General features: G+C 44.6%; 1 protein-coding gene across 2 annotated transcripts; it reads left to right on the top strand.

Annotated features, from left to right (window-relative positions):
* Window positions 1-13,397: 13,397 nt before the first annotated feature.
* Cfap58 (cilia and flagella associated protein 58) lies at window positions 13,398-117,029 on the top strand. 2 transcript variants are annotated; one of them, XM_048424044.3, is made up of 18 exons: window positions 13,398-13,563; window positions 17,315-17,596; window positions 20,149-20,297; window positions 24,713-24,869; window positions 25,558-25,752; window positions 28,527-28,664; window positions 31,277-31,436; window positions 33,791-33,873; window positions 38,307-38,498; window positions 52,554-52,715; window positions 53,866-54,012; window positions 60,970-61,110; window positions 62,150-62,373; window positions 68,025-68,136; window positions 70,376-70,480; window positions 109,752-109,871; window positions 112,008-112,141; window positions 116,315-117,029. In XM_048424044.3, exons 1-18 carry the CDS (start codon window positions 13,555-13,557, stop codon window positions 116,424-116,426), a joined length of 2,622 nt encoding a protein of 873 aa, XP_048280001.3. In that variant the 5' UTR covers window positions 13,398-13,554; the 3' UTR covers window positions 116,427-117,029. The 2 variants fall into 2 exon arrangements, with proteins under 2 accessions (XP_048280001.3, XP_048280002.3); XM_048424045.3 differs by lacking the exon at window positions 13,398-13,563 and adding an exon at window positions 15,862-15,990.
* Window positions 117,030-122,908: the final 5,879 nt, after the last annotated feature.

The raw sequence follows: 122,908 nt of genomic DNA, 5'->3' as shown, positions 1-122,908 counted from the left end.
TATCTAGCTGGCTGCTTTGGCTCAGTCTTGGTTGCTTCAAGGCTGGCAAATTGTGTGTATTTGCTGTTTTGGCCGATACTGCAGGACTGCACCAGCTTAACCCTTTGTCAGTACAGTATGAGATTGCCTATCTCCCCATATCCTTTTGAGCATTCCTTCCTACCTTCCCTAGGAGATTTACCATGTAGCCCAGGCTAGCCTGGAACTCACTTTCCTTCTCTCTGTCACCTGGAATGGCAGACATGCACCACCAGGCCCAGTTTCCACTGGTATTTTTATTATCATTGTTAATTTGTTTATTTTATAGGTTTAAAAAGGCTATTTCAATGTTTCGATTTGCGTTTCTGTAATGAGCGAGGCTGAACAAAATATTATTAAATTGACTTTTGATTGGCATGTAGAGAAAAGGGGTTTCTCACAACGACACTTTCACACACTGGATCTTTGTATTTTGCTCTGGGCCACCCATCCACAGTTGTCTTCACCCTCCTCTTCCTCCTGCTAGCTCCCTTCCCCCTCCTCTCTTGCTTCCAAGTTCATGTCCTCCTTAGTCCCTCTCCCTTAGTCTCCCCTCCCTCTTCCTTTCCTCTCCCTCCTCCACTTTCATGTCCTACACACATAGTTGAGGGGTGAGAAGTTTAAATCTAGGTTCTACATATGAGAGAAAAGATGTGGTATTTTTCTTTTTGAATCTGGCTTATTTTGCTTAGCGTAATGATTTCCAGTCACATCCGTTTCCCCACAAATGTGAGGACATGTTTCTTTAAGGATTATGGAATCCCTATGTGCACCACACTCTTCTTCCATCCATCTGTTGATGGGCGACTCGTCTCTTTCCATGTCCAGGCTACTGGGAGGGGTACAGCCCAAAACATGCGTGTTCAAGGATCTCTGTGGAAGCCTATGGATGGCCTGGACAGAACATCTATATTGACCATTTTTAGTGTCTTTATTTGTGAACAGTCCATTGCAGCTTTGCCTAGCATTCTGTTGGAGTGTCTGTGTGTGTGTGTGCACGTGCATAAGTTTTTCATGCCCGTAGGTGCGAGATGACGTTCCAAATTCCACAGTGTCAGGTGACTTGTGACAAACATGGGGCTAACTGTGGGGCAGCTTCACTTTCCATTCCAAAGTCAAGATAACTGGAATTTTAAATAATTGAGTGCCTGCGGACAGACTTCCTGTTCACCCCCAGCTGTGGTGATCCCAAACTGCGGAGGAAAATGCACAGCAGTCCCGGAGACAGGAAGCTGCACGAGCTGCTACAGGGCCCATGGAGGGGAAAGGGCACTTTGCATGGTGTTCTCCGTCCCTCTCCACCCTGGATTCCACTCTGCCTGGAGCTCTGAGAGATAACAGCAAGTTCACGTACAGGATGTCTCCTGGAACATGCTGTTTTGCTGAGATCTCAAAGGTGTCAGTTCAACGAGATGGATGACTTCTTTTTGGCTGTTTCTTTCCTAAGTCAGCTCCAGGAAACCACTCTCAGCAGCAGAGAGCCTATAAGGCTGCCTGCTGAGGACCACAAGGATAGAGAAGCTAAGCCTCAAGGATACTCAAGGATAGATACATTGCTGTTTTGATACCAGTGACTGGTTAGGCTCCATGTTAGGCGTTATTCTAACTATTCTGCGTGTAACGACTCATCGAATTTTCCTAAGACTTCGATGTAGTAGAGAGCATTAGATCTTTATTTAACAGTTGAAGAAATTAAGGCCCAGAGTAATTAAATGACTTTAGGGCACACAGCTAGTAGAATGACAGCTAGGGCTTCAACCAGACAGACAGCTCCAGAGTCTCAGCTGGAACCACTACACTGTATCTTTTTATTGAAGACACACTAGACTTGCCTTAGTTACTTTTTTATTGCTGAAATAAGACATCATGACCAAAGCAACATATAGAAGAAAGAGTTTATTGGGGGCTCACAGTTTCAGAGGGTTGGAGTTCATGAACATCATGGCAGGGAACACGGCAGCAGGCAGGCAGGCCTGGTGCTGGAGTAGCTGAGAGCTTACACCTTGATCCACAAGCATAAGACAGAAAGAGCAAACCGGAAACTGTGAGCTTTTAGTGACAGCTCCTCCAACCTCTCAATCCTTCCCAAACAGTTCCACCAACCGCAGACCAAGCAAGCAAACATATGAGCCTATGGAGACCATTCTTAGTGAACCCACCAGAAGAATCAGATTTCAATAGTTAGACAAAGAGCTGTCAAACTTATAAAGATATTTTTTAAACTTTACAACTAAGTGCATTCCACAAGGTAAGTATGCTATAACTGAAAGACATGTTTTAAAAGACTTTGCTTTGTATATTTTATTCATTTTTGCTTTGATTTTCTTCTTTTCATTTTTAGTTTTCTTTTTCGGAGAAGTTGATGATTTGACATATTTGAAGATTATTTTGACAGCATGCATGCTAGATAAGAGTGAGTTAGAGTGATAGTCCTCTCTTTTTTCTTTTTTCTCTTATTTTTAATGTTTATTACATATTTTTAGTAGCTTCATATATTAATTATAAGCGTTTGGGTCACATCCAGACCTTACCAGCATCTCTTCTTCTGAACTTTATGCTTCCTCTTCCTTTATCTTCTTTGTTACCCACTGCTGGCATGTGCATGGGTGTACAGCCATCCACTGGAGAACTGCATGGGTGTACAGCCATCTGCTGGAGCACTGCATGGGTGTACAGCCATCCACTGGGGCACTGCACAGGTGTACAAATGTCCACTGGAGCACTGTATGGGTATACAACTATCCACTGGAGCACTGCATGGGTGTACAGCTATCCACTGGAGCACTGCATGGGTGTACAGCTATCCACTGGAGCACTGCATGGGTGTACAGCTATCCACTGGAGCACTGCATGGGTGTACAGCTATCCACTGGAGCACTGCATGGGTGTACAGCTATCCACTGGGGCATTGTATAGGTGTACAGCCATCCACTGGAGCACTGCATGGATGTACAGCCATCCACTGGAGCACTGCATGGGTGTACAGCAACCCACTGGAGCACTGCATGGATGCACAGCCATTCACTGGAGCACTGCAGGGGTATACAGCCATCCATTGGAGCACTGCACAGGCATATAGCCATCCACTGGAACACTGTGCGGGTGTGCAGCTGTCTACTGGAGCAATGGGTGGGTGTGCAGCCTTCCACTGGAGCACTGTGCGGTGTGCAGCCATCCCCTGAAGCACGGACAACAGCCATCCACTGAAGCATGGACAACCTACCATGGGTCACTGAGTTGAACATTGGCTTCACCAGCCAAAAGCTCCTCAGTTGGGGTGGAGACCTGTTAGCCCCTCCCCTGTACATGATAAAGTATCCACAGACTTGATGTGTTACAGATCTGTGCAGGCAGCCACAGCTGCTGTGCACTGGCTCCTGCATGTCTAGAAGACATTGCTTCACCCCAGTCCTGACTTCTGGCTCTTATAATCTTTTTATCCCCATTTCTATGTTTTCTGAACCTTTCACAAGGAGGAGGGGGTGATAGAGATGGTGAGAGAGTCCTGATCTTCAAAAAATGCAAGCTGCGCATCAGGATCTGCACTTTGAGAAAACTTTAAAAGAAACTATCCTTCTAGCTCACAAGTGCTGTGAAAGTGTTCTGGTTTGTATGTGTTGATTGGTCACAACGTGCCCTGCTTGGGGTGGGAAAGAACTGATGGGTGGTTCCCATCAAGATTATTTCTGGTTATGAGGCATTCATTTCTCCCCCTGTAGATTTTGTTTCAAGGTGGTACAAGTCAGAACTTGTATGCTGGAGGTTAAGGAAAACCTCCATTCCCTCATTCATTCGTTCGTTCGTTCGTTCCACAGATAGCAACTACTCCATACTCAGCATTGTGCTAAATCTGGAATGAGATGGCAGACCCAACCCACAGCCACTTCTTTTTGTGCACGCAATCCCATTGGCTCATAGCTATGTCATTCATTTACACACTGTCTCTTCATTTACATACTACTTGTGTCCTCTAACAGTGATTTCTGCAGTAGGGGCTGCAGAGACAGCCACATGCCCACTAATTCATTGATTTTCATTGAGCACCTACAGTGTATGCAGACTTCTGGGCAAGAAAGAAGTACTGTTTGCTTATAATGAAGATGGGCAAAGAAATGAGATAAATTCATTATATCATAATTGTGATACTTCTATTTGGTGCCCTAGTATGTACTTTAGCATGATTTTTTTTTTTAACTACCTTAAAAATCTCAACCAGAAGCCAGGCAGTGGTGGCACACGCCTTTAATCCCAGAACTTGGGAGGCAGAGGCAGGTGGATCTCTGTGAGTTTGAGGCCAGCATGGTCTACAGAGAGAGTTCTAGGATAGCCAGGGCTACACAGAAAAACCCTGTCTCAATGCCACTCCCCCCCAAATCTCTCAACCAGGCAGTGGTGGCACATGCCTGTGATCTCAGCACTTAGACTGAGGCAAGGGGATTGTGAATTTGGGACTGTGTAGTTGATCTGAGATCAGCCTGAGGTAGAGAGGGAGACCCTGTCTCTAAACAACACTTGAACGATTTCGTTCTGATAGCTTCCCACTTTCTTCATTCTCTAATCTCTAAGGAGTAATTAATGGGTGCTTGCGTGCATATAATAATTGCACTTCCTATTCATTCATCAGACTTTTTATTTGAGTGTCTTCTATGCAGGGCTAGCACCAGAGACACGTTAAAGCGTCTGGTGGGGAAGACACAACACAGCATGGAAACAAATGCATGGCTACAGCCAATGATTGACACAGAGATGCTCAGCTCTCTAGTGCCACAGCAGAGGGGTGGTTCAGTGAGAAGACCTCTTGGAGGTGGTGACAGAATTCTCTTCCTCCTTCTTTCCCTCCTCCTTTCTTCATAACTTTCTTCCTTCCTTTCCTCCCTCCCTCTCTCCTTCCCCCCTCTCTCTCCCTTCCTCTCTCTTTCCTGCCTTCTCTCTCTCTCCTTCCTTTTTTCCTTTCTCTCTCTTTTCTTTCCTATACTTTCCTTTTCTTTCTTTTGGGCAGGGTATCCTTAGGTTGCCCAGACTTGTTTTGAACTCTTGGTCTTCCTGCCTCACTTTCCACTTATTGGAACTACAGGTTTGACCACCATGCCCAGTTTGGGTGTACTCTTGAAAAATATTAAGAGACTGGGGACGTGGTTTAGGGATAGAGTGCCTGCTTAGTGTGCCCAAGGGCCTTAGTTAGATCCCTAGCACAGCTATAAAGAAGTATTACTTGATCAGCTTGACAATGAAGAGGTATAGGAACTGTCTTAGGGTTTCTATTGCTGCAACAGAACACTCTGTTCAAAAAGCAAGTTGAGAAGGAAAGGGTTTATGCAGCTTAAAAGTCCACATCCCTGTTCATCATCAAAGGAAGTCGGAACAGGAACTCGAATAGGGCAGGAGCCCGGAGGCAGCAGCTGATGCAGAGGCCATGGAGGACAGCTGCTTACTGACTTGCTCTACACGGCTTGCTCAGCCTGCTTTTTTTTTTTTTATAACTTTTATTGATTCTTTGTGGATTTTACATCATGCATTCTGATCCCACTTATCTCCCCCTCCCCTTGCATCTGCTCTCTGCCCTTGTGACCTCCCCTGAAAACCAAAACCAAATTTAAAAGAAAACCAAAACGAAAATGAAAGAGAGAGAGAAAGAGAGAGGGACACACACACAGAGAGAGAGAGAGAGAGAGAGAGAGAGAGAGAGAGAGAGAGAGACAGAGAGACAGAGAGAGAGAGAGACAGAGAGAGAGAGAGACAGAGAGGAATCTCGTCATGGAAGCTGTAGTGTGGCCCACTGAGCTGCAACAGTTCAGCCTTTAGTTCATCCAGCTTTATACTTGCAAGTGTTGATCGCCAGCAGTCATTGGTCTGGCTCGAGGCCTCTGGTTTCTGCTACACCGTCAACAATGGACTCTCACTGGGGCTCCTTCTGGCTCCTCTGTTGCTGTCCTGTGTCATGGGGATCCTGCTGTTTTAGATCTTCATGTTGGTCCCCTTCATGTACTCCAACAACTCCTCAATGAGGGGGATGTTGGGATGAGTCAACTCATAGTCCTGGTTCAGGTCTGGGTGGTGGCTGGGTTGTCCCTCTGTCACCGCTGCTGTGGGCGAGCTCTCCAGCACTATCTCAGGTAGTTCACCCAATGTAACCTGCAGCAAGGAGCTGGGGCCAGTTCTGATCTCAGGTCCTCAGGTCCAGGTCACCCACACTCACACCACTACGCCAGCTCTGCTGTTTCGCTAGGTGAGATGCAGGGTTCTCTCTTCCAGCTGTGGTAAGGGGCATATGGGGTGGGGTTAGCTTACCCGTGCAACGGACAATAGGGTCAGCTCTAGAGAGCTATCCAGGCAGGGTGCAGGATCTGCTCTCCTGTGTTCTGTAGCTGGTGAGGGACAGGGATAGTTTCCTCACTATCTTGACCTTAGGGTCAGCTCACTCACCTGCCACAGGCAGCAATGGGCAGAGCGGGGATGGCATCTTTTCCTCATCCATGTGACCATATGGCAGCTGAGGGTGGGCAGGATCAGCTCTCCTCTCACACCCTCAGGGTCAGTTCACCTGCATCCTGACCAGATGTTCAGCTATAGTGGGCTGTCCAGGTGAGGTACATACCTGTGATGAGGGGTGGATGGTGGAGGGTGGTGGCTCTCAGCTGTCCTAGGGCCAGCGAAGGGCGGGGCTGGTTCAACACAGCATGGTTCGGTTGACCCCCTGTGCTAACACAGGCCGTGGGCAGCCAGCCTGCTTTCTTATAGAATCCAGGACCACCAGCCCAGAGATGGTACCACCCACAGTGGGTTGGGCCCTCCCCCATCGATCACCGATTGAGAAAATGCTTTACAGTCAGACCTCACAGAGATATTTTCTCACTTGAGGCTCCCTCCTGTCTGATGAGCCTAGTTTGTGTCAAGTTGCTATAAGCCATCTAGAACAGGAACCAAAGCCTGGAAATGTTTCAAAGTACAGCCCTTTCGGGGGATAGTAGGACCTGACCCAGCATCAAAGGTAGCCAAGTGTTAGCTTAAAAAGTGTTTGTTTGTTTATTTATGGAGTGTATATTTTGTGGGGTGCCACCAGCCTTTCTGACCAACTTGGCCAGTTGGTTTGTGTGAGTCCTTCTCAGTCCAGTAAGAACAGAGCCGGCAACTTTAGCCTCTTGAGCAAGACACATGAATTTGAAAAAGCTGGCCTAACCAGTTGTGCCCCAGAGTCTCCTCACCTGAGTGAGAACAGCCGCTGGGAAGCTAGTCACATTCCAGGCAGGTGACATGTCCTGGTTACCAGAGACTCTCTCCTTTTCTCTCCTTTTCTGGAGGTAGTGAGAGCAATTTTTTTTTGCAGCTGCCGCCTCCTTCCTGACCTTCTCATCCTCCCCATCCATCTGTCTGAGCTTCACTGCTTCCTTAGGTACCAAGAGGGGAGTTTGTCTGGAGACCTTCTGGGAGCTGATGTCAGATGCTCCGAGGATGTTAAGTTAGGTTTGCAGTGGGCTGGAAAAGAGGAGATTAAAGGAATAAAACATGCCGTGCCCACTTTTGGGGAGTACTGGCCTGCTGGGATTCAGTTCTGTCATCTAAGGTGACCAAGGGGTTGGCTGATTAATGATAACAATTTTCTATAACACATGGGCTTTTAATCTTCCCTGCAGCCTGGGGGGACATGTTACACACGAAGGCTGGAGCGGTTCTTACGGTGTCACTGGGGGCCCAAATGCAGTTTTAGAGTCCACGGACAGTAAACCTAGCAGTGGGGAAGAATGCCTGCGTAAACAGGACCCTGTCAGTCAGGGCGTGTTTTTCGGAGGGTGGATCATGGATCTAGGCAATGAGAATGCTTTTTATTCAGTTGAAACAAAGAAAGTGATGTTGTTGGAGGATGCAGCAGTCAGGAACCCAGGAAAGCAGACACTGCAGGGGCTCCCTGGGGCCTATCAGGAACTAGAGCTGCCTCTGTCACCTCCTCTTTGGAGTGTGGCTCCTCCTCCCCCCTTCCTCCTTTTTTTTCCTCCTCCTCCTCCTCCTCCTCCTCCTCCTTCTTCTTCTCCTCCTCGAGGTCCCCTCCCTCTCCTTCTCCTTCTTCTTCCTCTTCCTCCTCTTCTCCTTCTTCTTCCTCTTCCTCCTCTTCCTGCTCCTCCTCCTTCTCCTCCTCCTCTTCCTCCTTCTCTCTTCCTCCTCTTCCTCCTCCTCCTCCTCCTCTTCCTCCTCCTCCTCCTCCTCCTCCTCCTTCTTCTTCTTCTTCTTCTTCTTTTTCCTCTTCTTTTCCTTCTCTTTCTTCTTCTTCTTCTTCCTTGGCTTCTTCTTTTCTGTGTTGTTTGTTTGAATAATTTTTTTTCGAAAGACTTTGAAGCAAGGTTTTGCTTTGTAGGTCTGGGTGATTGGGTTGTATAGTCCAGGTTGGCCTCAAACTTGTGACTTCAGCTTCCCCAGAGCTGGAATTACAGGTGTGAACCACCATACCTGACTTCATTATGTCTTCCTCTTTTTTCTCTCCCAAGTCCATCTTTTTTCCTGCTTCTCCTGTCCTTGACAAGTCAGGTTCCAGGTTCCAGCAGTATTTGACTGGCAACTTGTGACCACAAATACAAATTCCTAGAAAAATGTAGCCAAATCGGCCTCTTGTGGGTACCTGGCCACACTCAGCAATCGGAGGCAGATGGAGCAAGCCAGAGCACCCAGCTTCAGGGAGGTAGGCACCTCGTGGTGGAAGTTATTTGTCTGGAGATTGTGGACTGGGCAGACTCCTCTTCCTGGCATGCAGGTCTCCCGTGATCCTTGAGGAGTTTCTGCGGCGTGCAATTGCTTTGCCTTTCGCGCTGGGAAGTTGCTAGTTAGCAGTTCTGTTCTTCCGGAGGTTTGCTTTATCGTCTTGCTCCATGTCATTGATGAGGACAGCACTCGCTACATGAAACTGTTGTTACAGCTGTGCTGTGCACACACTGAGCAGTCCGAGGAGGGCACTGATAAGAGGCTGTTGTACTCAGGTTTAAACAAGAAGCTTGCGGAGGAATTGCCAATATTTGAGTTAGCCTGCAGAACAAACAGGTGAATCCATGGCTGTCTTTGCTCCTTGACTTTGTGGCAACTCCTCTGCTGTTGTTCTGCAGCTCTCTACCCTTCACCCCAACCCTCTTATCAACAGTGTTCACTGGTCCCTGATAGGGGCTGAACCTCCTCCTCCTCCTCCTTCTCTTCTTCTTTTAAAAGAACAGCTTATATTTTTATTTATGTGTAGGTGTGTGTCTGTATACATATGTGCTAGAGGTCAGAGGTGTCAGATCCCGGGAGCTATAGTTAAAGGTTATTGTGCACCCCTTGAATATGGGTGCTGGAAACCAAACTAGGTGGTGGTTTTAAGTGCTGAGCCACCTCCCTAGTCCAAGATCCCACCCTTTTCACAGGAGGCTTTTTTTTTTTTTCAGTTTTGCCCTGGTATGTGTCCGTGATATTTCCTACAGTTGGGATTCCTCGCATATTTCTATCTCTATCCTTGAAGTTCAGCCTCAGTTCCCATGCCCCATGGTGCCATGACATCCTTCACTTCCACATCTGGGAGCTCTTTCACGAGCCATTCACTCAGTGGTTACTTACCGTGCGGCGTTGCTGGATACATTAGCTTGCCCGAGCTAACGCTTCACACATCAGTCAGCTAGGAATTTGGTCATCTAAGATGACCAGTGGGCCTGTAGATTAGTGGCCTAAAACCCAATTGCTTCTTCATAATACTGGGGAATCAAAGTCTAAGATGAGGGTGTCAGCAAGTTTGCCGTCTCATGTGGCTTCTTCCTTGGCATTCTTGTCTCTGCACGTGCCCCTGCTTGTACTGCTGATTGCTTCATCTTAGAGGAACACCGGTCAGATTGGATAAGGGTCCGCCCCAGTGATCTTGTTTTAACTTTAATCATGACTCATGACCTCAAGGGCCAGGCCTCTAAATACAAGCTCATTCTCAGCTCCGAGGAGTTAGGGTTTCAACATGTGATTTGGTGTGTGTGTGTGTGTGTGTGTGTGTGTGTGTGTATGTGTAAGAGAGAGAGAGAGAGAGAGAGAGAGAGAGAGAGAGAGAGAGAGAGAGAGGGAGGGAGGGAGGGAGGGGGAGTTCAGTTCATAAACCTAACCCAACTGAGTACAAGGCTGAACAAGCTTTATATGATGATCTTCGGCCTTTGTTGTTCAACTGCCTTGCGAGGAGACTGGGTATTAATCATTAACATGGTCAGAGCATTTCTTACCTTTATGAGATAGTCTAAGATGTAGGATACACGGCATGCATGTTCTTGCCAGGGAAGAATTCACTGGGGATGTGAGATTCGAAGAGAGGAACATTGGAATATTCCAGCTTGGGAGTGGGCTGGTTCAAAATTCTAGGCAGAAAAGCACTGGGAGCTTCATATTTCACATCTTCAAGGAACTAAGGTCAAAGGTCCAAGGATCACAGGGCCTCACATCCTCCTCCTGCGCTCTCTGTGCCCTCCTACCTTTGACTGTTCTGAGAACTCCTTTGGGAGGGAAGGTGGCAGGCATAGTTTTGCTTTCTTTGTGTTCATCTAGGGAACTTGAACTCGTTCACACTTTTTCTTCACCATATACAGTATAGGCTGGGCATAGAGCAGGTGTTCAGGAGTAAATGTGCAAGAGATTAACTGAGCAACTTGTTCAAATTCGAAGCTGAACTACCTCGGTGTTTGTCCTCAAGGCTGTGGACGGTGAGGACTCTTTGTGCTATGATGCCACCTAGTGGTTTCATTTTTATTGCAACAACACGGGGGAGCAGAGCCTCTCCAGTTCCCAAGACCAGAAAATGGGACATCATTTTGTTTCATCATCATAAACTGAGTTGTTCAAACGTCCATTCTTCCCTCTATTATCCATTTCCCCACTTCTACTGATGTACGTCTGGACTTCACTTCACTTCTATGAGCGGAACATGTGGTATGTCTTCCCACTTTCCTTGGGGAACCCCAACTGCCCACTTTGGGAACTGTGTTCTCCCCAGATCATAAGTCATGCAATGATAACCGTATCTATATTTTCTCAACTTGGTTGTTCTCTCTGTGGGCATGGCATGTCTGAAATCAGGACTTCTTAAAATTTTTCTACTCATAACCCCCCAAATTTTTTTTGCATGACCCTTGGTACATAAGTATATAACGTATGCATATATTCCAAACATTTACTGACAATAAGTCATAAAGAAATTTATTTCAAAATGCTTCTGAGATATGCATTTAATTTTAGTATATATTAAAGACAAAAGCAAAGCTGCACACTTATGCAATGGGCTTGCTTGCTTAGTTTTAGCTAAACCCAGCTAGCATTTGATCCCGGGAAGGACATAAAACACCTTCAGAGTTTTTCAGAGTATGTCCCTATTTTGTTTTTATTAATCACGAGTACTGAGAATTCCACTAAATATGCATTTGGAGTTTTAAAAAATACCAGAATTTTGTTTAGGGACACTTCAAAAATTTCTGGCAATTCTGTCATAATCCTAAGTCAAAATTTATGCAATAATTTTAAAAAATGAAACTCAAGTCAGCAACTCAAACAGCACTTTAAAAAAAACAAACATTCTAATACTAAGATATACAATTTGATACTTACATCCTGAGGAGGGGTAGTAGGAGAATATTAAAAGAAATTTCCCCAAATTAAGTCATTTTGTTTCTCGTCGGCCACGTGGTGATGAGGGCAAGAGGAAGATGCCTTTCCCCCTTGTCCCTGCCACCTGTGGGGGGTGCCGGAGATGACCCTACCCCTTACCGGCTACAGCACTAGGGAAAGTGGGCCCTGCTCCTTGCCTGGGAAGCACAGCAGAGCTGTCCCTATTGACAGGGGTGCGGTGACCAGGCCCTGAGGATCTGAACATGAATAGACGCCACACAGAAGGGCAGCCCACAGTGGCTCGTGTGCGGATGGAGAAAATGCTCAAGGTCTTTGGTGGAGAAAGTGGAAACGAAGGCAGAAAATGTGCTCCTGCTTCTTCCAGCCATTGACAGAATCAGGAAACTGTCTAAGGAGATGAGCCAGTGTTTGGAAGGCCCTTGTTTGAGGCTAAATAAACGCCTTATGGGTCTTTTTATGAATCTACAGGTCTGCAGACCAGCGAGGTGCTGAATCTGGAACACAGAACACACAGGCGGTACAGCACATGCTAGGGCAGTGCTTGGGGCCGCAATCTAACAGCACTTGGTGCCATTAAGTAACTGGCTTTCACTACGTTCGTACAGACACCGTTGCCATGGGAAAGCAGAGGCCACCTTCGGGCAGGCTGATGTGAAAAGGTACATTCTGCAGTTAGTCACACAGTCACAGCCTCCCAGGTGCCTGAGTAGGCTACAGAGCACAGCTTTGGCTGCCTGTGGGTTATGGGGGAGGTGGAAGCAGGAACTTACCGTATGGACATGTGAAAGGAAAGCAGAGACTCTATTTTAGCCTCAGTGATCCCTTGGCTGCATTTCTTTGTGCAGGACACACAAACATGCTCTAATGTGATGTTCCCAGGATTCCTCTATGAACAATCTTGTGCGCATCAATATCTTTTTAGGGGAATTTACATATAGGTCTGTAAAATGAACATCAGACAATAATGGCCATGACTATATTATTAGTGGTATTGGTGATCTGGAGGCAGCCTTTTGATACAGTGTTTTAGAAAGGGAATAACATGTGTTATTTGAAATAACCCCCAATTTGAAATTCCAAGCAGTCAGTCATCAGAAGCAAAGGACACAAACACGATGAAGATAGATCCTAAAAGCCAGACGGTGGTGGCTCACACCTTTAATCCTAGCGCCCAGGAGGCAGAGGCAAGCTGATCTCTGCGAGTTCGAAGCCAGTCTTTTCCACAGAGTTTCAGGACAGCCAGGGCTACATAGAGAAGCCGTGTCTCGAAATACAACAAAACAAAAACAACAAACAAACAAAAAAAGATAGTCCCTAGGAAAGAACGCTGAGTGAAAAAAGAATAGAAGGCGATTTATAGCGTTCAAGAGCATATTAAGTTAAAAAACACACTGAAAATGTTATTGATTAAAACATACATAGCTGAGTACAAGGGCACTTACTGATCAACCTGTGGGGGACTGGGTCTGAGGGTTAGGAATAGAGCTAGTGATAAAAAAGAAAGAAAAGAAACCACATTTCCCTAACAAGACTGATTATTCCAGCTCTTCGTATTCGCAGTGCACACAGGTCTCCTTTCTCCTGGGTCTGTGGACTCCACTCAGTCTCTTAGGGGCACTGCCCCTAGATTTCCTTCAGAATATATTTGCAAATTTCTCTGCAGACCACTGCCCACGTACCGACCTACGGGGCTCCGCCCCCTTCGAACGTCGGCCTTGCTTCAGCGGCCGGGGGGGGGGGGGGGGGCGTGGCGGTTGCCTGGCGACCGAAGACGCGCCGAGCGCGCCGCGTTTCGGCGCCCGGCTGGCGATCAGAAAAAGCGTGTCGCCCTTTTAGACACTGGGGGCAGTGCACAGCCCCTTTTCTCCAGACTCCAGCCCAATTTTCTGATCTCCACGGCAGCCTTTGCGGCTGCCTTCAAAGAGCGTCAGGATGACGGAGGTCAGGAGTCAGCGCCCCTCTGTTGCTTCTCCGCTTCCACCTCTCCCTGTCATCTCTCTCTTACTGGAACTCATCCTTTGTTACAATCACTAATTCTGGTTCCCCCTCACCAGCACCCTCGCTGTCTGCACCCTCGCGCTTCTCTCCCTTGGCTCTGTCCCACTCCTCGCTCCTTCATGAATTCCCAGACCGCGACTCGCACCCTACAGTCTGAACTGCATGTGTTAGCGTAGAGAGGCTATTGAAACTGTCTCATCAACATCCGTATTGTCACCCTGCTCACTAACACGTCCACCTGTCACATCCTGATTCCCTAACGTATGATCACCAGCTGTCATACACTTCCACCAAGGTCCTTCAGTCCATCACCACTGCCCTGTGTTCTCATTGACCCTGTGTTAACATCTCGCAGCCTCCATCTCTCACCCATATTATAGGACACTTCATCTCCAGCCTCACTGATGAGGGCTCATTTCTGCACCCTTCAGTAACCTGTCTGTCCATTACTCCTCTCATTTATAACCTCAATGGCCCTACATCCTTGCCATCACTCGACATTTAAAGTCCTCATCTTTCCTGGTCTTAAATTCCCCTTCGATCTATCAGGACCCACCCCCACCTTACCTATTACACAATTTCCAGCCAGAATCAGCTGCATAATTCGTGAGGCCCAGAGTAAAATGAAAAGCTTTCTGTTAAGATTATTAAGAATTTTAAGACATGACAGTAGAGAATTTAGCCAAAATAGGAGTCTTCTGGATCCCGTGTGACTGAATGGGCCCACACCCGTGATGCCGGCCCTGGTCCCAGCATCTCCTAGCCACTTCCGTGCCCTACCCTATTTCTTCTGAGTTCTCTGTGCCTCTGCATCCTCTCTCCCTTCCATCTCCTCCATGTCTGGTCTTCCTTCGTAACCTTCTCGTGGTTAAAGGATCTTTATGACCCCTTGTCCCCCACATTAGTCCCACTTCCAGGCCATTACTCTCCTCTCATGACACCCATGAGCCTGTGGCCACATCACTTCCTCCCCACCACCTAGTCTCTTTCCTGTCTCCTTGCTTCCCATCCTCTCCTCTTGGTCCTGCTAGCTCTCATTGCTACCCTCCGTGGTTTGCTTTGAGGGTTTCCTCCTCCACTCATGGTCTCTGTCTTACTTCATTGGTCTTTATTCTCCACGAACGCTCTCTCCTCCTTACAAGGACTGTGCCTCAGATGCCAGGGCACTGCCTGACACACGGCAGACATTCTGTAGGTGAATGACAGACCATCACAGTTCCTCCGATCTGGTCTCTTCATGTCAGTATCCTTCTTCAGTACGCTCCAGCACGCTTGGCCACAGTGTAGAAGATACTGACTGCCCATAGGTCAGAGCTAAGGGATTATTTTTCCTTTGCCTTGAATAGAATGCCTTTTGAGATGGCAACATGAAAATACATCTCTTTTGTTCATAAAAGTCTCTTTAGAATGTTTCTTTGGTATTTCTCCATTCCTGCAATAATTGCAGGCACACAGGGGAGAACCTGGGTGCAAACGAATCTGTTAGGGCCGCTGATCAAATGCTGACATTCGTACGACTTTCAAGGTCAGAGCACAGACACCGTTGTGACGAACTGGTGTTGATGACGCGGGTTTTGCGTCAGTGAGACGGAGCCACAGTAACACCACATTTGCTTTTCTTCTTTCGAGCTTTTGCTGAGTCGTGTTCTGCGTAATAGTCTCCTTTTAGCAAGGAAACCTCTGTTGGATTTAAAACAGCACTAAAGCTGTTAAGCCAAGTGTTGCCGGCATTACATTTAAATCTCTAAACACAGTGTTTGGCTCGCATGTCACGTGTAGAGATTTAATTAACTGTACACATTTTTTTCCTTTCTTTTTAAAACTATGACTATATACAAATCTTCCTCATACTGTGCACGCTATGCTCATCGAGAGAAGAGGCAAACCAGGCTACTTAGGGTCTTCAGGGTGGATTAGAATTTTATTATTATTGAGATGAAAGGTTATCTCATTTGGTTTCTTTGATGAGCAGGGGGCAGTGGACATTAAGCCCTTTTCTGTGTGTGGACTATCAGAGTATAGTGTGAAAACTAAATAAAACTTGCAAGCTGCATCTACCCTTGGAAGTTCGGGGTGTGTGGTGAAATGTTATTTTAAGGTGTGTTACATTTGTTTATGCTCTGGAACATTTGTTTAATAATGCAAAGACATGTTTGGTTAAATAAAATTCACCTGCGGTCAGGAGGCTGCTGCAGAAACTGACAGGAAGTTGTAGGGAGGAGCTCGGTGGAGAAGGGTTGAGGAGGGGCAATGAGAACTTGGGAGTCTTTGAGGGGAGCTAAGTGAGCTGCTTGCTATTCAGTCTCTCTGGGGAGCAGAATTTTACCTCAACCTTTGAATCTTGTGTTCTTTAGAGGGACAGAGGTTTAGGTAAGTTCTCTTAATAACTTTGTAAGAGTTGGTGCCCGAGGGAACAAAATTTCCTCAGGCTACCACTGATGCAGTTGAACCCCTGCTGGTAGGGGCGGAGCTGTGGTTGCTGACTAGGGTAGTCATAGCTTAAAAGGAAGCAACAATTAAAAAAGAGGACATCAGGGGTGGGGCTTTGCAGCTGCCAGAATGCGAATCCATATGCCTTAGCGCGGCATTCCATCTCCCAGCCGGTCTCTTCTCCTTGCCATCCTTCTTATATGTGGGCATGTCGGGCACTTGTGCGGCTGTGAGCTCTGCCTCAGGCACTGCCATCTGCTGGGAGTGATCTTTTCCCTAGAGCCCCCGTGAGAAGGCTTTTCTGCCTTCAAGTGGCTCGAGTACCACTTCTTTCACGAAATGTGCTTTATTCTCGCTGCTGGGAGTAAGTCTATGTTCTTAAAGAACATAGAATGCATTTGATGGCAAGGACTGAATAATTCTGTTACTGCAGGGCAGACTCAACCAGTTACAGTGAAACAGAAATACCCTGCGGGTGGACCATTTGTGCCTTATAGGCTTCACCACAGAACGGCCCTATCGAGGGTGCTGAATAAACATTCGTTGAATGAATGAATGAAGGAATGAATGAATGCATTAACCATACCTTTATCATTATTAGCGCTGTTATGCTGTAGTTAATAAGTAGGTGTTCATTTGAGACAGTAGCCATAACAAAGTACTCCAAAATAGGTGACTTCAAACAGTAGAAATCTTTTGTCTCCCAGGTCTCAGTGCTGGAAGTCTAAAGTCAAGATGTTGGCAAGTCATGCTCTGTAACATGAGGGAGCCTGCCAGGGAAAACTCTTACTCTTTTGGGGCTTGCCGGCTGTGGGGTACCGGGCGGGACAGAAACCCCAACAAGCTGGTGCTCATGTTACAGTGCTCCCTTTGAGACCCTGAGTGAAATCTTTCCCTGTCTCTTCCTAGTCTATGGAAGTAGCTGACAATGTTTAGCCTTCCTTGGATGATAACCAAGTCAGTGCAAGCTGTCTTTACACTCTCTCTGTCTTTGCTCAAATCTGCTAAGGATGCTTATCTTATTGAAGTTAAGGATTATCTTACTTGGGCATGACCTCATATCAACTAATTATAATGCCATATATGTACACATATGTACTATGTAATTACACCAGAGGAAGAGGATGAAAACTTCCCAACATATAGTCTCAACGTTTGTGCTGGCTGGCAGCTTTGGTTTTGCGTGCGGGAGATGCTCTCACTCTGGGGTACCAGCAGCCATTCCTTGACGGTAAAGGGGTAACACCCTTGCTCTTGTTCTCAGGAAAAGGGCGAAAAGCTCGTGCTGGAGGAAACTGCGTTTGAAGAAATTGAGAGAGACTTTCAGGAGGTTCTCAATGAGCTTTCGGGAGACAAAAGTCTGGAAAAATTCAGGACTGAATATGAGAAACTTCACACGATCATGAGAAAGTCTTATGAAAATGAGAAGCGCCTCATGGCCAAATGCAGAGAGCTAAATGCAGAGATTGTGGTGAACTCCGCCAAGGTGGCCACTGCCCTGAAGCTTTCTCAGGACGACCAGACCACCATCGCGTCTCTCAAGAAGGTCAGTGGTCTAGCAGCAGGTGAGCTTGACTTTCAGACACCACCTGTCCATCACACTGACAGCCCTCTGCCTGGTAAGACATGAGTTATTAGGTCAAAATTTACATAATGTAGATAGTCATTAAGCCTAGGGAAGAGCATTCACTTAGAGAGAAAGTAATTGACCCTAGTGAGGCTTACCACGCCAAAAACAAATGGAGAACTTTAGTTTTTACTGATGAGTTTCTGGAAAATAAAGGGTTAACCAAAAGACTCAGATAAAATGCAATATTGGGGCTCTCGGGATGTTCTGCTGATACAAGATGAGCATACATCTGACAGCACGTGTGTGTGTGCGTGTGCGTGTGTGTGTGTATATGTGTGTGTGCATGCTCATGTGGAGGCTAGAGACTTACAGTTGTTTCTCAAATGCTGCCCACCTTGTTTGGAGTGACAGGGCTTCTCACCAGCCTGGTTCTTCCAGGTTAGACTAGACTGACTGCTTGGTTTGGCCCCATGGCTCCACCTGCCTCTGCCTTCCTCACACTGGGATTGAAGTTTGTGTCGCCAGTAGGATCTGAGGCTGCAACTTAGGTCATTGTGTTTTCGTGGCAAGCTCTTCACCCACGGAGCTAGCACCCTAGCCCTGCTCAGGTTAAAAAAAATATTTTTACATTTCTACTCTTTCTTCTGCTCCAGGAGAGATTGTTTTGTGAGTTCTCAGGGAGTGATTTCATGTTCATGTTCATTCTTCCCAGGGTCCTTTTCCTTGTTTTTTTTTATTTATTGTTTGTTTGTTTATTTATTTATTTATTTATTTCTCTCCAAACGTTCTTTTAGGAGAACCAGAGATTTGGCCTGTGAAATCTGGAGGAAGTTTGCCTTGGTCCCACACTGTGTTTTTCATCCTTAAGTATACTGTATTATCTTGAAGATAAAACATTAATGTTCCCTGTTGATCTCAAAGTCATAAGAGGTTGGGATATATTAATTCACAATTAAGTCTCTAGCTCTGGAAAATAATTCGTGAATGTTTTAGGTAATTCCCTTGATAGCATGCAATCAGATATCATCCGATTCAAATTAACTTCCAAGACCAGTACAAGACATGACTGACCCATTTTCTTAGAAACTGCTCTCCTTTAGCGTGGTTCTTTTCTCTACTGCCATCTTCTTCTTGATGGAAAAATAATATAAGAAAACTGTAATTCATTTTATAATTGGAAAAACACTTCTCATTATAAACTTTAGCACTGGAGATGAAAGTTACAAATGGATGAGAATCTACTTGGCGAAATTGGTTTGGCTAAAACCGCAATCATATTCTCATTTAGATAGCCTTGACTTGTTTTGCCCAGGTATGCATATGGTTGCTCCATCAGGATAGAGCCCACAAGCTGACATTTTCCACCGAGTCACTAAGGGATGTGCTGTGGTTACAGAGAGAACTCTCTGTGCTATAAGAGCAAGCTTAGATTTATTCCCTTCCAACCACTTTATCCCTTGTCAACATAAAAGCTGAGTATTTTCATCCAAACTGTATAGGCTTTTACTTACATACAGGGCCCAAATTTTACTTGACTAAAATGTTTCAAGACAGGACAATGGCAGGACAAACTCAAGGTTATTGCGGACACATGCTTATGGTGTTCTTTTATTTGCACAGTGCTATTTCACCTTTGAGTGTGTATGTGTAAATATTCTACACTGCGTTTCACAACAGTAACGACATCACAGTTCCGTTCCCTGTTACGTGTTTTATTTTCCCCCATGAGCAGGAGCATTTGTTAATAAGAAAACAGGCCAGCCTGAAGCACCCAGTGAGATTCCTTCTCTCAAAAACAGCCAAGGGCCGAAGTAGAGTGCTCGCCTAATGTGCATTGGACGAGGATCTGGATTGCTATGCACATTCTAGTGCAAGCAAAGAAAGTGACTTGTGGGATGTTCTAAAGCATTTAGGCACTCACCTGAGATAAGAAGACAACACACACACACACACACACACACACACACACACACAGTGTGGTTGTGTGTATGTTTGTTATATAAGTGTGTGTGCATATGTGTATGTGTCTATGTATATACATGTTTTCAGGCTGGTCTTGAACTTGCTGTGTAGCCCAGGTCGGCCTCAAACTCTGACCCCCTGCTTGCCTAAAATATATTTGTTTTATTTGCAACATTATCAAGAGTTACTTTCAATCTATTAATTTCAGGATTTCATCTATGATCATCTCTTATGAAACAGAACCATTTTAAGAATCTTAAGCATATAAGCTTTCATTTAAAATTTTTAAAATTTATCAATTTCTTTATCAGAACTATTTCAGCCTCAGTAGAACCTTGCAGCCACCCTCACTCCCCCACACCAGAAAAAACACTCCTTGGACTAGTGTCCTCTTCCCGACTACTCACACTGGACAGTTAGTCCAAATTCCCACATACCGTACAATGCACACTCTTCTTTCCCCGTTAGTGACTGTCACGCCGTAGTCATAGTGCCGTTTTTTGCTGGTTTATCTCGCATCTGGAATCCCATTTGTTTTTTCTCACTGAAACTCTCTGGCCCACCAGGAAATCGAAAAGGCCTGGAAGATGGTGGACTCGGCGTACGATAAGGAGCAGAAGGCCAAGGAGACGATTCTTGCCCTGAAAGAGGAGATAGTGAACCTGACCAAACTAGTTGAGCAGGGGTCTGGACTGTCCATGGACCAGGATAGCAAGTAGGTCAAAGCCTTCCTGAGAGTGTGTGACCTTTCAGGGTGCAGCGGCCTGGTGCAGGCTGACACCGTTAGCCTGTGGTTGGACTGCACCTCCTTAAAAGGTTCTCTGTTTTGCAAAGTACCCCTTTGCGGGGTTCCTAAAAACTGTTTTCTGCCTAGCCCTGTTTTTATTTTTTGGAGATTTATTTATTTTAAAAACTTTATTTGTAGAACCGAGAGATGGCTCAATAGTCAAGAGCAGGGGCTGTGCTTCCAGAGGACCTGAATTAAATTCCCAGGACCCACTAGGTAGCTCACGTCTGTAATGCCAGTTCCCTGGGATCTGACAGCTTCATACCAATAAACATAAAATAAAATTGAAGTAAATTATTAAAAATTTTATTTGTATAGGTGCTTTGTCTCCACGGATGTCTGTTCACTCGCATGCCTGGTACCCACGAAATCCAGAGGGTGACATCAGATCCCCTGGGAATGGAGTTACACTGTGGTGGTTGTGGGCCACCATGTGGGTGCTGGCACTCAAACCTGGGTCTTCCAGTGGAGCAGCCAGCTCTCATATCCCCTGATCTATCTCTCCAGCCCCTACCGTTTCTTTTAAAGACTTTCTTTGTCTTACCTGAAGATTATATTACACCTTTCTTGAGAAGAAACCCTACTACAGTTTCTGAGTGAGCGGGGGTTTTAGGTTTACCTTTCTGTTATTCTGGCTTCTTTTTTTTTAATTATTGATGTTGTGCACACACACACACACACACACACACACACACACACACACACACAGAATTTATAAATGCAATCTGCCGAATTTATTTAGTGCTGCTCATCCGTAGATGTGTTTAGCGCTGGATAACCTACAAGGCTTGTCCTTGGGGAGAAGATGATTCTCCCTGTCTCAGCATCCCCCGACCCCCTGGAGCTCTTCCTCTAGGGCTGGACCTTGTGAGATTTTTCCCCATCCATGTTGGCATGACTACTGGTGCTGCCATTGTTTCAGATCTTGTTTAGGCAAACATCTTGTTGCTAACTCATGGGTGTGAGCCTACCTTAAACAGAAATCACTGTCTCGAAGCAGATATCCTCGTCCTTTGGCTCTTAAATTCTGTTTGCTCTTCTGTAAATTTCCTGGGATTTTCAGTATAGAGCTGCACTGTAGATGTGTCCGTCATTGGGCTGGACACCCCACGGCCGGTTGCTGTCTGCATTTTGACCACCTGTGTCTTTCTGTACTGGTCTCTGTCTGCTACAAAAAAAGTATCTTTGGTGAGGGGCGCGAGCTACACTTATCTGCGGCGTAAGGATGAGTGTTTAGAATGCAGTCATCCCTCTCAAGCTGGTGTTGAATGGAACGTTGGCCTCTCTGCCCCATCCTGGCAGCTGGTACCTATGCTCCATGATTAATCCCATCGTCATCTTTCCTACCTGCTCAGGTTCCAGGCAAGACAGTGTTCCTCTTCACCCTGCCACTCCTTCAGCCCTTAATCTTTATCTTCTTGGTTTGACTTCCTGTGGCTGGTGCTGCTGCCTGGCCTGCACCCCTGTTCTCTACCTTCTAATTGGCCTCCCTGTCTATACAGCAAGACACCTCCCTCTGTATCCATCACTGCAACCTGAGGTATGTTTCTGAAGCACACATCACCTGTTCTCGTCCCTGCTGGGTTACCCATACTCAAAGGATAAAGCACAGATTCCTGAACATGTCATTCAGAGCCTTTCAAATGTCTGGGGTAGTTTGCTTGTCTAGCCTCGTGCCTAGCCTTCCCCAGTCATGGCTTATAGCTCCCCCCTTTGCACAAGCATTGCCCCCCCCACGATGCCTTTTCTCCATTCTCCCTCTGGCAAAGTCCTTTCAACCTTAAACCCACGGGGAACACACTTTATTACAATCAGAATTTCTGTTCCACCTCCTCTCCACCTCCAGATGCCAGTGACCAGGCAGGCAGAATTGCTGTATTTTCTGTTTCTACAGAATCCAACATCTACTTCCAGTATGGGCCTGGTTACATCATACTAAAAGGTTCTAACAGGCTTCTGTGCTGATTAGTTTGTTTATCTCTACGTCCCTCCTCCCGGCTCCCACGAACTAAGTCATCTGGGAACTTTAGTTGAGAAAATGTTTCCATCTGATTTCTAGTAGGCAAGTCTCTGGGGCGTTTTCTTGATGAATGGTTGATGTGGGAGGACCCAGCCCACTGTGGGTGGTACCACCCCTGGACAGGTGGTCCTGGGCTGTATAAAGACAGCCTGAGCAAGCCATGTTGAACAAGCTAATGAGCAGCACCCCTCTGCAGTCTCTGCTGCAGTTTCTGTGTCCAGGATCCTGCCTTGAGATCTCGCTCTGACTTCTCTTCATGATGGACCTAAGAGGTTTCTGCCCCTAAGTTGCCTTTGGTCATGGTCTTAGCAACAGAAAAGCAAGTTCTGACAAGTTTACCCACTCGAGCTGAAAGCTCCTGAAGGAACAGAACTTTCTAAGCCTTGCCAGAGTCTAGCTAGTGCAGCGCAGGGCACACAGTGCCTCACACCAGGAGCAGGTGTGCACTTCCTTGGGCATTCTTTTTTTTTTAAAAAAAATGTTTTTATTGAGCTACACATTTTCTTCACTCCCCTCTCTTCCTCCTCTTTCCCCTTCCCCACTCCTCCCCTCTCCCATGACCCCCATGCTCCCAGTTTACTCAGGAGATCCTGTCTTTTTCTCCTTCCTATATAGATCCATGTATGTCTCTCTTAGGGTCCTCTTTGTTGCCTAGGTTCTCTGGGGTTGTGGATTGTAGGCTGGTTTTTCTTTGCTTTATTTTTAGAAGCCACTTATGAGTGAGTACAAATGATATTTGTCATTCTGGATCTGGGTTACCTCTTTCAATATGGCTTTTACTAGATCCATCCATTTTCCCGCAAATTTCAAGATGTCATTTTTTTTTCTTCTGTGTAGTACTTAATTGTGTAAATGTACCACATTTCCTTTATCCATACTTTGGTTGAGAGACATTTAGGTTGTTTACAGGTTCTGGCTACTGCAAATAATGCTGCTATGAACATAGTTGAGCACATGTCCTTGTGGTGTGATTGAGCATCCTTTGGGTATATAGTCAACAGTAGTACTGCTGAGTCCTAACGTTGCTCTTTCAGTTTCTTGTATTTTTTCTCTATTGATCCAACTTTGAGGGATGTTGTATTTAGAGGCATTGGGAGAGAAAACCAGAAAACCAAACACGGTCTCTGTAATGTTGTACTCGTGGAAGGAGAACTAATCATAAGCCATGTGAGAGAGCTGATTCAGACAAGAATCATTTTAACATGAAGTGGAAGAGGGCAGGCTGAGCAGGAGAATGGCGGAGCAGGGCAAGAATGGGCGGAGCAGGGCGAGGAGGAGCCTGGGTGGAGCAGGTGCGGTTTGTAGTTCGAGCCGCAACAGTGTGCTCAGTTGTGGGTCTCTCTTCAAATCAACCTTCGAGTTGAGGTTTCATTTCTGCAGATGCGGTTGGGCATGGGTTGGGATGTTCCTCATGAAACATTTATGTTACGTCAAGGGTGCTGTCAAATGAGCACTCTCAAATGCTTGATGACTGCCAGCTGCAAGACTCCACGGGGTGTGGTCTTAGCTTCTGCTGTCTCCCTCTGAGTTTCCGGTGCCACAAAAGTCCCACCGGACACAGAGCTTCACACCCGGCAAGCACTAGTTCTGCAGGAAGTCCTGGCGAGTCAGATGGGATGGATTGTGCAATGTGGAACGATTTAGTTTACAATTCAAATGGATGACTGTTATCGCAGGCTCTCCAGAACCCAGCAGCATGCCTCATTTTAAAGTTTGTTCTGGGGAACATTTTCTGTGGGCTGCCCCTTGGGAGAAGCTGATTTCTTGGGTGAATGGGAAGACTATTATTAATATGGGCGATGCATATTATTTGGTTATATTTATGCTTTATTTTAGACATTTGGTTGTCATCATAGCCCCCAGTGGATATGTTAGATAAACAATTTCCTAAATTGACATTGCCTGAGCACTTATTATAGGAGCTGACAATAACAATACGGTCTTACTGTAACAGATCCAAGTAACACAGGTCCGGAAGAACCCACCCTTCGATTTTTCCACCCTAAATCATGATTTTCAGGGATAATCGGTAACATGACTAGTATCTGTCTTTCTAGAAGTGTCTGTAGAACACGAGCACACACACACACACACACACACATGAGACACATAGAGGAATAGACGCTATATTTTACTAAACCATAAAAGGATCTTACTGTATTTATTATTTTGATCACTTCTTTACAGCAAACACCTCAATCAGCCCCCACTCTTATCACTTATCAACCAAACAGTGTGCCGCACTGGCCTCCCAGGAAGACCAGGCTTGGGGACCCCTGAACAACTGGCCACTTAGCCAGATCCCTGTGTTTTTCCTTTTCAGCATCCGAGATTTACTGAAGTTCAAGGAAGAGGTGACCAAGGAGCGGGACCAGCTCCTGTCGGAAGTGGTGAAGCTGCGTGAGAACCTAGCTCAGACCACTGAACAGCAGCAGGAAACCGAGCGTGCCAAGGAAGATGCAGAACAGACCATCAACCAGGTCTGCTCACTGCGAGCGCGTTCCGGAGGGCGGTCTGTCCTTCCTGCCTGGCTTCCCAGCTAGCTCCTCTCTCACGTGACCCTTTGCGTCCTCTGTTCTGCTTTGTTTCCCTGGCCTTGTTTCTTGAGCCCACTTTTGCCCAGGTTCTATCTGAGAAGTCCCTTAGGCTCTGTTAAGGTTTAGGCTCAATGAGTTGTCCTTGCCCCAGACATGGAACAAGAAATCCGTCTACCTTCTCTGTAATTCCCAAGATAAATCACAAGAGGAGACTCTTGTAAGAAAATGACACTTTTGAGCATGAGATAAGGAAAGGACTTTTCACAGACTTTGAATATCAAATTGTAAACAGCATGCTTAGCAATGCCCAGGATCAAATAACACAATTTCGTATTTCCGGTAGCAGGCCCCTCCTAATGCATATGTTTAGCATCTTTAGGGTTCCACACTCCTGCATTTGGTTGATTTTTATAATACCATCTGCGAACTTGCTGTGTACAGCCAGGGTGGACCTTCTGGTGTCAAGGTCCTGAAAATCAACACAGAACATTCCCGAACCTCCAAAACCCGGGGCCCAGCATGACTGCTCCACAGAGGCATGTGCTGCAGAAGCATGCTACATCCCAGACCCTGCCAGGGCAGCCCGTGGCTGATGGAGACCCACCTCCCTTTCCTCTGCCCTTCCCCACAGTTCCAACAAGAAATTCAGCACCGTCAGAATGAAGCCTCCAGGGAGTCTCGGAAGAAGGAAAAGCTGGAGAAAGAGCTCAAGCAGATCCAGACGGACATGGACTCCAGGCAGGCAGAGATCAAGGCCTTGCAGCAGTACATGCAGAGGAGCAAGGAGGAGCTCCAGCGTCTGGAGCAGCAGCTCAAGGAGCAGAAGGTCAGCGCACTGCCTCTCCTCTCCAGTCCTCTCTTCTCCTCTCCCCTTCAGTGTGAAGCTAAGAATGACCTTGAACTTCTGATCCTCCTGACTCTCAACTAGGATTACTGGCAGGCACAACCACAGGCGGTTTGTTTGATGCTGGGAGCAGAGCTCAGGCCTTCCTATATGCCAGGCAAATCCTCTGCCATCTGAACTACAGCCCGTGCCCACATTTTTATGATTTCCCTGCCAAGTAGGTGCAATTCAGTAGCCAGACAGGAGCATGCTGCTTATTGCTTTAACCGGGCTTTGAACGTTTCTTTTTTTAATTAAATCTTATTGTGTGCATGCGTGTTTTACTTGCATGTATGTCTGTATACCTTCCACATGTATGCCTGGTACAGTTACCGACAGCTGTGAGCTGCCATGTGGGTGCTAGGAATCAGGCTTGAGTCCTTTGGAAGAACAGCCAGGGCTCTTTAGTCCTGAGGCATGGCCTTGCTGCCCCAATGATTCTTAACTATTTTCTTGATCCCAACCCTCAAAGGTATTCAAAAATAGTCTTTTTTCTTCTTCTTCTTCTTCTTCTTCTTCTTCTTCTTCTTCTTCTTCTTCTTCTTCTTCTTCTTCTTCTTCTTCTTCTTCTTCTTCTTCTTCTTCTTCTCCTTCTCCTCCTCCTCCTCCTCCTCCTCCTCCTCCTCCTCCTCCTCCTCCTCCTCCTCCTCCTTCTTCTTCTTCTTCTGAGTTCTGGGGATTAAACATAGGATTTTACAGGTGCCGGAAAGCACTCTACCCCTGAGCTATTTCCCACCCTGCGACCTCTTCTCATTTTTTCGTTTGAGACAGGGTCTCCCCAGGTTGCCCATTCTGATCTTGAGCTTGCCATCCTCCTTCCCTTGTTTCCTGAGTAGCTGAGATAAGAGGCTTTAATCATCATGCCTGGCTTTACATTAGTTTCTTTTAAACCTTTCATGGATGGATAATGTACACATAGACAAGCATATATGTCACAAGTATGCAGATTCATGAATTTCAAACATGTGATCAAGCCTTGTTCACTTTCAGTCTGCTTAGGAAACAAAGTGTTACTGATACCTCAAAGCCCCCATGCCTCTTCTCAGCTGTTTCGCTGTCTCTTAAATTCTAAGCAAGTAATACTTTTGTCTGAGAAACAAGCCACAGAGTGGGTACTTTCTTCTATCTCACTTTGTCAATATTCTGTTGGTGATGAAGTTACCATGTAGTTATGGTTCTGTGGTGTTCATAAACCATTAAACAAATGACAGTTTACATCTATTAATAATGTAAAATTCAACTTCTGTTTGAGCTAGTGCCCTTTCAGGGGCTCCGTGTGGCTAGTAGGGACTGTATGGCACAGTCAGACACCCTGGCATGGCGGCTCTCGCAGTGGCCCACGGACCGTTCATTCTCAGTGCCATAGAGTGACAGGTGTAATTTTCAGTTGAGAAAGCCATTCTTTGTCTTTATACATTTTAAATATAGTCATGTTTCTAATGCTTCCCCTCTTGTGGCCATTTAAGATAATACAGACATTAATGATTCTAATCTGTCTTTTCTCACCCCGCCCCTCCCAGCTTAGGCCAGGCTGACTTCAAACTTACAACCTTTTTGACCCAGTCTTCCAAGTACCGAGATTACAGATGCGAACCACCCTCTTTTCTCGTTCACTAAAAAAACAATACATTTCGTTGAAGGGTCATTTCCTAAAATTATTTTTCTCTTGTGAAGTTTGTTTCTAAAGGCTTGCCAAGACACATGCACTTTCTACTTAAAAAGTGGATATTAGAATATATTTCTTTGTCATTTGTGCCTTATTAATTTTATATAAAGCCAGTATTCAAATGGATAATACTAAATACGCACAATGTGAAGTCTCCAGGAGAGGAAAAAAATCCATGAGGCTTCTTTGAACATGAACTTGAAAAAAATAAAAAGGCTTTGAAACCGTGGTAAAACAAGGGTTTTTGTATAATAGACTAGGATATCCATATAAGACAAAATGTCATCTTTAGCATAGCTGGTTCCATTTTGTTTAGTCCCCATTGACAGAGAATTGGATGCCTCTTTCTAGCTTTTGTTTTCACATGTAGGGAAGCTATATTTAAAGAAGGAACCTCCTTGACCCTTTCTTCTCTTAGCTCATTTGTTATCCCTCGCCTCCAGTGTCTCCCCAGTAGAAACAGCTTCTTCAGATAGAATCCTTTGTTGTTCTGAAACCACGACTACACAGAACAGCCAATAGTCACTCTACTGCTGGGCCCCCAGGCTCGACTTAAGTTGGATTAGTGGGGAATTGTCTCTGAGTAGGTGTGGGGAAGTGGGTCTGCTCGGAAAATGTTCGAGTCATGTTAATGCAGGATTTGCTTCTGAAGATGCAGCTTCAGAGCCCCAGAGCTGACACAACCCATCTGAATCTCTAGCTCATTTGCAATGATTATAGACATTGTTGCCTATGCAAAGCCTGCCAAACGGCAAACAGGCATTAAAATATTTATTCACCACCTGTGAACAAGACTTCCCAAAAGCTCCCAGGGAAAAAAAAATCATGCTCACTGTGTTATTCATTAGAAGGCATTGTTTCCTTGGCTATTTAACATTCGTTATATTTAAGTGCGTTCGAGCTTTCACTGGGGCTAAAGACAATTTTCTGCAAGACGGAAAGGACCGTGGTGGGTACACTCCAGGAGGTTGTGGGGTCTCCCGTGTGCATGCGCAGACACAGTCATCAGATTAAAAGGCGTTAACCAGACCCTGCACTCCCCACCTTTCAGATACTGAACGAGAGAGCTGCGAAGGAGCTGGAGCAGTTTCAGATACGGAATTCGAAACTCCAGCAGGAGAACGAACAGCATACTTTGACTTGCGAGCAGCTGTCCCAGGAAAACCAGCAGAAGGCCCTGGAGCTCAAAGTAAACACCGTGCGCCATGTCTGGTCCTTAGCGCTTCCGTCCTCAGTACCTGTGAACGCGGGTCTGCCTTTGCTATCGGAATCCCTGTAGTAGCTCTGCTAGCTAACCTTGACACAGAGGCAGGTGCAAAGCCCGCAGTGATCGCTTCAGGCCCAGAAGCGGGGACTCTGATGACTTCCTCTCTCACTTATAAAAACTGCTCAGAAGCTTATATAAATGCTTCCTCCAGCAAGCTCAGATGTTTATCTCTAATTAGCCCTGCAAGTAACCAGTTGCCCAGAGCTAGGATCCTTTGCTATCAGCACAATAGAGACTTCACAGTAGATTTCACGGCTTGTGTGGAGAAGGTTGAGGGAGAGCTGGGGCGCAGACAGGCTCTGTTGGGTATTCCAAAACTACCGTGGAATCACAGTTTTTTAGTTCCATCCAATGCATATTTCAAGTGGTTTTTCTGTTCTCCCTTCCCTCGTGAAAGAGCTCTTGCAAACTTGCAAATGAACTTTGAATCTTCTTTTGACACAAGGTCTGTATCATATGCCTTTATGATTGACAGAGAGCTTTATGTTTTTTCATTTCAGTTCTGAAAGGAAAACCCATAGTCTGTATTTTTATTATATTTGGATACTGGCCATAAAATAGATGGTTTACAAAGAATAATGTGGATAGAGAGCCAGGATATTTTTTGTCTTACAGTGTCTTTTGAGAATCTGAAGAGGACACTCACACGCCTCACTCCCTCATACCCCCCACTCACCTCGTATACCCCTGACAACTCCCCTCCACCATGGATTTTGTTTTGAATGCATATGGCGAAGAGGAGACTTTCCCAGGACTTTTCTGAGATTTAACCATGGAATCTAGATTAATGGCTATATAATTAGGACACCACACAACTGCTCAGCTGACCTGAACCTTCTAGGGTCTAAGGCTAAGAATACTTAGAAGAGTCTGTATTGAGTTGACTTGAAGCTTGTTCTTTATGGCAATGTAGCAAGTTGGCACAGACATGGGATGACCATTTAAGTCAGAGTGATATATTAGCCCCTGAGGTAAAATTATGATAAAATATGATTACACTAATTCTGTCCTTTGGTAACATGAATGAGACATTGGCGAATATGGATGAATTGTACTAGATCCCTAAATTAATGGGATTATGTTTCTAGCAATAACCCAGAGATAGCATACATTGCTAACTTTCTCTCCCACTTCTCAAGTTAAGATGGTTACAGAAGAACCCTGAATTGCCTTTCTAGCTGTTTTTCTAATTATTTAAAATGAGAAATTAAAAAAATTAAAATTAAAAATGGTTATATTTTGCCTGCATACATGTCTGTATACCACATGCATGCCTGGTTCCCAAAGAGACTGGAAGAGGGCGTTGCATTCCCTGGGATTGGAGTTGTCATTCAGGTGCTAGAAATCAAACCTGGGTCCTTTGGAAGAACACCAAATGCTATTAACCACAGAGCCATCTCTCCAGCTCTTGATGACAACATTACTTAAAAAGCAAACTTAATTTTAAATAAAAATGTTCAGAAGACTGGAGACTTCCTTAGCTACAATTCTTTTCTGACACCTCTTGTCACTGTGTAGATTTTCTTACTCATGCTACCCTGAACACCTGTCTGCACATCTGTCTAAACAGCTTTCTACACACCTGTCTGTACACCTGTCTACACGTCTATCTGCATAGCTGTCTGTGCACCTGTCTGCACATCTGTCTCCACAGCTGTCTATGCACCTGTCTGCACATCTATCTGCACAGCTGTCTGTGCACCTGTCTGCACATCTGTCTCCACAGCTGTCTATGCACCTGTCTGCACATCTATCTGCACAGCTGCTTGTGCACCTGTCTGCACACCTATCTGCACAGCTGTCTGTGTACCTGTCTGCACACCTGTCTGTATACCTGTCTACACAGCTTCCTGCACACCTGTCTGTGCACTTGTCTGCACATCTATCTCCACAGCTGCCTGTGCACTTGTTTTCACATCTTTCTGCACAGCTGTCTGAACAGCTGCCTGTGCACCTGTCTACACAGCTTTCTGCACACCTGTCTGTACAGCTTTCTGCACAGTTGTCTGTGCACCTATCTTCACAGCTGTCTGCACACCTGTCAGGACACATAGAGACTAGCACATTTTTAGGAAGGGCAATGCTTTCCCTAGCACATGTAGCTGGGCTACTCTGACCCTGTGGGTCCAAAATAATGTTTAAATATTTTATAACGATAATAGCCTTCTCAGAGAGATCACTTTGTAAATGAAAACTGCCAATCAAATGCAGCATTTGTATGCAGAGCTCACATATTTGTATGCATATAACTCAGTGTTCTTGCTTGAGCTTATAATTAGGTGGCAATTTAAAGCATCAGATTTTTATCAACCTTTTCATTATTTTTAGTTTATGCACCACATATTTTATTCATAGAACAGAGGCCTTCAATTTCTCTCAAAACTGAACAATGTGTGTATTTTGATTCGGTTCTGTGGACTGACTCTACACTGACATAGAAAGATCCTCTCTTTATCGGCTCCAGGTTCACCATAGTCTTGTTACTTGCTCTCTGTTTGCTCAGCATCCTGGCTAACTCTCTCTCACTAATACAGGCCAAAGAGGAGGAAGTCCATCAGATGCGCCTTGACATCGGGAAGCTTAACAAAATCAGAGAACAGATCCATAAGAAACTGCACCTGATCGAAGACCAAAAGGCAGAAGTGGAACAGCACAAGGAAACCCTGAAGAATCAGATCATGGGGCTAGAGAGAGGTAAGCATCTGGGTCTCATTTGTAAGCATTTCACTAGTGACCAACGCCAGCGCACAGGCCAGTACTCTGTGCCCTCAGACTGAACCATGCAAGGGACGTCAGTGACCTTCAAACTGTAACCAGCCAACTGGAGGTGCTACGATTTCGAATACTTTCAACTCCCTTTATTTAGTGAATTCTCCCATAGATTCTGTTGGCACCATGTGAATCTAGCCTAAAATAGTGTTCAATATTTGCCAAAGAAATAAATGACATCTAAACTCTTCTGTCTGTCCACAGACAATGAGGAATATGTTGAAATGAATGTCCTTGACTAAGATGATTTCGGGTTGTTTTTCGGAAGTACCTAGCACAGAGTAACAGCTTACTAAATGTCATATGTTATTTTCTGAACAACAATATATTTAAAAATGTGGAATACTGGTGTGGCATGGCAAAAATAGCTCTGGACCTAGAGAAAGAGACTTCAGTATAAATCCTGACTGTGTGGCACAGGGACATGTGTGTCTTCTTGATTTCTTCTCAGGATGCTGTGTGACATAAATTGCTGAAAGATAGGCATAAAAGCACACATTCCCTCTGTGCACGTTAGGCAAAATCTAGATCTCTAGATAATGCTATTAGACATACTTGTCAAGTAGGCCTTTAGGAAGTCCAACTGTTTTTTCTTCTAAGACGGTGGGAGGGGATTTCTCATTGAGGTGTGATTGCAGATTGGTGTGGCAACTTCCCCATGCATCTAGTCTGTAAACTGGTATGAACCACGTGCAAACACTGGGTGTGTGGAGGGCCTTTGCCTTCAGGATGCTCACTGGAAGCTTACAACCTCAAGTCTTCCATGGCCCAGGTGAAGAATAATGGAACTTGTAGAGCATGTGACTGGCCAGCTGAGACCGAAATAGTCCCATGTTTTAATTACAATAATTTTGCTTGCCATAATTGTAAGCTTTGAGATAATTCTCTCTCTGACTATAATACATACATACATACACACATATATTTACATGTATTCAGTTGTTATTTATTGCTTATAGGTGTTTTACTTGAATGTCTATGTGCCATGTGGGTGCCTGGTACCCTCAAAGTTCAGAAGAGAATATTGGATCCCCTGGATTGGAGTTAGAGATGGTTGTGAGCTTCCATGTGGGTACAAGGAATTGAAACCTAGATCCTTTGGGAGAGCAGCAAGTACTCTTAGCCCCTAAGATATCTCTCTAATCCTTGACAGATATTTTTAATCCATCGAGCATTGAATCAAATTCTTCCCCTGTTAAGTCACGTTTATGAAAGCCAGCATATTTTTTTCCTTTGGTTATTTCTTCTCTTTATTTATTTTTATTTTGTCTTTATTATTATGTATACAGTATTCTGTCTGCATGTATACCTGCACACGAGAAGAGGGCACCAGATCTTATTATAGATGGTTGTGAGCTGCCAGGTGGTTGTTGGGAATTGAACTCAGGACCTCTGGAAGAGGTTGTTTTGTATTTACTGTTGATAACATCTTTTATTAGGGACTTGTTGTTGTTTGTTATAACGTCTTGTCATACAGCCTAGGCTAGTCTTGAACTTCTGGGCTGAAGCATCTCTCCAACTCTCAGCCTCCCAAATAGTTACAGGTGTGGACCAGCGGGACTGGTTTCTTTTGATGTACCTAATCAAAGAGCAGTGTTAGCCATAATGGTTAGGAGTATGGGCCCACTCTAGGTTAGGATTTCCTACAGTAATATCCAAGAAATGATTTGAAAATCTGCCAGAATTAATATGAGATTTCAATAAGGTGGCACGCTATAAAATATATGTAGCTACCAATAGCATTTTGTAGAGTGTTCTAGCTAATTTGCTAGAATTCTCTGCCCCAGTAGTAGCTGAAGTAATAAAACAGCTATGAACAAAGTTACCACCATGCCTGTAAGACCTGTATATAAAAAGCTACAGAATTCCACTGTGGGGCATAAAGAGAGACTTGAAAAATGGAGGGATGTAACAAGTTCTAGGTAGTTACATTTCATATTTCTACCTACAGATGTAACGAAAAAGATCTAAAAAGCACAAAGACCTTTGGCAGCCAGCGGGTTCAGGCTTTTAATCTCACCCTTGCTGACCCTTAGTCCCGTGGCTAAGAGTTTAATCTCTTTCAGCTCCCTTTCCATCTCTTTCGTGGGACCAGAAGATCCACATCCTTGAGCTAGAGTGAAGGTCGCCTGTCACTCAACTCAGAGCTACAGCTCAGCTTCTCAATTCAGCGACAGCTGAACAAATAAAATCGTGTTGTTTGTTAATTCCCTCTGGCTTGTCATGCCCTCCCTTGATGGACTCTGCATTCATCGCTATTTTCCTACCTGACATTTTAGAGGTGGAGTCTTCAAAGAAGCAGGCAGAACTGGATAAGAAGGCAATGGATGAGCTTCTGAGAGAGAGGGACATACTAAATAAGGTGAGTTAGCTCAACACAGTGAATAAATGCCTTTCTTCCACCCTGTAGTATCTGCCCATAACAAGCTGTGTGGGGCAAGGAAGATCTGGAGCAAACAAGAATGGATTAGGATGAATAACACTGCCTAATTTCCCTCCGAACAGCTGCTTACATTCTACCATTGTCTGTCCTGGAACTGAAGCTACATTATCACCGCTGAGCACAAAAGGACTCCAGAGAATTAGCATACAAGCCAGCAGGGATTTCAGGGTGTTTTGTGAATTCTGTTCTTGTTGCTGGTGTGTTACTTGGCATCCTAAGTAGTTGATCAAATTTCCTTCATTTAATATCTATAATCTGCAATCCGGCTAATTCCTAAATTACAGGTGTGAGTGCTAATTAAACTATGCCTCTGAGGTGTTAGGCAAGGAAAGACTGCTTGGCCATGTAAGTCTGGCCTTTCTTTGGTCTGCCTTTGCGGGATTCTACAAGTTTTCTTCTAGTGAGATATTCTACTGGGCTTCGTCCGGGACTGAGCCCAGGGTCTCACACACATGTAGGGTCTGGTTTGGGTTTTTCACTCTTGTTTCTTCAGCTCTCTTGAGTTCATGGTGGTCTAAAGTGAAGGATGGTCGGGGAAGCTTTTGTTACCCTTAAAAACAGGCCTCTCTTTTTCTGTTACCTCCTTCCAGAAGGTTTCCACCTGTGACACACTCTGAGGACTTCCTCCTGGGAGGGAGAAGTCCTAGGCAAGGTATGGAGAGGCTGGGCTACTTCCAGATAGTGGGATGGATTCGGCTCACCGAGGTAGGAATGCCTCTCAGAAAAAAAACAAGTCTTAATGGAACAGCCTACATTCTCCCTTGAAGCAGGCTAGAGGGTATCTAGATATTTCTATGGACAACACTAAGAAGAAAATTACTGAAGTCTCCCCCCACCCCATAAATCTACAAGCTGTCCTTTATTCTGCAAACTTCCATCTAGTAAAATTTCTATTGGATTTAGTCGCCTACCTCTCTCTTTTCTTGTGATGCTGGGGATTGAACTCAGGGTCTCACACATGTCAGGCAAATGCTCCACCACTAAGCTACGCCTCCAGCCCTGGATTTTAAATTTACTTTTATCATCCTAACATTTAATCCCTCATCTTGTAAGCAGCTAGTAGGTTTCTGCTGCACTAGGACATGCAGCTCAGGGGTCATTTTCCATTTCTTTGTTTGGTTTGCTTCACTGGGTTCTTCAGGGCGGGATATGCAGTTCAATTTTTTTTCCCACACTATTGCCTGCATGAGACTCAGTAGGCACACAATCAACTTTATTGATTAATAAATTATTTCCTCACTGATTTGAAATGCCTACTTTTATCGAAAGAAAGAGTGACATTGTTTTGACAGGCAACACCATGAATCTAGTGGCATCTACTGTTTCTTCCAGCCGTGTGTGGAAGCGGCATGTAGAAAATAAATGCCTGGCTTGGTGCCCGGAACCCAGACTGACCTTGTGTGTGTTCTGTGTCACCACCCAGCTAATGTTTCATGGGTATTTTACATGGTTATAAACATAGCCCAATGGGCTCCTTAGGGATTTGAGAAGAAACTGTAAAGCATCCCATGGAAGCCTTGGATCCAGCCCGTCCTCAGGAAGTACTCAGAACCTTGCTTGGCATTCTCAGAATGGAAGCGTTCTTTTCACATCACAAACTTTCTTGCTGATGTTTTGACTCATCTCTGTTTCCTGGTCCACAAAGCAGGCACTCCTAGGTGTACATTGTCTACCGAGTTGCCAAATTATGAAGGTCCACTGCTAGGGGTGGAGCTTAGAGGCAAAGAGGCTGCCTGGAATGCATGAGGCCCTGGGTCAGATTCTCAGCACCATGATGCAAACTCACACACAAATTTGCACACAGATGAAGCCCTCTCTACACCCTCCCACCCAAGGGCTCACCAGGTCCATTCATTTGTGGCTGGTGGGGTGAGTCCTCTTGGGAAGCATGACTATCAGGGTACAGAGCCGTTTGCTGCTTATTCCTGAGGAAGTTGGGCGGCCAGCCCCAAGTATTCCTGATCTTACCAATGCCCTAGTGTGGCTAGAAACGGTAGTTGCGGGAGGTGCCTCACCTGGCAAGGGTGTCTGCTGCCCAGTCTTATGGCCTGAGTTCAATCCCTGGAGCTCTCATGGCGAAAGGAGAAATCTAACTCCTTGTCATCCCCTGACCCACACATGTGTGCCTCACAAAATAAATAATTGTCCCAGACTCACTGCACTCGTCCTGGGACATGGACATCCACATTAAAAAAGTATAAAATCTAGGTTTTTTTTGTTAGCAAGTATTAATTATACTTAATAATGGTTTTAGATTAATATTTTTGAGGTATTTCGATCATATCCCTCGTTAGACTCCCATTGCAATCCTTCTTCTTCCTTTTGCTGTCATCTCTTCTGTCTTGCTATGAGGAGACACCATGGCAGCTCTTGTAAAGAAAGCATTTAGTTGAGGGGGTTCGCTTACAGTTCAGAGGTTCAGTCCACCATGGCGGGGAGCATGACAGAATGCACGCAGCCATGGTTCTGGAGAAATAGCCCAGTGTCCTACATCTTGCAGGCAACTGGAAGTTGGAGGAATAGGCCACACTTATTCCAACAAGACCACATCTCTTAATATCGCCTCTCCCTTTGGGGGGCATTTTCTTTCAGACTAGCACAGTGACTCAGTGAGTTTCATTCGGATTGTTAACAGGTCCACAGGGAGGGGTTGTTTACAGAAGCCTAGGAATTTTATAAGGAGATGTATCATTGAAGAACACTTTAAAAAAAAAAGTTGTGGTAAAATACACTTAACAAAATTTACCACTGGGAGCATTTTATACCCTTATAATGTATCACCTTAACTGTCATTAGCTGATTCTAGAACACTCTGTGTTCGCCGTGGTTGGAAACGGCACCCATTCTGCAGTCCTAACTCATCACCATCCGCCACTCCTTCTCCTAGAGATCTGAAATGTGCTTCCTGTCCCTGGGTTTAATGATGCTGGCTGCCTGTGGACAGGGAAACACATACTATACGACTTTCATAGCTGGCCTCTGTCATTCAGGACGTCTTTCACGTTCTGCCAATACTGCAGCACATATAAGGCTTCATTCACCTTTAGGACTGAATAATATTCTACTCCCATGTGTTTCTGGCATCCATCACTTGGTGGACACTGTGTTTTCATATTTAGACTTTCGTGAATATGGCTACTATGAAACTTTCGCTTTTTTTAAAAAAAATTATTTTTACTATTAACTTGCATGTAAACACTACAGATTTTATTTGTGATATAGAGGAATGTTTTGTGCATCTCTTTATTGCCTTATGATCAAATCAGGGTGATCAATGTACTTATCACTTTAATGTTGACATTAATCTCTTTTGTAACAAGAACTTCATAGTACTCTCTCTGTGCTTCTGTTTCTTTTAGTAGTGATCTAAGAACTACTTTTTGGTCATTTGTTATTTATAGGTGTTTGCTTTTCTATCTATCTATCTATCTATCTATCTATCTATCATCTATCTATCATCTATCTTTGATTTTATAAGTGGATTTAACTTTTCCATGCTCTGGGTACCACCCGCCGGCCAGCACTCTATTTAGCCACATTCCTAGTCCTTGCCTTTTTCTTTTGAGATAAGGTCTTATGTACTTTGCTAGCCTCCTGGAGCTCACTAGACAGTAGAGACTGACTTTGAACTCATAATCTTCCTGCTCTGTCTCTTGTCAAGAGTCCTGGATTACAGGTCTGTGACCCAGTACTGGACTCTACTTTGCATACTTAACTGGGTAGTTGCATTTTACTTTGTAGTCAAAACCTCTTTTAGGTGGTTAAGTCTGGTTGTTCAGGCTTTAGGACATCGAGGCCAGTGCTGGAATGAAGGTGGATTCCAGTCCTGGCTCTGACACTGCCCTGTGCTGTGATCTCACCCTTACTCTCCAGCCTCTAGTTCCCACTGCCCTGTGATGTGAACTCACCCTTACTCTCCAGCATCTAGTTCCCACTGCCCTGTGATGTGAACTCACTTCAGCCTCTAGTTCCCACTACCCTGTGGTGTGAACTCACCCTTACCCTTCAGCCTTTAGTTCCTACTGCCCTGTGGTGTGAATTCACTTTTACCTTTCATCGTGGTGTGAACTCACCTTCACTGTGGTGTGAACTCACCCTTACCCTTCTGCCTCTGTTTCCCACTGCTAAACAGTGAACAGTGCAGAGTCCATTTAGGCTCTTATAGATTGTCAGTGCATTTAAATGTGCCTTGTGTAAAACTTGCATAACAAATGCTTCATAATCTATAGAGCCTATGATCACTTTGATTTATGCCAAACCCAATGCATCAGACGTGGACACTGGGGTAAACTGAACCCCCAGTTCTCGCACACTGTGAGTCAGGCACCTGCTTTGCTGCCTTTGCTTTTCAGAATATGCTTAAGGCCCTCAGTGCGACCCAGAAGCAGGTGGACCTGGTGAAGCTCCACGAGCAAGCCAAGAGGAACCTGGAGGAGGAGATCCAGAACTACAAGGACGAGGCCCAGAAGCAGAGGAAGATCATCTTTCAACTGGAGAAGGAACGCGATCGGTACATCAACGAGGCCAGTGACCTCACCCAAAAGGTAGGCCCCTCCACGGACTGTGGCTGGATGGTTTATTCGGGTGCTTGCCTATGGCTTGCCTGCAGATGTAGGACTTGCCCTGGAGCTGATCCGGGCCAAATTGTGGATCAGACAATACTTCTGTTCACCCCTCTCTCATTTCTGCCCTTTCCCCTCTTTCCCATGGCGTCTTTCCCTTTCCTGTCTCCCTGCTATGCAGCAACCGCGACTGGCCCGCATCCTGTTTCCGGCGCCATCCTTTCTCAACTCTGTTCTCTCCCTGCATCTGTTTTTGACGCTCTCCTCACCTCAGAAGACAGAAGCTGAGCATGCTAGGAGAAAGACACCTAATTAAGCGAACTCCAGCTAGGTCATGAGTCCCTCCTGTCCTCCGTGCCCCATGTCATATGTTTAAAGAGCATTTTTATTTCAGTGGGAGGGTGAGCCCACAGCTCCACCGTTGGGCAGAGTCCACACTTTGGGTAGCTGAGTTTCTCCTTCTTGTTAACCGCTTCGAGGGCGACAGGTAGGTCTCTGATATTTGAACTTTATAGCCAGTTGTCTCAGCGCATTGCTGGCATCAGATAAGGCCAGGTAAACAGTAGCTGTTGGCAGGGCGCTCTCTGGTAAATGACCCAGAGCAGAAATTCTTAAATTGTTTGCTCTCAAGATCCTTATTTGCCCAAGATTTTTTTTCCTTAACCTCAGATACATAGGAATATAAATAAATGTGTAAATCAAACATCAAACTGATAACAAATCATAAGCATATTTCCAAACAGTTCTTTGGTGTACATACAATGTCACCACTTCTTAAAGGTGAAAGCCAATTTGCATGCTAATGAGGTGGCTCTGTCTGCTTATTTTTAACATAAAGAATGAAATCCTGGCTGAATATTTAATACCGCACAACATAAAGCACCCTTAATGTTTTCCAGAGTTGATTGCTACTTTGATTTTCAAACCTGTCAAAGCTGGGAATGTCACTTCACAGAATAATGTCATACAGAATGGCAGATATATGTGTGTGGTCATTGTTAGGAAAAAAAATCCAGTTAGCACAGAAAAGTCCAGTCAGGCCAAATCAAACCAAATTTAAATGGCCATGTTTTATTAAATGCAGCACTCTCGGGTGGCCGAGAGCATGGTAGGAGAGAGAGAAAACCGGGGAGCACATGCAAAAGCCAGGACCATGTGTTCCTTTTCTGGGCGCCCACCTAAATACCCTGTGGGAGTGATCTTGACCCTCCCCTGGGGTCATGCTTGGAGTCCAGACCAATGCAACACCCAGGCTGGGGGGAGGGGAATGGATGCCAGGGACTGGGGTGACACTCCCAACTTAACAGTCAGTTCAGAAATTGTTGAAAGCTCTGTCCAAATCCTAAGCCAAAATCTGTGCAATGATTGTTTTCAATGAAATTCAGGTCAGCGACCCAAACAGCAACTTTTGAAAACCGAACATTCTAACAATACAGTTCACAGGTACATGGACACTTACATGCTGAGGAGGGATGGCGGGAAAATGATCAGTCTTTGTTGTCCATGATTAAAGCATTTCTGTAAGGGGAGGAAAGTTGGAGAGCATGACCAAAGCACTGTGATCCATGACATACAACAGTCTCAGATCTGAGCTAATGGGTTCCAGGCTTTGCTCACTGGGGCTGTGTTCTGTGACATTCACAGTGCCAAGTGTGTGCGCATGCTCAGAACCAAGGCTGCAGCAAGGCTGCAAGGCGTGCCATAGGCAAGCGTTACCTGAAACACCTGGGGTTTGCGGCGCCTTTGATTTCTAATTACATTTTAAAGATTTATTTTACATGTGCGTTTTGCCTGCCTGCATGCATGCGTACCATGTGCAACTCTGGTGCCTGAGGAGGCCAGAAGAGAGCATTGGATCCACTTGAGTTGGAGTTATGGATGGTTGTGAGCCAACATGTGCCTGCTGACGACTGAACCTGGGTCTTCTGTAAGAGCAACAAGTACTTTAAACCCCCGAGCCACCACACCATCCTCCTCTAATTAATTTTTGGTTACTGTGCTTTCAGAGACCTTTAAGTGTGTTGCCCCGCCCTCACTCTCACCCCGACCTCCACATTGGCATCCCTCACGGGTTTGTTTCGCAGTTTTGGAAGAGAGTCTGAAACAGAGGCCCAGGAATGGGGTGGGAGCTCAGAAAGGCGCTATGAGGCTAAGAGAAACTGGGTGAAAGACTCAATCTTTTTTTTCTCCCCTTAACAAAAGGTTGACTTCTACAGCCCTGTGAACCCGGTTTTCTGCTTGTCAGTCAAAGCCGCAGTGAATTGCAGAGTGTTGACTAACGCACTAGAATGTTTAAGCTTTGTTTTGCTGGTTGTTGCTTGAGTGAATTCTCAGAGATGATAAAGGGACAGCCACCAACACTTGGATTGCGTACACAGAGGGGAAACAAGCACCGGAAATAGGAAGTCGGCTTTCCCCCACTGAAAACAATGTGAGATTTACAGAGGCAGGCTGAGGAGCACTGGCAGCGCTGCCCCGGCAGGTCCCCAAAGGACACCGGCACTCCGGAGCCCGAGCCTCGGGAGCGGTGCGCATTTCACTTCTGACAAATGGCTGACTGGCTCCCCTACTCTGGGAGGATGCATTGCCAGTTCGGAGGTGGGAAATAAACAGTCTAGGCTCCATATTAGTGTTTGTTTTCATCCGCCTGCCCTACAGGAAATAATCTCTGCATGTCTGGTCCACAGCAAGAGATCGGTTCTTTCTTAGGTGAACACCGTATGAGGTTCAACCTCACAACGGCATAGCAGGAGGATCCCGGAGGGAGGGAGTCTCTGGTCTTCTGACCCAGTGACCCCTGGGATTCTCTCCAGCTTCAGCTGGCAGGTCAGGGGTGGGGCTTGTCCACTCATACTGCACCTCGCACACCTGACATCCTGGGCTGGGTCTAGATGCACCTATCGGGAGCCCTGTGGGGTGAGGCCGTGCAGTAATTGAATGTGAGAAATCAAGGATTAGAACTTCTCCCTGTGTGGAGAGCCATCTCTCTCTACTCCAGGCTGTCTTCACCCCACCCGAGCAGCGCTAAACTCCTAAGAATTCCTCTGTAGCTTTTGTTAATATTTAACTTTCAGGTTTGTTTGACACAGGGTCATCCTGTGTGGCCCAGGATGGGCTTGGATTCAAGATCCTCCTGCCTCAGCTTCCAGGGTGTTGCAATTACAGATGTACATCAACCATGTCCCTCCCCCGTGACTTTTTTATTCCCTGTCTTTCTCAGCTGTCACCTGGCAGCTCCCTGGGTAAGGCTTCCTAATGACGTTCACGGTACAGTCCGTGAAGAAAACTCAGGGTCTTCTGTTCTTAGGAATCAGGGCTAGAATGTACTAACACAGGGATGCCGGCTCCCCGGACTCTCACTGCCATGCTGGAAATGGAAAGAACCAATACACAAGCCTCATGCATAGTACAACAGCTGGGGGTATTCTGTGCAGCAGACTCCAAGTTCTTTGCTCTGTCTGGAAAGTTATCTTGTCTCTGTGCTGTATGGAAAGCTCCTACTCATCCATGAGACTTAACTCAACTGCCAGGGCAAACCTCCTTAGGGAGGGAGGTTCACTTCCCACATTCTGGGTTTGTTGGTCTCTCTGGAATGGTACTTATGAACGTCTAGTATGATTACTTGACTTATTTGTTTTCTCTGCTTTTTAAAGAAAGCTCTTGGGGGGCAATGACTTTAGCTCATGCGGCATTTCTTTATTTCCAATACCCTGATACATAGTGGGCACTAAGCAAGTTTTCAGTGGGTAAATGATGAGGGGTTTAAAAACGCTGCTGTAGTTTTTATTTATGGTGTTATGTTTTTCTCGACTCCCCTGAAAAGGAGGAATATTGGTGTGGAGATTTGCTGTCAGCTGTTTTTCACAGTTTCTAGTGTTTGAAGTATACAGTCTCACCCAAGCAATTTCGGTATACGTTCTTAATATATTGTTTACCCGCTACAGTATTTCTGTCTCTTGCTTTATTTATCTTCCAACATATGTGGACACACAGCACACCCTTATTTCCACGAATGCAAAGCTCTGTCCCATACCTTCCCTTTGTAAGGCATTAGGAACTAAGATCAGGGTTAGAGGAAATGCCATGAAATGGACATGGCTGTTTGCTAAAGTGAGTCACACATTCCAAACTGCCACCTTGACTCGGGAACTTCTGTTGTACAAACCACATCTAAAGAGAAATAAGGAATGGAAAGAGTTTTATAAAAGAATGTTCCTCATGGTATAATTTAGAATAATGAAAAATAGAGAACAGTACCCTGAGAGGTTAAACAAATTGCGTTGTGCTTATCTGATAAAATATTAAGAAGCTGTTGTAATAATTGGGCATAAATATTAAAAATGGGAAGCATGTGCATCAGATGACTGTGATAATAATACAGAATTATGCAGATGGTATAACTCCAAGTTTATCTATGCACACAAAAGGGCTGGAGGCATTTATTTTGGGGATGGTTGTGAGGATTAAATGAGATCATACTTTTAAGGTATTTGGAAACTTGCAGCCACATGGCGAGATGAGTACTGTATCAGCTCTCAAGCAAACACATCTGTTTGACAGATAATCCAGGGCTTGTCTTCACAGTAGTATTTGAGTAGTGCTATCCTTAACCTATTAAATGCCCATAAGGTACAGGCAGGAGACTAAGACAGGCAAGAATTTTAAAGCCAACAGAGGTGAATTGGAAAAGACCTAGACTTCCACTCATGGGTTTTTCAGTTTGCCTCATCAGATAGATGATCCAAGAGGAGCTGGAGAGACGGCCCAGCATCTCTCCCTGCTAATCTCCCATGACCAGGGCTGGTGCCACCCATCAGCATCACTCTGAGCATTAGCCAGCATTAATCAGGGAGCAGAATGAGTGGGAGGAATGTCTCATGTGGTTACAGGGGTGGAGGATTCCTACAGTCTTCCATCTTAGGCTGGAGGCCCAGAAAAACTGGGGTGTACATCAGTTTGTACTTGAAGGCCCAAAACCAGGGAGATGAGGGTGGAAATCCCAGAGTTGACTTCCTTCAAAGAGCACAACAGGGCACATCTGGTGCCTAGTTTTTGCTAGTGGAAAAATAGTCCATGTTTGATGAAGCCCCTGATGTTCACATTGATATGAAAGGTACAGTTGAATTGGCCAGAATGAAGGGACATAAGAAAAGCTACAGGGTGCATGCCTTTAATCCCGGCACTCAGAAGGCAGAGGCAGAGGGATCTCTGTGAGTTCAAGACCACCCTGGCCTACAAAGTGAGTTCTAGGGCAGTGAGGGCTACACACAGAGAAACGCTGTCTTGAAGAACAAAACAAAATAACAAACCAAAAGGAAAAGTGACAGGCATGGGGAGGAGTTCGGGGTGCAGACAGCGATGGGAGGAGGTAGGAGAGACCATGGGGAGGAGTTTGGGGTGCAGACAGCACTGGGAGGAGGTAGGAGAGACCATGGGGAGGATCGGCACAGGCATCACCAGTGACAAGCAGAGTCTTGGTTCTTCTGGAACAGACAGCAGGAGGGAGTCGCCAGGGAGGAAGACCGTTGCTAGGAACAGAGATGCCAGTTTGGGTTTTGAGATTTTCTCTGAGTTCTGAAGGACAAACTTTCAGTGACATCCACTGTGTTAACTCTGTGACTGTAATGACCCTTGGTGGGGGCAGACAGAACTATGAGAAATGCAGAGACTTTTCTAGAAAAGCAGCATCATTTATAAGAGACAAAATGCCAACTGAGATTCCCCAAAGGGTTGGAATTTGGAAACCATAGTAGCCATGTAATTCCTTCACAAACTTACTAGGAAATATTGGGAGGATGAGGATGTGGGGTTTCCTAGTACTCAGAAAAGGGAGTCCAGGCATCTCAGTGACTTTTCTATTATGGTGACAAAATGCAGCGGCCAAGGCATCTTATGAAAGAAAGTGTTGATTGGGTTTGCGGTTTTCAGAAGGTTAGAGCTCATGATGGCAAGTGAAGGCATGGCAGCAGGAAGAGGTGAGAGATTCCATCTTAACACACACACACACACACAGGCATAGGGAAACATCAAAGCCTACCCTCAGTGACACACTTCTGACAACAAGGCCACACCCCCTAATCTTCCCCAAACAGTTCCACCAGCTGAGGACTATGTATTCAAACATAAGAACCTACGGGGACCATTCCCTTTCAAAGTAGCACACCAGGCTTGTGGGTGTTATTAAGGACAGAGTTACCTTCCTAGGATATAGGATCATCACCTGGGGTATGAATTGAAGAAAGCATCACCTTGAGAAAACAAAGAGATGGTTACAAGAATTAACAGCTGCATAGAAGCTAAAAGCTCAGCCACCAATCCAAATCCATAGCAGATTTTGGATCCGCACTAAAGATAGAAAAACTGAAGTCCTGGGAAAGGAAATGGACTCAGCAACATCGACACAAACTTGATTCTCCTAGTATGCAAGCAAAAGACAAAGGGTCATAATTGTCCAAGTCAGGAGATGTAGAGGACAGAGAGTATAAACCAAGTTTCAGAGAGTCAGTCTCTGATGGTGGAAGTAAGTCCCAAATCCAAGATGTACTCATCTCACATCTAGAGAGATGTGTGTGCTGACTCACCATGCTCCGGGGAAGAGCAGTAACGAGACTCTGGAAGAAAGCTCCTACGAGTGTGTGGTGTGTCTACAGCGACGAAGAAAAGTACTCTGAGATTCCAGGCAAGAAAGGTGCAGGAACCGCATTTCTCCATCTTTCAAAACTGGAGCAAGAGTGGAAAATCTGTGAATATACCGCTAGTGATCGTCTCGGGGTGGGTGGGGAGACACTGGTTTTCAGTTTCTGCTGTTCACCTTTTCCAAGACTTGTTAAGACGCTTGCATCAGCCACTCTCCTCACTGCTGTGATGAGATACTTGGCACAATCATCTTAATGAGAGGAAATCATTTAGGTTCACAGTATGAGGGTGCTGTCCATCATGGTGAGGAAGTCATGGATGCCGACATGAAGAGAGGCTGTTGACACTGTGTTTGCAGACAAAAGCAAGCATGGTGCTTCTCAGTTTGCTTCTTTTTATCCAGTCCAGGACCCTAGCCCAGGGAATGATACTCACATGTATGGTGAGTCTTCCCATTTTAATTAATCCAGCCTGGAAAATCCCTTACAGAAATGCTGGAGGTTTATTTTCTAAGTGATTCTAGATCCTGTCAAGTTGGTAATACATTTTAACTATCTCCTGAGTGCATATTATTTTAGTATCCTGTTTAAAACCCAAATGAGCAAACAACAAGAACAACAAAAGCAGTGGGCTCTTGGAGATGGCTTGGTCAGATCTTAGTTTGAAGCTTCCACATCGATGTAAGTGGGTGAAATCTTGAGTGCTTCTAGAATGCAAACAAAAGATGTAGGGCCATAATTCTCCAAGTCAGGAGAGGAAGACAGAGATAGAAGCCAACAAACAGCCAACATCATGTTTGCCTGCTACCATAGTGCTGGGGTTGCCAAGGCAAGAATATGTCTGGACGCTTTCTGGCTACCCAGTCTAGTTGAATCAGTAATCTCCAGGTTCAGTGAGAGACCATGGCTCAAAAAGAAAATTAGAAAGGAGAAATGGTTGAAGAAATGGTGTGCATACGTATGTTCCTGAATACACATGTACACATACACAAATAAAAAAAATAATAAAACATCTTTCCCTTCCCCCAAGAGCCTATACGATCCCATTTTCACTAAAGTGCTTCTTTAAAAGTGACCTTTACTGTTTTGGGATTTAGTTTCCCTTCCGGTTCTTAAGGAGATCTGTGTTATCCTACATTTTGGTCCTGTCCGCCTCAATGTACTCATTGAGCTCTCCAGGACAAGCATTATTCGGTTTTGAGGTCTTTCTGAGTTGTTCGCTAAACAGGTACTCATGTACTTTCTGAAAGGATGGATGAAAAGTACACTAGGGCATTCATATGAGCAGATCAAACACTCACTTTTAAGAGTCTAGATTACAATATTCTTCAGTAACGTATTTCTAATACTTGACACTAGGGGTCTACTGTGCCTAAAAATTCATGTGAAATATGCCACCCTCATGGGTGATCAGATCTGAATTTTCTTCAGCGCCTGCACTCTAAGTGACACCCAGACAGTCTCCTCTTCTGTCTAGGCTGTCTGGGCTGCAAACCCAATGCTAATGTTCAGGTTTAGAGAAGGTTAATCCTGAAAGTCTAAAATCCCCATAGTACATTTTAGCAATTTAATTTGGCATTTGCAGGGACTGAGAAGAGCCCCCACGATGCTAGGATTAGATGGCTCTCAGCATCCCCACCCTTCCCTAATGCATTCATCTCCATCAAAGTTTGTTGTAAAAATGTTCCATGTTGTATCAGTGGCATTCACAAATAAGCACTTATTCTTACTCATAGGATGGTAGTGGACTGGTATAGGCTGGGGTTACACGAATATGACTCTGGGATGTGAATTTGGTCCTGGTGGGAGTCATATGTTTGTAACATGAGGGCTGGCTTGTTGGGGTTTCTGTCCCGCCTAGTACACCACAGCCAGCAAGTCCCAAAGAAAATCACACACAGGACTCCATAAGATTATAAACTGATTGGCCCATTAGCTTAGGCGTCTTGTTAACTCTTATAGCTTATATTAACCCATTATTCTCATCTATGTTAGCCATAGGACTTGGTACCTTTTTCAGCTGTCAGCACACATGTTGCTTCTTCGGTGGTCTGAGCAGGAATACTGGAGGGAGCTTCCTGCTTCCCAGAATTCTCCTGTTCTCATTGCATCACCTCTACTTCCTGTCTGGTTTTCCTGCCTATACTTCCTGCCTGGCCAATCAGCATTTATTTAAAATATGATTGAAAGATTACAGACAATTCCCCCGCACCATATGTTTATCATCTTTTAATTTATATGTGAATGGTGGAAGACATGCACAAGATACTTGACCAGGCAAACTCACTTTTTCTCTCAACTTCTATACTGTCCTGACTTCTCATTGGTTATAGCAAATCACATGACAGAGTTCAACCTCATTCATGAGGAAAAATACTTCTAAGAATCTGTGGGACAAGGGAATATTTAAGAATTATTAGATAATGCACTTCAAGGTTTCAGCACATATTATACTCATTTTTATTCTCATATCTTTCCAGATCTCCACACTCCACAACTCCTGATCTCCACACATGTATTCATGAACAATGGTACCTCAACACAAGTGCAACATACACACATACACAGACACAAATATTGTTCATGAGATAGATATCTCCATAATAAAATTAAACTCTTCCTTTTGCTACTAATTTGCATTTTATATACAGTATGTTTAATTAGGTAGAACCCCAGGGTAGCCATGAAGGACACATACATAAACTGTAAGCTTTCTATGTCATAGTGAAAGAAACGGACCACATATCACTCTTTCCCCACAAAACGGGACTTAATTCCGATGAAAGTCCAATTGATTTGTTAAGTACTTGTATTAGATACATGTGACACAGTATAATCCGTCATAAGGACAGGTTAGCATTTATTTAATGATTACTGCTATGTGGCAGGCACTGAACAGTATGCCACAAATGCATATTATCTCATTGAAATGAAATACAGATATAGCTCTCTAAGCTTGACGTAGCGAATAAAATATGAAAGTTAGAAAAATTAGGACAAAATTGCCTCTGGCTGGTGAAGAGAGGGGCAGCAGGAGAACGCAGATGCAGAGACAGAGGGTTGTGTCTGGGAAGCAGACTGCACTGATGTCTCATCATACACAGGCAGAGGTCCACTTTCTCTCCAGCCTCAGTCCATGCCGCCGTTTTCCAGCCTCTTCCTACTGATTTTTATTTCACCCTTATTTCTGTGGGCAGGTTGTTTTTAACAGAAAGAGAAACGGTAGGAGGGGCTTACAAGTGAGGCCTCTACCCCGTTCTGCACTGCTGCCGTTTTCTGTGCTCCTCCGGAGGGGCCGGCAGATGCTGGGATTCTCTCACTGCAGAAACTATTAGACTTGAATGCGTCTGATCTCAGGAGTTGGAGTACCTGAGAGTGGGATCAATTCGTTAGGCTACAGCTTCACAGCTCCCCACCTCCTCCCTAATACCTCATTTTAATAGGGAACAGCGTGATGATGAGAAGCTGGGCTGTGGTATCACATTCCAACACATCTGATAGATTTTGGGGTTATGAACTTCTGTGGGACATTGGTTTAAATGCTTTGCATTAGACTAAATTGAGTCTAAATGCTTAGAAATAAATCGACGTGCGGATTCTCTTGTCCCTTCGCTTCAGTACTTGCTGTTTCTTCGTGGTCACTTAAATGTCCCTCATCCTCTTGGTGTGGTGACGGATTCCCATGGCTCTTGGCTTCAGGAGCCTAGAAGTGAGCTTGTGACTCTGTTGTGTGCACAACGGTGGCCCCTGCTTCTTGGATGCTAAAGGAAGAAAGAAAGAAAGAAAGAAACGTCCTTGCCAGCATCGTTTCTCTGGAGCTTTATTCTGTCTGTGCAAAGGATCATTCTTGTTATAACATCTCTCAAAGTGATTGAACAAGCAATTTTTTCCATTCTCTGATGCACTGTTAGACATTCTGAATGCTGATGACACTGCTCAGAGCAGTTTCAGTCTTTTCATTTCACTGACCCCGTGAGAATGATGTCTATTCTGTAAAGAGGCGAAATCTCAGGCTAATTTAGTGCCTGCCTGCCAGTCTGCCTTCCTTCCTTCCTTCCTTCCTTCCTTCCTTCCTTCCTTCCTTCCTTCCTTCCTTCCTTCCTTCCTTCCCTCCCTCCCTCCCTTCCTTCCTTCCCTTCTGACCCTCCCTCCTCCTTTCCCTCTTTCTCTTTCTCTTTTTCATACTTACAATCAGAGAACAGATCTACTAATGAGTACCTTATTTAGATTTTACGTTTCTTCCTAACATTTATTTTAATTACCAGGTTTATATCTTACAAAGCAGCCTGCTGTTCTGTTAAGAGTCCAACTATGAAGATTACAGCTGTGCTGGATGAAGGGATAGAATCTCTTTTCACTCCTGGTATCCACACACCTCTTCCAGACAAACATCTTGCTCCCTGAAGCCCCAACAAACCATCCAAGCCACTCCTCTTGAGTCTGCACGTATTTTTAGCGCATTTTTCTGTCTGCATCAACTAAATGATAGCAATAAACAGCAAAAATAAACAATGGCAGGTACTTATCAAATGCTTTGCGTAACTGTTAATTATATGCAGCTAATTCTTATTTTATATAATTATAATGGTAGAGGCTATGGTTGTGTCTTCTTTGTGTCTAGATCTGGGAAAAGCTGCTACTCATGCACTTATGAAATTCTGGGGTGACGGTGGTAGCCATTGCTTCTGATAACTCACTGCTTTCACAATGATTGTGTACAACGTGAGTTTTTGGGTGGGAGGGTTGAGTACTAAGAACAAAGAGGCAGTTCTCATTAATTATAAAGCTGCTAACATTATCTGCTTGAATAAGATATGTGGGTCTGTCTTCAGAAATTATCCAGGGGCTTTCCAGTGTATGTCTTAATCACTGATTTCAACCGTTCATTTAGTATCCATTCTTTAGTGGGGTCACTCACTGGAGACAAGCTTGCAGGTGGGAAATGTGCCTTGTTCCTCTTAGTAATGATCATGCTTTTATAGGGTCTGCCATAGTCAGGTCCTCAGTCTGTGTTCTTTGAGTGAACGACCAAAGAGGCAAGGGACTGAAGGAATCTGTGAGTGAGTCAATGAATTGGTGAGTGGATTAATAGATAGGGGTGTGAATGAGTGAATGGATAGGGGGTGAATGAATGAATGGATAGGGGGTGAATGAATGGATAGGTGAGTGAATGAATGAACAGAAAAGCATTTCAGTTGCTTTCTGAAACTGGCAGGTACCCCAATGCTAAAATTGAACAGCAATGCTGTAGGCCTATACCACTTAAAACTCCACAGGTAGGGTCCTAAATGAAAATTTAACAGACCAAATTCAATAGCACATTCAAAGAATCATCTAGTCTGTCCAAAGAGGGTTTCTTCTAGAACTGCCAAGGTTTCCTTTTAAAGAAAGTGGTGCTGGTGGTGTGGGAATGTAAAGTGTTACAACCATTGTGGAAAGCAATCTAGCAATATGCATTAAAGTTAAAATATATATATGTGTCTTTTGAGCCAGGCATTCCACTCCTGGGAATTCGTTTCTCAGAAGCAAGAGCGCCAATGTATGAGAATCCTTGTACAAAATGGTCATTACAGCCTGGCTCCTGGTAGCAAAAAGTGGGAATAAGGGATTGCTCCTTGTCAGGTAGTCAGCTGTGTGATGGTGCACGCATGGATGCTGCAGGGTATTCAAGAGCATGACTTAGAGCTAGTTAGTACGGTCTCTTTAAGGTCACTGCGTGGACGTTTATACAAAAAGATGTCTAATGAATGAGAATGAGCCCCCAAGCAAGGAATATAAAAGGAAGGGAATCCATGGACTGCAGACTTGCTAGTTGAACCAGTCTGGAAATATTCCTTCCTTTGACCTCAGTTTTCCTGATTATAGGACACCAGTGACAATTAGATGAATTAAAACACATAAAGTGCCCTGGCTGTAGAGATAACCGACAGCTGTGAGTTATTGTTGCGGCCTAGTTTGGTTGTTTGTTTGTTTGTAGACCCAAGTAGAAAAATGCAGAATTCAAGGAAGAGCAGGAGAGAGATGCACCCAGTTGGTGACCTCGTTATGTATTATGGAGACAGGGGCTGATGTGGGATGAAGGGTGAGGGGGCCCATCTAAAGTAGGAAGTGCTCACTTCACGTTTACGAATTGAATTGAGATTATGGCATGTGGGACTATCACAAAGAAGCTCATTACTTTTAAAAGAGAACTTTGTTATTCAGTATATGAAATCAATTGATCCCAGAAGAACACTGGGGCCTTGTGTGTGCTGAAGGCTCTTAGCAGAGCGTAGTAGAGCCTGGTGTCACCTTAACTGTCTGTAAAGAGCTCTCAGCAGGTGCTTACATATTTTAAACAACAGGCCTGATGGGAAACCACTACAAAGGGGCTGATTGAAAAATGGCGTTTTCTGGAGCTACTAATTCCATGCTGGCAGATAAGTGGGCTGGGGGTGGGGGAGAAAATGTCTACAGTCAAAAAACTTGGTAACGTGTCGGTCACAAGCAGCACATGCCTGGACCACAGGACTGTGAGCCTGGCAAAAGTGTGTGGTCCTTTCTCACCTTCAGGTTCCAGGAAAAAAAATGCTGCTTCCTCAGAGGAATCTTCTAGACTCCATCCTTCTGTCTTCTGCCCTCACCCTCTTACTGCCAGTTGTCATCACGGAAAGTTCACGAGGATGTTGTAATATCTTAAACTTTTTGTTTCTTCATGTGCTGGTGTTATTTGTATTATAATTTAATGGATTGTTGTTCCTCTGCCAAAGTTTTTTTCTTTAAAGGCATTTAAAAATATAACTTTTCCTTTAGAGTCAGTTTCTGTGGCCCTTGTAGCAGAGACATGGACAGGTTATGGGGAGGAATTTTAGATCACGCTGGGGTCTCAGGCCCCTGTTTCTCATCTTTGTGAAGTAATGTGGCCTTTTGTCTGATCTGGAAGTGTTGTGTGCATAGTCCATTGTAGTTTTATAAAGTCTACCTAGATCACCTAATGGAAAGGGTTTGGCATTAACAAGACAGAGTTAGATGGCTATCCACAAAGGTCACTTTGCAAGACCCCTCACAACAAATTTGAGAGAGTGCTCTTGTAAGAACTTCCTAGCTCTGCATGTTAAGATCTTAAGTTCAGGGCCTCCCCGCTCTATTTTTGTGTGTGGTGCACAGTAGACATTTCCAGAATGGAATTGCTTCCCTACTTATGACCTTAGAAAATAACCGCGTTAACTTTTATACTTGAGCATTAGTGCTGTGTATGTAAAATCCGTCCCTCACTTGTGCTGTGCAGACGCAATGAGAGTCACCAACTTTCTGAGTGCTGGCATCTCTAGCAGCTACTCTTAGATAAAAAACCTCATCTCTCCCAAACCCATAAGCACAGATGGGCTATTTAACTGTGTTCAAATACTTTCTTCTCCCCCAGGTCCTTGCAAACATGGAAGACATTAAAGTCCGTGAAATACAGATTTTTGACTACAGGAAGAAAATTGCTGAATCAGAGACTAAACTAAAGCAGCAACAAAACCTGTATGAAGCCGTGAGATCAGACAGGAACCTGTACAGCAAAAACTTGGTGGAGGCTCAGGTAAAAGATGTTCGTGTCCTTACCTGGTAGAGATTCAGGTAAACAGTGTGTGTGTCCTTACCTGGTAGAGAGTCAGGTAAACAGTGTGTGTGTGTGTCCTTACCTGGTGGAGGCTCAGGTAAACAGTGTGTGTGTCCTTACTTGATGGAGGCTCAGGTAAACGGTGTGTGTGTCCTTACCTGGTAGATATTCAGGTAAACAGTGTGTGTGTGTCCTTACCTGGTGGAGGCTCAGGTAAACAGTGTGTGTGTCTTTACCCGGTAGAAATTTAGGTAAACAGTGTGTGTATCCTTACCTGGTGGAGACTCAGGTAAACTGTGTGTGTGTCCTTACCTGGTGGAGGTTTAGGTAAACAGCGTGTGTGTCCTCCTTACCTGGTGGAGACTTGGGTAAACAGTGTGTGTGTCCTTACCTGATGGAGGCTCAGGTAAACAATGTGTCTGTCTTTACCTGGTGGAGGCTCAGGTAAACAGTGTGTGTGTCTTTACATTTTGATTTCTCTCTACCCTAGGTTTAAAGAACTTCCTATTATTCTAAGGGCAGTGTTAGGCAATACTAAGGAACCCTGCTCCATCTACATGAATTACTATCAGTTTCTACACACTGTCAAGTTGCAGGAAATGGGAGTGACAGAACTCAGCAGCACACAGAGAGTGCAGCCTCATTTACATTGCTCTGTAGGATTACATTGCTCTGTAGGATTACATTGCTCTATAGGATTGCTGCTGTTCTCTTGGGTTTTAGAACGGTTTGTGGCTGCCAAGACTTAGAGTGTAGTTGTAGATATTCCTTCTTGTTTAAACTGCAGTCCTGGCAATCTCTTTTACGATGATTTTTGTGCTTCTAATTTCTTTAGTCAAAGGAAATAATGTTCGCGTGTGTGTGTGTGTGTGTGTGTGTGTGTGTGTGTGTGTATGTGTCTGAGCATCTGTGCCACACAGGGAACTGTTTATATGCTGTGTGTGTGTCTTCTGAGACTCTTCTGTGCCATTGCTAGAAGGTACTTTGGTGTTGATGGGCACAAGAGACAAAGGGATCGCCTAGTCAGGGTTGGTCAGGCATTGTTTTGAGAGAGCTCTTAAATATTGAACTTCCATGCAGAGAATGGTGTCTGTCTGGCTTCCAAACCTTCCTCCCCTCCTTCGGTTAGGATGAAATAACAGAGATGAAGAGAAAGTTAAAGATCATGACGCATCAAGTGGACCAGCTGAAGGAAGAGATCTCCGCCAAGGAGTCGGCGCTCGTGAAGCTGCACCTGGAGCAACAACGCATCGAAAAGGAGAAGGAAACGCTGAAGGTACTGGGCTGGCATCTTCCTGGAGGATACAGCTTCCTGTTCACCAGAAACACCAAGGGGCAAGGAGAGCAACCAGGAATGGCTTCCTGTAATCTCAGTTGCTAATGTCCAGAGGCTATTCACACCAGGTGCTGGGAGGATCACCTTTGCCATTTCCGCCTTGGTCTCCTCACAGGTCCAGTGGGGGTGGGGAGTGGGGGAGGACTGTGGCTCCTAGCTCATTTATGACCACCCTGCCTCAGTGGACGAGAAGCTAACATGTTGGTAGTACCCAGGAAGTCCTCGATTTTATAGGCTGCCCACCACCCATTTGCATTCACAATCCATGACGAGCCCTGTGTTCAGATTCAGTACACCCAGATTCCACTCTGGGCTTTCAATAAGATGCTGTTTGTCTATCTGCTCCAATTGCCACTCCTTTGTGTGCAGGTGACTTTTCTGTCTGCAGTGTTGTTACCTACCAGGTGCTAGAGTGTTTTCATCTCTTGGTTTGCCTGGAACTAGGTTCACAGTTTACTTTGTATCTGGGGTTCTCAACCTTTGCAGCCTCTCCTTCTGGAAACACCTCTTTTCACAGATCTTACAAAAACACACTTACTTATTTACTTGCTTTTTTAAGAAAATGATTCTGGGGGTGAACTCAGGCCCCTGTACATCCAAGACATTCTACTATTGGGCTATATATCCAGCCCTTGGGTTTTTGAAGCAGGGTCTTCCTAAGTAGCTCAGGCTGGCCTCGAACTCATGAGCCTCTGGCCTGTGCTACTTACTACTACTTCCCCTTCTCCTCGTCCTCCTTCTTCTTCAAAATACATTTATTTATTTATTTATGTTACATCCCTGTCCCAGTTTCCCCTCCCTCCTTCCATCCCCCCTCTGTTCCACTCCTCCTCTTTCTGTTTAGGAACGGGCACATCTCCTATGAGCATCAAGAAAACATGCTGCCACGGTTAGGAGTCCCACAAGAGGGCCAAGCTACACAACTGTCACATATATGCAGAGTGCCTAGGTCAGTCCCATGCAGGCTCCCTAGTTGTTGGTTCAGTCTCTGTGAGCCCCTCTGAGCCCAGGTTAGTTGAGTTTTTTTCATGATGTACTTGACATCTCTAGCTCCTACAATCCTTTCTCCCTATCTCCAAGATTCCCCAAACTCTAACTACTGTTTAGTTGTCGGTCTACGTGTGTTTCTATCAGTTGCTGGTTGACACCTCTCTGATGACAATTGGGCTAGGCACCAATGTGGCCGCTGGAGTTGACCAATCCACTGCCTGTACTTCTTTAGTGCTGGGATTATAGGCAGGTACCTCCACATCCTAATAGACAAGCCCTTTAAACCTAGTTTAGAACACTCCCATACAGTAAGACAATATAAGATAGAGTCCCCTTCTACCTCATCTGACTAAGGGACTGAAACTAGGAACATCTAAAAGGGTGATGGAATTTTGGTGTAAGCAATCTACATGCACAATCCTTAAGGATGTGTAAGATCCACCTGCATCTTTATAGCATGTCAGAGGCATGTAGCATGGTGACTAGAAACCCAGAGACAGACACTAGTTCAACCTGAAGGTCAGAAAAGCAAAACAGCCAGCCACTGGCTCTTACCTCTGCCTCAGTCAGAAGTGGAAATCCTGCCTCCAGGAATCTCAGAACGAGACTGTGTGGGAGAGCTGTCTCCTCCCATCTTATATTCCTCTCTAGGGCTGGGATTAAAGGTGTGCACCAATACCGCCCAGTTTCTATGGCAAACTAGTGTGGCTACTGGGATTAAAGGTGTGTGTCAACACTGCCTGGTCTGTATGGCTGATCAGTGCAACTGCATTACTCTCTGAACTTCAGGAAAGCTTTATTTATTAAAATACAAATGAAATATCACTACAGAGGCTGAGTGCCATGGTTTCTGCAAACAGTGGCTTTCAAAGATAGACATTGTCTTGTGAGTGTGCACGCAGCACCATGCAGGTTTAATGCCACATTTCCTTGATTCTAGGATGCCATAGTCTGAAATATGTACTTTTAATTTAATAACAGCCTTGACACCCAAATGATAGGTTTTAATAGAAATGGAACTGTCGCATTAAATTAATTTAAGACACACTCGGCATGAGAAAGATTAAACTATAGCAAAAGTGCCTTTATGAAAAGGATGTGGTAGCAGATATATTTATTTAGGACTTTCATCCCCATCATGACAGCTCATGGAAAAGCATGGAGAATTCCTCATCAAAGCTTATTAATATATAAAGAACTTTACAAACTTTGAAACTGTCCTGCATCTTTATCCTTATTCTTGGTCAAAAGTTGTTTAGCTGGGGGACGGTTTGTTTTATCTCAGAGTCACTAGCAGGATGGGGTTTAGTTACTGTTGAACAAATTAGAAAAATCTCATTATAAACCCCACTGAACCAGGGGCCTCTTGGACCACATTAGCAAGGCTTCAGTGTAATAAGCTTTGCTAATTGGTACATCATCTCTTTCTCCTGGAGGAGGCACTGATTCTCATCTCTGCTTCCCAAGTGATGCCCAATTCTGAAGATTAACCATAGGGAAGTCCAAGTTGGAATTAAATGCTTCCTATGAAATCTCACTTTAGAATAAACAGCGTACTATACAAAAGATTAATTACTTCCAATTTCTTTGAGTTTGCTGTTAGATTGTATCTATTTTAATGATGCCTTTCATTATTCGGCATCTAAAATATAGCACCAAAGAAACATCATAATAAAAGAAAGGGAGGTAGGCTGTGCATTTATACATGCTTGGGCATCGGAGTGGGCAAAGAGCAGATACGAGGGTGATTAAAAGGCTTCTGATTTGGAGGTGGACTCCCAACGGGAAGTCTCAGGTCTGGATGGCTTTGGCTGCTGGTTTTAGGAAAGTGATGGTTTTGGGTGTGCAGGATAAGTGGGGTCACCAGCATTTCTCACTAAGGGAAGGGTGAGGAACAGAGAGAGAATGAAGCTTGTTTGGTTTCTTATCTGAGGTTATCTGAGGGTGACCGGTCGGTCATGGTGCTGTGAATATGGATAATTCTGGCCTATCGCTCAGTCTGTTTGATATCCCTGCGAACACCACGACAGCTCATCTGTGGAGTTCCAGCTTGTTGAGCGGTTTAGACTAAGAATTTGAATCACATTTCCACACTGGCCTCTGGACTGCAAGTATCTTCTGTGTGAAAACTAAAACCCCAGAGGGAAGAGCAGATTCTCTAGTAACTTTGCCCACAGAGATATGTTTCTTTTATTCTACAAACTATGTGGGCTCATAATCCCTTTGGAGGGGCATAACCTCATGGACTCAGTAGATCACAAGAGGCATTTTTATAGGACAACCCAGCTCACTACTCCCCAAAACCTCCAGACTGATGGTTGTCAAAGGAGGTCACCTGCACCCACTCAGTCCCCTCATCTGAACAATTTTGCTCTTTGCATCTTTCTTTCCCCCTCTCTGTTGGCCCCAGTCTCGCTGACTCAGGATCACAGGCACTGTCAGTGTGTCCTGCCTTGACAGCATGCCAGTGGATCTCTGTAGATCAGGCTCGATCTGCAGCCTTCTGTTCATTTCGCTCCACTCTGGCTTCATCGATGCTGAAGGAGTCATCTCATTTGGAATGCCTGCCTTCCTGTCCTAACAAGCCCCCGATGCTGTCTCGCCTCTTCCTGGCCATCCTGCATCTGCTTGACAGCACTTTGATTCCCTGTGAATAATGCAGCAGTAACTTCTCTGCCTCCAGAGCTCAGTAGCACATTAGAGACTGGCCTCAGGGTACCACATCCTTCCACTTAGTGATTCTGTCCAACGACATGAATGGGGGAGCTGGCATCCATGGGAGGCGCAGGGTGGGGAACAAGAAGAAGCCTAATTACACCTGTGGCTGAAGACTTTGGGTGGTTCATGCATGAGCCAGTGAGACTCTCCCAAATGTGTCTCTTGAGATGTGATTTGTGCCTAGTGTCATATTTAATGATAATCAGTCTTTAAGTACTGATTTCAAAATTATACAGTCCTGAAGCTGAACAAAATTGTTAGTGAATGGTGTGCCTAGTCATCTCACTGTAACCTCCTGCCACCAGGAGTGCATTTAGCAGGTGCAGGAACTTGAAGTCCTACCTAGGATGTTGCCCGATAGGTGTGCAGCAGCTGGGTGCACAGCGGCTGTCACCCTTCCTGAGAGGCAGCTCAGATTTATAACTGCTAAATGTATTAGGCCCTAGGTATTTTGTTGATGCTAACATTTGCTGCCAATGCCTAATGCCACATCTTGTTTACAGCCCATAAATTTACGACACGAGGAGACCACTCAGAATTTTGATCTATTATGAAAAAGGCACCCAGCAATGCCAGATGCGCGGCTGGTTTTACATTTCAGACAGATACTTTTACACACTGTTGATTGCATTTTAATATAACAAGGGTTTCATTTTGTTCTGCTGATGGATTCTGATCCGCTGTTGGCACTTAGGGACAGAGAAGTGAGTGTGCAGATATGGGAAAATAAAAGTTTTATGAAGGGAAGCCTGAGCCAAGCAGGTATTTCATTGCTGTCTTAGCTGTCACCTTAGATGATTATAGAACCTGAGAAGGCTGGTTCTTCACTCTACTTTCCAACAGCACTCCCCTTGAATGGTAAATTCTAGACCCAACCTTTCCTCAATCAGTATTTCATTTTGCTTATCCCTGAATCAAAACATTTCATGAATGAACAACACAAAATGCCATCAAAGAAAGCCTGGCATCACAGTGGCTAGTTGTACTTAATGTGTACACTACCCCTCTAACAGTGGGTGTGCACCGTCTCTCACTGCTTGGGTAAGCTGCAGTGTGGAATTCATGACTCCTGGCCCTCATAGGCTAGAACCAGGCCTTGATCTCAGTTGGGTTGCTTCACAAGTCTTCTATTATTTTGGCGAGTTTGAGCGTGGGGTTCCCAATAGTCACCCGAAGGACAAAAAACAAAATAGAACAAAACAACAACAACAAAAAAAACGTATAAGCCTATGTTGTCATTTATAGCAAATCTCTCTCTGTCTCTCTCTCTCTCTCTGTCTCTCTCTCTCTCTCTGTCTCTCTCTCTCTCTCTTACACACACACACACACACACACACACACACACACACACACACACACACTGGAGGCCAACCACCTTCCCATCTCTACCCTTGTGATTACAGGGGTAGGAAGGCAGAGCTCCTCCCCCTCATTGCTCTCCCCTGTGCTGACTGGTCAGCTGTCCCACTGTCCTTCCTGGCTGACCATGGATTCCCCCCTAAAACACATTCTTCTTTCCTTTAACATGGGAATTGCTGGTTCCTTGATGCAGACTCTTCATAGTGTATTCAATCAGATGATCCAGACCAGGCCTGCCAAGCTGTTTGTCAGCCTCTCTTCCTCCCATCCCCAGCCTGGCCCTCTGATCCAGCCATGAAGGGGGCACTGTTCTGTCTGCTCAACTCAGCAGATGTTTCAGTTTGCCTGAGCTAATTCATACAGCCCGACTGGTGGATGCCTCCCTCCAACACACCTCTCCAGCTGGGCATCATCTGTCACCTGCCGAGGACTTGACGCATTCTTCTCTGTCAACCCCAAGCAGGCACATAAACTCCTTCTTGTGTGTGCTCGCCCTTTGCTACCCCAGCAGATGGCACGTTCATGCTGTTGGTAGCTGCATCAGTCATCTTCAGCGGGTAATGAACACTGTCTTACTCATCTTCTCTATTTGATTTGTAATTCTTGGATGCAGGCAGTAGGCAGAGCATGGGGCTTTTGCGTCAAAAGATCCCGCTTGGAGATCTTAACTTCAGTATTTACTAACTCGGTGACATTGGCTAAACTATGTGCTTGTGCTGTGCAGCAGATTGAAGTGGCTTTGATGGCAATAGTTTTCCTTTCCTAACTGAATAGCCCTTTACCCCATTTTCCTGCGTTTCTAGTGAACCCCCTTTTTGCCTCCGGTGAACCTTGATTCAGGTGTGAGGTTCCCGAGGTCTCTGCTAGGTGATGGTTGGCTGCCTTTTTCTTTGACTTCCTGTGTTTCCAACTCACTGTCAACATGGAGGGAAAGAGTCAGTGCAATGCTTCCTGTGCAAGCACGCTAGCATGACCCTTAGCACTCCTCTAGCCAGCCGGGCAGAGATAGATAGTGGTATCCATGGATAAGCCCAGTGCTGAGGAGGTAGGAGCAGGTGTTCCTGGTTGCTGGTCAGGCAACCTAGTCAAATTGCTGAGCCCTGGGACCCAGCGAGAGACCAACATATGACACTGACCTCTGGCTTCCACACAGATGTGTATCTGCATACACATGCATGTGCACACACATCTAAACGTTCACAGGCACAAAAATAACAAAAAGGATAGAGACAACTGTCGCCTGAACTCAACAATGTGCCTATTAGTTGCATGCTACTTATATATCATATCTTCGTTTTCATATTAGAGATGGCTTAAGATTTTTTTAACATCATAACCTTCCTTCTGTCATATCAAAATGTTTTGTGAGAGATGCTTCATTGTTATTTTTGACTAATTTCAGACCTTTTGTTGGTAGTGAGTGTGCCAGTTGTGGTAGGACCACTAGAGAGGTTGGTAGACACCTTCCCTGTCCTCACCCACACCCTCTTCCTGAACTGTTTTTAGTGAATTGCATTGGGGAGGGGGATATGCTGCTGAATTCCAATGAGGCCCCTTCTCTGCTTATACAGAAGAGCGATAGGAAACTCTTGGGGCACAGCTTCCAGACTGACCAGGACCACTGTATGGGCACTGTTGATTTGCTGGTTCTTGTGGGTGTGCAGGCACAAGCACACTGAGCTTGTTTGGGCTGTGATGGTGCTGGACCTCTGTTAAATGAATCACGAGAGGAAAGCATACACACCATGGCTGTGTGGTCAAACCCAGCCCACTGGTCCTGCTTAGGCGACTGTTGAATGCAATGTGTCTGAATGGCCCACTCTCTGTCAGGCTGAGCTGCAGAAGCTGAGACAGCAGGCCCTGGAGACCAAGCACTTCATTGAGAAGCAGGAGGTGGAAGAGCGGAAACTCTTGCGCATCATCGCCGAGGCTGACGGGGAGAGGGTGCGGCAGAAGAAGGAATTAGACCAGGTAGAAGCGCCCTGTCATAGCCCCACTAGCAACCGTGAGTCCGTTGCCCTTGGCAAGTCATGTGTGAAGATCAGCAATAGAGTCTTGGGCTGACTGAGAAATAATCGCCCATCCCTTTCACAGTGATGGCCACTTCTTGGCATCACTTATTCTTCTAAGCACTGGGGACACGCTGGCCAATAATACTGTAGGCCCCTGTTTCCAGGGATCTTAGACTGTAATATAATATAGCTGCCCATATATAAATGCCAGTTATAATTACATGATAGAAACTCCTGTGCATAATTTGGGGATTAGAAAAAAAATTTCTTAAAAAAATTGGTCTCCATATGTAGCCTAGGCTGCTCTTTAATTAGTTATCTCCCCACCTAAGCCTCCTGAAATCTGGGATTGCAGCTTAGAGGCTTGTGTCATCTTACTCTACTGCGTTGCAGAAATCCAGATGCCCTCAGGGTCCTGTCAGGGCGAAGCTGGTCAGTGTGGTATGTAAGAAGTGATGGGCAAGAGCTGGCCTGATGGGAAAGCACTCACACTGAAGCATTAAAAACAAAACAAAACAGGTTGGAGGTGCTGGGTCCATGGCGCAGGGGCTGAGAGCACTGGTTATTCTTCTAGAGGACCGGGGTTCAATCGTCAGGATCTGAGCGATGGTGCACAGCTGTCTGTAACTCTAATACCAGGGGATCGGATTCCCTCCACTCTCCTGACCTCTGGGGATACTGTATGAACCAGGTGCACAGATACATGTGCACAGGAAAACACATCTAAAAATAAATACATTTCTAAAACTTAAAAAAAAATTAGCTTGGGAAAAACAACCCAAGACAAGCATCTCTGGATTATCAGTCCATGGTTATTCAGTTGGAGAAGGGCCACGGTGAGTTCCTAGTGGGGTGTTTCCAGTGTGCTGCCCACGGGGCATGTGTAGACACAGGGTAGATATTTGTGGATGAGTTGAATGCTGACGTCATGGTGAAAAGGGAGGCTTTTTTTTTTCTTTTTCTTTTTTTTTTCACTTGAAGAGGCCATGTCTTTCCAGGTCATCAGTGAGAGAGACATCCTTGGGTCTCAGCTTGTTCGGCGCAATGATGAGTTAGCCCTGTTGTACGAGAAGATCAAGATCCAGCAGTCAGTGTTGAACAAAGGCGAGAGCCAGTACAACCAGAGGGTGGAGGACATGCGCATCCTTAAGCTGGAGATCAAGAAGCTGCGCAGGGAGAAGGGGATCCTCGCCAGGAGCGTGGCGAACGTGGAGGAACTCAGGTAGAGGGAGGCTGTGAGGGAGCCCCCACAAAAGGGCCTCATGTGGGTGGGTCTTCAAAGGCCGGCTAACCTGAAGAGACTCAGGTGCAAGGGGGTTGTGGAGGTCTGCGGGGAGCCCCCTTGGAAGGACCTTGTGTGGGTCTTTGAAGTTTTTAAGCAAATTACACAAAATGGACTTCGTAGGATGAAAGGGTCCATGGAATGAAAACAACTTTCCCATAAAGTCTCCCTGTGCTCCCGCCGTGTCACAGAGACGGCCAGGCTCCTTCCAGTGGGTGTAGGGCACAGCAGAAAGGTCATTAAAGCACCTTTCTCTGGCTCCTTCGAAACGAAATTTCCAGTCAAAGCACAAACACAGACACAAACCAGTTACAATTCATATTTTTTTTTCCTCCCTCGGTGAGTTCTTTGGAATTCCTTTAATTAGGCAGCATGCAAGAGATGAAGCATCAATATTTAAATGCCACCTTGCTAATATATGCATATCTTTTTTTTGGAATAACATATATGATGGAAAGAGGTGGAGAATTTAATTCTATCACTCTCTGAAAATCTGTTTCCTTAAAGGCAGCCAGACTTCCTACCTGACTCTTGGTTCATCTTCTGCAGCTTCCACTTAGCTCACATCTTCCTTCTTTAAATCTTGCACCACAGGGCATCTGCTTTCCCTGTGGGAAAACACTGTCGGGTTCCATACCAGCCACTGCAGGGAACTGAATGAGAGATCTGACATTCCTTGGTGACTTCCCTTATTCCCCACAGACCTGTACGGGTGCAACTTCTCCTTGGCCGCCCAGGGAGAAGTATATGGTTTGGATCTGCTGCTTATATTAGTTAGAGGAAAAGAGACTCTGATGTTCAGGAGTGGTGAGTCTGCTGCTGTTGAGGATCCTTTTGTTTTTGGAGTTTCTTGTCTTTCAGATAATGCATACAGTGCATATTCATTGTAGAAATGTGGGAAATGCAGAGAAGACACAGAGAAGGGATTAGAAACATCACTTGCAACTTTGCTACTCAGAGAGACCACCATTGGTGCTTCACAGACAAGTGGGCTCATTCTAACTAGCCGCTGAATGATCTTAAGGGCTGTCATTACATCTGTCAGTCATGAGTTATTTTTATGACCCACGAAAAGGACCAAATTCGACCCGTTCCTGTCAATATTGTTAGTTTGTTGATAATGCATTTTATTTCCCTTCCAAGGAGAGGGCAGTCTCAGAACAAATGGAGACAAGCAACCTTGCTACTTACCAGCTATGTGACCTTGAGCAAATGTCTCTGAGGTTTGGGCTTGTGATTACAGTTCAAGGCAGTAGAAACAAGCCCAGTGTGCAAGGCCTCCTCCACAGTCAGCCCTCAACTGTGGCAGCCTGGACCTTTTCCTTCCTCTCCCAGTGAGGTTCTAGAAAAGCAAAGTGTTAAGGATATGCTTTTAATTCTAAGCAGCTTGTTCTGCACTCCCTGTTGAGTGAGCATCATGCAGTTAATTCTAATGGTTTGTCTTGTTAATGAGGGGAAGTTGTATTATTGGTTTAAATGAAGCAATTAAGTAAAAGAGATGGCTTCATGTTAGTAATCCGCACACCCACGGCAGATGAGGACAGAGCATAATGTCTTTACAGCGTGAGTCAAAGCAAGCATTCACCCCTTCTCCTTCTCCAGCAGAGGTTTTGGTAACTAGAATCGCTCAGGATGTCGAGGGTGGCATTACCCAGAGATGCCCAGAGATTTTTAGAAGCACATTTAAAACAGAGCTGGGGGCTTCAGGGTCCCCCCCCCACCTATTCTTGCTGGTCATGAGACTTAAGGTAGAATATCTTCATTGCTCCAAACTCAGCATCTCCAAATCCAGGCTGCAAATTGAAATTATCCACGGGACTTTTTAAACCTATGAAATGGGGGCCTTGCACCACACCCCATGTAGCAGAGATGTAGCAAAGGTCCTTTGGGGAATGGGTTCATGCAAAGGCATGTTGGGAGCCCTCCATGTGATTCCGCTATGCAGTGAAGATGGAAGTCGGAGACCATAATTGGTGCGGGCTTGTTGCCTGCACTACAGTAACTCACTGTCAAGTATGGAACTTGCAATGTTGTGCATTCACCCCGATCACTACTATAGAGACAGAAACACTGAAATGTATTTTGAGACTCTCAGGGTTCACTTCCTGACCTGGTGTGAACAGAGATTGTACTTTTGTTTCCCAGCTGCCTAGACCCAAATAATCACATAGAAACTATATTAATTACAACACTGTTTGGCTAATAGCTTAGACGTATTCCTAACTAGCTCTTATATCTTAAATTAACCCATTTCTATTAATTTGTGTATCACCATGAGGCTGTGGTCTACTGGTAAGTTTCCAGTGTCTTTCTCCTTTGGCAGCTATGTGGTCTCTCCCTGACTCCACCTTCTTTTTCCCTGCATTCAGTTTAGTTTTCCCACCTAGCTCTATTGTGCCCTGCCATAGGCCGAAGCAGCTACTTTATTCACATCATACTGAGTGGAATCCCACATCATCTCTACTCTTCTGTCTAAATAAAAAGGAAGGTTTTAAATTTAACATAGTAAAATTACATATACAAAACAGTTATCAAGCAAGAATTACAGTTACAGTATTTAGTCTATTTCTACTAGGCAAAAATAAAAGAAAATATTCTATCATCTATTTTTGTGAGTCTAAATTTCATATCTAATTTATTTTTTATTATAACTAATGAAAACTGTAACTATAAATGTCTTCAACTCCATCAAAGATCCCAGAAGGATATATTATTACCTAAGTAAACAGGAACTGCACTGTAAGCAACTTCCAAAACTCTAGAATTGGCAGAGACATCTTGCTGTCTGGACAGTCACCCAAAGTTTTTCTGTACTATTGAGGCAACCATCTTCAGCTTACAGGCCCATAGTATCCAGCAAACTTTTCATGAAGCAGGAAATTTGAAAGACTCTTTCGCCTACATCGGCAGTTTGTCAATCACTTTCTTTTGTGTCTTGTAGAATGTCTGACAGAGTCTTTCATGAAGCAGCAACCCTGAAGGATTACCTTACCTTCTTTAGGCAATGTCATCAGCCATTTTTCTGTGGATCCTGCATGTCCAGTTTACACAACATACCATCAAACAGTCCAGGCAAGAGCCGTTTCTTGCCCAAATGGCTAGCCTTATCACATGGAAGGAAAATTCCATAATGAGTTTCTTCAGTGCCCATCAACCTTTCTGAAGTAATTGGTGCTGCCAGAAGCAGACATGTCTCACTGTCGAGAACAGTCTAAGTTCTTAAAATATTTAAATTCCATATTTTGTAGGTCTTTCAAGTGTTGAAGATTATCTATCTAAGTGAAATATATCTTTGTGTATACAGAAACCTAACAATTAAAAGTTTGATTATAGATGGCTACCTCTTAATCTGTATTTCTTAACTATACATTACATTTTAAAATGAACTATATAAACATATCTAAAACAAGAGTAGAAATACACACATAACAAATTGACCTTAATTTTATATCAATAAACCAAAGTTCATACCAATGCAAAGTATTCATTTTGATATCATATCCTCCCTTTCTTTTCTTTAGAAAGAGATTGACAGTGACCATTAACAAGTTATACTGGACCCCTTTTAAATGAAAACCAATATTTATAAACAATCATTTTGGGGATTTGGGCAAAGGTTTCCTCCAAACTTCTTCCTGCTGTTTGTTGGGTATTTTAGAGTTTGTGAGACCTTTGTGGGGGGGAATCTTGTTCCACCAAACCCCATTAGCCTGGAAGGAATCCATAGTTTCTCATCTTCTGTAGAAACAAAAGCAGAACATCTTTTACAAAGTAACAAATCCTTAGACTCAAATTTTGAAGTCAAAATACCTTTAAAATATATGTGTTGGTTTAACTTAGCAGCCCTAGAATCAAATGTCTCTCTGCAGTCAAAAAATTCAAAGAAAACACAATAATATACATAATCTAGACTCTCTGTGTATATTCCATCTTCATGTGATTTATTTTTCTTTATTACTTTTTAATATTCACTCCTTTAATTTTTTGACTGTCTGTACTCTTTTATATTACTTTTACATTCTCTTTAAAGACTTTTATTTTTTAAAACTATTTCTTTCTACAACTGCTTATACCCAGTCTATGTACATTTTTTAAACATTCTGTGACCCATTCAGAGGTTTATTTTTGTCTGAATCTGTCTTTATTGTGTACCTGTAATTATTTGCTGACCAGGAGATCTTTTTTTAATGCTAAGCAGGCATAGCTTGGACTAACACTGTGGCTTTGTCTGTTGTCTCTGCCCCATCCAACATGGTGGAGGTAGGTTCACTGCCTCTGCACGCCATGCTCATCACCCCAACTCCAGGGATACAGCGGGTCTATGTCACCATCAAGCATCCTGCAACACTCTGCTCACAAACCCCATTTAAATTCTCTGTAACAGGACTGCCTGAAAGAGCCAGAGTCATTCATGCTGCCAGTACAAACCAGGAAGCCGTTTCCTACAGGAGCCACATCTTCGCTTGCTGACCACAATCAGAGCCTATCTGAAAAAAAAAAAAATGCAGCTACCAAGAAGTTGCACTTGGCTCCCAGTTTTGTGGATCCAGAAGCTCTCTTTTTTTTTCTTAAGCTTTTTCAGGTTTTATATGGATCCATGCCCCAGACAGTGGGTGCCATTTGTAAACAGAGACTGTACTTTCATTTCCCAGCTGCCCAGACCTGAATAACTACACAGAAACTATATTAATTACATCGCTGTTTGGCCAATAGCTTAGGTGTATTCCTGGCTAGCTCTTACATCTTAAATTAGCCCATTTCTATTAATCTGTGTATCATCATGAAGCTGTAGCCTACTGGTGAGGTTCTGTCATCTTTCTCCTTCGGCAGCTACATGGAGTCTCCCTGACTCCACCTTCTTTCTCTGTGCATTCAGTTTTATTTTCCCACTTAGCTCTGTTGTGCCCTGCCATAGGCCAAAGCAGCTACTTTATTAACCAATGGTAATAAAGCATGTTCACAACATACAGAGGTGGAACCTCCATCAACCTGGTACCTTTCATATGCTTCGAAATTCCTCAAACATTCAGAACCAAGATTCTAAAGGCTGCTGTTGCTCAGAGCTGAGGTAGTTCCTGAACTCCAAATGAATTGGTATTCTTGTGACCTTCTTAGGTTTGGGAAGCTGGTCTCTCTCAGTGCAAACAAGTTTCCCAGTTCCAGATTTTCATGCCAGATACAGTGTGTCTACAGTGATCAAATCATTAGTTTTTTCCCATGTGTATGTGTGTTATATACATGTATGAGTCAGGGCACACGTGTGAGTGTGCACATGATGAGTAAAGGTTGGTATCCTGTGCATTCCTCAATGGTTTTCCACTTTGTGAGATAGGTCTTCGACTGAATCTAGAGCCCACAGACCCAGCCTGTCTGGCTAGCCAGCTTATCTGGGCATCTCCTCCCTCAGTCTCCCCAGTGGTGGGATTATGTGTGGGTCAGTATACCTGGTTGACTTTTACATAGGTTCTGGAAATTTGAACTCTGGTCCTTATGAATCCTGGGCAAGTGTTTTATGTGCTGAGTCATCTCCCTGCAGCAAAAATAGCATATTCAAGAGAAATTCTTTGCCAAACAAAGCTTGTCTTACCCAGGCAGGAGCTTTTCCACATGCAAAGAGAATTCTTGAAGGAAAGGACAAGATGTCGAGCCCTGGAGGAGGAGTTGGAGAACCCCATGAATGTGCACAGATGGAGGAAGCTTGAGGTAACACCTGCTGGAGCATCCTTCCTGTCCCCAGCCTTCCTCTCCACCCATTCAAGGCTCCTAACCTAAAGCAGGGTGAGAGGTTCCCTTTAATTTCATGATATGCATATTGTCACCTATGAGGTAAAACTGGATCAAATGTAAATTGAGTTGTTTTAGAACCATATGGTTAATTTGACTTTGGCTTTAAAAGTCTTGGACAAAATCCTACCTGCCCCTAAAAAGACCCTTTGGAAGCTATACATTGCTTTCATTGATGGGTATGTATTTTGCTTTTCAGGTAGTTTTGATCTTTGGATTGACTATTAATTGCCTTTGGCAATCTCTCCTACCAACGTCTTATCCATCTTTCAATTGGTTTTGCATTCTTTCATTTCCTGAAGGAAAGCGGGTTCAGTGATTCAATCTTTTCAAAGGCCTAGACTGTGTTAGTCAACCCCTTTCTCTTAGGATCTGGGGTTAGAGCCGAAAGTACTCCTGGCAAAGGATGGGTAATCGACTTTTTCTGTGGCTCCTGTTAGGTACCATGACCAACTCACCAAAGAACAGCCACAGCTTGGTCAAGACAAAGATGGCCCTCTCTTTTAGTTGTGTACACAGCAATGTGGTGCCAAAGGGACTTTGGCTAAACGACCAATTATGATGTTGAGAGCTATAAGTCTATGGCACAGCAAAGTGCAGTGCGAGGTGGAAAATCATCCAGATAGGATTTTATTTTTATTTTCTTTTAATGAAGAAAGTATTAAAGTTAATGCATTATAAATTGTGTAAACACAAGGCCTGGGTTTTAACAACATCCAGGACTGCCAAGTGAATGTATGCCAATTCCTGTTCAGCTATGTGGGCATCAGCTGGTGCTGGGCAAGCAAAGTCAGAGGCAATGGAATATTCCTCTTTAGTGCCCCAAGTGGACAGCTGACCAACCCAGTAATTACCATGGATCTGCCTGGGAAATGGACCTGAAGCTCTCACACCTGCTTACATCACTGTAGTTAGAAACTGTTCCTGGCTGCCCGGACTCGAAATAATTATACAGAAACTATGTTATTTAAAACACTGCTTGGCCAATAGCTTATGCATATTTTTAACTAACTCTTTTAGCTTAAATTAACCCGTTTTTATTAATCTGTGCATCACCATGAGGTTGTGGCCTACAGGCAAGGTTCCAACATCTGTCTCTTCTGGTGGCTACATGGTGTCTTCCTGACTCGGTTTACTCACTCTCTCTCTCTATATCTCTTCCAGCCTGACTACATTCTGTTAAACCATGGGCCAAAAGCAACTTCTTTATTCATTAACCAATAAAAGCATCACATATACAGAAGGACTTCCCACACCACATCACAGTAGCCTAGTCAATGGGTTCTTACGTAGATCTTGGAGATTTCCTACTCCACATTAATTTCTATTTAAAAAACAAATAAGGGCTCTGGGGTGTGGTTGAAACTATCCAGCTGCTGTATTGATTCAAAGTGTCAGTATGCCTGAAAACAAAGCCTTGAGTCCAAGTCCAATGGTCAGCGTACACCTGTGGCTCTTGTCTGAGAGAAACACACGCAGCGGCCGAGGGAGCGTCAAAGTTGTCCAGGTTGATTCTATTTGAGTGCTCGGTGCCTCAGTTCTGTCCTGCTGCCTCCCTCTAGGCAGATGTTGCACCCTGCAATCCTTCCCCGTTGTGGGCTGCATGGGATCTTCTGCTTGACAACAATTCCAGGAAGTTAGTCCTGTGGAAACCTGAGGTGGCGGGGGAAGTTCAGAGCATCCTAACGAGAGCCACACGAGCCGCAGACTTTGTAATAGTGCACGTCCTGAATCCAGCTGGGATCCTCCCAGCCTTGGCCGATGAGTTCTTTGCTCCTAAGTTCTCCCGTCTGTAAAAGGGGAAGACTGATATTGCCTCACAGCGGTCACGTGGCTAAGCTGTGACATTACGTGGGAAGTATCGAGCAGCACACATGGTTGGGAGATGATGAGGGTCTTTCCTTCCGGTGGGCAAACACACTCAGTTTTCACCTGTGGTTAATCAGCACCAAAGTCGAGACAGCGGGAAACCGCGGTCTGCTCTTGGGAGCAGGAATTTATGCTAGTGTCATTTGCTATGCCTTTTTCCCTTTTTGGTTTCAGTTCTTTGCGTCCTCGGGTCTTTAAGTGGGAAAGGCATTTTAATAAAGCAGGCATTACTGCACACAGAGCACGGAGCTGTGAAACTAATCCATCTCCCGTCGCTCTCCTCGGACAGGCCAGTGACCCCAGTACCTTTGAGCTGATCCAGAAAATTCACACCCTGCAGAAGCGACTCATCAGCAAGACGGAAGAGGTGGTGGAGAAAGAGCTGCTCCTTCAGGTATGTCTCCCTGTCTGTGCTCCCCAAACACACGTGGCCATCGCCAGGATCCTCGGAACTGGTGGCTTGGCAGTGGTGCATGCCTCGTCCTAGACTGTAGATGGCAACGGTGATTCACACAAGAACAGACAGCCCGATTAATTGTTCTTTTATGCTGCGATCACTGATATTTCAAGGATCCCAGAAAATGAAGTTCAAGGCTAGACTTACTGCAGTCGGGCAATGTGAACATTTTCTCGCTTTCCCGCAGTTCTAGTATTTGTGAGATTATTTTAACCCCTTTTCTTCCTATCTTCATATAGTGTGAAGTGCTGTGATTTCAACTTTGAAAATGGTTTTCACACAGAGCACAAATGATCGTCCCCAGGAGGGTCTGTGTGAGCGAAACGGAAAGATGTGTTTGAGGATGTGGTGTGTGTGTGCGTGTGTGCATGGGGGGGGGGTCTGTGCACGGGCGAGGTGTGTGCACACTGGTGCACATTCACGTGAAGGCTAGAGGAGGATGCTGACCTCTTCCTTATAGCCACCTACCATATTCTCTAGAAACAGGTTTTCTCAGTAAGCCTGAATCTTGACTAGGCTAGCCGGTGAACAAGCTCCTAGGATCCACTTGTCTCAAGCCTCCTGATGCTGGGGTTACCGGAATGTGTGACATGCCTGGATTTTACATGGGTGTAGAGGAGTCAAATTCAAGTCCTCAGACTTGGATAGTAAGAGCTCCTACCCCAAGAGCCATCTCCCCATCCCAGCTTTGACAACTTTAGGAGGTAAATCCTGGCATTTTATCAGTCATGGAGGCCATCACCACCAGCTGCTGCTGCCCCTCCTGACCCCCAGCCCTTCCCCCTCTTTCCTCCCCCGTCCCTGCCTCTCCTTCATCTTCACCAGGTCATCCCTTACCCTGCGCTGGCCACTGTGTGGTGTGGAGGCTTTAGCTATTCTGTCTCATATCCTCCGAGCAGCTCGTGTGTGAGCCGGATCACCTGCAGGTGGTGGTCAGAAAGCTGGGGCCTGGAAGTGTAAGAATAAGGTAAGAAAGGCAGGTCTGGCATCAGGTGGTCGGGACTGGCATTCTGCGTCTGTTGACTCGCGGCTATGTGATTGTTATTTTTCTGCACCTGAGGTTCTCAGGCTCCACTAAGGACAACAGTAGAACCCATTAAAATGAGCAGTGTAGGCACTGAAAGACCTTAGCCACACTCGGTTCATATTAAATATCGATTCCAATGTGACGCTAACTATTGGGTGGCCATTCGTAGGAGTAGGGACATTTACACATGTGCGAGAGGAGCCTCTTGCCCCTCTTCTACTTTGTATTTGACCTTAGATGTGTTTCCCCTAAAGTTGGCTGCACAGTACAGCACACAGCAATTGGGACATCACTGCATGGAGTGCGCATGACATTTTCCCCCTGTCCTGGAGACAAGCACAGTGATGGAGAAGGCAGGTTCTGCAGTGGGCAAGCACTCTCTTCAGAGGGTGACGGGTTAGTGACTTAGGGGGACTCAGGGACATTTTTCAAACATTCTTTCCCCTTCCAGAAACCAGGGATTGTAGTGTCAGTTCTCACTGAAGGAATATTCCTAACTTGGGGGGTCTTGCAGGGATGGCCAATCAGAGCACGGGCATTGGGGACTCACCAGAGTGTGCACTGTGACTTTAAAAACGCTATTACAATGTTCCACCCCAAGGCCAGGCAGCTGGAGAGCAAAGGCTTGAAACTCCAGCCAGCCAATCACCCCAGAACCCGCGTTCACTCTCTTGCCTCCTCTTCTGTTACGACTGCTACTTTGTAAAAATTTAAAGAGAATCAATTTTGTGTCAAATTTTGTGTCAAAACTCAGTTTTTAGAACACGTTGTTTTGTATTTTATAGAATTTGTTCTGTTCTATATTGGGGAACATAACTAAGAAAGCGTGGTTGTCCCTGGGTGAATGACCGTGAGCCACAGGAGGGCAGATGCCTCTGATGCCCTAGAACAGACCAGGAGCCTCTGATGCCCAGAAACAGCAGTTACAGGGAGGTGGAAGCCTCCTGATGGGGGAGCCAGCAGCCAGACCTTGGTCTTCAGAAGCCTCCTGATGGGGTGCCAGCAGCCAGACCTTGGTCTTCAGAAGCCTTCTGGTGGGGGAGCCAGCAGCAAGACCTTGGTCTTCTGCAAGTGTTGCTAACCACTGAGCCATCTCTCCAGCCCTTGACACCATAGCTTTGTTATTTACTTCCTCTTATATTCTTGGGTTTTCTCTGTGTCTTCTACCTTGTCAAAGTAGAGGCACAGTCATGAATCTCTCCTCTCCTTTCCCCTCCCCTCTTCTCGTCTCTCCTACCATCTCATTTCATCTTTTCTCTGTTTTTGGCATTGGGGAGTGAACCGTGCATGTTTGAGACAGGAGTTCTGTCACTGAGCTGTGCCCACAGCCATTTTATTTTCTCATAGAGGCACCCCAGTCCATAAAGTATCTTTTAAGTGACACCTGAGTCCCTTCCCATAGGTTTTGATATAGATGGTGTTTTTATTTAGTTATAAATCTTTCCTCCTTTAAGAACGGCTCCTCCATTGAGAATAAGGCTGGAGAATCCCCGTTCCCCGTTCTTTCTCCCGTGAGAATGCAGTGTGCACTTTCAGGTCTTCAGACCCATGCATGTTTAGGCTAACTTTCTTTCTGGTCTTCCACTGAGGACTGTAGTAGGTGTGCTCTTTGGAATCTAATACCGCCTCTGAGCATAAGCGATCACTTAGAAGTAAGTGATCCCGGGGTTTGAAAAAGATACGTGCCTTCCACACATTCTGAACTCACAGAGATCCACCTGCCTCTGCCTCTCCAGGGTTGGGATTAAAGGCGAGTGCTTTTAAGGTCACGCTCAGCTTGACTTCTTTTAGTTGTGTTTTTTTTTTTTAACTTCAAACACTTTTTGGTATGATCATAAGGTGAGTCAAATGGTATGATTTTTGTTTATTTCTGGGGGAATTATTTATTCAAAATATATTCAATATTTATTCAATAATTATAATATAATTATTATAATTAATATTAATAAAAATTAAAATAATATTGGTATATTTTTAATTTTGGGGTGCTCTTTATATTTTGGGCAAATCCCTTGGAAAATAAAAACCCACCGGGCTCTGGTTTTGTTTTGGCTGATATATTATAGTTCACTAGTGTTTATATGGTTCCTTTTGATCTTCTTATTTCACAGTACTTATTCTTACTTATTGTGTGTATGTGTGTGTCCAGACATGTACATGCACACTTCACATATGTGTGAGTGCAGACATGCATGTGCTGTGGTGTGTGTGGCAGTCAGGGGTCAGCCCTCAGGAGCTGGTTCTTTTCTTCCACTGTGGGATCCAGAGACGGAACTCAGGTCATTTATCTGGGAACCCACGTGCCTAAGTTTGTTTCTGTCAGGATCCCTAGGCAATGTCACCTGTTTAGAGTAATATTTTTGTGTTAGGCTCTCAACTTGAGACTCTTTGGACCATTTTGTCAACATGTGTTGGGATCCTGGACTTGTGACAGGAGTTGGTAGGTCTTCATTCCCAGAGGAACCTTGTTTTTCTTTTGAGAGTCCAAGAGAGATGGGTCCCTGTGGTCTTCCTGGCAGAAATGGAAGATCCCAGTCACAACTCTCCAGCTCACACAAGCCCAGACCCCCACTCTTGTCCTCCTGGGGCCTCTCAAAGCCAGGTTTCTTACTCACTTGAAGGATGGCTACCATAAGTCACTGTTCACAGCTTCAAATGCAGGACACCTTTTGATTTTGACACTTGAGCCAACCACATGCAGACTCCTTTGTGGTAAAAAGCATTGCATTGCTTTGGTTAGGGTGTCACAAGCTTTGTGATCACCACAGTTTAAGATTTCAGATTATTTAGTCTGCTAAACGGTCATCATTAGGAACTGTGTTGTTGGTTTGAATGAGAAATGTCCTCCATAGGCTCAGGCTTTTGGATACTTGGTCCCCAGTAGGTGGCACTGTTTGGACAGGTTTAAGAGGTGCAGCCATGCTGGAGGAAATGCTGGAGGAAGTGTGTCACTGGAGGAGGGCTTTGAGAGTGCACAACTTCATCCTGCTTCCTCTTTGCACTTTCTGTTGCCTACTTTCAGTTTAAGACACGATCTTCCAGTTTCCTGTGCCTTCCACCAAGCCTGTTGCTTGCTGCCCTGCCTGGCAACCATGATAGACTCCTATGCCTCTGAAACTATAAGCCCAAATGTGCTCTTCCTCCTGTGAGTTTCTTTGATCACAGTCACAGCCACTATGAGAGTAACTAATATAGAGGTCTCACCGATTGTCCTCCTCATCTGCAAATCTGGGCTCACAGACGTGAGTGCACTAATGGACATCCACGTTGAAGGGAGTATTCAGTTACTAGCAATGTCATCATCAACATCAATCATTTTGTTTGTCACAAGGCAGTTTTTATAGCTCTCCAAAGTCTCACTTCTTCTCGAGCAATCCCTCATTTAGTCTTTGATGACTGGCTGCTACAAAGTGCCTTAACAGTCACATATCTCCAGACAACAAGTCTTGATATGTCAGCAAAGCATGAAATGTTCCACAGGATTGCGTTTTATTAAAATATTAGAAAAGTTCCCAGTACTTACAGAAGAACAATTTGTACAATTTTGAAGATCTGTGGTTGAGTTCTTTTGAGTCCCTGGATAACTTTTAAGGGATGATCCCTTTTTTGTTTCTGTGTCCTGGTGATAGAGAGGCTCCACCGTTTCTAAGAAGCAGATAGAATGAAGACTGTTTCCTCCCTACTGGACTGGGGAGTGCCTTAGGAACTGGGGAGCTCCTCACTATCCCTCTGGCTTCTCGCCCTGCTAAGGGCTCAGCAGATGCTGACGTTTTAGTCACTTGCTTGTAGCTGTTATAAAATGTGACAAAAATGACTTAAGGGAGAAAAGGTTTCTTTCTTTGTTCTTCCTTTCCTTTCCTTTCTTCCTTTCTTCCTTTCTCTCTCTTCATTCTTCTCTCTCTCTCTCTCTCTCTCTCTCTCTCTCTCTCTCACACACACACACACACACACACACACACACACACACACACAGTTCCAGAAGGACAGTCAATTTGGCAGGGAAGACTTGAGAGCAGGCAGGGAAGGTGTGGGAGGAGGAGCAATAGGTTGGCTTCTAGCATCGTATCCACACTCTGGAAGCAGAGAGTGGAATGGAAGTGTGGTAGGGACATAACACCTCAAGGCTCGCTCCTCTTGGTCCACTTCCACCAGTGAGGCTCCACCTCCTAAAGGTTCCACAGCCTTGCCAAATGGTGTCACCAGATGGACTCCAAGAGTTCAGACATACGGGAGACATTTCACATCCAAGCCATAGACACCCAGGCAACTCCTCATCCTGGGATTTTCACTGTAAACATGTGTTTCTTCTTCAGGGACCCCCCCTTCCCTGGTTAGTGTCTTTGATGAAGCTCACATGTCTTACTGTCCCTTTCACATCACACCTGTGGCCAATGCAATCATTAAAATTGTGCTTAGCATGTATACTTGCTTGTGTATTCATGTGTGACAGTGCACATGTGTGTGAGATATCTGTGAAGGTCAGGGGTCAACTTCAGTTATTTTCCCTCAAGAACTGTCTATCTTGTGCTTTGAGAGAAGGTCTTTTATTGGCGTATTAGACTTACGGCGTAGGCCAAGATGGCTGACTCAAGCGCTCCAAGGGTCCTGTCTCTGCCTTCCTGGTGCTGGCATTATATTCATGTGCCACAGCACTTGACTCTTTCATGGAAATCCTGGGACTTAGACTCATGTCTGTTCAGCAAATACTTTATCAACAGAACTACCCCCAGCCCACCATTGTGCATTTTGACATTTTTGTGCTAGCCTATAGGCTCCACAAAGGCAATCATTTTTCTTCCAAAGTTGATTTCTGATTCTTCCTATTGATTATCACAGTCCTAACATCATCCCTACTAATATCTGTGCAGCGACTGATTAATCCTGGAAGAATGGTGGTCCTCTGAGAAGTCGTATGTCTTGCAGACACGGAGTTCTAATTTTGGGCCAACAAATTAGGGAATTATTCTTCCTGTTGCCTTGGTACTTTGCTATTAACTTTGCAGGGATTTGGGGTTTACTCTTGGTTTATGGATCTGTCTGTGTTATCTTTGTATACAGTGGCAGGCTGATTCCCGCGGGTGTGCTCCAAGTCTGTCCCTTGCTGTGAGTCTAGCAGACAATGGCCCCTGAGCTTTACATCGCAGTTTTGGTGGTAAGATAGAGAAGACTGCATTTTTGCCAGGATGGGAAGCTCAGAAGAGGATGGAAGGATTAGCTTGCTGTTGTCTACCAGGGTTCTCTCCCCTTTAAGAAAGCCTGGGCAATCAAAACATATCTGCATACACCATTGCTGTTATTCCACTAACACCCCCTCCGTGCCTTCCCAGTCTACAGGATTGATGAAAGTTTTCTTTAGAGACATCTGTGGGATCAGGCTAGCCTGTGTGTGTGGTGATGTCTGTCATTACACCATCATCTTTGTCATCATCATCATCATCATCATCATCATCATCATCATCATCATGTATCCTGAATAATGAGCACAAGGCAAGGTGTTGTTAGTATAGGAAGTTCAACCTCTTGTTGCAGGCATTTGCCAGCATAAGGCTCCCTTAGAGCAGCTGGGATTTTCACCTCAAGTGCTTAAATAACTTTATAACTTTATTTTCACGGCCAGGCAAAGAATTAGAAGCAGTGAAGTGAGCTTTGCATATTGGAATCAGAAATGTCTATTGTTGGTGCTCTTGGAGCTCAGAAGCGAAAAGGAACGCTGAGGATTGCAGTGCAGGGCACTGTGGGGCCCCTCTCTAGGAAAGAGCTATCAGAGTCAAGGCAAGCCCAGGATTATATGTCACTTCATTCCTCAAGGCCAGCTGGAAATGTGTTTGGTATGTTGAGTATTACTAGTTAGCAAACCTTAAGAATACCAAATGAGCCTTTTAAATCTTGAGCTGGAGAGATGGCTCAGTGGTTAAGAGCACTGGCTACTCGTTCAGACAACCCAGGTTTGGTTCCCAGCACCCACATGGCAGCCATCAACCATTTGAAACTCCAATTCCGGGGGACCTGATGCCCTCTTCTGGCTTCTGTGCTCACTGCCTCTACATGGTGTATTTGTATATGTGCAGGCAAAAAATTAAAACGTACTAAAACAACTTAATCAAAAACAAAACCCACATGCCCAGCACCCTTGGGTGGCAGATGGGTGGTTTGCAACCCCAGCCTCAGGGCCTGGAGAGGAAGGAGAAGCGAAGAAAGAAAGTCATGGGCAGCTTTACTTGTTTTGATTTCTTAGATCTCATCCACTGCTGTGGTTCCTCCACGGAAATGCAGAGCCCAAGACTGAAAAGGCAGCAAGTAGATGGGGAAGGAGTTGAGGCGCCAGGCTGCTGTAGTGTGCTGGTGTGGGCGCTTGGAGGTGAATTCAGTGGAGAGGCAAGGAGGTAAAAAATGCTCTCTTGTGCAGGGCAGACGGGTTCCTTGAAAGAAGAGCCTCCCAAAGCTCTCCCTTCTCTTGGGGACAATGATTCTTGCTTTATTATCGCGAACCATTCGAAACCATAAAAGTGTGTCCTGGAGCGTCGGGGAAACCTTCAAGGATAGTCTCCGCCCTCTCATGCAAGGGCAGCAGAAGCGTGTGTCTGAGGGGTTCCTGCGGCCAGTGCATTCCAGGACGAATGAAGCCAGTTACATCCTTGTGACAGAAGCCCTCTCAGTTCTGTCGTTGTAATGCACTGTGACAACAGGGTGCTGTGGGACTTGGACAACACTTTGGAGGGGTTTGGGTACCCCAAATCAGGTGCTGGGGGAGGGGGGAGCTGTTGGACTCCAGTGACTTCTGAGATTCTGCTAGGAATCAGAGAAACAGCAGGAGGGCAGCACCCTCCAGGGGAAGGAGGCCAGGGTTTCTGTTCACGGCTCCCTCTGAAGGGCCTCTGTTTGCCTCCACTATCTCATGAGATAAACCCTGGCCAGAGGCAGGAAAGCTGAGTCTGTGAATGCCAGAGGTAGGGGCTGCCAGACTACTCCAGGAGCTGATGGCCATCCCAGTGACTGAGGCACGCCAGATTAAAACCATGCATTTCAGGATGTTCGGAGGACAGGGTTTGGGTGTGAGAAGTGTCTGCTCTATGGGATCCAGCTTCCTGGTGGGTCCTGAAGACCTTCAGCAGACCACCCCAGATGGGTCTGTCAGCAGTTCATCTCAGTTGTAAATTGCTTATCCAGCTTTGGAACCAGCAGTGGCATCTGCCGTTCAAAGTTCTCTCTGTGTCTTTGGCCCAAGTGCCCCTGGCTGCTATTTCAGCTACTACCCAGCAGTATCCAGACAACAAGAGTGTGCTTTAGAGAAGGAGCCTTAACTTTGTAGTAATCACAGTCATTCTTATTGAATGTTCAGTGTGTGCCAGGCACCATGCTTGCCCTCCTCAGAGACCTCAGTGAACCGCATGCCAGAGAGTAGGGGCAAAGTGATGGGCGGTTCACTGGAGGAATGCTACCATCTTCAATAAAGAAAATAAAATTGACCTTCTAGAATGTTCTCACTGAGTCAGCTTTACCTAGAGGACCATTATACAGATAAGAATGATGGCATTTCTCCTATGAGGTGTAGCAGCGGTGATGTCCTACCGGAAGGGTGCTATTTCAGGTGCGGAGATGACTGGAGACCCCCACGAACACCGATTCCTCGGTAATGATGTGAGTGAGGCTGCCAGGTTGGGGAGTTCAGCTGTGTCCTGCCTTTGGGAATCACCACACCCGTCCTTTCACAGGCCCGCAGACTCCGAGGTAGTGGGCGTGGCCTCAGGTGCGTAAACCACGCCCTGAGTTGGAAGCTTTGCTGGAATGTGGGTCCTGCCCTTCTAGGTGAACTTTCCCTTTAACTTAATTTCATGACTGACTGGACAGAAGTCTAGTTTACTTAACTGTAAAATGGCTGGAATGAGAGGAAGACGTGGACAGTTCGGCACGAATCTCCTGCTCTATAGGGAACAACAAGCCTCATGTAGCCCATTTTCAGATAGCTCACCGAGGAGTTGACAGTTTTCCTAACTTCCTGACCATCCCACATTTATGGGACATCTGCTAAAGTTGTTTAATGCCATGGGGATGCTCGTGTGTGTCTTAGCATTCAGTTGTCATCACAAGCCAGTTACTGTCACAGAGGAGAAAATCACGAGACACAGAAAGGTTAAGACTTTTTCCCAAGGCCCTGTGACTGGGACCTGGTGGAGTATGGAATTATATGCTGGCGGTCAGCCTCCGAAGGTTCCTTTCAACCATGGAATGCAATGTAGAGCATCCGGGCATTGAGTGCACCATGTGCAGACCACCCTGGGCATGCTCAGAGCGAAGGTCACAGCATCTAGAGACATGCATTCCAGGCCTAGTCTGGGGCCAGGTCAGCAGCCCTGGCACCCCAGAGACCTTTGCAGAATTACTGCATTTCAGAGCTCTCCAGGGCCAGCATACCACTGTCTTCACCTTTACACGATCTCGGTATTCAGGGCACCATTTAGGTCTAGAAGTCGGTCACCTTCTCTTCGTGGGAGACTTCACGGCTCCAAAGCAAGAGCTCTGGTGTGGGAAAACACAGGGGCTCCTGGGCTCCTGGCCTTGCTGTGTTGTGTCACCTTCTCGCCTTGGCTTCCTCCCCTGAAACCTGGAACTTGTCACCTTGTCAACGCTCTCCTATGTAAAGAATCGTGTGAGGTGCTTAGGAGAAAGCTTGAGAGTTAGGCAATGCTAAAAAACCGTGATTTGATTTTGATAGTTTGCAGTGATGATACCCCCATGCTGTGGCCTTCAGTTTTCACACTCCAGGCACCTAAAATATTTGGAGGAAGACGGCAGATGTGTGAGTGTCCAGGATTTGAGGACTGTTGCTGGACCAGCAAATTGCCCACGCTAATGCGAGAAGTCTCAGGTGTTTCTTTGTTGATGGAGACATGACGGTTTTGATCGTCTTTGCTGGGAGCCTGAATGGATTTGGCAGAAGCTTCAGAGAGTTTTGCAGAGCAGCGGGAGCGAGCCAGCCCTTCTCACATTTCCGGAATGCTGAGTGGTGTCTAGCCTCCTATGCTGACCATTCTGTTCCGGCTGCATCTACAGCAAACCCAGACAAGGGAGATGGTGCTGCTTTTATTCCATAGGGGAGGGAGGTGAACTTGGCCATGAACTTACACAGGAGGAAAAGCAATACCTGGCCAAGCATTTACTGCTCAGAAATGCCAGCACACTGATTATAACTCAAGGTTTGGGAAATAAAGGTATGGTGTGGGCTGTGCCTGACCCATTACGTGTTTCTCTGTGGTCCTCAGATAAAGTGCTGGTTATATATTTAGGTTGTCAGAACAAAAACCCAAAAGAATAGTACTCTTCTCTCTCTCTCTTCCTCCTCCTCTCAACCCCCGCCCCTCCCACGATATGGAATTTAGGGCTCAGAGTCCAGAAATTAAGCTTTAATTGACAGACATTATTTACTTATTGACCACGACTGTCCTTGTGCTATCAAGGTACAGCTGAGTAGTTGTGATGGAGACTGAATGGCTCATGAGGCCTCTGCATAGCACTTACCATCCGACCCCACACAGCAAATGCTCGCTGACCCCTCTTATAGACCTTAGTCATTGGAATTCAGAACACAGCCCCTAACTGCTGTTCTCTATTGCCTCCACATCACTAAACATTTCATTTCTGGGATGAGTTCCTGCCTGCCCCCATTCCAAGGTAATTGTTCAATTATTTAACAACCTCTTTAGGATTTGGAAGGCTGAATTCTAATATTGTGACCCAGTGGCTAGTGGTATAGCCTCCACTAAACATAATGCATGTTGGATCTGTTGGTGTCTGGACTAGAGGTGGTCCACCCTAGAGCTGATTGAGATTATTGGAGATGTTCTCTTACTAGAGAAACTGAGGCAGAGCAGTGCTGAGAGAAACTATGCAAGCTGAACCTCTCGGTCAGTGGATGTTTGCTCTTTAATAGAATGAAGGGAAGGAATGGGACGAGAGAGACAGCTTCCCTCGAGCCTTGCTGGTCTGGGCAGAGGACAATAGAAGATTTAGGAAAGCCGTGAGTGTCTCCCCAGTTTCCCACAATGTTTTACTTATTTACCACCTCTTCTTGGGACTTTTGAGGGGTGCCTGCTTTCTTATATGGGAGGAGGAGAGGACCAAGCGTTCCTCCTAAATACTCAGCACTCCCCCAAATAACACTGTTAGCGGACTTGGGGGGTATTGCTGACTTTTTTGGACCGTCAGCCCCCAAATCATGACACAGAGACTTTTATTAATTATGAATGCTGGCCTTAGTTTAGGCTGACCCCACTAGCTCTTATAACTTATTTAAACCTATTTGAAGCACGATTAATAAAAACTCAGAGACAGATACTGGGATTCAACCTGAAGATCAGAAAAGCAAAGCAGTCAGCCACTGACTCTTACCTTGACCTCAGTTCAAAAATGGTGATCCTGCCTCCAGGGATCTCAGAATGAGACTGAGACTGAGAGCTGTCTCCTCCTGTTTTATAATCCTCTCCAGTTCTGGGATTAAGGGTGTGCACCACTATAGCCTGGTTTCTATGGCAAGCTAGTGTGGCTGTTTTACTTTTCCGAACTTCAGGCGAGCTTTATTTACTAAAACACAAATGAAATGCCACTACACCTGTTTCTTTTCATCTGTTTTGCCTTCGAACTTTTGCCTTTCTTTCCTTCTGTACGCTCCACTTCCCTGTTTCCTTTATGTCTGGCTGACTGGCTGCTGGTGTCTCCCTCTTCCTGTCCCTTGCTCTCTCCTTGAGCCTAGATTCCTCCTCTTCTTCTCTCTGCTCACCAGCCCCATCTAACTCTCCTCTGCCTAGCTATTGGCCATTTAGCTTTTTATTAGACCAATCAGGTGCCCTAGGCAGGCAAGGTAAAACAGCAACACATTTTTACATAGTTAAACAAATGCAGCATAAATAAATGCCATTCACCTTTGCATAGTTAAAATAATATTCCATAGCATAAATATAACAAATTTTTACAAAGTAATATTCCACAGTATGGGGACACAGTCTGTTTCCTAAGAAGTCAAGTTCAGCAGCCCATCCTTGAGAAAGCCAATTAAAACAGCCATATTCATAGTAAAGCAGGGGGAGATTTATACAATGTGGCCACATTGGGAAGAGGAATAAAGCGATCCTGTGGCCTGTCCCCTCCCCCCAACTTACCTGGGGTTCTGAAGAGAGATGAAATTTTATCTAGAAGGCCAGGGATGCATGTCTAAGGTTCCAGTCCAGGTGTGGCCTTGCCCATTGTTGCCATGTCTTTGCTTGTTCTTTAAGCTCATCCTGAAGGTGGCTGGCAAGTTGTTACAACTGTGTTAGCCCTCCAGCTGGCGCCAGGATCCCCAGCCTTCTCCTTCTCCCAGCATGAGATTCCTCAGGGAAATTCCCCTTTTTTGGAGTCTTTTACTTCATTAGTCTGATAGTTAAATTGGGGGTTGTAAGTGTCTCTGTAGAATACCCTTATTTTTGCCAGGACAATTACATGATCACAGAAGAGAACCAAGCACCATTCAACATAAACTTGTGGGGGACTTTTTATATTTAAGTCACAACGTCGAGCATCATTCTTTGGTTTCTAAAAATTTCTTGATTATATCGTGTCTGCTTGTGTGTGTGTCTGTGTGTGGGTGACCCTTGGACCACAGTGTGCCTATGGAGGACAGAGAACAGATTGCAAAGTCGGTTCCTGCCTTTCACCTTTATGTAGGTTCCAAGGATGAAACTCTGTCAGGCTTGTTTAGCAAGCACCCTTACTCACTGAGCTCTCTCAGCTCTCTCTCGCTCTCTCTCTCTCTCTCTCTCTCTCTCTCTCTCTCTCGTGTGTGTGTGTGTGTGTGTGTGTGTGTTTAGTCTTAAAAATTAAATCAGCATGCTTGCTGATGTTTCCAAGACTTGAGGGGAGTTATGCAGGTCAAAGAAATTTACAATCCAGGAGCCACTGTTTCATTTCCTGAACCCCACAGCAACTCCCTAAGACTCCTCTGCCCCCTGAAGCCAGTTCCTCCAGGGCTGGCAGCCCTAGGAGAAGGGCAACATTGTAGGTTGTCACTGACTCTCAGCCTCCCTGTAGAGAGCAAGTGTTTAGTATGCAGATGTTTGGAGATACTTACAATCCTGTTCAGCATCATTGGAGGGGAATAGTTTTTCCACCCATGTCTCTTCCCACTTGCCTAGGTGTATCTCATGTGCTCAATTATCAAACGCTTCTCATATTCCCTCTGACTGCCTCTCCATAAATGGGCCAGGAACAATTCCCTGTAGTGTCAGTGTTTCTTAAGAAGAGAATGGCTCTGCTAGGCTCAATTAGGCAGAAGGAAGTTAAAAGGCAGTTTATGCCCTAAACCGTAAGGATCTTAAACACCTGTAATCCATGGAGACAGACACACTGATGATTGGTTGTCTCTGTCTCTGGTGTGGTCATCAAGGATCTTGTTCACCTTGTATTTTGAAACAAAGTGTGTTAAAAGAGGGCCATGGCCACTGAATTCCTTCCTTTACCCACATTTTCACCCCCACAGTGAGTGTGAGTCTAGATGTTTGATTAATAAAGGGTTCACATATATTAGATGGAAGAATAGCTAGAATCTTCTGATTGTCACACAGCGCCATCTCCTACAGGGATAGAAGGAAAGGAATGACCCCCCTCTTCCACCTTCACCCTCCAATGAGTGGGAAAGGAGGAGTTGGCTACTTAGTTATTGTGGTGGATGGGCTCCGTGTTGTAGACATTCCCCTGGCCGTATGCTGAAGCTCGCTTGCTTCAGTCCACTGAAGTGACTCTGCTTTTCTTGGCCATCTAAGATTCAAGGGGGAGAGGGTAGACTCTCTGGGATAGACAAGTTCCAGGTCAGGGGGCAGAAGAGGCCTTCTTCGGGTAGTGTCTGGTAGAAAGCAGAGGGAAGGAGGTTGGGCTGTTGAGCGGATCACACTTGTGAGTTCCGGTTCACTTGTAATGTGTAAAATGGAGATGCGAACACTGTCCTTCAAACAAAGGTTTTGTGTATAGCAAGCATGATCGTCTTTATGAGGCACACAGCTTGGTTTTTGTACTTACCACATAGTGATGGTCATCACCAGGGCGCCACACTTTAGAGTTAGACCGCAGAGGAACTTCCAAAGTGGTGGTTTGTCAAGAGCTTAGCAGATAGCTGAGTGTCTCATCTGTGATCTTCCCTTCAGGAGTTACTGCTGAGACCCATCCATTAAACAGGCGGTCTCTCACTTCCCTTCTGGGGGAGGGTAGCCCATTCATACTCTACTCACTAGAGAGTATTTGATGATGATCTTGTATTAGTTAGCTTTTGCTCTACAGCAGACCATTCCACAGCCTCTTGGCTTAGAGCAGCAACCATTTTACAAAATGTGATTCTGTCAGCTGGCAATTTGGGCAGGGCTCAGCTGGATTATTGGGTTCTCATTCATGTGTTTGCAGCCTGCTGGAGAATGGGCCCAGTGGTCTTCAATGCATCACTCAACATGGCCAGTTGTGTCCCTGGCAGTTGGATAGGCTGATGGGAGTGAGTTTTTAAGTCCCCTCTAGATTGGTGGAGGCTGATTTCTATTATCATAACCTCAAGGTTTCCAAAACAACGAGAAGGCTCCAGTCTCAATGTCCAAGTGATGTTTGACTTTCTAGATGTGCCATGTTTACTAATGTCCTATTGGACTTCACAAGTCACATGGCAAAGCCCAGAATAAACATGGGGGTTTTCAGGACCAAGGATAGAAGTGGCTTTTACTACAACACTGTACCACGTCTCCTTTCTTTGTCTTTCAGCAGAAATGCTTTGTATTTAAGCATCTTGAATTTAAGCACTTGTGGTACAAGTTTCATTTTTTAAAATCTTTTGTTGAATATGGTATTTTAATATGCCTGGCATCTGGTCGATATTGTTGGATTCTGTTGCTGACATGTTTTTCTTTCCTTTCATCTTTTATTCCCTTTATTTGGGAAATTATAGTTTGCCACAGGACATGGTTCTTTTTATAGGAGAAACAGCTGTGATGTCATAACTGAACACACTTCCCCCACACACATTTGGAAATGTGATCTACAACCCATTTGTTCATTGCTATTTTGGGCTCTGACTCCATATTGGATCAGAGAAAACATGTGAGCTCAAACTGCAGTAGCTGATAAATTAATCTGGAAAAAATGTCACCACCTCCTATTTTCTTTTGTGTTTCTGGTTCCTGAGCTATAATAGATGTGAGGATGCTAAAGTGTGTTTTTTATTATTTACTGTTGTGGGGATCATTTTGAACCGAGTTGCATGAACCCAGGTGAGAGGCGGAACAATACAGCTGTGGCCTCAAGAACTATTCAAGGTTTTTGAAAGAGCAGTGTTCAAACAGGAAATTTCAGTAAAAACAAATAACGATAATATGACCAGTAACTGAAAAAGGAAATAAATAGATTACTCAGAGTCCAGACGTTTTCAGGAATGAGTTCCTCAGTGGAGTGTTTAGCTTCTTATTGGATTTGTGTACAATTATACCTTACTCCCCAAACAAAACAGATTTTCCTTGATAAATGTTTTTGGACAGCAGCAGGATTCAATTCAGTTTATTTCAAGATACAGATTTATTTGGGAAATTAGAAGAAAATAGTTGCCTCCAAGGGCCTGGGGGAGTCCTAACTGTCTTCAGCTCCTCTGCTGGTTGGTATTTCACCCAAAAATATCTCAGAGATGGAGGTGCTTCTCACAGGGATGGGAAAAATTGCAGCTGGAGCAAAAATTAATTTGTATTTATAGTGAAGGTACCTACATGAATCCTTAATCTGCTTTTTTTATGATTTTAGGGGAATTTATAGAATCGTTTAGATTGAAAGAAATCTCCAGTGGGTCATCAAGTTCCCTCTCCTTATAATGGCAGTTCTGGTTTTATTACCCTTAAAGCTGTCCTGATAGATGGGTGTCAAAGTCTGGCTCATGTTTCATGCATTTAAAGATGCACATTCTCTACCCTGGGCGTATTTAATGGAGGAGACAGACTTGGAACTGCTTATATGCCCGGGAGACCATTTTCTGAGTTCCTGACACACAGTCTCTTCTGGAACAGATGCCAGATATGTAGCATATTAAGCATTATAGAGAGACCGTCAAGTCTAGTTTGCTTTTAGCTCCTGACAATTGGGAATGGGGACTTGGTGTTCTGTCTGTCATGAGGTGATGAGGGGGGACTTTGCCTCATGGCATCTCCAGAGGTATGCTGGAACCTTAAAAGGGGGAGTCTGCTTAGAAGACTAATTATGATTGGAAGGCGTTTTGGGGTGTCTATCTTGCTCCGAAAGTTTGTGGGACACAGAGGAATACGAGACGTGGTCCTTGTCCATAGGCAATTTATAGCCTATTTGAGAAGATTCCTGAGGTATATCTGGGGAGAAATGAGACTGGTGTGTAAGAACAGGGCGTGAAAACCCGGATCATTACTTTATGGTTCCATTTAGTGAACACTTGTGATTACGTCTGTTCACATTATACCAGATGTTGATGATAGCGAGTACCTAGTTATGAGTCAGAGCTACTGCTGGGGCAGCAAAACTAAAGCGTTTGCTGTATACATCAGCCACCCGCACAAGAAGGCTAAAGGCAGAGGAGACGAAGAGCGGCAGCCCTCCAGGATGGAAAAGGTGTTTGGGCTGGGCTTGGGTGTGATGGCGCTTCCTCCAGCTATCTCTAAAAAACATGCTGCCTTAGTTAGGATTTCTATTGCTGTGAAGAGACACCACGACCATGGCAGCTCTTACAAAGGGAAACATTTGAGTGTGGTGGCTTGCAATTTCAGAGGTTTAGTCCATTATCGTCATGGTGGGAAGCATGGTGACATGCAGGCAAACATGGCGCTGGGAACTCTACATCTTGCATAGGCAACAGGAAGTGATCTCTCTCTTTGGGCATGGCTTCACATTTATGAGACCTCAAAGCCCACCTCCACAGTGACACACTTCCTCCAACCAGGCCACACCACTAATAGTGCCAACCCCTTTGGGGGGCATTGTCTTCACCACGCATTGCAGCAGGGTGCCAGAGGAGGAGAGCTCAAATTTAGTGCTGAGTTCTGGTTTTATCAGAACCAACTTGGGGTCTTCTCCTTACTAGAACTATGGGCTATTAAGAGCAGTGCAGTGCCTGATTTGCTTGTAGATTATTAACTTAAAGTGGACCAGGGAATTTCACGTGCTCAGGACAAAGCCGAAGGTGCTGGGCTGTGAGAGCGAAGGCCATGGTGGTCACAGGACTGGGTGGTGGGCAATGTGGAGGCACACAGGTGGGATGGTAAAGTCTGCTGGAGGGAGATACAGTTGGAAGGAAATGCAAAGATATCTTTTCAGGCTGAGGAAAGATGGAGGTACAGTTCTGAGAGGATGTGTACAGTCGTGTGGGGGTGTGTTCTAGTCAGCTATCTTGAGCTGGGATGTACCTCTGGTTGTATGACGGGGAACCATATATTGTCTTAGAGACAAGCAATGCTGGTAACCTTGATCTGCAAGACAGCTGTGAACTCCATCACGACAGTAACCTCAACTCTTACGGTAACAGCTACCAGCCTGAACGCCTTTGTGTTATATGTGCCCACTCTTGTAATAGGTACTTTGTATTATAGCTACTGTGTGAATTATCATTGCAATAGTTTCTCTTATTAGCCCAGTGCTATAAATAAGGAAACTGAGACTCGGAGTATTTTTGTAACCTGCTCAAGGCCACATAACTACTCAGTGACAGAGCTGTGGCCGAGACCCCTGTAGACTGGTGTAAGAGGCATTGGTTGGCCTTCTTAGCCTACATTCTGTAGGATATTACTCAGTCCTGGATGGGACACAGAAAGTTAAGAGGAAGAAAGATTGAAAGGATGCAGGCAGAGGTCAAGACCAAGCAGGAAGGAATAGCTACGCAAAAGCTGTCATTTGGCCAAAGCAGCAAAGATGATGCTGAGGGGCAGTCACTGGGATGCAGAGAAAGATATTCAAAGGGTCATGCATGGACGAAAACACTGACCAAGACTGCCAAGGCCATGAGATGAAAGGCAAGGGTGGTTTCTGTTTCCTTCTTGACCTGTGATGACTGGAAAGCTGAAAGAGTTGATAAGCTGCCTTGAAAGCCCATTACCCAAACCATAGCCACCTTCGGGCTCCTCTCCCTCCAGCTCCTGAATGTGTTTTAAACCCCAGGAAACAGAAACTGAAAAGAAAGGAATGAACCAGGAAAACAAAGCTCATGGTACACTCAGGACACACACATGAGCACATGCACATGCATGCGTACACACATGTATACGCACGCCTTTCCCCCATATTTGTTTTATTATGTGTATGAGTGTTCTGCCTGCCTGCATGTCTGTGCACCCACTTGTATGTCACAGAGGCCTAAGAAAGGTTGTCGGATCCCCTTGAACTGCAGTTTCAGGTAGTAGTTGTGAGCGATCATGTAGGTGCTAGGGATTCTGCCTACCTTGGTCCTCTGGAAGAACAGTCAGGACTCTAAACCACTGAGCTATCTGTCTGGTCTCCCCACCATTTCTTAACCACATTAAAGCCAGAAACCACTTTGAACATATTTAACAATGCTTAACAGTCCCTCTGGTTAATAGGCACCTTTGGGGAACAAATCTTTCGCTACCACATAGTCCAGAGGGTTACAAAACCATTGAGCCCCGCAAGGCTTTTCTTTTTCTTCTCTTTTTCCCTGAGACAAGGTCTTTAAAATAAAGCATTTACTTTATTTATGTATGAGTCTCTCTGCATATGGGTTTGGGTATGCTTGTGAGTGTGGATGCTTGTGGAAGGCAGAAGAAAGTGCTGCATCCCTTGGAGCTGTTGCTTCAAGTGGTCGTGAGTCACCTCGAGTGTGCTAGGAGCCAAACTCTGGTTCTCTGGAAGAGCAGCAGTCATTCTTAACCCTCGAGCTACCTCTCCGCTTCCTCTGAGACAGGCTCTTGCTCTGTGGCCCTGGCTGGCTTGGAACTCAGACCAGGCTGGCCTCGATCTTCAAATAACCCTTGTGTTTCTGTCTCTCACCTGCTGGGGGTGTAGTGCTGAGTTACTGTTCCAGTTTCGTTTTGTGGCCATGATAAAAAAAAAAAAAAAAAAAAAAAACCAAACCTTTGACCAAAAGAAACTCGTGGAAGAAAGAGTTTAGTTTGTCTTACACTTTCAAATGACGGCCCTTCACTTAAAGTCAGGGCAGGAACCGGAGGCAGCAACCACAAGCAACACTGCTCGCTAGCTTACTGGCTCAGACGGCTGTAAGCTGTGTCTGCTTGGCAGCTGAATCTCACTAAGGTACCCACCATGTTCAGCTTCTGCATGTTCAACCTATCATAATAAATAATTTCTCAGTCCTTCTTCTGATGTTTCAAGATACAAAATTATTCTTCTTAATAAGAAGTAGTGATTTTATCATTAGGAAACAGTATTAGACTTGTTTTTATTTTGTGATTTAATGTTTTTGCTTACCAAAATTAGCCATTAACTATTACCTGGATTAGTGAAAACGATACTGTTTTAAAATACTTCGATTAATTCTTTGAGTGTTTCCCACAATAAATTCTGATCATATTCACTTCCCTTACCCCCCCAGCTACTCCCAGTTCCTCCCTCAGTTTCCTCCCCCTCCAACTTTGTGTCCTTTTATTAAAAATTGATAATCAGTTGAGTTCCCTTTGTGCTGCCCATATACTTTTGGGTGTGTGATCATGCGCTGAAAAGTAGGAAACCAACCAGGACCTAATTCTGCTTCTACAGTAAGCCCCAGCTGTCCGTGGATCCGCTGTCAGAACTGGAGGGCTCCCGAGCACGTCTCCCTGTGTTCTAGCATGCCGACCGGCACTGTGCTGACCGGCCTGGTCTTGTGCGGGTTCATTAGTATAGCGTCCTGTCATATCCAGAAGACGTTGTTCATGCCTCCCTCGGCTGGGAACTTGAAGGACTCCCTGGGAAGCAGAGAGGCAAAGGAAAGTGGGAATGCCAGGAAGTGACTGTGGGAAACTGTTATTTTCCTAATCCCCTGGGAAACTGAGAGGAAGGAGACTGGGGGAGAAAATCAAGGACTGTCAGGGCTCACACCGAAGTCCAGCGGCTTCCCTGGACGTCTTAAGGAACTTGCCTGGTGGGTAATAGAGTCTGAGGTGTATTGCACTCTGAACATGTGAAAAGGGGTGAGAGGATGGAAATTAATTAGGATTTTCAGTTTATAAACAATCCTAGGAACTTTGAGTCGAAAGAAATTAGCAGATATTTAAATCTTCCCCAGCATCGCCACAGTCTGACTCCTGGTCTAGCTGCAGGCAAAATATCACAGGATAATTACAAATTATAAATGTGCTTTCAGTCGACAAAGCAATTTTACAAAGACTGTCTCACTTGGTGTTTTAACAGCTCTGCGGGGTGGGTGAAGATAGAAGTATCCCACATCTGTCCAGCAAGCTCTGTTCTGTAAGGCGTGTAGAGCAGTTCCACCTGTCCTGCTCCCGCTCGGTGTTCACAGTTATTGATTCCTAAATGTACATCCAAAACATTGATCACCCACCCATTCTCTTGCCTGTTGTTGGAAATGAAATTCCTTCTTCAGGGTCTTCCTATCCTGGAGTCTGTGGACTCCTATCCAGGTTGGACCTTGCTGGTGAGCTTTTCTTGCAATGCAGAAGTCATGGGGTAAGAACAGGGAGAGGATGCCTGGGCCTCAAGAAGAGCAGACCTTGTCTTGTGGTCCTTGGTGGCTTGTGACGATGGAGGGTGACAAGCACACCCAGCGGCAACACTGGGAGCTTCAGAGATTTTGTGTTTCCCATCATGACAATTCTGGGTGGGAGCAGGTGGTGTGCAGTGTCCTCTTTTGAGGCTAGGGCTTCCTATGCAGTATGCGCGAGCACACCTAGAGGCTCCCCATTCCGTAGCTCCCTTCTCAAAACATCCTTTGCTCAGATAAATCCACCACCCTTTACTTTAGCAGCCAGGAGGGTAAAGTCCATTGGGGGTTTGCTGGGTCTTTCGTGGGATGCTCCCGAGTGAGCTTTAGAGGGCAAAATCACTGAGGGCAAGGGGAGGGGAAAAGGAGAAGATTCCAAGAAGCCAGCAGCTCAACTCTGTTAGACATCAGCCAGTGAAGAGAACGGAGGCAGGGTGTGGCCACAAGATCACCACAGATGTCCCTAAGAGCCCAGTTATGGACGAGAGCTGGGTTCAGAAGCTTTGCTGGCCTGGGCTCAGAAGGGAAAAGAGGTAGAGAGAAAGGAGGCAGCGAACTTTGGTTCTTTGTTACCTTGTATTAGATGTGCAGTCATGAAAGAAAGGCTCTGGGACAGAAACTCGGTGACATAAAAACCACAAATATGTTCTTGGTAGCGGAGCTGAACCGCAGTACAGAGGCTCTGCTCCATGTACATTATATACTTGCATGAAAATGTCCTTATGTGACACAGCACCAAGTTCAGTCAATAAACATAGTGGAGAGAGAACAAAACACAAACCATGAAAAGAGATCCCTGGTTGGTAAAGTGCCTGCTGCACAAGATGAGGACCTGAGTTCGGATCCCCTGTTCTCATGTTAAAGAGCCAGGCATGGAGACACATCTGTATTCCAGCACTGGGCAGTGGAGACAGAAGGATCCTTGGGGCTTGCTAGCCAGCTAGCCTGCTGGAACTGTTGGGGTCCAGGTTCACCCTGTCTTAAAACATAAGGTGGTAAGTGACAGAGGAAGACACCCGACAACAGCCTTTCGTCTTCACATGTACATGTGTGCACATGTGCCTACTCCTGCACACACACACACACACACATGAGGTGGCACTGCGGTGTGTTGCGTAGGGCACTGGGAAGAATTCCTGTGTGGGCTTGAGGAAGGAGAAACAGAGCAACAAAGCCAGAAGGCTAGCTGGCTGAGTGGGTGGGAGGTGGGGTGACTGCAGGTCTCAGCGAGCGTCGTGAGCAGAGGAGGTGGGGCAGGCGACAGTGTCCAGAGGGACATGGAGTTCTAAGGAGCACACTGAGATAGCTTCCAGATTAATGACACCCGTGTTCAGCTCGCTATGGAACTCGAGATGTAATAAATTTGTCCACCAGATAAAAGCAAAAAAATCACAAAAATATACACCGGTGCCTCCTAGAGCAGAGTGGCCCCAATCCCTCAAAACTCTGTATCACAATGTCTTTGCTATTTAAGGATCTGTCAACGAGTGTTGTTTGTGAAATTGATATGTGTCCAAACGGCACCTCTTTGGGGAAGTTTCCATCCCTCTTTGGTGTCTAATGCACCTATCGCTCTCTGACTTGTGAAATACTTTTCATTCTACCAGGTCTGAGGCAACCTGAATTCCTCCTAGGTCAAAATTGACTCGGGTACACGTAGACGTCATATCGCTCTCATTTCTTAGAAACCCATCTTTGGAGCCCCCTGTGAAAACCCCAACATTATACACACAATCGCTTCACTTCTCCTTCCCAGGCTCCCGCTTTGGCTGACTGGACAGGATGTCAGATAATAAATCAGATTTGTAGAGCCGTTGGTCTTTGCCTGCTGGAGAGGGAGGGCTGTGTCTCTGTGCTCTAGGCCAGCCTCTGCACCCGGCTCAGGCAGGGTTTACCAAGGCTAGCCAGTTCTCCTGGCTTTTAAGATACCCGGTCACGGGAACAGAGAGGGCAGCATATGAGAGGGAGCTTCCACGACATTTGAAGTTGGGGGTGTGTGAGCAGTTGTGTTAAGAGCGAAGGGGAATTTTAAGTAGGGAGCTAGGACATCTCCTTGAGCATTGCTGAGAGATACTTGCTAATCACTCTTTGCCCATGATAGCTCGGTGATTGGATCCAGTGGGTCTTTATGTATATGGCTTCGTAAGTAAACCCAGGATGGCAGAAATCAGAAACCTCATGAGGTGTGTGTGTGTGTGTGTGGGTGTGCACGCGCGTGCACATGTGCATGTGTAATTAAATCATCAGTCTATGGGCTACAGAAGCCTGGGCACAAAAGCTCCCCTCCTCTGTGGCTGTTTTACTTTTTTTTTTAATGCTATCTTCTCTTCTTATGGTGTTCTTTTGGAAACAAATCTACTTTGCATTACAGAACTTAATACACAATTTTCCACTTCCCTAAAATTTTATTAAGTGCTTTATGGAACAATTTGCACAAGGTCTAATTTTCCAAGTTGTCGGCTGTGCGGCATAATGACCTCATACTTTTTCATCTAGTTTCGTGCCATTATTTATATAAAGAGGTGGTTGGTTTGCATTCAGATTAGGCACATGTGAAAACTGGATGGGTTTCTTTATAATTCTAGATGTAAGGCAGCATTGTTGCTTGATTTCAGAGCTGCCCAATAAATTTATAGTGTGAGCCATATCTGTGATGTTAAATCTTCCAGTACTCACAATGAGGGAGCATGAAAAGAGCCGGGTGAAACTGATTTTGATAATGTATATTGATTAACTCAATTTATTCAAACTAATACTACTTCAAGACTAAATGAACTTTAAGTTGCCAACATGTTATTTTACATCATTTTCTGGTACCATAGCAACAGAGCAGAAAGTAGGTAGTAACTGATGTATATTAAGATTTACAGTGAATATCAGTTCAGACTATATACAACTCAAGTGCTTGACAGCCACAAGTGGCCATCATACTAACTAGCATGGTTCTGTTTTATGGACATTAATTAGGCATCACCTTGGCTGTAAGTTCTTTCTGATTTCCTAAGATTGTTTGATGTAATCTGAATGAGGGTCTTCATAGGATAGAAGAAGAGTAGAGAGTTGTTTGGCGTGTATCTGAGTGATCCATCCATCCATCCATCCATCCATCCATCCATCCATCATCTATCCATCCACCCATTTATCTACCCACTCATCCATCTATCTATCCATTCACCCTCCCATCCATCCATCCATCCATCCATCCATCCATCCATCCATCCATCCCTTCCCTTTATACATTCACTTATTTAACAAACATCAGGAATGAAGTATCATGTTTATTGTTTGATGCAAAAGGCAAAGAAATGGTCCTTAACTATGATGTGAGCAAATCTCATTGCTGACAGAGGTTTCTGTCCCACCCAGTTTCATAGCCATTCAGTCCCAAAGAAATATAAAGAAGCCTACATTACTTATAAACTGGTTGGCCTATTAGCTTAGGCTTCTTATTAACTAACTCTTACATCTTATATTAATCCTTAATTCTTGTCTGTGTTAGCCACATAGCTTGGTACCTTTATTAGTGAGGCATTCTCATCTGCTTCCTCTGCATCTGGGTGATGACTGTAGACTGAGCCCGTCCTCTTCCCAGAATTCTTCTATTCTGGTTGCCCTGCCTATACTTCCTGTTTGGCTACTGGCCAATCAGTGCTTTATTAAATCAATACAAGTGACAAATCTTTACAGTGTACAAGACTATTGTCTGACAGTGTCTCATGGAGGAGAAAAGGGTGTAAGCCAATAACTACAGTATGATAAGGAAACAGAATGATAGACAGTATTAGCAACTTATTTTTGAAAAAGTTAGACTAGGTTCCTTCTGCATACACAAACAGAATTTTAAGAAATATTACAAAAATTCTAGAATAACACATAATGAATTTGTATGTAATACTGGAGTTGGAGAAAGTATGTGTGTGTATTTTAGGTTTGAATACAATTCAATATAGAGAAATGTAGTACATATACCCTCTATCCATGTTAAATTGTAGATTAAAAAAGGATTATTTTAAATTCTGTGCATGTGTGTGACTGTGTGTGGGTGTGTGCATATGAATGCAGTTGCATTTTGAGGCCATGATGTGGGTTCTTCCTGGAGCTAGAGTTCCAAGCATTCATGACTTACTTTTGGGGTACAAAGGACTAACTCAGATCATTTGCCAAACAATAAGCTCACGTAACATTAAACCTTCTTGGTAGCCACCCTAAAATTTTTACCTAATTTTGTTTTATTGCAAGAGGGTCTCATTCTATAGTTCTAGCTGGCCAAGAACTCTCTAAGTAGACCAGGCTGGCCTCAGACTCACAGAGATCTTCCTGTCTCTGCCTCTTGAGTGCTGAGGTTAAAGGTGTGAGCCCCCATGGCTGGCCTCAAATGAAAATTGGTAGCATTGTGTCATGCTTGCTTCTGATTTTAAAAGATAGATAGATTTTCAAAATTAAGTGAAGGCTTCTTTTACTCCCTTTCAAAACCTCATTTCCCTGCCTTTCCTGCAGACAACGACCATCATGAATTTGATGTGCGATCCTTCCATATATTTTGGAACTTTTGCTGCAAACGGATGTACCTACCAGCAATAGATAGGGCTCCTTGCTGTATTTTACATTTACATCTGCACGTGGTATTATATGACACACGTTATTATTCATTTCCTTTTATGCCCTTTCCACATTATATTTCTGCGATCTATGTGGATACACTTCAAGCTGTAGATAATTCCATTGTATATCTCTATGATATCCATCCTTTCAAGTGATGTGGTTTAGTTTAGTACATTTTCTTTTCAGTTCTCGTGATTGTAAAAGTTGTGGGTGGGTATTCCTGGGTAAGTGTCCTTGTATGATAAATGAGCTTCTCTCTAGAAGGAGGAAGAGGCCTAAGTATTATAAAAGGGGCAAAAATCACAAAGCAAAGTTGGACTTGCTGCTACAGAATGGTAATCCCAGCTACTCACGAGGTAGAGGTGGGAGGATGACAGGTTCAAGGCTTGCTTATGTTGTAAAGTAAGCTCCAGGATCAATTGAATGAGGCCCTATCTCAAAGTAGGTAATAATTTTAAAAAAGAATTTGATGTTGTAGCTCAACAATAGACTACCTATCTAGCAACTGTGCCCTGGGTTCAACTTCCAATAACCCCTCTGCCCCAAACCAAATCTGTGTCCTGGGTCCAAGTCTTCCCTTTGTACTTTAAAGGTGTGTGGTCTTGTGTTGTAGGAGGCCACTTGTTTGTTTCCAGAGCATCCCAACTAGAAATAATCACACAGAAACTATATGATTTAAATCACTGCTTGGCCAATTGCTTAAGCGTATTGCTAGTTAGCTCTTATATTTTTGGTTAACCCATTTCTATTAATCTGTGTATCACCATGTGACTGTGGTTTACTGGCAAGGTTCCAGTGGGCAGCTCGCATCTTTCCCCTCTGGCAGCTCCATGATGTCTCTGACTCCACCTTCTTTCTTCCAGCATTCAGTTTAGTTTCCCTCCTAGCTCCATTCTGTTAAGCCACTGGCTGAAAGCAGCTTCTTTATTCATTAACCAATAAAAGTAGCACATATACAGAAGGACTTCCCACATTATTTCCCCTTTTCTGTTTAAATAAAAAGGAACATTTTAATTTTAACATAGTAAAATTATATATAACAAAGCAGTTATCAAGCAAGAATTATAGTTACAATATTTATATCTCCTTTATCTTTTATCATAACTAAGGAAAACTATAACTATCTATTTTTCAACTCCTTCAACGACTCTAGAAGAATATAATATTACTTAAGTAAACAGGAAGTGCACTGTAAGCAACTTCCAACACTCTAGAATCGACAGACATCTCGCTTCCTGTACAATCACCCAAAGTTCTTCTGTAACATTGTGAGCACCCATCTTTAGCCTACAGGCCCATTGTATCTGGCAGACTTTTCCATGAAGCAGGAAATTTCAAAGACAGTTCTGTCTATATTGGCAGTTTGTCAGTCACTTTCTTCTGTGTCCTGCAGAATGTCTTGCAGATTTTTTATGAAGCAGGAACCCTGAAGGACCATCTCACCTTTAGGCAAGTTCAGCAGTCATTTCTCTGTGGGTGCTCCATGTCCAGTTCATGTAGCATAACATCAAACAGTCCAGGCAAGAGCAGTTTCTTGCCTAAATGGCTAACAAACTCTGTAAGGAGCCCCTTTTATACCCATCTTCCTCTTGAAGTAATTGGTGCTGCCAGGAGCAGATGTGTCTCATTGCACATGTCGTATTCTGAAGGTCTCTGAAAGATTTAAAGAATACATATCTAACTGAAATATATCTCTCTATATCTAGAAAATCTAACTAACGTGACTACAAACTTGACTATTATAGATGACTATCTATTAACCTGTACCTCTTAATTATACATTACATTTTTTAAATGAGCTGCACAAACACAATACCTTAATCAAGAGCAGAAATACACACACACACACACACACACATATATATATATATAAATTGATCTTAAATTTGTATCAATAAATCAAGATCTGTACCATTGCAAAGTATTGATCTCTATAGCAGTCTTAAACACATGACTTAGCCTCAGTCAGTCCCTGTTTTTTCAATCACAAAGAGAAATGGATGTGAGAGGGTCACAGGGGTAGTGTGTAGAAAGTGGTTTCTCCTGAGCTCTGACATATGCCCAATAATGCTTGTCTAGTATCATAATTACTATTTCTTAAGTATTTGACATCAGCTTCTCTTTTATTAATCCCCAGGGGATCATTAATATCCTAGGTCAAATTAACTATGGTTCTAGAATTTCCACTGCGTTTCCTTCGTCGGGTGCGTCTTAGAGAGAGGGGCTGGAGTTTACTTCCTGGAATAACTCTTGTCTCCAGTCTTTAGAGCAGAAGGTATACTTCTAACTTAGAGACGTTAGACTGGGCCAGAGGAACGAAGTTCTTTTAGGACCAAAGATTCTCAATTTTAGTGAAAGCTATCTCCTGATTGTCTCTCTCTGGAAACCCAACAACACATTTGTAGCCTGGCTTATATTACTCCTGTACAACTCACTGAGAAACAAGCTTTAGAGAGATTGACTCAGGGGAAAAGGGTGAGTGATCCTAGCCAGGGACCTTGGAAGTGGAATCCCTTGCACTTTTGGAAAGTGATGGAGTACTATGGGTGATGGAAGCCAGGGACCTTTTCTCTTCAGAGATGTCCCTTCTCTGTTTGTTATTGTCCAGAACTCCCCTTATCTCAGAATACCCTGGAGTCATTTGTCTTCTCCACCACTAGACTCTAAATTCCTTAAATCACAGAAGGAATATGGTCTCTGGGAACTGGGTTTTCCTCACAGCTCTGGGAAGAGTGATCTTGTTGGGGTCACATCTCTTCATCAGTAAGGTGAGGCTAGTGAACTGCAGAATCATTAAAAGGGATGGGTACCATTTGTAAAAGGAAAAAATGGGACTGGCGTGTAGCAGCTGTTTAATAAATAATAGCAAGTGACTTAGAGGGTAACTATGGTTGCAGAGATGTTAATGCTGGTGTAGCCCCAGTGCCTGGGGCAGCACGAGTGTCTGTGTGTGTGTGTGTGTGTGTGTGTGTGTGTGTGTATGTGTGTGTGTGTAGAAGACTGCAAATGAATGGAGGAGTTAGTGTATGCTTGAATAAATGGGATGCAGCTGCTTTTTGGTCCCCCAAGGTTTACTGAATTTGATGCTATCCACTCCTTTTACATGTGCCTTCCTCTTTTTCTTGTCTCAGAAGCTGGACGATTCTCTTCCGCCATCTAACTCTTCTCTCTCATTCCTTTGCTTGTTTGTTCCCTCCTGTCCTGTTGGCCAGTGGTAACCATTATCCTGGTCATATTCTCAAATGCTGCTTTTACTCTCAAAGGTCTCGTTCCCTGCTAAGACATCAGGGACCACCTTTAGGAGGGTGAAAGTCAAGATGATTTCTCTAGACGCTTCGGCATCCTGGGCTCAAATTTCTTGGTACTTGCATGTTATGAGGATGTCCTATTAATTCTTTCAGATCAGACATCCTCTTCCACCTGGCACTGCCTTCTCCCTGACTTGCTGTGAACATTCATGGGGTGGCAGCTTTTCTAAGCTCCATAGCTTGAGGTACAAGAACCACTGTGACTCCTCCACTTTCCCTCTGCTCCAGCCAGTTGCTGACCACCTCAGTCTGTTTATATGTGCTCGCACATCTGTCTCCAGCCTCATTAGGCATTAGGCATTGTCTTCTTTCAGATCCTTTCTGCAATCCAAGAGCACCTGAGACAACCTGCTCTAGGTTAGAAGAAAATCCTAAAAAAAAAATTAATATGCACGTACATTTTAATCTCAGTCTTTGAAATGCCCTGACTTATATGTTTCATGATATAAATAACTCATCAGAGCAGTTTAGAAATAATATATCATGCTATTAATATAAGGATAATTATCACCAAGAAACCTCTATAGCTTCCTACTACAAGAATTAAAGATAGACTCACCTTGTGTCCTTTGAGACACACGTGACTGTCCTCTTTAGTCTAGTAAGCGACTATAACCCTTCTCGCACACCCACTGGCTCAAGCCCCCTTGGACTATTCCCTTGACGCTCTTAAGTCCTCACATTCTCACTCCTGTGCCTTGCTTTGAATTGTTCCCCTTTTTCATGTAGTGGCTGAGAACAAGGAAAATATCCATATCTTTTTATCCCAATCTGAACCACTCTGTTTGGAGCCAGTCAGTTCCAAGCTTGTCTCTGCTGCTCTTGGAAAGGCACCCCTATTCCTAGCTTCATACTCCTCATCTGGAGCACAGCGTCCAGTTGGCGAAATAACGCACGCTGTGCCTGGCGTGTCTCTAGTGCAGGCTCTGTGTGAGGGGTGGACTGGCTTCTCTTACCTCCCCACCACCAGTATTCTTTGTTCAGTTTTTCCAAACTGCGATATTGTTCAGGGAGGTGAGTTGGCCGTGACTTATAGTCGCTAACAAGCTTCCTGTTAGCCTGTCCCTGCTCACCTGCTTCTACCAGGTGTGGACAACACTGGTATCTGCCATTCAGTGGAATTATCCCCTCACAGTGCAGCCCAACAGTACAGTGAAAATACAATGCACAGCAGCTGCAGGTGCAATTCTAATCTTTACACTAGATGGCATGGGCCGCGATGCCACAGAGGTATCGCCAGGAAAATGTTGGAATCCCACTCAAAGTCAATGACAAGCCAGAGTCTGGAAGAGAACAAATCAACCAAGCGTAAGTGCAGATGGAGATAGCGTTAAAGATCTAGGAACTGGAAAGAGATTTGCAAGGAATTAATGAAGCCTTTGAATATTTCTACTGAAAGAAATCTTTTAAAAACACTCGGCCAGAGTACTTAAATGAAACACAAAAAGCATTAACCATAAAAGAAATTATAGCTAAATCTTACTACACTAAAATTAAGGCCGTCTGTTCCTCCAGGAAATCATAAAGAAAGTTAAGGCATAAAATTTATCTCTCCAGCATATATAAACAATTACAGATCAATGGAGAAAGCTCTGCAGGACCCACGCACAGTCCTCCTGCCTAGTACTGCAAGGCTAGAAGAAGAAACAAAAATGGGAAATAAACCTGAAAAAAAAAGTTCAACATTGTTTTCTACTTGGGGAAATGAAGTCTACAACCCTATAAAGATACTATTTTAGGATAAAAGTGAAAATGTCCATATTAGTTATCTATAGATCCACTGGAAATTGCTACAAATATCAAATAGCTTTAAATAACACAAATCTTATAAATTCACGATTCATTGATTATTATTATGATTAGTAATTGTCTTAATTATTTGTTTCAAGTCATACATTGCTATAGTTACAGTATAAATTCTGTTATGTGACAGTTTTAAAATAAATTTTAGTTCAGTTTTTCAGGAAAACCAAATCACATCAAAAATTCTTCTTATTGTTTTTTTGAGAAAGGATTTCTCTGTGTAGCCCTGACTGTCTTGGAACTCACGCTGTAGACCAGGCTGGCCTCAAACTCAGAGATTTGACTGCCTCTGTCTTCCAAGTGCTGGGAGTAAAGGTGTGTACCACCACTGCCTAGCTCAAAAATTACTTTTAAGCCTAGGGTTAGTGGCATCAACCAGCTCTTTAGGTAGCAGAGGCAGTTAGATCAGGAGTTTAAGGCCTGCCTGGGCACATTAGAGGGTCAGCTCTCAATGTAAAAAGAGGGCCAAGGTGCAGTTCACTAGCAGGTGCTTGCCTTAAAGTCTCAACACGCCAGTTTAATCTGTGGAGCTAGAACAAACAAACTCACAACAACGAAAGGGTGTTTCAATCTCTTTTCCCCTTTAGCTGATGCTTATCTCTGGGTGCTGAGCCCCACCCAGGAGACTGTTTCAGGGCAGATCTTCAAACACCTGTTTTATCCCTTTAAAAAAGAGTGACCCCCCCCACAGTTCCGCTGTGTATCTTTCAGGTGTGTGTATGTGTGCGTATGGGGGGGGGGGCGGTGTACCCTTGGAGGCCAAAGAGGGTGTTGGATATTCTAGAATTGGATTTACAAATCAGTTGTGAACCATCTTTCTGTGCTGCTGAGGTCCAGATTTGTGTCCTCTGGAAAAGCAAGTGCTCTTAATTATAGGACCATCTCTACAGCCCCCAGGGGAAATCTTTTGAATGGTCAATTAAGCTGAATTAAAATACATTCCACATGTTCAAGCACACTCCACTTTCTTTCAAAATTTCCCTTGTCCCCCCCTCAGCCATCTTTCCTTCCCAACTTAATATGCTTAAAAGAGCAAAACCAAACCAAACCAAACCATAGCGTCCACCCCATGGGTGTGGGGCCTACTGATGCTTGGGCTGGCACCACATCCCTAAAGAAGACTGAGTCTTTTTCTCCCAACTTTTATCAATTGTCAGCAGCAACCTGAATGTATGAAAATTTTAGGCAAGCAAGAACAACCACAACATGAGATGAGTCTGCCAAAATGTTTCCCACCCTGGAAGACTGAGAACTACTGGAAAAGATCCCAGGGCTTGGGACCAAACGGTTCTCGTCTTCCTGGTGACCTGGCCCTCATCCATGAATCCTTTTCGACCCCCCACCCCCTTTTCTATTACTTTGTGTTTGGAATCCGATGGTCTGGCTATGATTATCGAGACCCAGTAACTCTCTTCTCAATGCCAAGCTTTATAGGCAATAAAATTTCCGAGAGGAGGTACCACGTGAGATATCACCATCAAAAAAACCAAGCAAGCAGCAAACAAACAGAAAGGGTTTATGAAGATGATGAACTATGGGCACCATTTATGGAGGGTGAGGAGCCTGGATGCCATCAGTTGAACAAGAGCATCAATAATGGCTAACTTCCCTGTGTCAAATTCCTGCATAGCATTTGGGTACATTTTAGAAATTTAATCCACTGGGTGACAATGGACGCATTTCAAATGGCCTAACTTCAAAGGGCTTCATCTATTCAATTTTTCCTCTTACAGCAAAGTTGTTTTCTGGCCCATAACTGTAAATATTCTGATTACTTCTGTTGTTATGGTTACTAATATACAAGACATACCTGGTGTCTCTCCTGTGACTCACCAACTAGATATCACCTCTGCTGCCAAACCTGTCCAGGTCTTTGGGGACCTGGGATATCTTAATCTTTATAATGAGCTGTTTGCTTTTTCTTTACTGGTTGGTAAACTTCAGTTTCAGACTTTTCTACCTCTGTGTGAATCTTGCATAGATAAATATTTACTTGCCTTGGATTTCTCTGGATTTGTCTCCTTAATGGTTTTAAGAAAAGTCAACACTACTGTGTTTTAAATAGTAGCAAATTCTTCACAGCAATTACTAAGTAAGGGTTCAAAGGTGACTCAGGCAAACAGCCTCAGCTAACAAAGGGAAGCCTGGTCTAGGGGATTAACTACCCTGTGCAGAGGTTCACGAACATTTGTTTGTATTTTGTAAATAAAATCCCTTACAAAAAGATCCTTCTTGAAAGTTTGTGTTGGTTTTATCAGAAACATTTTCTTCATTGTTATAAACGTGGTGAAAGGCGGAGCATGTGAACTTCTCAAGTGCCTCATAAGACTCGTAACCATCCACATCTGAAGCCGAGACCCAGGACGTAGCAGACTGGCTTTCTGCTCACAGGGAACTAAGCTATGCAGTTCTGTTTATTCCCCAATTCTAGCATCTCGTGCCTCCTCTAGGGGACCTTGCCACTTCATGACATCATAAGTAAGATGGGTCCAAGGCTCACTTTTGCTGACCTTTTTCTTATAAAGCCAATAAACAAGAAAGTCTCGAGACACTAGCCCTTATTTTTCCTTTTCTAAAGTCATGCAGAAATGTAATATATTTATAGAGCTTCTAATTCATTTTCCTACTAATGAAAACAGGCATCTTCAGATACATTTGGTAGTGTTCTGGACTTGCCTTCTGCGGGGGTGGGGGGTCATGTAATTTGCTTAAGAATTAAATCTAGCTTTGTCCCTTATTAAGAATTGTGGATGCGTGTGAGGGGTATGGAAAAAGAACTAAAATCAAGAAAACTACATTTTAAGCCAAGAGGCAGAAGAAAGAAAGAAAGAAAGAAAGAAAGAAAGAAAGAAAGAAAGAAAGAAAGAAAGAAAGAAAGAAGAGAAAGGAAGGAAGGAAGGAAGGAAGGAAGGAAGGAAGGAAGAAAGAAAGAAAAGAAAAGAGTACTTTTTCTTTTAATTCTGGAAAGGAGTCTTGTGTGATGAGGATTTCTGCGTTTAAGAACATTGTTGAAGAGTGAACACATTACTTGATCGAGGAAAGCAGCTTGAGACTAACCCTTGCACGTCCATACTGACGCGATCAGCGTGCCCGTGCACATTCAACTAGGGTTGTCAGAGCCAGCTAATTCGAATACATTTACAAGTCATATGAATTTCAAAAATGTGTCAGAAACAGGACTATTAGAAACCTCTAGAGGCGTTTAATGAGGAGATCAAGGTTGTACATCAACTAATTTTCCGAGCTACGCACAAATAGACACCACGGAAAAGTTGACTTCACAATGCTGAGCCTCACAGCACCAGAGTGCAACCCGCAGGGTGCAAGCTCTGCCCAGCGGAAGATGTTATCTAGAGGTCTAGGGTAGTTCGAGAAGAATTCTCAGCACAAATACCCACATGCCTCTGCTGAAGAAGCCTGTAAGCTATGGGGTGCATAGAGGCATCACCATAATTGCAGTCGGCAAGATCACTGAGCCCCAAAATGAGTGGAACACAGGAGTTAGGTGCGAAGGACGCAGAGAACTCTACCCCACTTCTGACCTCAGGCTCACAAAGTTCAAGTGTGGGAGTTAGGACCATAAATGATGTCTGCTAGGGTTCAGGAAGTCAGCATTTCTGTTTCTGTGTATTCTGTGAAAGAGGCATTTTTAGAAGCAGTGGTTGAAGAATTTTTATTTCTTAATTGACTGTGTTTTCAGTCTTCCAGGTGAGCCTAGAATAAAGAGGAGCCACACACCTCTGTCCTTGGAGGCGCCCACGTGGGTGGGCCACTGGGCAGATCATTGAGCATCTCTAGCCAGGAGGAAAGCTGCCTGCTTCTTACGCATCTGCTAGTTCTCTGAGGTGGGGGTGGCAGATAGCCCTAACTCTTGCGCAGGCAAATGGATGATTCCAGGGTGAGCAGAATCGAGCACTGGCATTTGCCAAGTGCAGACTTGGATGAGAACAGAATAAATTAGTTCCTCTCAGTAGGTTACGGCTTCAAGTAGACGAGCCGAGGAAGAAGAGGCACTGAGGTAGATGGCAACCGAAAACTACCTTCTGTTTCCAGCCAAAGATGCAAAGGAAAGGACAGAGAATATAAACAGTGATTATAAAACCTTGGCTGGGGAGGCAAAGGAGTTCTGTGGGCAACTCAACCTCTTCCTCTGAACCATTGCGACTACAACACTCGTTCTTATTAACACTCACTAATTAGCAGATTTTTAACTTATTGTCAGGTAAATTACAAATATCCCAGGTCTGAAGTGATTGTTTATCTGGAGTTTCCAGTTCAGGTTGTGGACTGCCACCAAGTGATAGCAGCAGTATTTGAAGTTAGTAGTATAGTTAATTTTTTTTCAGTTTTTTTCATTGTGTATATGTAGTATGTGTTCCTGTGTGTGTATGCATGTTTGAATGTATATGCAGGCACATGTGTGTACAGTGTATGTGGGCATATAGGTACATAAAGTGGCTGAAGTGGATGGCCTTCCTAGGTTACTCTCCACTTTCTTCACTGAGGTGGGGTCTGTCAGTTGAACCCAGAACTCCTTCATGAGAGTCTGGCTAGCCGTCTCATTCAGGGTTTCCTGGGTCAGCTTTCCCAGTGCTGGAATTCCAGATGGGCTCCCACATCTGCTCTGGGAACTGCTAAGCCACCTCCCCAGTCTCTATCATTTCTTAACACTGCACCGAGCAGATCTAGACAATCCACTGTGCAGCTGTCCGCTGCAACTTGGTGGAGCCTCTTGCAGCCAGATAGTCTACAATCATGCCCGGTGATCTCTCCCACAGAGGGCATGGAGTACCAGGGAAGAGAATGTCAGTTTTAGCATGGACACAGTGTGGTTAGTCTCAAGATATGCTCAGTCAAAGAGAAAGGCAGTCTTTTAGTATGAATAATCTTGCTTTATTCCAGTAGAGCTGTTCATAAAATAACTTAAAGACTAAAGCATGCTGCCAAGTAATGTTGATGCACACTATAAAAACTCTGAATAAATAAGAAATGGAAACCTAAAGGTGCAACGACTTGTTGGTGAGGAAATTAACGTATTTATGATTCTTCTTATGATGTTTCATTGACATATGGAGCTGCTAACCAAGTGACAAATTAATTGACTAGGTTTAAAGAGAAATGGATGTGGCTTAATGAAGAGGGACAGGCTATGTATTATGAGACAGCTGGTCCTGCTGCTGCTGGCTTATGGAGACAATACACATCGGACAGTTAATGAGTCTCTGTTGCATAAGATAGATTTTCTTTATAATAGAATTGCATGCTTTGTCTCCAAATGGGGTTATTATACACACCATTGCACAATGTTTGAAGAGCTTGGTTGGACCTTGTAGAGGGTTAGGAGAGAAATAAATTGGAAGACAATCGTGCTTAAGACTGTCAATCCATCAAACTCTCCATATTTATCTAAATTACCAGCACGTTCTGCCCAAATACAAATTTGTATGGTATACATGACTGGAATGTTAATGAGGCCCAGGTGTCACTCGGTGTCACCAGTCAGGTTTTCCTCTGTAAGTATAGACCCAAATCCACATACACCGAGAACCGGCAGCCAACGCCCTCCCACGGCTGTTCTCCATGGTCACACTCTTCCCGCGCCCCTGTGTGTCTGTCAGCACCAGAGTGGCCTTTGGCCTCGCTTCCACCTACCGGAACCACACAGAAGCGTCACTCAGCCTGGGTGGTTCAATTCTCAGAACTCAGGCTTTGAATGGTTGGTTTTACTGGAGACTCCTTCAGTTTTCTCTCCACCTGTAGGTCCCTCTCTGTTCAGTTCAATTGCTTTTCTTTTCCTTCTTTTAAGATTTGTTTTTTGATTATGTGTATGACTGTTTTGCCAGTATGTTTGTAGGTGCCCTGTGTGTATGGCTGATACCGGTAGAGCCCAGAAGCAGGCCCTGGATTCCATGGGACTGATTGGCTGTAAGCAGTCATGTGAGTGCTGAACCTGGGCCCTCCTCCAGAAGAGCTCTTAACCGCTGAGCCCTCTTTCCATCTCACGCTCAGCTATTCTTTAGGACAAATCAATTATGATTCATTTTAGAACTTTAAGAAACAAAACTGGATGTAGTGGAATTGAGCGTCATTCACTCTGCATCAGAAGGTGGGTACGTAGGCAGGGCTACTTAAACAGTGCAGGAGAGGGGATGGAGGGATTGAGTCATCTTTTCCCTAAACCATTTATTCTGTGCTGGCTTTGGACCTGATTTACCTTCAGCTTGATTCTTTTATTGATGTTATTGAATAGCCTTCTGGAATTTTGCAGCTTAGTTTGGTCCCAGTTCCCTGCCTCCCCCCACCCCCACCCCATGCAATAGCGTATCTTTAAGTCCCCTGAATCACAGTGAAGGTGATTCTTGGGTAGCATGGCTATACCCTTGGGGAGGGACTTCAGACATTATTAGTCCCCATTGACTTTGACATTTCCTCCTCTGCAGTGAGGTAACGGCATTTGCTTCCTTCCAGACTTCCTTCTCTGTGCCTTGACTCCCAGCTGAGCATGGGTAATTGAAAAACATTACACATGGGAAATAGTTCATGGTCCTTAGAGTCCGATGGTCTTTTCAGCCAAGACACCATGCTATCCTGAGCCAGATTGCTTCCTCTTTATCATCGTGGGGTTCTTTACTTTTCAGCCCTCTGTGTCTCTGAAAGAAAGCAGGGTGAACTGAAAGAAATGAACAAAACAGTTTCAGAGGCCTCTCCGCGTAGGTCTCAGCCTCTCCAAATTGAATCTTGGAGTCTTGTCAGAAGTGTTATTTTTCCAACAGAGAAGGTGTTAAGAGGCTATAGAAAATAAACTCACCTCCTGATGCTGGTCTCTCTGCTTGCTATATCCATTTGCTGCGAAGACTACATTGGAAGGTGTGACAGGAGGGGTCACATGACAAAGGACAATCACCCTCTCTAATTCTATTTGTCTGCGTTTTTCTTAATATGGGCTTCAGAGTTTCCTTGTCGTTTTCGGATTTTGTTTGTTTGGTGGATGTGGATATCGAGACACTTAATTCCGTTCACCTAATTTTAAAGCCGCAAACACTCGCCTGTAGATTGAGCTAGGTTTTTTATAATAGAATTTCTCAAATTTGGCCAGGGGAAAGGGAAAACCTAAACCAAATGGTAACAGTGTCATGGTAATGGATTTTCACTGTTTTAAAAATGGATTTCCTGTGCTCTGGTAAAAATAGATCATTGGACGCCAATACCAAGGCTAAACAGCTCTGGGTAGAAGTCAGTTTCCATTTGACTGGATGTTTCACTTAACTTAAGAACTCAAGGACCTGTACTTTCCCTGGTTTTCCCGTTAGCATAATTACCTACAGGAAACTGCACGCTCGGAGACTAATGGGCACACGCAAGCCTTTCTTTATTAATGCTTGTTCCGTTAGCCCCGCCCCATACACGTGTGCGTACAGAACTGGGGCACGATTCCGAAGCACCCTGTGTTCAAGTCTAGCACCTTTAGTGTCGGGGTCTGAAAACATCCCCAGTGATTAACACCAGGCTGCCAGTGGGAGCTCTGTACTGTTTACCGTTTGAATGAAGCTGTGAAAAGCTGGTGCACGTTTTGTCCCTGGGAAATCCTTTCTTCTAGTCCCGCAAATAAGCTTGCCCTCATTTTCCTGGGCTTTCCATCCATCCCTTAAACCGTCTCCTTCTCTCCCTTCTGCCCACATCCTCATGTTTCCTGAGGTGTCTCCTCCATGTGTGTAATTTTTGATTCCCATATGTCTCCACAACCAGCCTGAGAGAGGGTATCTGGGGGCTGACTTCAGTTTGGCTCAGGTTATTTGAGGTTGTCTGGTTTCTTCTCGTTCTCTCATTTGATGACTCGCATGCCATCTCTCCTGTTTCTAAGGAATTTGCTTCGTTTTGCTTTCAGTGGTTCTGAGCTGTACCCCTTCAGTCTGATTCTTTACTCTGTTCCATACCCACCCCTGTATGCTTGTTATCTCAGGGAGCTGGGTGTGCTGGTCCAGTTTGTTCTTTGGCTTCCCAATTCTGGGCTACACTTGCAGCTTCCATGGTCTAGGCTCAGTGTGACCACAGCCTCTATCTACTGAGTAGCCGCTGGGACCTCTCTTCCTCTTCCAGCCTTGCTCTGCTTGCTCCATCACTATGACAAAGGCAGAAACCAGAGATTCCAGAGTCACTGGGTTTCTGCCTTCCACACTTGGATCAATCACCAAAGCCCCTGGATTCCACCCGAGTACTGTCTTCGCCTCCACCTGCGTTTCCTCCTAACATACCTGAGATTCAGCTTTCCCGGTTCCCCGTCTTCCCTGAGTCCCTGGGGCCATCCTTCCTCTGGTTGTACTTTTCCCTCTGAAGACAGCACAGGGATGCTCATTCCTGGCTCTCAACTACCGGAAAGATGTGCTGGCACTTCCCAATAGAACTTCGCCTCCCTATGATGTGGGCACTTCTCTCTCCCTCCTGACTTGTCCCCTAGACTCACTGTTGTGAGGTAACTCCGTCTGAGACCACATGAACTCTTAGAGCCGCACCTCTGAGAACAGTCACTGGACCCTTATGGCACTGCCCTGTGATCATGTGTCCAGACAGAGAGGGTGCTCATCATGTCTTGTTCCTTGTCGCTAGACCCCAAGTGCTGGGCACATTCTAGGTCCCTGACTGGAGCTGGTGTGACAGCTCCAGAGTGAATGTGAGCAGCGTACAACTGCCAAGTAGCTTCGAAGACTCCAGACCCACCGGCACTGTGGGGAAAGCCCCTCCCCTTGTTTGGACCGGCTCTTTAACTTCCGCTGCTGGTTATGCTCTCCCCAGGAGAAAGAGAAGCTGTACGTGGAACTGAAGCATGTCCTGGCCCGGCAGCCTGGTCCCGAGGCTGCGGAGCAGCTGCAGATCTACCGGCACACGCTGCGGGAGAGGACCAAGCAGCTGAAAGTAAGTGGCAGGCCCTGCTCTCCCGTGGCAGGACAGTTGCCTTGAGGGTGCTCCCCGGCTGCTCAGTGAGTCCGGCGCCCACCAAGCCAGCTTCTCTCAGAGTTCATTAGACTCTAATCATCCCAGAAGGAGGAGAGCGAGCTCTAAGGAAGGAGTTGAGGAAGGAAGGACTCTGTGTAATGGAGGAAGGGTTTACACGGAAGGTCACAGAACGGTTCAGACAGCTCAGATGGCAGAAAAGAACATTAAACATTGTTGCCAAACCAAAGCCCATTACTGCACCAAACCAGCTTTTTGCTATTCCTTTCCACCCACAATAAATGTTTGTGAAGCAGCCACCTGTCCCCAGAGCCTTGCCCCATATCACATAAACAGTCATGAAACGGAGATAAACCGTGTAAAATTTTTGTTGGCATAATTTTCCCTTCCAAGTGCCACAAAAGCTGAACTCAGAGACATGGAGAATTTTCTTATTCTGTGGGCCTCTTGAAAGTTTTCTCAAAAGCGGGCCATCTTCAGACCGTCTTTTCAACTTTATCTCCTGAGCAAGCAGTTACTATTTTTAGAAAACCAGAGAGGTTTTGTGCCCCCACACATCTGAGGCAGTCATCTAATTTCTGGCACTGACCTGCCCCACAAGGGTGATAATTCGTACCTTCAACTGGGGGTAAAATAGGTGGCACCCTACTAGTGTAGGCTTAATATTTTCATAAACAAGGCATTATAATATTGCATCCTTTAGGTAAAATAGAGAGGTGAAGCCAATCTAATTAGAATATTAATTTTCAAATTACTGTGAGCGCTCATTTCACACGAGTACCCAGAGACATAATCTGAATTTTGCAAAAGGCACGTCGTTTTGATTTCTTTTATTTCCTGAAACAATTGAATGTTTCAAGCAAAGTGATTTTTTTCTTCCTGTTTTCTCAGGGTGAGTATAAATTAGAAAAGTATATGTCTCCTTTGTCTTCTGCACAGTTGGCACTGGGTAGTCCTCGAAGGCCCCCAAGGGGCATTATGGTCCAGCAGTCCCTTACCTCAGGAAACTCTCGCCTTCAGCTCAGACTAAAATGCAGCACCTCGCAGCAGAGGGATGGAGGATGTTCTGAGCAAGTCCCACAGAGCAATGCCCTTATCTGGGTTCTCAAAACAGGGTCTCTGTTCCTAGGAATCAAACCACTGGGGCAGGTTTTCTTCCACACGAAAATCAAGTCCTTCAGCGCAGCCAATGCGGCCAAAATCATGTTTACATCAATTAAGAGGAAAGCATTCAGAGGCAGACAAATGGGTAGCATGATCATCTCACTTTTATAAATACCTTCAAAACGAGTGCGTGCCTCTTAAAACAATTGATTGCCTTTTTTGGCCTGGATTTTGGTAGGGAGCACACCTTAGTATGGCTATGCCTTCTGCCCTGTATGGGTGAGTCTATCCCGCTTTAGTGCAGCTCGGATCCCTTGGCACTCACTGAACCCAGCCACAGAGAGAGGTGGGGGTCAGGCTTCTTATTACAGTCTCTCTCTTGCATTAAGATCTTGCATTGTACATTAAGGCCCAAACTCCCTGCTTCTAAGAGCTAAAGTGCCCCACTGCTGAGATACAGAGCGATCCTGGGAATAGTCCCAGAGAAGGCAAAGAGAAGGATGGCAGACGTTTAGTAGAACAACTGCCCTGGCATAGACATAAATTGAAAGCCTAGTCAGTGGTAGTGGACAACATGCTTTCAGAGGGGCTCCTACCATAATCCTCAGAATCTCACTCCCTAGTGGTATTTTCTTTTGAATACATTTTAAAGGGCTAAGAACTAGCCTAGACCGTGTGTCTGGAAGTTTTTGGTCTCCATTGATAATATTCCCTGGATCCATTTGAATGTTGCTGCTAGGCCTCCTTGTAAGCACGACATGCTGTTTCATTTACCCTTGCCACTGGATTATGAGTTATCAGTCCTCGGCTTGATTAATATCCAGATATGGACCCTGAACCTGTGCAAGCATGCTGTTGAACTATTATTAATCCCGGATAGTGGCCTGCACCTTTAGCGCCTGGGATGACCGTGAGCAGGTTACAGCAGATGCTCCAGAAAACGATACTGTCTCCTGTACCTCCTGCGCTAACGTGGCTTCATTTGTCACATAGGTTCTGTCATCAGAGCTGAATATGTATGAATCCCAGAGCCAGGAGTACAAGTATGAGATCGAGAGACTTGGCAACGAATTGGTGACAATAAAGAAGAAATACCTGGCTCAGAAACGCAAAGAACTCATTCAAAAGTAAGGCTCAGTCAAATGCTCCGAACGTGTTATACCTGCTGTCTGATTATTTAAGAAAATATTTCAGGAAGCAGGGAGTGGTGCCGCACGGCTTTAATCTTAGCACTTAGGAGGCAAGAGGTAGGCTGACTTCTGGGAGTCTGAGGCCAGGCTGGGCCACAAAGAGAGTTCCAGGCCAGCCAGGACTGCACAGTGAGATCCCGTGTCAAAAGAAAAAAAAAAATGTTTGATGAATTTCTCAGAGCTGCCCATCTCAGTAGGGTAAACTGAGTCATGGGACAGACAACCAGAAGTTCATAACACAGCGAAACTGATGTCTTATCTGACATTGATCTCTCTTCCCTTAGGAATCTAACAGAGATACACCAACCCCTGCTCACTGATGAATTGAACACGGGGCAGATGGAAGAGGGGGTACCCCTTACCCTGTTATACACTGTCCTCATGGTTTGCCAACCACCAGGCAACAACTGCAGATGAGACTCAATAACGAGCCTTCTCTAGGCTGACGCTTATTCAGAGTTAAATCCATAAGCACTTTTGCGGAGGGGGCGGGGCTTCGTGTGGCTGTTGTCTCTCATAAAGCCGGGACACTGCTGTGATTGGGAACACATGCTATGTTTTAGACACAACTGTCTCGATCATCCATGATGGCAATTTTCTAGAGTATCTGTGGTGGGGCGCTGGTCTCAGCTTCTCTTCCACAAATGCTGAGCTTGACATTTTGGGTTCTGGGTGCCCGAATGCTGGGAAGCAAACGTCCCCTTTGCTTTGTTATTGTCATCTCCCTGTGCCCAGGGAGCAGGGCAGGAGCCCAGTCAGGTCGGGAAGTTTGAAACTTGGTCTGATTGTGTGGCCTTGCCAAAACCAATCCAGCTAATTCCACAATGACGCCCATTACGGGTTGAAAGTCATATTTGGTATTTCATCTGCATGGACATCTCGGGGACAGGCTGAAATATGGTTTGAGTGCATCTGCCTACGATGCACTAGCAGCAAACAGCATATAAAGTAACTGGATGCAAATTCATTTGCCAGTAAAAATATGCCCTTCTTGTAAATCAGAAGATTCCCTTGGTCCACATTTAGATGCCAACTTCTCAGTGGAGTGAAATACCGCCATGATTTAAAGAAGTCAGTCTTCCGTGGGGGTCTTGTGACTGTTTGACTCTGTGGGGAGACTGATCAAACATGCAGGTTCCCTGGCTCCATTTCCCGGAATCTGGATCAGTCTCAGAAATCTGCAGCTTAAAGCTTGCTGGGTGGTTTTCAGTCACATTGATGTTTCAGAATGAGAGAGAGAGAGAGAGAGAGAGAGAGAGAGAGAGAGAGAGAGAGAGAGAGAGAGAGAGAGAGAGAAGAAGAAGGAGGAGGAGGAGGAGGAGAAGGAGGGGGAGGGGGAGGAGGAGGAGGAGGGGAGGGGAGGGGAGGGGAGGGAAGGGGAGGGGAGGGAGAGACCATTGAGGTAAAGGAGCTTAGAAGTGGAAACGCTAGGGTTACACTGGGTGGCAGGGTGATCAAACAGATAGGTCCATACCACTCTGGTATCTCGAGGCTGTGCTGCTAAGATGTCAGCAGGGATGGCTCCTTGTGAGCGAGGTGTTGAGCTCTGAGATCAACTAGTCTTTTGAGCTCACACTCTGACAATAAGAGATTCTTGAAATCCTTTCCTTCCCTCCCTCCCTCCCATCCATCCCCTACTTTTTTAAGCAAAGAAAAAAGTTTCTGGAGTCATTTCAGATTGACCTTCAGAATATTGTAATTTGTAGTCTGTGTGCATGCTCTCGTCATCTTGTAGAGACAAGTAAAACACAATGCTTAGTTTCTAAGATAAAAGTCTGGCCAAGCCTCCTTTCTGCGACAGGAGAATCGTCCATTTGCCTCTGAGGGTGCACACACTCCACTTGAAACTGGTGGTATAGTTTACACAGTCCAAACAGCTAGCTTGGCTGAAGGGCTTATCATCTTTCTAGTACCGATTGACTTCTTGCTGTAGCTCATGGCTTGCCCTAATCTCTTTAAAAACAAATTTTAAAGTTATATTTATTTATTTATTTGTTTGTTTATTGTGTGTATGCATGTGTGGTGGTTTGGGTGTGATGTGAGTGTGACCATGCCATGGTGTAGGTAAGGAGGTCGGAGGATAACTTCTGTGAGTCAGTTCTTTCCTTCTGTCATGCAAGTCTAGGGATCAAGTTCAGGTCACCAGGCATGGCAGCAAGCCCTTTTACACAGAACCATCTCTCTGGCCCCTACCCTTATGTTCTGTGGCCTTCCTGGCCACTCCATGGTTCACTGGAATCCAGCAGGATGAGCTGCTCCCTCTTGGCTTAGTCCACCTCAATGGCTGCTGCAGCCATATAGCATTTATGACTCTTTGATTTAAACTTAAATCAATGAAAATTGAGAGCATTGGTTGTGCCAGCTGCATTGGTACTCCCACACAGTGGCCAGCTGCAGAACCATTCCCTTTACTGTAGAAGTGTCCATTGGTTAGTGTGGCTCCTCTTCAGGCTGTGCCTTCACCTGTCCTTTGCTTGTCCTCCCGTGCAGCCCTCTGACCTAGGTTTGGCATCACTGAAGGTTCCTTTCAGCTGAGGCACCCATAAGCCAGTAGACAGAAGGGTTCATAGGAGCACAGTGAAAAAGATGAAGGTGCTGAAGAAAATACGCACAGGCAAGAACAAAAGTGCTGAGATGGTTTAGACTGGAAGGAAGAAGGCTGCGGGGAGTCATTATAATGGTCTATAAATACATTAAACAGATAATGTAGAGGAGGCAGTATTCCCATTAGTCAGCTTAGACCAAGCCAGAAGCATTAAGCGTAAGTTCCTTCAGAAAGGAAAATTCAGGTTATTTAAGGCAAGGGAGTGCAGGGAAGAGGGAGGGAGGGCTGCTTGCATCTAACACCGAGCAGGGCAAGACAAGTTGCCAAAGAACAGGGAGGAATCCTCTCTGCTGAACCCACTCAAAGCTAGGGCTTATGTCCTGTTTATGGAGGATGGCTTTTCACAGTAATGAAATCAATTCTACTAAGAGCAGCCGAGTTGATTAACCAGTGCTCTACAGGTTCTTTCCAAATGGAATAATTCAGAGCTTTCCCTGTGGATGGATGTTCACACACACACACACACACACACACACACACACACACCCTTTAGAAAAGAGCAACTCATATCATTTTTGCCTTTTGGATTCTTTCATTTTCCTCACACACACTTCATCAGCCGCTGGTTCCACCATGTCCCCCACCTGATTCCTCCAGTGTTCACTTCTTATGCTTGGCTGTAGTTTGCAAATCAGATATTTTTCCCCGAAGTCAGAATTCACTCCTCTAAGCTCAATCATGTGTATTCAGCACATCTATTTGATTTTGGTCTTAGAAGTTTGTTATTTTTTGTGCTTTATAATTCAAAGTAGGGAACTTGTGTAAGTATGCTGTCTCTGCAGGAAATGTGTGTGTATGTGTGTGTGTGTGCATTTGTGCATGTTGTATATGTGTGTGCGTGTATGTGCACATATGTGTGTGTGTGTGTGAAAGGGATCCATATGAAAAATATATTGTTAGATTTGTTTTAAGTAAAATTTCTTTTATCTATTACCCAAAATACTATCCTCTTTTTTTTTTATTTCTCCAGACTTTCTTGTATCTTAAACTATTTCTAGCAATTTCTGCTGTGTGCTTGGAGTTATAGGAGAGTTCTTATTTTATAGATGTCCAAGTTTGATGAAGAGACTTTACATGCAGTAAATAGTTCTAACTTTCCACAGGAATTTGGAAATATCTCAGGTGATAAATGACTAATTAATCATTATATCTGAACCAGAAGGAAGGCTTTTCTGACCGATCTTTGGAACTAAACAAGTATTTTTAAAACTGGAAGAGCATTGCAAGTCAGAAGGCATCGAAGCCACAGCGTTTGAGCTGTAGTGAGGTCCTCTGTTCATATTTGGACCACCGGTAGTGGCATATATATCATAGCTAATTGTTGCCCCATAAGTCTGCGTGTTGTCAGAAAACACCTAATTAGATTTCCACAACCACCTCGTCTCTAGCCAGAAGCTTTAATCCACTGCTTTCAGTGACTAGCATTCCCTAGGAACTTCCAGAACATGAGACTTTGAGGAGGAATAGGATGGTGGGGGGAGCTAACCATCTCTTTTCTCTTACAGAAACAAGGACAGAGCACCCATGAACAACATCTTCTCAGGGGCCAAGCAGCCTGGCCCTCGATTTACTGGGGGTGGATTTCCCCTCAACCAGTCAACCAAGGTGAAGTTGTAACTGGAAGTTGCTGGTTGGATCAAACTCAACAGCTCAGGAAATTTGCTCTGGAGCATTGTGGCAGAATTGCCCTCTAAATCCCTCAGATTACAGATATCCAGAAAAGCTGGTGGCCAGCTTTCCGGAATGGGAAGAGATGAACAACTATCAATGTCTTGTTTATAAGAGTGATGACGTCGTACCCGAAGCACATGGACATTAACAAACTGTTAATTGGAGCTCTTTAATTAGGCTGGCCCTTGGCATAGAGCTGATCTTTTGTTACAATCCCACTGACTGACTTAAAATGTACCAGGTTTAGCAACTCGGCTGGGTGAAGCTTTGGGTATTAATTTCTCTATCATAGATATTTGAGCACTTGAAGATTTTTGTATGTAAAAATATTTTATATGTAAAAAATGAAGTGCATGCCCTCCCATCTTATTAGTGAAATCTATTTTAATTATTCCTCATTAACAAGTCATGGAATGAAAGCAGGACACACTAGTGGGATTTCAAACGAGTATGTTAAGAGTGGTTTCCGTGTGGGATGTCATTTCAGGCTTGGGGTAGGGAAATCCATTCTGAAGAGAAATGCCAATAAATAACTTCATCATAAAAAAATATCTTTGTAGAGATGTTGATCTTTGCTTTGGTAGAGCATGTCATTAAGGTTTAAAATGACTGAGAGAATTGTTTAACATAAGGATTTGAGTCATAGGACCCAAGACTGAAAATGGAAGGATTAGCTGCTGTACTTGGGAGGCCTTGTGCTTGAAGGTGGAGTTGTTTAGCACCAGGATCTGTTTGGCTCTCAGGCTGCCAGATAGCACTTTGAGTCACAGAATCCTGATGTGGGATGCCCCTCTGTGTGCGGTAAATATGTTTTGTTACCATTGGTTAATAAAGAAGCTGATTTGGCCAATAGCTGGGCATAATACAGTCATGCTGAAAATCTAAGCAAAGATGAAGGGAAAAAGAAGGCGGAGTTAGAGAGATGCCAGCAGCCACTGGGGAAGCAAGATATGACTTAAGAAACCATGAGCCCTGTGGTAAAATATATTAAAATGGGTTAATTTAAGGTGTAAGAGCTAGATAATAATAAGCCTGAGCTAATAGGCCAGTTTGCAATTAATATTAGGCTTCAGAGTGGTTATTCAGGAACTAGCGGATGGGAGAAAATCCTTCAGTTACAGATTTCATGTGTTTTCTTTTTGTTGAAACCCCAATTATGTAAGCATCATTCTCAGTTACTTTATTCAATATTCACTCAGTAATACCTTGGTCATCTCTCCTACAATAACTTCATTTCTGTATTTTTTTAAATTATCAAAGAGCAAGTATCTCAGAAATGAAAAAGAGCATCATTGTGTGGGACATTTGTATATTCTATGAAGTTGTGTTGCTGTGATTGGTGTAATAAAGAGCTGAATGGCCAATAACTAGGCAGGCGAGGGCATGCAGGACTTCCAGAAGGGAGAGAAAGGAAGTCAGAGGGATGAATATAGGTGTGGGAGATGCCAATGGGTTTTGGAACAAATCATACACACAGGAGAAAGGAAAGGTAACCGAACCATGTGATAGACTGCACTAATAAAAACAGGTTAATTAAGTTATAAGAGCTAGTTAGAGAAAGCCTAAAGGCCACACTTTCATAATTAATAAGTCTCTCTGTCATTATTTGTGGGCTGGCAGTCCTGACAAGAAAGCTTACTACATAATATAAGTGAAACATTTGAATGTTCCATCTGTGTTCAAGACCACGATTCCCATGGTCAGCAGCATCATCCAAGATGCTTGGTCAGATGGTACCAGAACGTGGGACTTAATTGAGTCCTCTGAGGCTGGGGCTCTTGCTTAGGTGAGGCTCCCCAGAAGCTGACCAATGACAGAGGAGTCCATGAAAGTGTTTTACTATGTGGTGATTCCACAAAAGCAGGTAAGAAGATGCGGAAGTGAAATAGCAAGCGGAAGCAGGCCGTGGAGGGCATGCGAAGCCAAGCTTTGTTTGCAGCAGAACTTAGAATACACTCTCCTCAGTGCTCAGAGTTTTAGCATGAGGGATGATGGGGCTTGGATGGTTATAGCCTCACACTCTTAGCCACCAGCTAAGGGACCCTTCTGGTTCTCCTTGCCTGTAGGCACTGCAGGTCCTTGTCGCTCTGTGGCAGGCCTTGGACAAAGGGATGGCAGGTACTGACTACTGAAGTGGAAATGGCTAAGAGATCAAGGGGACATGGGACAGGTTGTGTCATCCCATGCTGCTCTCTGATTTGGACCAGAGTAAGGAGGTCACAGGTAGAAAGAAACCTTAGTGTCCATGGTGATACTGTGAGGTAGCTCCTAAGCCCTTTGAGCACTGTACATGGGTGGAAAAAGTGGGCATGTTTCCTAGAGAAGTTACCAAGAACATTTTAAATCCAGAAGATCACAATGGCAGCCAGATATGGGCGATGCATGCTTGTAATCCCAGTGGTAGAGACAGAAGGATTGGGAATTCGGGCCGATCTTGATTACAAGGCCAGTCAGATTAAGCCTGTGCTACAGAAGACCTTGTTTCAAAACAAACAAATGAATGTTTGAATCAGTAGAGTTAGGTAAGGTGGTGCATGCCTGAAAGTCCTGTACTTGGGAGGCAGAGAGAGGGAGATCACAAATTCTATCTCTGTGTGGACAAGGATAGGCTGGTTATATCTCAATGGTAGAACCCTTTCTTGGGTGTACAGTGCTCTATGTTTAATGCCAAGCACTTAAAAAAAAACACAGTGGAACCATTTCCATTTCTAAAAAGTCACTGATGATATTTTCCCTGAGAGCAATACATTGTATAGATAAAGCTAACCCTTACAGTTTCCCATCTGCGCAGAGACATTTTCTGAACTATAACTAAGGGCAAGTTCATTCTGAGCTGTTGAGAGGGCTCTATAAAAGGTTCACCTGTGATTCTTGATCGATCCCAGGATGGCAAAAACCCTGAAGCCATCTTCTGGGTTCACAGCCTGACTCAAAACAATGAGTTGTTTTGAAGTGTGGATGAGTTCCATCTCATAAGCTTAGAGTACTGCCAGGCATAGAGCGTGCAATACGTACATGTGTGTTTGCGCACACACATATATGGATACACAGAAGAGAGAGCTAATAGTTTGGAACTGGGGAAGAAAAGCTGATACATCGCTCTTACAAACTATAAAGGTAATTCTACAATGCTCATACAGGGTGGATGACATTCAAACGTCTGGATGAAGCTTGATTTGGTAATTAATTTATAACTGAGTATCCTGTAAAATGCCACATTGTGTGCTTTATGAAATTTATATGCATTATTATTAAAATCTTGGGGAAAAGAAAATCTTATATAAAATAGTAATGTATCATAATAAATTTACACACAAGTTAAAAAAAACACAATTTGAATATAAGGTGGCCTCTCACCATCAGAAATTAGTATTTCCTGTTGTTATTCGGTCACCATAGAAAAAGACCCAGTGACCTCTGCTGTCCTCTTCCTCCTGGGTGATCGCCTGCACCGCCAACAGGGAGCCTATGTCTAGGACAGAAGAGGGTTCTGGGAGCTCCATGCGGCTCCAGTAGATGATGTGTGCTTATGTCCCAGTGGAAGTGTGCATCAAGGCTGGAAATAGTAAAGGCTCGGTACTGTACGCAATATCCATTTAGGTGCACGTATTTCCACCATAGCCATGGCACAAAAATGGATCATTAAAGACACTGCACTTTGCAAAGCACTAACAGTAACCGTGAGCTCCACAGTGGGCATGGTGCCTTTAAAACTCACAAATCTGCTCTGCATCGTAAAGCAACACAAGGGAAAGGTACAGCCGCGTAATTTCACCCCAGGGTTTTCCGAGTCTGAGAGAGGAGTCCTGATGTTAAACCACCCACTGACTTCCAGCTGGGAAGCTGGGGACGTGGGATGGCTGGCTTCTCTGTTAATAGGGAGACGTGATGACGGAGACACCCAGGCCATCATTTGCCGACCAGCAGCTTCTCCTCTAGCTGCATTTTTATCGCACTTACTTCTGAAGAACGGCTCAGAGCAGGTTTGCTGCTGTGATATGTTGTAGAGAGGGCGTTAGCTGTGGGTAGTAGGAAAAGATGGCGGCGATTTCGCTAGTCATGGTGGTAATTCTGCTGGAAAAATTTATCCAGGGTGGATAACTCTCATTTGATTTCCTGACCAACTCAGAATCTGACGTTTGGCCTAGGCCAAGATCCCCATAGGACAATGCTGCGTGGTGAATTTTGCGTAGAGTGGCATTACGAAAGCGGGCGATTTGAAACACGGGATACTATGTCTTCATTAAGTGTAGCCAATTTCGTGGCCACCTCGCTGCTATTGGAGCAAAGGGAGGGTGTTTTTAAATATTAAAATCGTAAAATAACTTAATATATATCTCATCATTCTCTTTGAAGTAGATGGAAAATATTTTTATAGCATTATCCATTTTTAACTCCTAATTCAATGCTGTTTTAGTATACCATTTCTCATATCTATTATTTAAAGGTTCCATTAGGGCTTTGAGATCCGCTAGAATTTTATAACAGTAGGAAATGTCGTATCAACAGGGTACCATTCTTCTTTTTCATAATTAAAAATAGATTTTCCCTCTTATTTTAAAGTGCTCTGCTGTAACAGAAAGTTAGGAAGTAAGGATAAGCAAAAAGGAGGAAAAAAGTTACCAATAATCCCTGCCCCCCACCTCTGTCACCTAGGACTGTAGCGATTGCTCATGTGTACCATTTGTCCTGGCTCACCGAGGGCTCAGGCTACCAAATCGGTAAATGTTTAGGACACTGTCTTTGAAATATTACTGTCACATACTCTTAAATGTATCTTTCTGCATTTAAAAATTATTTGATTTTTATGAGTGTTTTGCATACATTAATGTTTGTGGAACACTTCCACACTTGGTGCCCACAGAGGCCAGAGGAAGGACTTCTTCAAAACTGTAGGCTGTTTTTATCTTTTCTACAATACCATATAAAGGAAGTCCACACAACTTTCTTTTGGACTTAGGTCTTTAAAATACCATGCAGTAATTTTGAGATCAACCATGTGCTCTTATATGCATGTGTACATCAATCATTTACTTTTAATGTATAGTAATATTCTATTATATAGAAATAATGCAATTTGTTTGAGTAGTTGATGGGAGAACAAGTTGCTTCTAAATTGTAGCTTGTGTGAATAAAGTTGCTGCAAAGACTTATGCGTGAGTCATTATGTGGATAGACATCATTTCTCTTGGGAGAAGCACTAAAGGATGGAATTGCTGGATCTGCACGAAAGTGTGTATTTTACTTGATGAGACACTGTCAAAATGTTCCTTGGATTGCATCAACTTACCATCCTAAAAACAATGTCTGTGGACTCGTCCTTGTCAATATTGTGCACCGTCAGTGTTTTTTAAGCCATTCTCTTCCATAATCAGTGATGTCTCCATGTGGTTTATTTCCTGATGACTAATAGCATTAAACATCTGTTATTGTCATTTTGGCCATTCATACGTCTTAGTTTATGAAATGCCTTTAGACCTTAAGCCCATTTTGATCTTCTTACAAGGTTGTGAAAGTTCCTCAGGCGCGAGCATTGTCAAGTGTGTGTGTAACACTTACTTTGTTTGTGGATCACCATTTCCTTTTCTCAACAGTGTGTTCTGAGGACTAGAACATTTATATTTTAATAAGGTCTGATGAATCTTTATTTTTCTTGTTTTGCTTTTACTTCCATTGTCTTGTCTTAAGCCATGTCTGCATACTCCACGACAGTAATGAATTTCTTTTGTCTGAATATTGCTTCAGAAGTTGTTATACTTTTGTCTTTTATGTTTATATTTATGGATTAGAGTTAATTTATGTATGGTATAAGGTTTTAGAGCAGTGGTTCATTTTAAAACCTCTTTAATTAAAAAAAATGAAATACAAATTCTTATTGGTGGTGGTCACTCAGTTGTAGAAAAGATCTTAAGGAATCCTTTGTCCTAGTTGAGATTTTGTACCCTGTGGTCAGCTTCTCCCCCTTTCTTTCTTGCGCCCGTCTTCCCACAGCGTCTGTTAAACCAACAGTCTACCCTTGACTTCCTAGAGTTCAAACTTTTATACCTTACCTATAAGTGAGATTACTTAGCACTTGTCTTCCTGTGTCCAGCTTACAGCAATTAGTGGAACATTCCCAGTTTCCTCTATAGGGTTACAAATGTGGGAATTCTCTCCTTTTAAAGATTTAAGAGTATCTCATGCATATATACCCTCTTATTGCATGTCATTCACGTGTTTGTCAAGGCAGACTTCTGTTGATTGATTGGAAATAGTACTTCAGTAAACATGGGACTCTCCTCTTTCCTCCTCTCCTAACCTCCTTCCCCTCCCCTCCCCTCTTCCCTGTATCCTCACTCTGTCTAAGTTCTCCCTTTGTAGCCCAGGCTGGCCTCAACTTCACGTGTTCCGGTCACCAAGTGCTTTGTTTACAGACATGTGCCACTGTG

This window comes from Myodes glareolus, chromosome 7, assembly GCF_982192425.1.
Source record: "Myodes glareolus chromosome 7, mMyoGla1.1, whole genome shotgun sequence".
Taxonomy (NCBI): domain Eukaryota; kingdom Metazoa; phylum Chordata; class Mammalia; order Rodentia; family Cricetidae; genus Myodes; species Myodes glareolus.
Note: the sequence above shows the minus strand (reverse complement) of the source record. Positions and strands in the feature narration are given on the sequence as shown.

What these genes read in the sequence shown, in the direction of transcription:
- Cfap58 (XM_048424044.3), top strand. An exon ending in TCCATGGACCAGGATAGCAA is followed by an intron (nt 20,298 to 24,712) that starts GTAGGTCAAAGC and finishes TTTCCTTTTCAG; the next exon opens with CATCCGAGATTTACTGAAGT. An exon ending in AGCAGCTCAAGGAGCAGAAG is followed by an intron (nt 25,753 to 28,526) that starts GTCAGCGCACTG and finishes CCCACCTTTCAG; the next exon opens with ATACTGAACGAGAGAGCTGC.